This window comes from Liolophura sinensis, chromosome 9 (genome assembly GCF_032854445.1).
Source record: "Liolophura sinensis isolate JHLJ2023 chromosome 9, CUHK_Ljap_v2, whole genome shotgun sequence".
NCBI lineage: Eukaryota > Metazoa > Mollusca > Polyplacophora > Chitonida > Chitonidae > Liolophura > Liolophura sinensis.
Window position 1 is genome coordinate 10,846,672 of NC_088303.1, and position 144,179 is coordinate 10,990,850.

At 40.8% G+C, this 144,179-nt stretch overlaps 9 protein-coding genes across 10 annotated transcripts; 8 read left to right on the forward strand and 1 right to left on the reverse strand.

Annotated features, from left to right (window-relative positions):
- Positions 1 to 376: 376 nt before the first annotated feature.
- On the forward strand, positions 377 to 23,918 carry LOC135475190 (sodium- and chloride-dependent glycine transporter 1-like). 2 transcript variants are annotated; one of them, XM_064754988.1, is made up of 15 exons: positions 377 to 580; positions 4,169 to 4,343; positions 4,671 to 4,802; positions 5,457 to 5,633; positions 7,493 to 7,529; positions 8,888 to 9,020; positions 10,413 to 10,547; positions 12,489 to 12,592; positions 16,280 to 16,404; positions 16,909 to 17,021; positions 17,542 to 17,682; positions 19,117 to 19,216; positions 20,151 to 20,251; positions 22,264 to 22,428; positions 22,898 to 23,918. In XM_064754988.1, the coding sequence occupies exons 1-15, from the start codon at positions 551 to 553 to the stop codon at positions 23,135 to 23,137; spliced, it is 1,908 nt and encodes a 635-aa protein (XP_064611058.1). In that variant the 5' UTR covers positions 377 to 550; the 3' UTR covers positions 23,138 to 23,918. The 2 variants fall into 2 exon arrangements, with proteins under 2 accessions (XP_064611058.1, XP_064611059.1); XM_064754989.1 differs by lacking the exon at positions 4,671 to 4,802.
- On the forward strand, positions 15,296 to 15,988 carry LOC135474922 (mucin-2-like). Its single transcript, XM_064754612.1, has one exon. The coding sequence runs from the start codon at positions 15,296 to 15,298 to the stop codon at positions 15,986 to 15,988; it is 693 nt and encodes a 230-aa protein (XP_064610682.1).
- Positions 23,919 to 30,877: 6,959 nt separating the features above from the next.
- LOC135475577 (zinc finger protein 423-like) lies at positions 30,878 to 57,732 on the forward strand. The gene is made up of 11 exons (XM_064755501.1): positions 30,878 to 30,917; positions 36,486 to 36,593; positions 36,943 to 37,097; positions 39,417 to 39,529; positions 43,482 to 43,573; positions 49,193 to 49,455; positions 49,831 to 49,970; positions 50,241 to 52,153; positions 52,187 to 53,473; positions 54,771 to 54,898; positions 56,924 to 57,732. The coding sequence occupies exons 1-11, from the start codon at positions 30,878 to 30,880 to the stop codon at positions 57,170 to 57,172; spliced, it is 4,488 nt and encodes a 1,495-aa protein (XP_064611571.1). The 3' UTR covers positions 57,173 to 57,732.
- Positions 57,733 to 61,817: 4,085 nt separating this feature from the next.
- Positions 61,818 to 69,279, reverse strand: LOC135474953 (charged multivesicular body protein 4b-like). The gene is made up of 5 exons (XM_064754656.1): positions 68,950 to 69,279; positions 67,616 to 67,793; positions 65,743 to 65,854; positions 63,632 to 63,752; positions 61,818 to 62,292 (listed from the first exon to the last, which is right to left on the reverse strand). The coding sequence occupies exons 1-5, from the start codon at positions 69,131 to 69,133 to the stop codon at positions 62,228 to 62,230; spliced, it is 660 nt and encodes a 219-aa protein (XP_064610726.1). The 5' UTR covers positions 69,134 to 69,279; the 3' UTR covers positions 61,818 to 62,227.
- A 5,598-nt stretch (positions 69,280 to 74,877) lies between these two features.
- On the forward strand, positions 74,878 to 80,456 carry LOC135474952 (cathepsin Z-like). Its single transcript, XM_064754655.1, has 6 exons — positions 74,878 to 74,991; positions 75,593 to 75,817; positions 76,574 to 76,724; positions 79,005 to 79,080; positions 79,668 to 79,760; positions 80,100 to 80,456. The coding sequence occupies exons 1-6, from the start codon at positions 74,898 to 74,900 to the stop codon at positions 80,208 to 80,210; spliced, it is 750 nt and encodes a 249-aa protein (XP_064610725.1). The 5' UTR covers positions 74,878 to 74,897; the 3' UTR covers positions 80,211 to 80,456.
- A 960-nt stretch (positions 80,457 to 81,416) lies between these two features.
- LOC135475268 (15-hydroxyprostaglandin dehydrogenase [NAD(+)]-like) lies at positions 81,417 to 89,146 on the forward strand. The gene is made up of 7 exons (XM_064755104.1): positions 81,417 to 82,074; positions 82,992 to 83,115; positions 83,419 to 83,524; positions 84,849 to 84,946; positions 86,482 to 86,558; positions 87,149 to 87,293; positions 88,200 to 89,146. The coding sequence occupies exons 1-6, from the start codon at positions 81,982 to 81,984 to the stop codon at positions 87,287 to 87,289; spliced, it is 639 nt and encodes a 212-aa protein (XP_064611174.1). The 5' UTR covers positions 81,417 to 81,981; the 3' UTR covers positions 87,290 to 87,293; positions 88,200 to 89,146.
- Positions 89,147 to 93,103: 3,957 nt separating this feature from the next.
- LOC135475578 (carotenoid phi-ring synthase-like) lies at positions 93,104 to 104,105 on the forward strand. Its single transcript, XM_064755502.1, has 8 exons — positions 93,104 to 93,137; positions 95,622 to 95,726; positions 96,458 to 96,613; positions 97,246 to 97,398; positions 97,735 to 97,837; positions 99,057 to 99,311; positions 101,493 to 101,736; positions 103,382 to 104,105. The coding sequence occupies exons 1-8, from the start codon at positions 93,104 to 93,106 to the stop codon at positions 103,916 to 103,918; spliced, it is 1,587 nt and encodes a 528-aa protein (XP_064611572.1). The 3' UTR covers positions 103,919 to 104,105.
- Positions 104,106 to 108,573: 4,468 nt separating this feature from the next.
- Positions 108,574 to 116,136, forward strand: LOC135475518 (linear primary-alkylsulfatase-like). Its single transcript, XM_064755445.1, has 5 exons — positions 108,574 to 108,648; positions 111,624 to 111,804; positions 112,011 to 112,217; positions 113,768 to 114,023; positions 114,144 to 116,136. Exons 2-5 carry the CDS (start codon positions 111,625 to 111,627, stop codon positions 115,253 to 115,255), a joined length of 1,755 nt encoding a protein of 584 aa, XP_064611515.1. The 5' UTR covers positions 108,574 to 108,648; position 111,624; the 3' UTR covers positions 115,256 to 116,136.
- An 8,477-nt stretch (positions 116,137 to 124,613) lies between these two features.
- On the forward strand, positions 124,614 to 140,021 carry LOC135475579 (uncharacterized). The gene is made up of 3 exons (XM_064755503.1): positions 124,614 to 124,730; positions 131,717 to 132,112; positions 135,397 to 140,021. Exons 1-3 carry the CDS (start codon positions 124,614 to 124,616, stop codon positions 136,408 to 136,410), a joined length of 1,527 nt encoding a protein of 508 aa, XP_064611573.1. The 3' UTR covers positions 136,411 to 140,021.
- Positions 140,022 to 144,179: the final 4,158 nt, after the last annotated feature.

The window sequence follows — 144,179 nt, forward strand, 5'->3', positions numbered from 1 at the left end:
CGATTCACAACAGCCATTTGTGCTGTACTGTCATTTTGTTCTACATGTTATTTGGTGAAATCTCATTAACATAATAAAGTATGATACTTTTTAGAAAGCTTGACTATCGTACTTTCGATGGAAATGTGTTTTAACCAGGTGCTGTCCTGCCCTTTAATGCAGGCCGAGCTCTCTTTGGAACACCCTACGGTATGTCTAGGTAGCTTCTACAATACATCACCTGCCATAAATTCATGAAATGTGGGTCATCGACATTATTTGTTAACACAATAAAATTTATTTCAATATCATGACCCTTGTCAGACATGAGTCGTCTGAAATTGATCACAGTCATTGTTTTACGATGTCAGTGCATGGGCTCTTGATGTGTCGAATCGCCTGCTTCGTCCCTTGGCCAAGTTTCGCATTATTGGTTTAAAGCACCAGCCAGTGCTTTAATGGCCTTAAATCATTTGTCAACGATGTGCTGTGCATTGCTGGGATAAACCAAATCTGTAATCTCTCTCTCTCTCTTTCTGTGTGTTGCTGGCGGTCCCCACTTTCCTACACCATGGATCGCCTGCGGCAGAAGTTTCGGCAGGTAAGTATCATGTAATCTGAGCGATGACTTTAGCTCACGCGAGTCCTCAATCTGGTGATTTGAAAAAAATTTTGAACATTTGCTTTCTGTTGAGCGTGCAATATATACCAATGAGATTTCTTCCACTTGGAAATCGATGAACTGGGATATAAACGTGAAACAAAACAGTTAACATAAAATTAGTACCATGACTTTCCTTGCAGCATAATCAAGGCATATCTTTAAGAGTAAGAAAACCCAATATTTTAATTTATACAGAATGAAATCTTAGCCGTCACGTTAAGTGCATAGGACCAAAGGCATGAAGGCTGTTCTACCTTGCAACACTTTCCCACCGATTGTGTCACACTTATAGGGTCAATGGGAGAAAAGTAGTTAGCTCAGTCTGCTATCTGCATGGTTTTTAAAATTTTGATTTTTGAATATGTGTTATGAATATCATTATGGGATTTTGCGTATTGTGATACTGCAGAAAGAAACCTGATATCTGTCTATTGGTACGTGTTGGTTTACAATGACAAATTCTTACTTGGCATGTAAGTATGCTTATATTTCGAGGAATTGTGACCGATTGGACCACTTTTTAGCTCATATCCACCAATACGGTCAGTGGGACAGCTCATACCACGTGAATTATACAGTGATTGAACTTAGATCACATTGCAAGAATATCCAAGAATACATGCAATTTAAAAATGTTATGAATTTGAGGCTTCATATTCATTTTTTTCTGCCAATCAGTGGTTGGTTTAACGTTCGAGCTAGGATCAGTCATCCTCCGTAGGTATATCAGACCGTGACAACCCATTTGGTCACTGGCTATCCACCGTAGGTATATCAGGCCGTGGTCATTTTGGTCACTGGTCATGCGCCGTAGGTATATCACACCGTGACAGTCCATTTGATCACTGGTCATCCACCGTAAGTGTATCAGACCGTGGCAATCCATTTGGTCACTGGTCATCCGCCGTAGGCATATCAGACCGTGACAACCCATTTGGTCACTGGCTATCCACCGTAGGTATATCAGACGGTGGTCACTTTTGGTCACTGGTCATGCACCGTAGGTATATCACACCGTGACAATCCATTTGATCACTGGTCATCCACCGTAAGTGTATCAGACCGTGGCAATCCATTTGATCACTGGTCATCCGCCGTAGGCATATCAGACCGTGACAACCCATTTGGTCACTGGCTATCCACCGTAGGTATATCAGACCGTGGTCACTTTTGATCACTGGTCATGCGCCGTAAGTATATCACACCGTGACAATCCATTTGATCACTGGTCATCCACCGTAAGTGTATCAGACCGTGGCAATCCATTTGATCACTGGTCATGCGCCGTAAGTATATCAGACCGTGCATGGCAATCAGTTTAGTCACTGGTCATCTGGCGTCTGTACATCACATCCTGGCAATCCATTTGTATACAATGTATTCCGAGCAAAAGACTGATGTGTTTACAAACCCACATCATTTCGTATTTTCAACAAACTTTTGACAGATAAGTAATTGTGGTTAAGTTGATATTCTTAGCATAGCTTGTGTCCGTTACAGAGAATGAGATGGTGACCAATGAAAATAGAGATATTTATTTATTCATTTGTTATTTATTTGGGGTTTTACGTCGTACTCAAGAATATTTCACCTATATATGACGGCGGTCATTACAGTCGGAGGAAACCGGGCAAAGCCTATATGGAAACCCACGACCATTCGCAGGTTACTGGTAGACATGCCCACCTACGGCCGGAAAGGAAGCCGGCATGAGCTAAACTTGAACTCACAGCAACCAAATTGATGAGGAGCTACTGTGTTACTGCACAACGCTAGAACCCTGACCACTGGGCCATGCACGGTGGCCCACTCAACAGAGATATTTATTTACTTGTTTGATTGATGGTCTACACCGTACTGAAGAATATTTCACTTATAATACGGCAGCCAGCATTATGTTGAGAGGAAACCCACGACCTTCCGCAGGTTGGCGGCCTTCCCGAGTGTGGCCAGAGAGAAAGCTAGCATGAGCTGGACTTGATCTCATAGCGACAGCATTGGTAAGAGGCGCCGGGGTCATTGCACTGTGTTGTCACGCTATTTTACCCTATTGTTCTTATTTATTTATTTATTTATTTGATTGATGTTTTACGCCGTACTCCAGAATATTTCACTTATACGACGGCGGCCAGCATTATGGAGGGTGGAAAGCCCGGGGGAATCCCACGACCCACGTACGGCCGTATTGTTAGTTGCGGGCCGTGAGCAAATATACATATTAAATGAGCTTTCAAACAATATCGAGTGTGTCATGCAACATGCCGGTTGGTACGTTTACCTCCCCGGGTAATATGATTTCATACTGCTTATGTCTACAAATAAAATAATTTAAGTTTGTTTATTTGTTAGATTTGCTTTTGTGATATATATAAAGGTGAACTGTTGAAATTTCCTTCAGCGATTAAAGTGATCTTTCGCACAGTTTATATTTCTCGCTTCTGTGTTCACATTTTTGATAGTTTACATCCAGACGCCATGACGTGGAAAAAGAATTTTTTGTTCCATAACGTTTCAGTCTGAGCTCTATGGTATGAGATTCTTAAGTACGACGTATAACCCCAAGCACTCACTCACTCACTCATTCACTCACTCACACTACGGTATGACGTCATAATACATGTGCAGTGCAGTTTTACAATCGGTACTCGGTACGAAACAAGTTTCAGTGGTATCGGGTGACACAACAAACAAGGCTACGACTTTGTTAAACCCCTTATTCTACCCCGCTGTTAGCTGTTGGCCGTGTGCATATATGCATATTAAATTGAGATGACTTTTCAAACAACATCGAGTGTTTCACGCAACCAACCTGCCGGTACGTTTACCTCCCCGAGTATTATGATTTCATTCTGTTCATGACCACAAATAAATGAATTTGAGTTTGTTCACTTGTTAGAGTTACTTCCTGATTTATATATAGGTGGACTATCGGAATTTCTTTCAGTAATAAATGTGTTCTTTTGCACAGTTTATAGATATCGCTTTTAATTTCACATAGACCTATTTCGTATTTCACAGACGCCATGACGTTAAAAAAGAAACAAGACGTTCCAATTGGAGCTTAACGGTATGACATCATAATGTATCTACTGTGAACTTTTACATTTCTACGTCACGCAACAATAAGAAACGACATCATACATACACAATTTGACATATCTAGGTTAACTGCTGTGACCTAAACTGGCCGTTGATTGGTCTAAAATGCGTGACCTATGAGGATTGAGTAAAACAGAATGGCAGCATGAAGAATGCAGTTTTTGCTACATTTTCTTCATTTTTTGGGGAAGAATTAGACTTTGTCAAATCCCTTGAATGCTGCGCATTCTTGGGATTTGACTCGGCACGAAACAAGACTCAGTGGTATCGGGTTGCACAACAAGCACCACTACGGCGGTATTGAACCCTTAAACCACCTCCAAATTCTCCGAATGTATTGGCCTCAAATGTCAGGGTATGTTTTTCAATCAGACAGGTGTATAAAACTGAGGAGCAAACTCATATTTACATTTGTCTCATCGACAGGTTACTGGTAGACATAACGGCAAGGTCGTGCCCGAGGGCACTAGCCAGACCCAGCAGAGGTTAGAGAGGGGCAATTGGGGAAATAAACTGGAGTTTATTCTGACGTGCGTGGGTTATTCTGTGGGACTTGGCAATGTTTGGAGATTTCCATATCTTGCATTCAAGAATGGTGGCGGTAAGTAATGTAGGTATATGTGGTATATTTGAGCATATCCAAGCTATACTGGACCCTGTATTCTGCGTAGCAACATTTGCAAGTCTCTGGGGCTTTTTCAGCTACTCTGACAAGAATAATGCTGGGTATGCTCTGAGCTAATATATCTGTGGATATTTGCGCGAGAAGTTTAAAGTAGAAATAATGACAAGACAAAAATCTCATGTCCATCTAAAGTTTGCAAGGATTTCACGAATCGTTCGTGTACACCTGGTTTCAGGGACCTTCCTCATTCCCTACTGGATTAAGCTGCTGTTTTTGGGCATGCCTCTATTCTTCTTGTTTCAGGGGCCTTCCTCATTCCTTACTGGATCATGCAGCTGTTTGTGGGCATGCCTTTATTCTTTTTAGAATTGTCGTTTGGACAGTTTGCAAGTCTTGGGCCTCTTACAATCTGGAGGATAAGCCCGGTCTGCAAAGGTAGGCCGGTTCCTCTCTTTAACATGTTGCCATTGTCCAGTTTATCAATTAAATGAAATTAATGAAGTGATGGACCAAAAAGTTACACTGGGGCAAAATTTAAAATGGCTAGCCGGGATATCAAGGCTATGTTTTGGAAAAGTGATTTCAGACTGTAAAATCACACCAAGAGAGCTAATCGCCTTAAAACAATATATATGAACTTATGTTTATGTCGATATACTTGTAACTGGATGGACATTCACTTTTGAATAATGGTCTGTAAGCTTACCGGGCGAAGAACAGCTGTTTCCTCCATGTAAGCTGGTTTCCTCCATGCACCCGTGTTGAGAGTTACACAACAAACACCACTACGGCGGTGTTAAACCCTAAATAGAATAATGGTCTATAAGCTTACTTGGTGAAGAACAGCTGTTTACTACCAGCACGCTGGTTTCCTCCCTGTACGCTGGTTTCCTACATGTACACTGGTTCCTTCCATGCAGCCTTGTTGGGAGTGACAATTCTTGAGTCCGGTTTTAAACAACAATGAAATAAAATAATTTTTTCCGCCTTGATTATAAACAGTCGCTTTCATACTTCATCTGATGTGTCAGCTAAAGTCTTTGTTTACTTCTAACAATTGCATGCATTGTTGTCGTTTTGTTATTGCAGGAATCGGATTCAGTATGGTGATAACGCTGGCGCTGGTGGCCACTTATTACAACGTCATCATCGGGTACTGCTTCTTCTACTTCTTCGCGTCGATGACAGACCGGTTGCCGTGGGCCCACTGTGACAACGTCTGGAACAGTCCAAACTGTGTGGTGGGAAACGAAACTCTGGCTTCGGGTATGTTCCCACGACTACACTTACTGCACTTTAGCATTTCTAATATGGAATAGACAACGGCTGGTTGCAGCTTTAGGTCAGAAAGGTCGTCTCATTTTCCGCGAAATTATATTTATTTTATTTATTTGATTGTTGCATAACGTCAATATGTGCGGGTCGTGACCGAATGGTTCAAGTGCCTTACTTTGAATTGCTTGAGAACACAAAATATAACCTATGACAGGGAACTAAAGTTAAACTTTGGAGTAAAATTTGCACCGAGGCTAACACAATTTCACTACATCGTTCTTTTAATATTATAATTTTCTTATGCAAAACGCCATTAAATATTCTTTTGAATGCATTGGGTGTTTTTGGGACAATTCTCTATAAAATGTTAAAACCTGTATCCGAGTCATATATTGCGTGAGTCTGACATAGTCTGGCTTCGATCTACACGCAGTGGACTGAGGTGGTGATTAACTATTTTGTGAAATGGACAATCTTATTAATAGCATGTACAGTTGTTTCTGTCTTCTTGCAATGACATCCTAGTCATTGTGTCGACAGACGAAATCATCAAATCACTATTTCACGCATAACTGAGTCAATATCCTGTTCGACAATAGATAATCCTTTCTACGCAATTAATGTACACTGCCCGTGCATATAAACTGTGTTTAAGTCGGGCAAATTCCAAATTAACATGCACTGAACATGTGCTACCATATTTTGACTTTACTCAAAACACGTTTATGAGTTTAAGTCTGTGAAGTACTACTGAAGAACAACGCTGTAAACAAACCCGAGACTCTTCACGCCACTGTATTTGATTTGTCCTGATTTATGATAATAGTAGAAATTATGGTGTCATAAGTTACTTTTAGTTTGCATACAGTACAAATGTAGGCCCATACCCCTTTAATACGAAGATGTACCCAGCTCTGCCTTTAATGCTGAGTCAAGGTGAGTTTATTGGGAATGGGCACACCAGGGTTGACGACCTCTCTGACTTACCTTAGTATCGCTAGAACCGCTCTCGGTTGAGTAGGTGCAGTGCTATTTATATGCTATATACACAATTAAGTAATGATTTACAGTGGTTTGCTCTCTAGTGGTGTAAATAATGGACATTCATATTCAGTTCCCATGTACAAATACCGGTAAATACTGAAGTTCATTAAAGCTTTCCACTCGTTTAGAAGACAAAGAGGGAATGAAACGTTCATCAAGAAGGTATCCTTGTTTTTCCACGAGATTCCGTGATGAGAGCTCCATTTAAATTTATCGATAAGCAACTATTATTTCACATTATTAACATTTTTCTCTTACCAGTTCCAAAATACAGAATGAAAAAGAATGCTTCTTTTGATTTCTGTTGGCATTTAGCAGTATGTTGGCCCAACTTGTAATAATACTGCATTTGGAGCGATTTACAGACATAACTTATTGATATATTTGATTGATGCTTTACCCCGTACTCAAGAATATTTAACTTATTCGATGGTGGCTTGCATTATAATAGGAGAAAATGAGGAAACCCACGACTTTTGGTAGGTTGTCACCAGACTTACGACCATGCAATGAGGAAGCCCGCAAGACCTGGACTTGAACTCCCAACGACCACATAGGGACCTGATATAGGCATATCTCAAATGAATTTAGTTAATTTAGTGATTATGATCTGGAGTTCCCATAGGTCGACTCTGACTGCTGTCTGTTTCTTTCCATTGTACCAATAAACATGTGTACATGTCGATCGAGTTACACCGTGGCTATGTGTATACATCAGTCGTCCTTGTATTTACTGTTCGTACACTATCCTCCATGAATCCGTTAATTGTTTATTCCTTTAATTTCCTATTCCGGGTTTTCAAAAGGTGAACAGGCCATATCCTCAAGCGAAGATTTCTTCACGTGAGTAGATCCTGTTCATAGGTGTGAAATACGTGTAACAGATCACGACGCTTTCGTATCGTTATAAAGGGAACTGAGGAAGAAGTACTTCCCGTTTCATCGTCTGCTGATGACAACTATATATCAATTACTTGGACACACCCTCCATAATAAAGTTAATGATAACACCTTTCTTATATCACCCTAAACTTGTTCGAGAAATTCTACAGCCCGACTTAAGTGCAATATTTTGAGGAAGCCCCAGTGTATTCTTCATGTTAATTATTATTCCCCTTTCCCAGAATCTATACCGTTATTTATTTAATTATTTATTTATTTATTTATTTTATACTCAAGAATATGTTACTTATTAGTCCTCCAATTTGTCTGATATTGTTGACAGTGCCTAATGAGACAAATCATCTCAAAAAGCCAAGCTACGGAACTTTTCATTAAAAAGTTTTCATTCATTGCATTAAGGAAACGAGCTAAAAGAAAACTGTTCTATGTCACGTACGTGGTTTGGCGGCCATATTGGATGCACCTGTATATCGTTTTCTAGAGCTAAGAATGTTTATCTGAAATTAATATACTGCCAGAACAAGTACAGCTGGGTGCAGTGTGTACAAACAGAGTTTATATCTTGAAAATTGTGGAAATTTACTGGTTACTAAATTTGTCACGTGAGCAAAAATATTTGAATATAATAAGCACGTTATCTCGCATATTTTGCCATCTTGATCACGGGTCTGGTCGTTTTTCCTGCGAAGTATACATACATTGAAACTTGCGATCCGAGATCTGAGCAGGTGTATTTTTTCTGATATTCTCCAGTCACAGCCCTGAAAACAGGGCTGTATATTTATTGTGTAAGTGTTTGAAACATAAAACCACGGCTCCTTTAAATCTGCAATCAATGAAACTGTATTCTGCTATGTTTACTTAGCTTTAAAAATCGCTTAATTGGTTCAGTAACCATAAAGCAGACAGAGCTTTAAACTTGAGCTACATGATGGAATGCATGTCTAAAATTTTTTTTTTCATGTTTTTTTTTTTCTTTTAACTGAAGTGGTGTATAGGTAGCCTAATTTCCCAAATCACCTTGTTGGGGCGCGGGGGTGGGGGTGGGGGGGGGGAGGAGAGCTGATATCCCTCCGAAACGCACAAATTTCCCACTTTTGAAAATTAGTAAGTTATTATATTTCTGTTCGTTGTGGAGGTGCATAGGATAAGATTGTAATTTCTCCTTGTTAAAAGCAATGTAACTTTTAAGGCAACATTGGATGACAGCACTTTGCAAATGGCAGTTGTAGATGAGCAGGTTACTTTGAGCCGTTCTAAGCCACATGTTATAATCTGCCATTACCTGTACCATACAGTCGGTATGTACTGGACCAGTCTCCGACCATTGACGAGATTGGCACACCTCGATGGCAGCTTGTTCTCTGTCTGATGCTGGCCTGGACTGTCGTCTTTGTCGTCCTTGTTAGGGGAATCAAATCACTAGGGAAGGTGAGTACATTTGGGCTGTCAGATGTGGTATGCGCATGTTAACATTGAACATCCCTTGGTAAGGTGAGTACCTTGGAGCTAACACGAGTGGTATGTTCATGTTAACATTGAACATCCTCTGGTAAGGTGAGTACCCTTGAGCTGTCAGGAGTGGTATATTCATGTTAAAATTGAACATCCTTTAGGAAGGTGAGTACCTTTGGGTTGCCAGGTGTGGTACACTGATGTGAAAATTGGACACTTCTCTAATAATAGCCAGTATGACGTTTGATGCTCAAATCATTTTATGCAACAAGACAAGACGAAAGTACTTTTCATATGTGTATTTTGCGCCAAGTGCTTTGAACATAAGAGGATATCCTAATGACTGGTCCGCACTCCCAATACGGTGTATTGTGGGCATATAGCGTTCCCATGAAGCAGCACTATCGAAATTATGTAAGCCGGTTGTGGCCACGCGCGTTTTCTTACTCCCCACCTAAAAATATGGTTTACAACATTCTGCATTCTGACAACACGCAAAGACCTGGGCCTAAACAGCAGAAACCGGAAGGGGGAAATGCGAAGGTAATTTCGCTGTTTTGCGCTTTCGACCTTTTGAGTTGACTTAAAAAGGTCGAAAACCCAAAAGTGCGAGGCAAATACCCGAAAGTTGTATCAGCTTAACACTTTCGGCTTTTCTTCTTGCGTTTTCTAACTTTTGTCTCGCATTTTCGTGTTTAGACCTTCGCAGTTTCGCGTTTTGGCCCTTCGTCCTTTTGTGTTTTAGCGTTTTCGACATTCGCCGTTTTCTGTTTTCGCATTTTCGACGTTATATTTAAAGTAAGAAAACACGAGTGGTCGCACCCGACTTGCATAAAAGTATCTGCATGAATAACGACCTGTTGCACGGAAGCGTCATGACCATTTACAACCGAAAAAAAAATGTTGAAAGAGAGTTCGTTCCAAATGTTTTTTCTGTACACTCGTCGTAGGTCGATCATGCTCTCTTCCAGTAGACAGCAGTCAATCAGCATGTCATAAGCTGCATGTACAGTGCACATCGTTGATACATGAAACCCAGTCCAGTATAATGTGTGATTGACACCGATTGGTTGATCGACACCTATAGTTATACAACCAGGTGCTGTCGCATACTGGTCCAAAATCGTTGCCTACCAAGGGAACGCATGAATTATATTCATAGGCTATCAACTCTTAAGCGCTTAATGTTGACTATATAGCCCATATACCGCAGTCTGGGACAATCTCCGCCACAAATATATTGTCGCAATACGTCTTCGGTAAAAACTATTTCTGTCCAATGTAAAATCATTACTGTGTTTGATTTTGCGGGGTGAGAGCCCTTGTTGAGACAGATTAGTTAACATTTCTCACCCTCTTCACTGACAGGTGGTCTATTTCACAGCAACTTTCCCCTATCTGTTGCTGTTGGCATTGCTTATAAGGGGTGCCACTCTAGAGGGTTCAGCTGACGGTATCTACTATTATCTGACACCCAGATGGGACAGGCTGGACGATTCATCGGTGAGTGCTTTCTTTGAAACCATGTGAGCAACAGTAGTCAGACTGTGTACCAATTTGTACTTATGTAGCCGTACACTGAGCCCAGCTTACATCCAACAGCAATGCAGATGGCGCCCTTTATATGAGAAGTATGGAAGTGTGCCAAGATTTTCAGTAGTTGAAACCTGCGCTGTGAGGAGTATGGAAGTGTGTCTGGAAATAGGTTGTTTGCAATGACAGCCATCTTTGATGTAAAATTGCGTATTGCCGACTGGGTGTCTGTTGTTAGAGGTGTCATACGTTGGGCAGAGGCCGGTAAGGGCATACAGTGGGCAATATACACAAACTTACCTCAAAGATGGCTGCCATTGCAAAACATCTGTTGCTGTTGTTGAAACCTGAACCTCAAGAGAAAAACAGAAAAGTCTATATAAAGTGGATAGGTGTGGCACCGACGAGCAAATAGTTTAGATTCCCCTAAATCCACTGTTCTTGGCTGCTTTGGTGGCAATAAGAAGATTACGCCGCTCGTATAGTAATTTAAGTGGCAAAAACATTTGTGTCAAGCTTATTCCATCAAACACCTTCACTCTAAGCTTCTGAAGTTTTACAATAAGTATAATTCTCATGTAAGGAAATATGGACAGAGTGTCCAGAATCTCTGGCACTCGGCTTCATGATTGTGGCTAATTCCGCTTATCCCCGGGATGTACGGACTGTATATTCATCATGTTGAATTAGATCGCCACTTTGGATATATGAACAATTGCAAATGAGGTACATATTTTATTATCGACAACTTATATTGTAACATACTTCACGATTTGCATACTAATTTCACTCACTCACTCACTCAAGAACATACCATGCGTCTTCCCTACATCACTGAAAATAGTTGACTGCTTCTATTTGTATGATTCCGTCCTATTTTCGTACTTTATATACTTTCTTAGTTCTTTGGTAGATTGTGTTAAAAGTCGTTTGGGAATTAGCCTTGCGATTATTTACCCAGAATGTCCTTCTTGGTTGACGACTGGTATACGAATGTCTGTTTTGAGACGTACATTACATGAGGCTTGCTGGTAATGACTTGTCTTACACGAATATGAGACACTTGCACGTCACAAGTGGGAAAGTTCCTGGCGCCAGTTACCGGGTTACCTCTGGTAAAACTGATGAACTCGGCGCCGTACAAGAACAATACCGCTGTTGTTGAGTACGGTGTCCAAACCCTAATGAAAGAAATAAATAGATACGGAAAAAATATACAAGTATACCAGTGAAACGTCTCGATAGACGAAACTAAGATTACAGCAGATCTTTTACTTACATCACACAGTCTGTATATGTTGGCACTTGAGTTTTTTCTTGATATTGTTAGCCGTTTCGTATTTATACAAACACTGTAGTGAGACTCTCCTTCTCTTAATTGTTTTCCTGGTGATTTATATTGACTCCTATGTAAGTTTTGCGCATATGAAATCTATGGGTGTATCGCCTGAAGTCATGCAGTAAAAAACTAACGAGCATATGTTTATACTATATCACTGTTATAGTATAATTATATTATACTATAAATATGTTAATTATACTTTAACTATGTTTATACACTATAATTTTATTAGCCCTCAAAAATGTATCCGAAATAATTATGTACATCACAATTCTAGATATCTACATTTAATTTTGAAAGCGCTATAGCAGCCTAAGATTTCCCCGAATACCTAATTCCTAAGATTAGAGCTGATCTAAAGGTTAGGGTTCAGTGTGCACCTTTTCACAAAACTTTGTTTGCATTGCCATAGTGCACCATCCAGTCCAGTAATGCATAAAATACAGTGTAAATATGTTTTGTATTATGTTGCATTGTTTCCTCGAAAGCATTTACTGAACATAATGGCCACAAATGCTTCAGCCAAGTTTTTTTAAATCGATTTTACTCCGCATGTCTGTGTTGTTCAGGTATGGAGTGACGCCACAACCCAGGTGTTCTATTCCCTCAGTGCCTGCTCGGGGGGGCTAATTATGATGTCCAGTTTTAACAAGTTTAGTAACAACTGTCTCAGGTGAGGGTTTCCCACACTTGTTCTTGACTGCTTACAGAAGCTTTAGAATGTTGTTGCCAGTTACCCTCCTGATTCCAGGCGCGGGCTGTGTCTAGTGGTTAAGGTGTTAATTTCAGTCTCTAAGACAGGCAAGGTGCCGGATCAAACCCAACCTTGGATAGGGACTGCACAGATTCTCAGGCTTTCATTGTTCGTATAGGTTTAGTATCAATACCCGGTGTCAGGCTCACCAGAGCTTTGACTAGGCTATATGTAACTACGACCTCTGCGATTGGCCATGACCTGTTGATTGAAACCCAAAGCACTAACAGTCACACCTGAGCTGAACCTACGACTGTTGCAGTACCCCAATTTATCCACGATACTCACGTCTGTAACAAAATTATGTACATGATCAACAAAGAACGTTGCGATGCTAGTACGAGGTTCCCACCACAGCAGGACTGATTAGGACTAGTCTGAATTTATGTAAAATACAGGGCCCAGTTTCACAAAGCAGCGTACGATATTGATACCGACGTTTATGGTGACTATCAATATTACCAGTACCTCATGGGCTAGATGTGGGCAAATCAGAATTGCCGCTACTTGGTTCATTGCAAGCAGACCGGAAGGTCTTATTAGACTTGGTCGTAAATCATGATGGGAAATAACATTGTTCGAGGTCTCGAGTCGTTAAAATTGTTCTCTTAAGGGATTAAGACGTAATCCCAGGTACAACTAAACTTTATGAAAACTCAAGCACTAAATCTGTTGACGCCTGTGGGGTTCTGGAATTTCAAATCATGTACGAGCGAATATATTTATTTATTGCAATAAATACTTTTACATATCATTACCCAGAATTCCACTGTAGTCAAGCTGGAAAAGGAGTTGATGTGTCATTTTGGAGTCCAATTGCTGGGAAAGTTACGCAGTTTTATAGTTTATGGACGTTGTTTATCATTTGGGATACTCCATGTTAATATCCCCCCAAAAATATAACCACTCGTGTAATATACAACATTTTCAGTTAACACACCCATCACCAACACCTCACCCATCACACACCCGTCACCCATCACCACACCCGTCACCAACACCTCCCCCCGACACACCCGTCAACCACCATCACACCAATCACCAATTCCTCACCCATCGCCACACCCATCACCAATTCCTCACCCATCACACACCCATCACCAACACCTCACCCATCACCACACCCGTCACCAACACCTCCCCCCGACACACCCGTCAACCACCATCACACCAATCACCAATTCCTCACCCATCGCCACACCCATCACCAACACCTCACCCATCACACACCCGTCACCCATCGCCACACCCATCACCAACACCTCACCCATCACACACCCGTCACCCATCACCACACCCATCACCAACACCTCACCCCGACACACCCGCCATCCATCACCAAACTAATCAACATCCAACATCTCACCCATCACACACTTGTCACCCACCACCACACCATTTACCAACACCTCACCGATCACGCACCGGTCATCCACCACCACATCAATCACCAACTCCTCACCCATCTCACACTTGTCACTCATCACCACACCAATCACCAACATTTCATCCATCACAAACCCCTCACCCACCACCACACCCATCACCAACACCTCACCCATCGCACACTTGTCACCCGTCACCAATCCCATCACCACACCTATTAGCATCACCTCACCCGTCACCAATTCCTCACCGATCACACAACCGTCAACCACCACCACACCAATCACCAATTCCTCACCCATCACCACACCCATCACCACACCCATTACCAACACCTCACCCATCACACACTCGTCACCCATCACCATACTAATCACCAACACCTCACCCATCACCACACCCATTACCAACACCTCACCGATCACGCACCGATCACCCATCACCACATCAATCACCAACATCTCACCCATCACACACTTGTCACCCATCACCACACCAATCACCCACATTTTATCCATCACAAATCCCTCACCCACCACCACACCCATCACCAACACCTCATCCATCGCACACCTGTCACCCATCACCACACCCATCAGCATCAACACACCAATTACCAACACCTCACTCACCACACACCCATCACCAACACCTCACCCATCACACACCTGTTACCAGCACCTCACCCATCACAAATCCGTCACTCCCATCACCACCACCTCACCCATCACACACCCGGCACCAACACCTCACCCATCACCACACCCGTCATCCATCACTATACTAATCACCAACACCTCACTCATCACACACTCGTCACCCATCACCACACGAATCACCAACATCTCACCCATCACACGCTCGTCACCCAACACCACACATATCCTTAACACCACTCACATCCCCAACACTTCACCCATCACACACCCGTCACCAACACCTTACCCATCACCACACCAATCACCACATCCATGACGAACACCATACCAATCACCACACCCATCACCACATCCATGACGAACACCACACCAATCCTCACACCAATCACCACATCCATGACAAACACCACACCCATCATCACACCAATCACCACATCCATGACGAGCACCACACCCATCACCACACCAAACACCACATCCATGACGAGCACCACACCCATCACCACACCAATCACCACATCCATGACGAGCACCACACCCATCACCACACCAATCACCACACCCATCAACCACATCCATGACGAACACCACACCCATCACCACACCAATCACCACACCAATCACCACATCCATGACGAGCACCACACCCATCACCACACCAATCACCACATCCATGACGAGCACCACACCCATCACCACACCCATCACCACATCCATGACGAACACCACACCCACCACCACACCCATCACCACATCCATGACGAACACCACATCCATCACCACACCCATCACCACATCCATGACGAGCACCACACCCATCACCACACCAATCACCACACCCATCACCACACCAATCACCACATCCATGACGAGCACCACACCCATCACCACACCCATCACCACATCCATGACGAACACCACACCCATCACTACACCCATCACCACACCAATCACCACACCAATCACCACATCCATGACGAGCACCACACCCATCACCACACCAATCGCCACATCCGTGACAAACACCACACCCATCACCACATCCGTGACAAACACCACACCCATCACCACACCAATCACCACACCCATTACCACATCCATCACCACATCCATGACGAACACCACACCCATCACCACACCCATCACCACACCAATCACCACACCAATCACCACACCAATCACCACATCCATGACGAACACCACACCCATCACCACACCCATCAACACATCCATGACTAACACCCATTACCACACCCAACATCATACGTAGCAACAACGCCACACAGGGAAAATCTTGATATTTTTTCCTTGTACCAATATGAATCAGTTTATGGTTTGTTAATCCTTGAGTCCCGAGAGGAAACCGAAATGAGTTATGCGACTTGAATGAGAGAATAAAATACAAGTTATGACTTTGATAGCGATTGGGGCAGTTGTAAATCTCTTGTTTCTATGTCGCCATTGTTAATGTTATATGTCATGTGATTATCTAAATAGTTATATATCTCTGATTGCTTACTTTCACGTGGACCGTGAATACTTTATGTTCTTGTCTTCACAGAGACGCCCTAATCGTGCCACTCATTGATTGCCTTACAAGCTTTTTCTCCGGGTTTGTTATCTTCACAGTGCTCGGCTTCATGGCGCATGCCAAAGGCGCCAAAGTCGAGGACGTTGCCGCAGATGGTAAATACACTCTCTAAATACCTTATTACTCTATTTCACTGGATGGGTACGTGGTCCTCAATCCTATTTCAGTGATATTTCACTAGTGAAGTCAGTGGGTAGAGAAAAAAGTAGATCACGCCAGTGATAGAGCACGATATACCACCTCATGCGTCAAGTAACTTTAATAACTGAGAGAATACAAAAACATATACATCAAACACTACATGGTGTCAGTTATACAGAGTATCCGATGCTTCTTTTTCTTTGTGGAAACATGAATTAATACAGCTTGATTTATACTAGTTTAGACAAACGCACAAAGAGAGAAAAGAAGTGAATTCACGTACTATATATTTTTGCTATAAACTAGAATTGCTGGAAACAGAAATGGACATGAGGTAACACTGAATATTTATAGATTTTTGTCAAGTTCTGTTACATCTGTTACATTTATCTGTAACTGATTTAACAGCAGCAACTATGTCTTCCACTATTCACGTGACTCATTACGTTTACTCACAGGACCAGGGTTGGCTTTCGTTGCCTACCCAGAAGCAATTGCGAACATGCCTTATCCGGTAGTATGGGCGGTCCTGTTTTTCTTTATGATGCTCATTATAGGATTCAGTTCTCAGGTAAACATCAGCTCATAATTTGCACTATCAATTTACGTAGCCTACGCTTCTAACAAATGTTTCAGGTAAGATAAAGTAATCAGGCACGTCATGAGAAAGTGAAACAGTGTCCTCCTTTTGCATATCCAGGCAACGACATTGAAAGTAAATGTCATGCCGGCTTCCTCTCAGGTCGTAGGTAGGAAGGTCTGCGAGTAACTTCCGGCTGATCGTGGGTTTTCCCCCGGGCTCTGCCTGGTTTCCTCCCAGCATGATGCTTGCCACCCTCGTATAAGTGAAATATTCTTGATATATTATACATTAAAAATAAATAATAAATACAGTCAAAGTAAATAGCTTTTATATTTTTCAAATATATACGTGTTTAATTACCTGTTTATTGGAACAGTTTATTGTAACGGAATATTTCAAATGACAAGCTCTAAACATAATAACAGCCTAAAGGCGCGCCATTTTGCCCGCAACTACTTTGGTGATTTTGGGATGTTTATTGAGATATTTTTCTTCCCTGTGATGACAGTTTTCTATTATCGAAACGTTGGTGTCCTCCGTTTCTGACGAGTATGACTTCATACTGCGCAAGAACTGGAGGGTTTCCATGCTGTTCCGAGTCAGCATATGTTGTGCACTGTTTCTCCTGGCGCTACCGATGACCACGCAGGTATAGTACTTATGTACATGTAACCCTTAACTTGCCCAAGACATTTTTTTGTAAATGTCACCGGTAGCAATATAAATTATTTGTATATTTGCTGTAGTCTTATTTCAGCGTAATGTCGTGAAGACAGCAACAGGTAACCGAGAACCTTGCTTAGATGACATTTGGAACAGAAGGATTTTCTGTGGCTGAACAGATGACGAAATAAAAGACAAATTGTCTATTCGGCTAGAACACGTTTATTCGAACAAAGAGATTCATGCACATGTTTGTCTAACAAGATGGTGTTTTAAACTGCAACATCTCGTGAAACCATAGGGGAATTTTTGATCAAATAACGATATGCCGGTCAAATTGGAGACAAGTTCCATGTGTGGATCAAAATTCAAGCTGTCCGATGATTAAAGGAGAAGAAAATTTTAAAAAATTGCACTATAGGCTGAAAAGAGCACAATTTTGTCTATCTATCTGGTGGTGCCTGTTGCATAATTTTGCGATTTTTCCTCGCCATACACCTAAAGCCTGAAAACAGCAAAGCTGGCAAAAATCGCTGAGTTCCTAGCGTCCTTCATCTTGAACACCCTGTAATTTATGCTGGGGGGGTGTTGTCTCTCAGCCAGTGAGAGTCGTTAAAACTGCCCTCTTGTTCGTGTAAACTCGGAACCTACGTCCAAGATTCCAGTTTCCCGATCGTCGAGCGGAAATCACGGAAGCAACACGAAATACCGGCAATTGGCAGATCACGTATATTTCTACCGAAAATGTACAAACTGCACTTCGGCGGTTTCCGACAGAAATTCTCCTCCAAACACAGAAGACTTCAGGACTAGTTCTGATGCAAAATGGAGTAGCCCACAGCGGGTTTTGGCTCTGAATTTATTTATAATTTATCAACTTGAGGTACATATTAGAATTTTTATGGGATGGATATGCGAGGAAATGCATACTCTTTTCAATGGTATTTGTTTGATATTTAGATTTTCTTCTCCGTTAATGTAGGGCCTTCTAATGTACGCTGCGCAAATGTACACATTTTTACAGGCCATGCCTATCTTCGGATTCATCGCTAAATTAATTAAGGGGTTGCTACTTTGCCTGTTTACTTTTTATATCCCTCAACCATGTTCCACCATTGTTGAGGCCTTGGTGTGAGTGTGCATGGTGCACGGAGAGCGTATATGGCCGCTCATGTGGAAATCCGTTTGGAGATCTGTCACTTTCAACCATTTTAACGTCATTATGCAAAATAAACTCGTCGATGGTTTACTGTTACACCCCGGCTTCATCCACCCACAAACCCCATCACCCCACACGGGAATGAAATATTTCTGAATGCTTTCGTAAAACACCAATCAAACTGATACATTGCTGACGATAACCATAGAGGCCTACCTCTACATACATAAATACCCCGCTTTTTTTTGTTTTTTATTACAGGGTGGAATCTATTTGCTGACGCTCATTGACACGTTCGTTAGCGGGTTTCCTCTGCTTTTCGTCGGTCTCTTTGAATGCTTCGCTTTGTGTTACATCTATGGTGAGTAGAACGAATGGATTATTGCAAGCTTTTCAGAAATTACTGCATCATTCCATTTGTTAATCCCATTTTGACGACATTCAACACCCTATACCTTAGAGTGCTCTGTTGCTAATGGCATATTCAATAATGTTATATTAACCACACCATCGATTTTAACAAAACGGCGTTATATTACACCGCTCTATAAAGATAAACAAGCTCTCATTAAGTTGTAAATGGACACTGGTTATACACACACGTCATCACGGCGGTTCAGAAATAATCCGACATTTCCTTTATTGGCTCTGGACAGTACTAAAGAATATTTTACCGATGTGACGACGGATGATACGGCATGGTGCACCTGGCGTGATATTTGATAATCCTCGCGTGATACTTGATGGGCCGTCTGATGTGAGACAGCTGGGTTTAAACGCACAACTATACATTGGCCTAAGTTAGCCCGCGGTTCCTCGCGCTGGTCTCATCCGTAAGCAAGCAGGATCGAATCTAGCACTCTCTTGCTAGTCAGGAAGCTTGTCTTTCAGATGTCGAGCGGAGGTGATTCCTTCCCGGTACTCTGGTTTTAAAAATCAAATGTGTACCGTGTTGTACACGTGTGTCTGTGTACCTGGCGATGTGAACACGATGTGTAATACATGTGCACAATGTGGAACACATTAAATTTGTAGGTACATAAAAGTGATATATGCAAGGTACATGTCAGTGGACAAGGGACACCTTGCTGTCCAACGAGGTCTCTGTGAGTTGAAGTCCAGCTCATACTGGCTTTCTCTCCGACAGTAGAAGAGAAGGTCCTGCAGCAAACTGCGGATGGTCGTGGGTTTCCACCGGACTCTGCCCGGTCCCGCCACACCCGTAATGCTGGCGGTCGCCTTGAACTCCAATCAAATACAAAAATAAAAAAATAAATCTAATTCGATTCGAACAGGTTACAAAAACTTTGCTGCCGACATTAAGATGATGCTGGGAAGGGAACCTTTTATCTACTGGCGGATATGTTGGTGTTTCATCACACCAGGCCTCCTGTTTGTGAGTACATTAACACTATTGCGTTATTTTGTAATTTATACGACCTAACCAACAACTGAGCTCAGATTTAACCTCTTCTTATGCTTGATCAGTGTCATGACAATCCTCGGTATAGTTTACAGCTGAATATCTTACAATAAAATAGGTAAAAGGGCCTCCGTGGTCGAGCGATGAGCGTGTTAGCGCAGAGCATTAATCAGGAACCAAGTCTAGCTCAGATCGGTTCCTCTCCAGGCGTACGTGGGAATCTTTCCAGCAATCTGGGGATGGTTGACCGTTTCCCCTGGACTCTGTACGGTTTTCCCACCATTATGTTTTCGTGTAAGTGAAATATTCGTGGGCACGGCGTAAAACACCAATCAAATAAACACATGTTATGTAAAACATACTATTTATTTTTTAATTATTTATTTGTTGGTATGTTTTTAACGTCGCACTCAAGAATTTTCACTTATAAGACGGGTGTCAGGATTACGGGTGGATCTGTCGTTCACCAGGGGTCTCGCAAACCTTCTAACTTAACGCCGTGGACAAATCAGCCAGAGCTGGATTTGAACCTGCGACCCCTTTGATTAGAGACTTGATGATGCAACTAAATATTTTACAACATAACAAGTTTCAGTCATATAAATGTAAGTTTGCTGTGTTTCAGACCTGGTAACTCAGTTGGGCCCCATTTGGAACATGATTATCTCCCATGTATTTGTACATGGGAGATACAGCAATTGTAATGATTCTTACTAGATGTATATATCAACTTTACCTTCCAGTCACTTTAATAGCGGCGTTTTAATTCTATGCATGCGCGCCATCTTTAAGATCCACTTAAATTCTCTTACTTCCTTTGGTAAATCTTTTGGACTGGAAACTTTTTCAAAACGGAATGGTTGATACACACCTACAATATTCACTACAGCCATTTCAGTGTTTTCTAAAAACAACAAACCCCTACCCCTTGTCCACATTGTCATATTTGCAGTAGCAATTTATAAAATACAACCATATCCTAACATTTTGTAAGATTTTCCTTACATAACGCTTGCGGAGAAGTTGACAGTCAGTGTAACATGACGGGTACCAGGGTTGTTCGTAGCTCGTCTACGTACTCATGCATTTTTTGCTCATAACGCGGCGGAATGTGTCTGATTTGTCGTGAATATTAGGTATATTTAATTATTCTGGCTTTTCTGCGTTTTCCACGGTAAACCTTGGAGTTGTGAACTTTGCGAAACAGAAAAGGCTAAATTTTTTAACCCCATTAACCTTCATTAGGCTTTTATCCCTGTTGAAACCTTGGATATAACACAAATTTAGCGAACCTCAAATTAAATCCCTTACCTTGCTTTGCACACACATGCACCTGTTGTCAGTGTAGCCTTTTGTGGTTTTCCTCTTTAAACCATTGGTGAAACACGTTTTGCGACATTAAATCAGATTCAAACACTTATCCTGTTGAGCCTGAAAACCATGATGAATGTTCTTTCGGCGTACAGAAACCTATTTCACTTCTGGTGAATCGCCTCAGGTTTGGTTTGTAATCTCCACCAACCATGTATTCCGTTTCCTAAAGCCTTCCTTCCATATAGAGAGCAGCACCCATGACGACTACTGTCAGGAATGCCGTTTAAATGTATCTTTTAGAGTGAGACCGCTTTGGTTGCCAAATGGTTACAGTATCCGCCTCGAAGTCGGAAAAGCTGGGATCAAACCCGGGTCGGGTCATATAAAAGACTTAAAAAATGGAGCTTGTTCCTGCCTCGCTTGACACTCAGGATTTTTTATGCTAAAGCCATGAACTGGTTGGCCCGGTGTCAGGGTAATTTGATTGGGCGGGGTGTCATGTCTGGTGTCTTTGACATAATATTTCAGTGACGGCAGCACTTTGGCGACATTCTCTGCCCTGCGACAAGAAGATACAGTATATGAACACACACCTAATGACTCCTCGTCGTCATATATGACGTAAAATCCAAAACATACATGCAATGATGGAGTAACTCTTGTCTCCACAGGCTGTGATTGTCTTCAAGGCCATCGAGTACACACCAGCGTCATACGGTGATGATTATGTGTTCCCAAACTGGGCCCAAGCATTAGGCTGGCTCATTTGTCTCTTCCCCGTGATGGCCATGCCCGGATGGTTTCTCTTCTACTATTGCCGTAATGGCGGATGGAAGGTAAGCGTAACTGCACATTACCTTCGTCAAATACTTGGGAAAATTTAATAGTTTTCCCCAGGCTTTGCCCAGGTATATTTCATCCATAAACCCACATTTTATCAATACCTATGATTAACATGCAGTGAAATGGTCTTTAATATACGTCGTAAAATATTAGCCGAAATAAATTTAAGTGTTTTTCACTATTTTCTTCCCCATACTATCACAAAAAAGTAAATGAAAGCCACTTGGTTGGGCACTCGATTACAAACGAAAAACTAATATTTTAATTTCGTCTAAGAATCAAGCTTCCGTACATAAAATATCTTGAATAGGTGGTTGTATTTTGCATAATGCATGCTCAGTTTATCCTCTATCCTTTATTTAGGGTTTATCCTTGATCTACACATGGAAAGAATTAAGAGCCTCACTGAAATGAAACACTCTTCTGCTATCTCTGTATAAATATTCCTCTCTGTCTTCACAGGTAGCCTTCAAAGTGAGTCGCGCGCTACCGGTCTGGGGGCCCGCCTTAACTGAAAACAGGATCAAGGACCCTCGCTACACTTGTTCATCAACGGCCCCTGGTTCCAGTGACGTTCCACAGGATTCTGATGGCGGGGTAACTGGTGATGGAACAGTGGCCAACATGAAAAAGGAACCTAACATTCCTGTACAAAATGGCGTCAGCAGTATACAATGCGAAGAAAGCGCCGCAAATCAATGATATGTTGTTGCACATGTAACTGATATATAGAGTATAAGAAAAGCATAGACAGTTCTTGATTAGCCATGTTCTATGGGACTTGGGCGTTTCCAATGTGTGATACGTATGAAATATGTAGAATACAAATAGGCCGTCCCTCTGGTATATAGATGTAATACAGGGGCCGCTTGGACAAAGCGATCGTAGCCTAAGTGAATTGTAACTACAATGGCTACACATGTTAAAGGCATATGTTGCCATGGTAGTTTAAGTCAAGTTGGACTACGATCGCTTTGTGCAAGAGGACCCAGGTCTATAACTGGTTGAGAAATCAGAATAAGGTAAATAGTGGTCCACACATCGCCGTGCAGAACTCATCGGTGTCAGCGCATAAAGCTTAGTAGGACTACACTGGAGGTCTGTTTGAAGTACTGTTATCTTCCTGAAATTCATGTTTCATTGCTTCTTATGTACAGCATGCATGTGTATACCCAAGGGCAAAGGTGCGATGTATATATTTGAACTCGTAAGTTTCATCGAAGGGTACATTGGACAACACTGGCCAACTGTTTGAAAAGATCTGGTTGTGTTTATTTTATTGAGGGTGTGGACTGCAGTTTTACAAAGTAATTGTTTCGTCTGGTCTTATAACCCTAGCGATACCCTAGTAAAAATTATTGTTAAATTTATAAATATTTTAGTCCATGAAAAACACATGGACGACATATTCTTATACTTCATGTTATTGAAATCAAAGTATTCAACTTATACACATGACTGCATTTCAGTTTTCCAATCAGTTATCTAGTTAACTGATTGATATATTAAATAAATTACTTCCCTGCATTATGTAATACTTATTTATTTATGTATTTATTTATTTGATTGGTGTTTTACGCCGTCATTATGCAAAATATTACATTATTACGGTACATAGAGTGTATGTATGTACCTGCTCATGAATATAGTACATGGGCTATGACTTCTCATGACTACAGGACATGGAGTATATGTATATACCTTCTCATGACTAGAGTACATGTAGAATATGTATATACCTTTTCAAGACTGCAGTACATGGGGTACATGTATATGCTTTCTCATGACTACGGTACATTGAGCATATGTGTATGTCTTCTCATGACTACAGTACATGGAGTATATGAATATCCCTTCTCATAACTACAGTTCATGGAATATAGGTATGTGCCTTCTCATGACTACAGTACATGGAGAATACGTATATGCCTTCTCATGAATACAGTATATGGAGTATACGTATATGCCTTCTCATGACTACTGTACATGGAGTATGCTTATGCCTTATCATGACTACAGTACATACAATATATGTATATATCTTACTAATGACAAGAGTACACGGAGTATGTGTATATGCCTTCTCATGAATACAGTACATGGAGTATATGTATATGCCTCCTCATGGTTACAGGACACGGAATATCTTTATATGCCTGCTCATGACTACAGCACATGGAGTATATGTATATGACTTTTCATCACTACAGTACACGTTGTATACGTATATGCCTGCTCATGGCTAAAGGATATGGAGTATATGTATATATCTTACTAATGACTATAGTACATGGAGTATATGTATATGCCTGCTCATGGCTACAGTACATACAATATATGTATATATCTTACTCATGACTACAGTACATGGAGTATACGTATATGCCTGCTCATGGCTACAGTGCATGGAGTATTTGTATATATCTACTCATGACTACAGTACATGGAGTATATGTATATGCCTGCTTATGGTTACAGTACATGGAGTATACGTATATGCCTTCTCATGACTACAGTAAATAGAATATATGTATATATCTACCCATGACTACTGTACATGAAGTATATGTATATATCTACCCATGGCTACTGTATATGAAGTATATGTATACGCCTGCTTATGGTTACAGTACATGGAGTATATGTGCATGCCTTATGGTGACTACAGTATATAGAGTATACGTATATGCTTCTCATGACTACAGTACATGGAGTATGCGCACATGCCTTGTCATGGAGTTTATGTATATGCCTTCTAATGATTACAGTACATGGAATATGTGTATATGCCTTGTCATGGAGTATATGTATATGCCTTATCATGACTACAGTACATAGAGTTTATGTATATGCCTGCTCATGACTACAGTACATGAAGTATACGCATACAGTTCATGGTGTATATGTATATGCCTGCTCATGACTAAAGGACATGGAGTATATGAATATGCCTTCTCATGATTACAGTACATGGAATATGTGTATATGCCTTCTCATGAATACAGAACATGGCGTATATGTATATGCCTGCTTATGACTACAGTACATGGGACATACGTATATGCCTTCTCATGACTACTGGACATGGATTATATGCATATGTCTTCTCATGACTACAGTACATTAAGTATACGTATATGCCTGCTCATGATTACAGTACATGGAATATATGTATATGCCTTTTCATAAGTGCAGTACATGAAGTATATGTATATGCCTTCTTATGACTATAGTACATGGGGTTTATGGATATGCCTTCTCATGGCTACAGTACATGGAGTATACGTATATGAATTCTCATCACTACAGTACACGTTGTATACGTATATGCCTTTTCATGGCTACAGCACATGGAGTATATGTATGTGCCTTCTCACCACTACAGTGCATGGAGTATACGTATATGCCTGCTCATGGCTACAGTACATGGAGTATATGTATATGCCTGCTCATGACTACAGTACATACAATATATGTATATATCTTACTAATGACTATAGTACATGGAGTATACGTATATGCCTGCTCATGACTGCGGTACGTAGAGTAAATATATATGCCTTTTCCTGACTGCAGTACATGGAATATGTAAATATGCCTGCTCATAACTACAGTACATGGAGTATATGTATATGCCTGCCGATTATGTATATGTTAGTCCGGAATCTGTGGAACGTTTCCACTTGTTCGTCTGCTGAGAGATCATCGGTGGACGTCCCGATCTCATGGACATGAGGGTGAGTGAAGTGCTGGCCGTGAGTCTACTGGACATATCCCCTGGTGCTCTCATCAGACAACAAGTCGTTTCCGCCCTACCTGAACTACCACTGCGTGCCATGCTGTAATAATAAAAGATCCGAAGGCTCTCTGATGGCCGACATCACCGCTAAGGTGACGGAATTGTCTGTAACAAGCCCGATCAATCTAACGCCGTTATTTTATATTTAAGCCCCTATCCCAGGGATTCAATACAGTAAGCCTATGGAGTATGTATGTATGTATGTATGTATGTATGCTTTGGGTTTCAGGTCGTATGACGACAAGGAGTTATTACGTGTGTGTGCATACACTGTGTCTTCTTGCGGCAGGCGAACCCATGCCGCAAATTAAAAGTGCTGCCGCCACAAGTATCTTGCCAAAGACACCAGACATGACACCAAACCCATTCACATTATACTGACACCCTGCCAACCAGGCCTGTTTCCTATCTCTAACCTCCCAGTGCTGAGCGCAAAGCGAGACAGCAACACGTATCATCTTTAAAGTCTTTGGAATAACGCAACCCGATTTCAAGGCGGACGCTCTAATCAGTAGGTCACCGACTTGTGGTCACCGACTCACCGCCGTGACCGTTCAGATCTGTTTGCACCCCTCTTCCAAAATAACTCGGGTAAAATTATTTGTATTTTTTTTAAATGGAGGAAGTGAATGAAAAGTTTGTTCGGTTGCCTCAAAAGTCTGAGTTTTTTAACTGAGTTTAATCAGTTTAGAAATCATAGTGATTCAATAAAATAATCAGACGAGTTCTTAATGATTCAACGGACTTGGTCATATGAGTGAGTTTTCTGAGATGAATTAGCCCAAGTGTAAAACTAAGTTATTTTAGTCAGTTGACACAAACAAATATGGTGCAAAGTTACCTGCCGAATGTTGTGATCGACCACCTCCACATCATAAAAATCACTACCGTCAAATATGTCAAATATTCTTTCATCACTTTATGAAATCAAATCATGACAAAGAAGTTATTTTAAACAGCTTGTATGAATGCTTTTTAACTACATCTAACGTGGAAATAATTTATAAGCGCATCCAACAATAGAATGGAGTCACAAGTGCTAGCAAAGAGCTGACTTGTACGCCATGTAAACTATATATGGCTCATATGATGATGATCAGGTTCAATGGGCGGAAGAAAATGGACAAATACAGCGTATATAGATTGAGAGAAATAATTGCGCGTCGAAGGTACAGATCTCTGAAAAACAGACCATCAGAAAAAAGGACCTTCAGAAAAAAGTGCCTTCAGAAAAAACGGCCTTCAGAAAAAAAGGGCCATCACAAAAAGGGCCATCAGACCTACTCGCGCGCATCTATACATGCACATGCAGGCGTGCGTATTGTCTATTAAATGATTGTTCATGAGTTTTGCGTTCAATGTATAAATCGCCACGTCACGGATCAACTTTTATTGTTCAAATCAAATTCTGTTATATGACGTCACTATTGCCAGATATTTACAGTTGTAATCTATTGCCAAAGGCCTAAAGCGCAAGCTAATATTATAACTGAGGTCAATTATGTTTGTCTGACTCCATCTACTAATATATCAGAGGTCAACTACCCTTGTTCGACACCATCTACTATAATAACTGAGATCAACTGTTCTTGTCCGACACCATCTGCTATAATAACTGACATCAACTGTGCTTGTCCAACACCATCTGCTATAATAACTGAGATCAACTGGGCTTGCCCGACACCGGCCAGCTGCTGTTGTAGCAAGTGGTCAGCTATGCTTGTCCGACACCATGTGCTGTTTTAATGGTCAACTTAGATTTTCAGACGCAATCTGCCGTTACAAACGCTGTCCTCTGCCATTAGCACACACGAAACTGCTATTGTCTTCCGTCAACCATTACAGCCGCGAATCAATTACTCCAGGTCGTTCCGGAGGGAGAACCTGAACGACCATAGCACTGTAGCTTTCCTCGGGTTTTCAGACATCACATATAACAATGGTATTGCCCATGCCAGTCAAACGGGAATTGTTTTAAAGTGGGATTCACAAGAGAAATTAGCTGATATTGTCCAATGTGAATAGCTGACGCCCAACGTTAACTATTGCGTAATGTGAATTGCTGTTGACTATCGTTAACTATTGCCGAATGTGAACGGCTTTTGCACAACGTTAATTATTGCCCAAAGTGAACAACGTTGCTGTTGACAACGGTAACTTCACTGTATTGCCCAACGTGAATTGCTGTTGCCCACCGTTAACTATTGTCCAAAGTGAACTGCTGTTGCCTAACGTTAACCGCTGCCCAGTGTGAAGCACTGTTGCCCAACGTTAATTATTGCCCAATGTGGATTGCTGTTGACAACGTTAACCAATGACCAATGTGAATTGATTTTACCCAACGGCAGTACATTGTCCTGTTTGTCAGTTTGTGTAGCTTTTCCGAAATTAGCTGATCTTACCGATTGTCAGGCGATATTCCTCATTGTCATATGCAAGGTTCACTACTTTTGCCACAGGTCAACTACATTCTCCAAAGTTAAGTGACATTGCACTACGTCAGCTTCAGATAGCATGTATTATCGGCTCAACAAATTCGTGTGAATATTTATTTATCAGAATGTTATTTAACGCCGGAATCCGGAAATTTTATGTTTTATTGGCGGAGGATGTCAGAATAAACTGCCAAACCTTTCTAAGTGTGATGTTCAGTTATGGATGTTAATATATTGGTGAAAGACAATTGTTCATCAACGAACTACAAATTGTCCAAATTGTCACATGATACCACTTCGTTAAACGCTTATTGTCACCAAGTTACCATTAAGAGAAAGCGCAGGGGGAGGGTGGGGGACATGGCACAAAATAACTTCCAAGGCCGGAAATGAACCCCTACCTCATGCGCCTTAACGACTGAAAGACAAGCGTCTTTAACCACTCCGCCATGACACGTTCCCACCAATAAATATAGCTGCTGTATGTATTGTGTTGATTGCCACGAAATATCGGTTAGGGGTGTGTAAATAATTAAGTCCATACCGTATCCCTACAGGCATGCGCAGGTCTGGATTATTTTTTTACTGATTGTTGATTTTACTGATCTCACCTTGTCATCCATAAGACAAAGCAGGTTTTTGCGAAAGCGGTTCTCATCTATAAACAATCATTAAGACGATTTCAAGTTTTACATCGATCCATGTTTAAAATGAATGTAAATGGATATTGGCCTTATGGGGTCGTCAATATACAGAATGAATCCACTGAGCAATATTCCGAAATCAATATGATGAGTATAAACAAAACAACAAATAGCATAAACAACATTATAGCTGCTTTGTTGGCCAAGGGCCGGTATACAGGTATTTATAATAGTATTCGGATTTTACTCACTAGGCCCATAGTCATTAAATTTAAAGTAGCGGTTGTACTGTTATGCTCAACGGGGATACACCTATTTTGGATATGCACTTATACATACAGATGTAAGAGAAAGCAGATTAATCGGCTTATAGTCAGGCTTAACGGGCCAGCATGTTAAAACAAACACCCAGGGAGTTTATCCCCTAGGCTGTATATGTATGTGTATATATACTGCACATCAGAGGATGTACCAGTACATATTGTACGTAACCTGTAAATATATAATTGCTAAAAGTGAGAAATTAATGACACGCGAAAGCAAGCTACAATACATATTAAAAAAAACCTTTTTCATTCTTTCTTCAATACAGAAGAATTTAATTAAGATTTCAATAATCCTAAAATCATTAATGAGCTATGCGGGGTATCGCGCAGACACGGAAGCAGCCAGGTCTCGTGTGGCGGACAAATGTGATTGCGAGAGTCTGGTAAGGGCTGGACTATCATCTGGGAGGGAGAGAGAGAGGGAAAGAGGCCGTGTGTGTAGGTAGGCCTAGCTAGCTAGCTCAACACAGCCGTGCCAAGTTGAAAGACGAAATCTCCCCAGGGGATAACCTATTCAAAGATGATCAGCGCAGCACTAGCCCCCTGGGACTCGGCCCCGTCGAACGCTCGGAGCTGGATGCCATATCCAAGGGATAGCTCCGAAAATAATCTGTGGCCAGCCCTGCGGGATGGCGGCGTTACCAGGCAGAAATCACAGCCGTCATGTTGCCGGGTCCGCTCCCTGTGGCGATTACCCACGGGGCCAGTAACCGGCCATGCAATTCAATATTTATTTCGTGACGTAGCTCACTGGCCACATGCTGTGTTTTTGACTCGCTGGTCTACAGGCCTGGCACATCGGGGAAAACAGCAGTTCTAGTCGGGCGTTGAGAACGACTAGTGCAGGCCAGCAGGCGAACAGAACGTGTGTGATCAGTACGCTGACAGCCCGCCAGTATCATGTCAGCCCCATCCCGCCTGCCCACCCGGCTACCCCGCGGCCGCACCCATATGTGATCGCCCCGAGCCTGGGCAGCTGCTACCCACTGTCCCGACCCTCGACGTTCCGACGCCCAAGGCTGTAGACTTACAAGTACTGTTTGTCCCGGATACCCATCTACTGATCGAACTCGATCGGTTATTGATCGACTGTCTGGTTATGACGTCGTTAACAGTACGGATCTAAGTGCTTTATCAGTGTTAAATGATTTGTACTAATTGTTGGTGGGTGTGAGGTAGTACATCAGCACATGTGACAGTGTCCTCAGCTTTTCAACCACCCCAGGCTGCCAGCAGAAATGTCACGCCGTAAGCAGGCCCGACCACGCTCTTGTCGAGGTAAGTTCAAACAGTACCCCAGGGGACAATCACTCCAACATACACACTGTTAACACATCATTTATTACATATAACTTTATTTAGCATTTTTTTTGTTCTCTTCTGTTTAAAGACTGTAGATTGATTTTGTTGATGTAAAGTGCCAAAGTTTGTTTTGGTTTAACAGGATCATTTTATTTGTTGATTTTTCCATTAATGAATATCCCATGATCCCATGTCATGCAATTATGTTGTCGAATTGAAGTAATATCCATTATAAAGATTGGTTTTTGGCTTGATTTAGATCAGTGAATGAATACATGCATAATCAGTTAAGATAAGTTCCATGTTCGTTTGTAGGTGAGTATTATTTATTTATTTATTTGATTGGTGTTTTATGCCATACTTATTATACTTCACTTATACGACGATGGCCAGTATTATGGTGGGAGGAAACCGGTCAGAGTCCGGGGGAAACTCGCAGCCATCCACAGGTTGCTGCAGGACCTTCCCACTTAGGGCCAGAGAGGTGGGTGTTAGGATACATGTATTGATGGACATGTGCATCTGCAGCAGCATGTGGATAGATCTCAGTTTAGTATATATGATTATATGTGTATCTTTCTAAAACATATCTTTGTCACAGTGAGAAAATGCCTTGTATGTATTTTGTGTAAGTTCAGAAGCATCTCAGTGTGTATTTGCATTTCAGAAGAATTTTAGAGTGTATCACTGGTTAGAAGTGTATTTCACTGGTTAGAAGTGTATCGTATAAGGTCAGAATTATTTTGTCCATTTGTGTAAGGTCATAAGTACTTTTGAGTGTATTAGTGTATGGGGAGAAGTGTTTCAATGTGTAGATTGACAGAGGCATTACTTATGGATAACAATTCCTGGATTTATTGTGTTGGTGACGTTTCGATGTAGGTTCTTACAAACCATATGAACATACAGAGATACAAGACAACATGTATACAGTAAGAGAGTGAGTGGTGTCAAAAACAGACTTATGTTATCCATAAGTAATGCCTCTGTCAATCTATACCATCCCAATTCCTAAATGCCTCTGAAAGAAGTTTCAATGTGTATTTGTGTAAGAACAGAAGTATTTGAAGTGTATTAGTGTAAGGTCAAAAGTGTTTGTATTTGTGTAAGGCAAGAAGTATTGCAGTGTTTGTGTAAGGTTAGAAATGTTTGTGTTTGTGTAAGGCCAGAAGTATTTTGACCAATGTGTATTTGTGGAAGTTCAGAAGTATTTCAGTGGTTGTGTAAGGTCAGAAATGTTTCAGTGTGTATTTGTGGGAGTTGAGAAGAATTTCAACAAATATTGTGTAAGGTCAAGGTGTGTAAGTTATTTCAGTGTGTATATATGTACTTTGGAATGTATTTATAATAGGTCAGAAGTATTTAAGTATGTATTTGGGTACGGTCACTGTGTATTTGTGTAAGGTCAGAAATATTTCATTGTGTAATTGCTTAAGGCAACATTTAGTTTGGTCTGTATTTGTGAAGTTCACATGTGGTATACTGATAGCTGTCCATGGAAGGGCTACATGTCATCTGCTGTGTCAAGTTTTTTCTTTCTGGATTCCAGCTTATTCTGTGGCAAATCTCTAATGCATGAAGCACTTTTTTTTTTTATTTTTTCCTTCTTTTTTTTTCAGAATTACATCAGTTTGGTTTGTAATATTGATTCAAACCTTGTATCATGTTCTATGGTCTTCATGCTTCTATGTCCCCTCACTATGATTACAATGTTTTAGCCTATTTTCCGTCTCTCTTTATTTTGACTTATTTCCTTTGTTTTCAGTCAGTTACAGTACAGTTATTCATTTTCATTTGATTGAAGATCAATCAGGTCTTTTCAAGATTTCAAACAACTCTGTTAATATAATTTTATTCATTTCATTCAATTCTTCCAGCTCAAGAATATCAAATACACTGTAGTTGTCCCAAGGTCCCTCATGTTTTATTATGATCAAAGATTTCACACTGTTCTGATGAAATCAGTAATCATTTTGTTCATTTGTGCCAGATTTCTCAAAGATGTCAAGCAGTTTAACTAAAATCCCTAATGTTTCATTCAGTTCTGCGAAAGATTTTAGACAGTAAAGTGAAAACCCCTCATGATTTCTTTCAAGGCTGCCAGATTATTTATATAAGCTATATCAGGGTTTCATTCTGGGCATATCTCCGTTTACCTGTGCATCGGGCGTTTCATTTTTGTCAAGTTTCATTATGGTTTCATGCCATTCTGTCATATTAGCTAAAGGTTTTTTTTTTTTGCATAACGAATTGCTCTCTATATCTTTTTTATTGTAATGGTATAATGTGACAGTACTTGCAGTTTTGTCACAGATTCTCATGGTTTCATATAGTTCTGTGAATCAGATTAGTTTATAAATGGTTTCATCAGATCGATTACATTTTGTCATGGTTTCAGAGAGCCCCATCAGTGTTGTAATGGTTGGCACCTTACATCATGGTTACAGATTGTTTTGTCACCTTACCTCTTGGTTACACATTGTTTTGTCATCTTGCATCATGATTTCACATTGCTTTGTCATTTTACCTCATGATTTCACATTGTTTTGGCACTTTACAGCATGGTTACAGACTGTTTTGTCACCTTACAGCATAGTTACAGATTATTTTGTAACCTTACATCAGAGTTATACATTGTTTTGTTACTTTCCACTATTGTTGTGCATTGTTTTGTTACTTTCCGCTATGGTTATGCATTGTTTTGTTACCTTACATCATCACTGTACATTGTTTTATTAATTTACATTATGGTTACATATTGTTTTGTCAACTTACATCATGATTACAGATTGTTTTGTCACCTTACATCATGATTACAGTTTTTTTTTCAACTTCCATCATGGTTGAAGATTGTTTTGTTGCCTTACATTGTGGTTACACATTGTTTCAGATTGTTTTGTTGCCTTACATCATTGTTACAGATTGTTTTGTTGCCTTAGATCATTGTTACAGATTGTTTTGTCACCTTATATCATGATTGCAGATATTTTTGTCAACTTCCATCATGGTTGCAGATTGTTTTGTTACCTTACATTATGGTTACACATTGTTTCAGATTGTTTTGTTACCTAACAGCATTATTGAAGATTGTTTTGTTGCCTTATATCATAGTTGCACATTGTTTTGTTGCCTTACATCATGGTTACACATTGTTTTGTTGCCTCACTTCATGATTACACATTGTTTTGTTGCCTTACATCATGGTTACACATTGTTTTGTTGCCTTACATCATGGCTACACATTGTTTCACATGATTTTAGGCATATTCTTTTTTTTTGCAGAACTGGTTATATAACCGTTAAAGGAGAAGAAAACTTTAAATTATGACACTATAGGCTGAAAAGAGCACATTTTTTTCTATCTGATGGTGACTGCTGCATAAATTTGCTCACCATACACGTAAAGCCGGAAAACGGCAAAGCTGGCATAAATCGCTGAGTTCATCGCGTCCTCCATCTTAGCACCCTGTAATTTATGCTAGGTGTGTGTTGCCTCTCAACCAGTGAGAGTGGTTAAAACTGCCAGCTTGTTTGTGTAAGCTGTAAATGAACTATACTGTTTGATACCTTCTGGGAAGAAGAGTTCTACAGGAAATGTATGAACTGCACTTTGGTTGGTTTCCGACGGCAGTTCTCCTCCTAGCACAGAAGACTTCAGGACAAGTTCTTAGGCAAAATGGAGTCGCCCACAGCAGATTTTGGCGCTGACTTAATTTATAATTTAGCAACTTGAGGTACATATTAGAATTTTTTTGTCGCATGCACCTGCGAGAAAATGCATACTCTTTTCAATGGTATTTGTTTGATATTTAAGTTTTCTTCTCCTTTCATGTACTATCACATTTTTGTCTGGTAATGTACTTGATACATTATACATTTTTCCATGATTGTCTTTGGCTAAAACAAGTAGGTTGGGAGAAATAAAGAAATTGATGGTGAAGCAGTTATTAAGTTTAAGCCAGCATTTCAAATAACATAAGATGTTGGACACATGTAATATTATTGAGTTTTGTTTGAGTTAATTTTGATATTGACATTGTGATATTTACTATTTCCTGTGAGTGTGTTGTGTGGAGATCTCAAGCTCTACAGTGAAACTGAAGGCAACAGACGAAGTACAGGCTATAGACGGACTGTATGATGGAGGAGTTGGACGCACTTGATCACATAGCAAGGAACAAGAGGGCCTTGGGAAAACAAAGCTTTGCATAATCACCAGACGGTGTAGTTATTGGGGTTTGCTGACTGGCGTTTTTCCTGAGCCCCTTCCCTCGGGGATCTGAAATTTCACTGTTAGGATGGTAATAGGCGCCAGACCTCACAATGCACATGGTTACGCTGCGCCCACGGGACATGGGCAGAAAATGAACTTGGAGGCGATAGATTGTCTTCGGAAGGAAATGGTGGTCCCCCTGGGATGCACGGCTGTGTATGTGTGTCGCCGGGTCTATCCTGTGAGACATGGACTCTAGATTAGACCATCTCTGAAAGAGGTAGAATCTCCCTGGAGGGGTGCCTTGTTTTAGCCAGCTTTTCGCCAGGCTTTATATATCATAGAGACTGCAGTTTCTGTGACGCATCTAAATAACAATTATATTAGCACTTTATGGAAGTTTTAATCTGATTTGCTACTTTTTCTTCACGCCTTGTTGAACATACCAAAGGGGATCTGGAGACAGGAAACTTAAGGGGGAAAGATGAAAAGAAGTTGAGAGGACTGTATTTGGAGTTGGGTTAGAGATGTCATGTCTATGTGAGCAGAGACATGAACAAATTCTCCAGACACTGTCCACTTGATCTTCTTCCTTTGTAGAGAAAGTCTGTGCTTTAATCAGGCAGATAAAAATACTTATTAAAATGTATGAGAAATTTTATCTCTTGAGTTCGAGCTCCAGCACTTGTAGTGAACATAAAAAGATGATGCTTCAGATGGACGGCACTGTTTATGTTTAAAGGGTGATGTTTTAGTTGCTCAGCACTGTGTGCATTGCTTCAGTTAGACAGCAGAAGACAGTGCTAAAGTTGGGCAGTACTGTATGTACATGTAAGAGGGCAATGTTTCACTTGACAGCATTAAACATATAAAGACAGCACTTCAGTTAGACAGCATTAGACATCAGAAAACAAGTCTTCGACTGGCCAGCACTGTATGCTGGAAGTGTTTCAGTTGCTGATAGCAGCACTAACAACACTATGTATGAAGGCAATGCTTCATTTGAAAATCATTTTTATGTATGAGGACATTGGAACTTGTGATGGGAGTGGGTGCGATACTGAAACTGGCATTAAAGTATTCATTACTAAGTAAGCAAACCCCATTTCGAGGAAAGTTTCCTATCTAATTTATCTTCAGTAATGGCTGACATCATATTTGTAAAATCCTTCTACAGGTGATAAACAAGGCTGATGATATGTTAGATTTTTTTGTATTTGATACAAAATACAAAATTTTTTGTATGCGGTTGATGTTTGATGGTGTTTTATTGGCTGTTTATAAACATGAACATATTTTCATGCATTGTTGTTTTTTTTTTGTTTTTTTAGAGAGTTTGGAGGATAGGATGGAGACAGGCACGCCTGAGGCTTTCCTGGGAGATGGAAAGGAGGGTGAGGGGGTGTCACTGGATATGGACAATCTAAGTGGACAAGATGGTAGGCCCCTGTGTCACTACATATTATATGATGCCAAGTCATATCAGAAGTCTTCAAGTATCATTTGTATCATTTACAGCTTAGACTTATATGCTTTATTATAGTTACCTTGCCTGGGCATTTGGTACTTTAATTAGTTAGTTAGACTCCCAGCAAATTTTCATTTTCGTTATACCTTGATTTTATATTTTGATTTCACTTGCTCATTTGTCAGAGGCATCAATGTCATGTCAGACGACAAATGCTCCTTCAGTTAATATGTGAAATAGTCTTGATAACCAACTGAACTCCCAATCAAATAAATAAGTTTACCTGTTTTGTAAACAAGGCGTAATACCATTGATTACAGGTGTATTAGTGTCTGGTGATGGAGAGAAGACTGATGAAGGGAATCAGGGTGACACAGGGGTGGAGGACACAGGTGAATTCACCTGTGATAACTGTGACCAGGTCTTCTACAGCCTTACCAAACTTCTGTACCACAGTAACTTTGAGTGCTCTGCTGTAGGTATGTATGCCTGAATAATACTCATTAACTTGTTCCCAAAGTCTGTCACATGCTTGTTCCCTAAGTCTATCACATGCTTGTTCCCAAAGTCTGTCAAATGCTTGTTCCCTAAGTCTATCACATACTTGTTCCCTGAGTCTGTCACATGCTTGTTCCCTAAGTCTATCACATACTTGTTCACCGAGTCTATCACATGCTTGTTCGTTGAGTCTGTCACATGCTTGTTCCCTAAGTCTATCACATGCTTGTTCCCTAAGTCTGTCAAATGCTTGTTCCTGGTGAGTTGTCTAACCCCAAGTGCACTGGGCAGTTTCCAAAACTCTGTGAACAGATTGTCATAACCTGTATATTATGATGCTGGTTTAATACAGACATTGCGTTGGTACATCCAACTGGACTTAACAGACAAATTTGATATGAGCAATATAGTTTGTTATTGGAGAGAAGCTCATGTATAGGGTATGGGTGTGCTTATGACATCAGGGAATCAGAGAATAACTGTTAGTGACAATCCCATGGGCAGAGAGTATTGATGAATGTGATATCAAAGATAACGAACATTTATGGGTGGGAATCTCATGGATAGAGTGTGTGGATAAATGTTGATATCAGTGATAGAGAAGATGTGTGGGTGGCAATGTCATGGGTAGAGTGTATGGATGAATGTTATATCAGGGATAGAGAATATCTGTGGGTGGGAATCTCATGGGTAGAGTGTGTGGATGACTGTTATATCAGGGATAGAGAAGATGTGTTGGTGGGAATCTCATGGGTAGAGTGTATGGATGAAAGTTATATCAGGGATAGAGAATATCTGTGGGTGGGAATCTCATGGGTAGAGTGTATGGATGACTGTTATATCAGGGATAGAGAATATCTGTGGGTGGGAATCTCATGGGTAGAGTGTGTGGATGACTGTTATATCAGGGATAGAGAATATCTGTGGGTGGGAATCTCATGGGTAGAGTGTATGGATGACTGTTATATCAGGGATAGAGAATATCTGTGGGTGGGAATCTCATGGGTAGAGTGTATGGATGACTGTTATATCAGGGATAGAGAATATCTGTGGGTGGGAATCTCATGGGTAGAGTGTATGGATGAAAGTTATATCAGGGATAGAGAATATCTGTGGGTGGGAATCTCATGGGTAGAGTGTATGGATGACTGTTATATCAGTGATAGAGAAGATGTGTGGGTGGAAATCTCATGGGTAGAGTGTGTGGATGACTGTTATATCAGGGATAGAGAATATCTGTGGGTGGGAATCTCATGGGTAGAGTGTATGGATGACTGTTATATCAGGGATAGAGAATATCTGTGGGTGGGAATCTCATGGGTAGAGTGTGTGGATGAATGTTATATCAGGGATAGAGAATATCTGTGGGTGGGAATCTCATGGGTAGAGTGTGTGGATGACTGTTATATCAGGGATAGAGAAGATGTGTGGGTGGGAATCTCATGGGTAGAGTGTGTGGATGAATGTTATATCAGGGATAGAGAATATCTGTGGGTGGGAATCTCATGGGTAGAGCGTGTGGATGACTGTTATATCAGGGATATAGAAGATGTGTGGGTGGGAATCTCATGGGTAGACTGTATGGATGAATGTATGGTGAGAAGTTAATGGGTCATTGCGATTTTCTAGCACGTTAATCACTTGCCACGGAGATCATGTGTATAGTGTACAGTGTATCAAATCTGTGTGTAAGCTAATGAAATGATGAGGAGAGTTGTTAATTTTTTTTACTACAATGGAAGAAGACTCTTCCATGGAAGTTACTCTTTGTAACTTATCTAGTACAATGGAACTGCTCTTTGTAACTTATCTCTTACAGTGGCACTACTCTTTGTAACTCATTTAGTATGATGGCACTACTCTTTGTAATTCACTAAGTGAGTTACCAATGAAGTCTGGATATGAAGTAGTGTTTCCTTCATTGTACTTCATTGTACTTCATTGTACTACATGTTCTTTAACTTCCAAATGATTTACATATCTAAGTTGCACCTGAGTATGTAGTGTATGGCAAGGACACGTCACCTTTCTGCTTACTGATTGTGACCTGTCTGGAGGTAGGTGTGTGTGCATGTGTGTGATGTATGTGGAGTTCAGAGTGGAGGCTGACTGCCACCCCACTGTGATCTGACATCGTTCAGACTGGAGCTGTCCAGGAGACCTGCTTAGCCACTATGTAGTTGCGGTATTGACAGGGTGACCACCTGACGGCCCCATACCTCCCAAACCTTTACAGCGCCCTGCCAATTGTTGTTTGTCAGGACTAGCCCCAGCAGGCGGTACTGCTGTATTCTAGGGACCTGATGAAGACTGTGTGATAGACTTAAGCCGGGTATTCAGGGCTCAGCCCCAGGGGACTCAGCTTCCATTTCCTCCATCCTTCTCTCTGGCTGCTCGCTGTCCCAGCAGGTAGCCTGAGCACCTTTAATGCAGTCTCTCCAACCCAGCCCTGGCCTCCCACGGGGCTATCGCCTGACTGCTTCACAAAAACCCAGCTCAAGTCAATTTCCAGTGGATGTGAAGCCTGTGTAGGCCAGGCAGACTGGAGTGGCTCCTCGGGGATTCCTCCATACGCATATGAAATGACTGGAAATGACGGAATATGCCAGCCTTTTTTCCCCCCACTTCTCCTGTTGCTAGTAGGATTTAGCAAGATCACGCTATAGATTGAGCCTAGCTTATACCCCCACTGCCTCCTGATTCCCACATGTTCACTGTCCTCTACCTTAACACATTACATGTAAAATCAGGTCTTGCACAAGCTCCAGTGCCACAACGCCCCCCAACGCCCAATCACTATACCTCACCCTGAACAATTCCTGAACTCTTTGACATGGTTGAGATAGTCAGACCTCTGCATTTAGTAAGAGTGTTGTTATTCACATAAATATCTGTACTAATACATGTACATGTATATATCTAATATAATATAAATTTTCCAAATTGTCTTTGTCTTTTGGTGTAAGTCTGGAGGTATGGAGGTACATACAAACTTGTGTCTATGGAGGTACATACGGACTCTTGTCAGTGGAGGTACATACATATAAACTTGTGTCATTGCTGGTATACACATGTAGATCCATGTCAGTAGGAGTGTATGGAGATTCCTGTCAAAGGAGATACATGTACATACAGACTCTTGTCGATGGAAATACAGAGATTCCTCTCAGTGGAGGTACATAGAGACTCCTGTCTATGGAGGTACATGCAGACAATTGTCAATGAAAGTACCTACATACTCCTTTCATTGGTGGTACATACAGACTCCTGTCAGTGGAGGTACATACAGACTCCTGTCAAGGGAGGTTCATACAGACTCTTGTCAATGGAGGTACATTCAAAGTATTGTTAGTGGAGGTACACACAGACTTTTGTCAGTGGAACTACATACAGACTCCTGTCAATGAAGGTACATAGACTCCTGTCGATGGAGGCACACTCTCCTGCCAATTGAAGTACATACAGACTCTTGTCAATGGAGGTACATAGACACTCTTCTCAATGGAGGTACACAGAGAATGCTGTCAATGGAGGCACATAAAGACTCCAGTCAAGGGAGATGTATATTTCTAGAGGCTCCTAGGAGGCACAAAGACTTCTGTCTTTGGAGGTACATTGTGTGTAAGGACCTCCTGTTAAAAGAGGTATACATGTACATTAAAGCTGAAATGACAATTCAGGTACATACTTTTAGTGACTGCTGTCAACAGATATATGTAGAACATGTTTTTTGAATAGCAAATTAGCATTATATATAATTTTAAGCATGATATGGTTTATAGCAGTTCTATTGTTGCATGTCTAGTTGGTAACTAATCAGTGGAGGCTCTACCTTTGTTACAGCATACATCCTCTTGTTTATTAACTTTATGTCACATGGTTTAAACTTTATGACATTTAAGTGTTGAGTCTGGCTTGTCTTCATAAAACAAAAGTTTTTTCATTTCTGTTAACATTTAGCAGTGCTGACTAAGAATAACGTGTACTGTGTTAAAGCTTGTACCTAGCGAGCATTTTGACCATATAAAATACATGGATGGCCAGTTTAGATTTGGACTGCTTATATATTCGCCCTCCCTTTCATTACTTTGGCAACATGTGGAGGAGATTTTATATCTGATTCATAACAGATTCATATCTGTTTGATATGAATTTTATAAATAACTGTATGTTTAGGACTTTAGGATCAGTTGTGTGTGTTTAGTCATAAAATTAAAAATCTAATTCCTGATTGTGTGTGTTTGGAATCATATCACTTTAATTTTGTCTGGAAATGAACACAATCAAACAAAACAATATGTTTTGAGAAAACACAGCTTTTATTTTATTGAGATTCAGACTTTTGGCTGGATGAGTCTATAAATACAAATATAGTTTTGAATCAGAAATTTGAGGTGTACAATTTTTGTCTTTATAAAGCTAAATATACATGGTAACGCAGGACTTTATCTGTACAAGTATTTTTATGTGGGTTCTCTGCTTGTTCCATGCTAAGCCTAGCACACACATGAAGAATCTTGTCTAATTGAACGTGGCGTTGGTTCGGTGAAGTGTGTATGTATTTATTGTTTCCACCTCCCCACCCCTGAGGCTTTGTCCAAGTCAGATCCCCTACCCCCTGTCGTGGTTTTTGATTGGTGCAGCTGAGCAGAACTGCGCTGTCTATGCCCTCTCTAATCATGCCATCTCTGGGGGTGCTTATCTTCCCAGTGAGACAAACAGACCCATCCTCATTTATCACAGGTGTTTTCCTTTGATCTTAGCCTTGTATACCAGTAGTGCATGAAGGTATCTGTAGAAGGTATTTTGTCACAGTATTGTTCCTTTCACCAATCATATAATAGATTGTCTTATATTTGCAGGCTTTGAAAATACAATGTTTGGGACACCATGGGTGTTTTAAATGCACAGTCAAGCTTGTACTGTGTATAAGTTTGACTGAATTCACCAAACGTGGTGTCGTCATTTATAGAAACACCCAGTTTCTACAGTACATCTGATTAACTGTAGGCCTATAGGCAAAACAATAAAACCATGCAGACATGTTACATGTACATTATGTGTGCATTTGTTTTATTTTTATTCTTAATGAATGTTTCCAAAGTATATGTATGTGCCTTCATTGAAAGAGTGATATCAGCAATTCTTGTGCTTCACAAATGCATAAGTGTAGTTTATAGCTGGCTTGAGTTCTGATACATAGTGTACTGGTGTATATTTTATGTGGTGTACTGGTGTATACTTTATGTGGTGTACACGTCTATACTTTATGTGGTGTAATGGTGTATACTTTGTCGTGTACATGTGTATAGTTTATGTGGTGTACTGGTGTATACTTTGTTGTGTACACATGTATACATTTTGTGATGTACTGGTGTATACTTTGTTGTGTACATGTGTATACTTTATGTGGTGTACTGGTGTGTACTTTGTCGTGTACGTGTATAATTTATGTGGTGTACTGGTGTATACTTTGTTGTGTACATGTCTATACTTTATGTGGTGTAATGGTGTATACTTTGTCGTGTACATCTGTATACTTTATATGGTGAACTGGTGTATACTTTGTTATGTACACGTCTATACTTTATGTGGTGTAATGGTGCATACTCTGTCGTGTACATGTCTATACTTTATATGGTGTACTGGTGTATACTTCACATGATGTAGCACACTTTATATGGTATACTTTAGGTGTGAATGTAAGTGATGAAATGGTTATCCATCAGGCTGACAGTAAACAATACTGCTCACGTCCTAGAGGGATGTAATTTCTACAGGTGGAGGGCTTTGTGAATGTCTGATTACAGGTGAGAAGGGCTGATGTGAGTCAGGTGATGAACATGACAGGTATGGAAGTTGCAAGTCACATGACATGCATGCCTTTATACGCCATGTCTATCTCAGACAGTACTGGCCAGGCAGACTGTCCAGACTAACGCTGTATGTCACCCAAATTTCCCTTATTTCCCTCCGCCCCTGGGAGAGGGGGCTATATTGCCCACTGCCTCTCCCCAGGGACCTCCTTCAGGCTGGATTACTTTTCCATTTTGCTGCGGCTCCCCTGGGGTGGGCTCCATTAGGAGTTTAGCAGGTGGTCAGAACAGGCCCAGTAATTATCCACAGCAGAGCCTGGTCTCAGCGGTAGGCAAACCTTGGCAGGGCCCAGTTTTCCTCTGTATTGCATGGTTACCCCAGAATAGGGCAGAACCTGGGAGCCCTGCTTTATGGCCTCACGGGGAGTAATTATGTGGTTCTGACAGACAGACTATGAATATGAGCGGAAATGTAAAAGGTGTTAGCCCGTCAGCCGTGGTACTCCACTTTACCTTGTGACCTGGCCCAGACTGTGTAGGTAAAGAGGAATTGTACTGGTAGCACCCCAGGGGGTAATAACACAGCCAAGGCTGGAGGAAAGGTCACATGATGCCCCAGACATGACCATCTGCAGCTGTAAGCAAACTCTTATAGAGAACCCTTTATGTGACAAGTTTGCTGAGAAAGTATGCCATTACAAGTAAACAATGTGTCATTAGGTTTATGACATTAGTTAGTGTACAGTAGGAGATACAGCCCCCATGCTGACAAAAATCCTCTGTCCTGAGTGCCATCCTGAACTATTTTATCTGTCTGGTCTCATCTAAAATGTAAGCCTTCTGGAAAAATTTATTTGACACATTGGGTCCTCCATCAGATTTGCTAAATGTCCTATGGTTGAAAGTGTCAGAGCCTGGAAATAACTGATGTAAGTGTCACAGCTTGTAAGTTACTAATGTAAGTGTCACAGCCTGTAAGTTACTAATGTAAGTGTCATAGCCTGGAAGTAACTGATGTAAGTGTCATAGCCTGGAAGTTACTTATATAAGTGTCATAGCTTGGTAGTAACTGATGTATCATAGCCTGAAAGTAACTGATGTGTCATAGCATAGAAGTAACTGATGTAAGCGTCATAGCCTGGAAGTAAGTGATATAAGTGTCATAGCTTGGAAGTAACTTATGCAAGTGTCATGGCCTGGTAATAACTGATGTGAGTGTCTTAGCCTGGAAGTGACTGATCTAAGTGTCATAGCCTGGAAGTAACTGATGTATCATAGCCTGAAAGTAACTGATGGGTCATAGCATAGAAGTAACTGATTTGTCATAGCCTGAAAGTAACTAATATAAGTGCCTGAAAATAGCGGATGTAAGGGTCACAGCATGGAAGTAACTGATAAAGTGCCATAGTGTGGAAGTAACTGATGTAAGTGCCATAGCCTGGAAATACAGTGTATTTTTTCAATCTTCTCATTGCTGACCTGTAGTAGTACATTTAACACCCGTTGTAGTACATTGCTCACCTGTAGTGATACATTGCTCACCTTTAGTAGTACATTGTACACCTGTAGTAGTATATTGCTCACCTGTAGCAATAAATTGCTTACTTGTAGCAGTATGTTGCGCACCTGTAGAAGCATATTGAACACCTGTATTAGTACATTGCACTACTCACCTGTAGCAACAAATTGCTCACCTGTAGTTCTACAGTGCAACCTGTAGTTATACAGTTGTTGTAGTAATACATTGCACACCTGTAGTAGTACATTGCACACCTGTAGTAGTATGCTGCTCACCTGTAGTAATACATTGCACACATGTAGTAGTACATTGCTCACCTGTAGCAGTACATTGCATACCTGTAGGAGTACAGTGAAAACCTGTAATAGTACATTGGACACCTGCAGTAGTACTTTGCAGATCTGTACAAGTATGCCGCTCACCTGTAGCAGTACATTGCCCACCTGTAGTAGTACATGGCTTGTCTGTAGTAGTACTTTGCACTCCAGTAGTAGTACAATGGACACCCATAGTAGTACATTACACACCTGTAGTAGTATATTGCACACCTGTGGTAGAATGTTGAACACCTGTAGCACTACATGGCATACCAGGTTTAAAAAAGTTACTCACTTTGAAATGTAAGTGGATGAAAACCTCCAGTGTAAGGTGAGGACCATACTTACTATAGTCCTCCAAAATGTCATGTACTTAATATTGGTGACTGTCATGATAAATTATGCTGATTATCTTCCACAAAAATCCTGTTGAGTGACAGTGTTGGATATACAGATGCAGTGTGGATTAAAAGCCAGTACATCAAGATACTGGCAGTAGTTTAGAATGAGACGTTATAACTGCTCGTGGCTCAGTTGGTTAGCTCAGCGTAATGACCCAGGAGCCTCTAACAAATGCGGTCACTGTGAATTGAAGTTCAGCTCAAGCTGGCTTCCTCTCCGGCTGTATGTGTAAAGATCTGCCAGTAACCTGCAGATGGTCATGGGTTTCCCCCGGGCTGTGCCCGATTTCCTCCCACCATAATGCTATATAAGTGGAATGATCTTGAGTACCGCGTAAAAACACGAATCAAATAGATAAATAAATCATTATAAGTGCTCTGACACCTGGCCAGAGTCTGGTTACAACTCTTCTGACATGATACCAGAAATTTACTCTCAGAAAACTTTGATTCCATAGAGAGGTCATTTATGGTCATCATGCATGTAAGAATGACCATTGTTATGTAGTGAAAAGTTTTATCACACCACATTTCCTGTTCTTTGACTTACTGGTACTTGTATTTAAGATAATTTCAACAACTACAGATTGTGGTTCACACAAGGTACATCTGGTAATAGGTACTTGTAATTTGACAGCCATCCTGATTCTTCACAGTGTTTTGATGCTAGGAACTTTCAAGCCCTGAAACATATTCAGGAACAGTTCTTTTGATTCAACAGCCAATAATTTCTAAAAAAAATAACTAAGGACACAGGGCGAATAATAGCTGTAGTTTGTTGTTCGAGGAGGAATAAAACTTGACACCTGTCCTTCAGTGGCTGACTTCTCAGCCCACTGCACATAGGGGAGAAACAATGGTGAACCCACAGAGCAATTCTCAAGTACATGTAATCGACTAATACTGGTGTCTGACTCGAGTCTACAGAACATGGGCATAGTTGTCTTGTTGGCAAGGTGTCATTCTTACAGCCTGGAGAAAACAACACACATCTTAAGTAGGTATGAATAACCAAACACAAAACGTTGATCAATTCAGTCAGGGTATTGAATAACATGGGCAGACAACTGTGTCTGCAGATTTGAATGTATGAAGTGGGACAATCTGATAATATATGTGCCACATCTTTCATGTACAAAGAACTGTGATGTGTACATGTACTGTACATACTTGTAGGTCTATCACTTTGAGGTATTATAAGCCCGAATTTTTTGGCCTCAGTGGCCAAATATGCTCAGTGGTATATGTGCTAGTGCATTACATTGACTCTGGAGACTCTCTCCAAAGTGGTTGATGTGAGTTCAAGTCAAGCTCATGCTGACAGCCTCTCTGGTCTGCATCTGCATCATGTGAGAATGTCTGCATCTCATTACCATGGGGATTAGGCTGTCAGTATGAAATAGCAAAATATACAGGAGCTGAAATGATTCTGTTGTCTTTGTTATTATCATAGCTATGCCATGCATAGATGCAGGTATCAGTGTAAGCAGGGATCGTGGGCAACCAGTTGCAGAAGTTGCATAGGAAGTATATTCACATAGCTCCAGTAGTTTGTTGACACTTGTTGGTGCCATTAGTCTGTCAAAGGATTAGTTTTTTTTAGGCCATTTTCCTCAAGATGCCACAAACCCAGTCCTATTTATTTATTTCATTGGTGTTTTATGCCGTACTCAGGAATATTTCACTTATATGACAGCAGCCAGTATCATGGTGGAAGCTATCCAAGTAACCAGGCAAAGCCTGGGGAAAATCACAACCATCCACAGATCAAAATGCTTGATGTACTTTTGGATGTAATTTGTGAAGGGCCTATCCTACCCCCTGTATAGTCAACACAATATGGAAATTGATACCATAATGATCAGGTGAAACGTTGCTGTTTGCTGCTGTAATTGCATTTGGAAATTTGATTAAATACTGTGATGTTTTTCCAGCATTGATGGGATCTTTAAATATTTTGACATGGGACATTGTTTGACAATTGTCTTTAAACCGGAGTACCAGACAGCTCTGGGAGTTCAGTTGTTCCAGCTTTTGGATCTTGTGCTGTGGTAATTACAAACTGGAGACGGCTTGGAATCCAAGTTTCAAGCAGAAACCCCCTGATGTGGGCATGTTGCCTGTTGTGTCAAATGAAACGAGCCAAGTGTAGCTCGGGTTCTGTTTCCATTAGGAATATGTAAGAAGTTTTATCCATTTTGGCTCAGTTTTCTCCAGGGAGACATTTCATTTCAGCATAAAACTGAGTTTCCACTTTGGTGACTGTTTCCAAGAGGCCGTAAAACTATTGGATAGCCTACTTAAGGCTGAGTAGCTCAGGACATTTTCTGGTCTTGGAGGGCTCAGTGGAATCCATGTGCCTAGGGACGGGCTGATATTTGGCCATGGCTCTCTGGGGGCCTCTTCGCTTCAGTCATGCCACACTTAGACATGATGAGAAAGGTTTTAATTTTCCCTTCCAGACTTAGATGTTGATGTTTTTATCACGATAATCAAATGGGTTTGGAAGATTATAAATATTTAAACAGTTTGGGATTATATGTTGTCAAGAGGCCTGCTTGACAAGGCGTGTTTATGTGACAGGACAAACTCCACAGATGGTCGGGTGTTTGGGTGGGAAAGGGGGACGGGATTTCACAGGAAAGGTGATATAAGACTGATGGGGGTGAGGGAGAGACCAGGTGATGCAGGGTGAGGTGTGAACAGCATCCAGGTGTAGTGGCCTTAATATTTAATGTCCAAGTAAATAGCTACTTGGATTCAGACGCCAGTTTCTTTTAGAACAGTGTGAGAACTTGATAATTGGGAACTTTCAATTCGATTTGTATTTGTTGTTATGGTTTTGTGCGTATATTGATTCAAACTGTCAACGGGATTGTTCCCTGGCTGTTTTATCTGTGTTTTGCTTAAACACAGTTGACTCATGGGAATTCTACATGTAATTACATTGGCCGTCACAGCAGTGGATACGATTGCTGGAGAGATAAGCAGATTAAATTCACAAATTAATGTTACTTACTTCATCAAAAGATATTGTGTCTGGATTACTGTTCATTACATCCAAAATTAAATGACGTTGGTTTATTCTGCTTATGTGAGAGAAGTAAATTGTGTGAACATTGCTTGTTCTTCATACTCGTGAAAAACATACATGTAGCTTCTTGGCCTACAAATTCCCTCACCAAGGCTGCGATTGAATCCATACTGCATGTGTCCTTTTGATTAAAAAGACAAATGCCTGTAAAATCGTGTTTTGACTCTCTTCCATATGCCCTGAAATACATAAACTGTATATGGGAATAAAACTTTGTCATTCTACACAAATGACTGAGCATCTACAATGATACAAGCATCTCCTGTTTGAAGTCCAAACACTGTTAACAGATGAGGTTGCAGGTTGTCATAGGGAGAGCAGATACAAGCATCTCCTGTTTGAAGTCCAGACACTGTTAACAAATGAGGTTGCAGGTTGTCAGAGAGAGAGCAGATACAAGCATCTCGTGTTTGAAGTCCAAACACTGTTAATACATGAGGTTGCACGTTGTCAGAGGGAGAGCAGATACAAGCATATTCTGTTTGAAAAAATGAGGTTGCACGTTCTCTTGCTGGGTTGACTACAGCTTTAGATCAGGGGGTGTGTAAGGGACATCCACCAATAAACATGTTTCTTAAAATGTGTATGTAGGGAAATATTCTTCAGTAGAGTGTAAGGCAATAAATGGGTCATACATGAAATCCATTCATTGAACCACTTTAGGAATGAATTTTATGTATATCTGAATCCTCCTTTCTAAATGTTTTTGTGTTTTGTAACACTGAACAATGGAAGATTTTATTTCCTGAGATTAACTTTGTGTCATAGATTAGGTTTTTAAATGTATTTGAACAGTTTTTAAATGTGTTTGAAAAGTTTTTAAGCATGAAGGTTTTTAACCAGTGCAGTTATTGCAATTTCCTTTAATGCTGGTCTTGTGGTTCCAGCACCTTAAAATTGAAGACACATCTGTGTATATTTGCAGGTTCTCGTGATGAGATGACACCTGTGAGATGTGATGGATTGTGCCAGCCCCCAGCTCCTAGCCCCTCCCCGGCCTCTATATACTCTGGTGACACCAGCCAGAGCCCGTCCTCTATGGACTGTGAGCCCATGTCCCCCAGTGTGGCGGCTCTCACCCCAGAGGAGGTCCCTTTCAGTGTGGGTCTCAGTGAGAACCATCCTTATGGATGTCAGTTCTGTGAGAAAGCCTTCTCACGGTTAGGCTACCTGAAGAAACATGAGCAGGTAAATGAATATTTTTAATGAGAACACCTGTATTGTTTGGATTATGTTTTGTAATAGTACTAATCTGAAGTTTGTCTAATGTGACAAAATAAAAAAAAGTTGGATATTTCAAAATAATTGTGCTAAAAGTTCATACAATTTTCTTTTTATTTTGTTTCTTGCATGTATGCCTGAGAAACAAGTAAAAGTATTTAATTGCATTTTCAGTAAACAAATGTTACTTTATTGTTAATTTTATGTATTAAGTATTTTAATTTATGTGAATGTTACATCCCTCCCCCCACCTCTCATGCAAGAAAGTAAATAAGTAATAATAAGTAAAATTATGTAGTGTCAATAACAAGGTATGATTTTCATTTTATTTCTTGTTTTCAGATTCACCAGGATTTGCTCCCATATAAATGCGAGTTTTGTTTCCGTAGTTTTAAGCACAAAAGAAGCAGAGATCGTCATGTGAAGATGCATACAGGAGACAAAAAATACAGGTGCTGTCAGTGCTCAGCGGCTTTTGCCAGGTGAGATCAGTCATGGGTATAATCCTCTGCTTGAAAAATGCCTGTACCTGGAGAACAGCGTGGTGCCTCTGGTAGATGGACTTCCCATCCTGTTTGTTCCTGTTAACCCTTTTAGTAAACATGTAACATTTAGGTTATAGGAACAGCAAGAAATTATTTGAAATGAGCTTAAATTTGAGTCATGGATTGCCCTAATGACACTTAATACTGCATAATTGAAGTTGTGTAATACTAAATATAGGTGCATTTCTGAATGTGTTGTTGTTGCAGGAGTGACCACCTGAAGATTCATGAGAAGAATCATCAGATGGGCAAACCATTCCTGTGCCCTGAGTGTAACTGTAGCTTCACCTCACTGGGGACACTCACTGCCCACATGATGACCCATAAAAGCCCAGGGGAGGCTCAGTTTAGCTGTCCTCAGTGTGGGGCCAGGTGCCAAGGAGCAGAGGCATTACAGGTGCACCTAAGTCGCCATTGTGCTGGGCCTTCCTCAACATCCTCAGGGGAGAGAGGTCAGGGCAGGGTGTACGGGGTGGAGGAGGCTCGAGGACAGAGGACTGTCTGTCCTGTCTGCTCTGAAGTGTTCATGAGCATTGAGGAGCTGATGGAGCACATGCCCCAGCACAATGTTGTAACTTTCTCCATGGTGTCCCCAACCCGGCCAGTTAGCACCTCCAGCATGGCCAGTCAGAATGACCCAGACCAAATTACCTCCCCTGGCCACTTTGCTGCGGTGGCCGAGGACAAAAACGTTTGTCCTTACTGCTACAGAGAGGACTTTCCCACCCTGGAGCTGTTGGAGATTCACATGCAGAGCGTTCACTCAGTCAAACCCACAGACATTTACACCTGTAATTATTGTAATGCTCCTTACCCAAACCTCTACAGTCTGCACGAGCACATGAGGGTCATCCATAAGAATCAGCCCTGTCTGGACATCAAGTACCCCTGCAGCTTCTGCAGCATGGAGTTCAACAGTATAGAGCTGCTGGCAGAACACCGACACCAGAAACACAACCGCATGGTGAACAGCCCCCAGCAGCACAAGCAAATCTTAGAGGCCATCACATGTATACAGTGCTCAATGGTGTTTGAGAATCCAGCCACGCTACAGGAACATCTGATGATGGTTCATGCCAAGAACATGAAAGAGGAGATGAAGACACCGGCCAAGAGGCACAAGAGTTCCTCTGGGCAGAGTAGCTCCAATAACAACCATGACACCACAGTCACCAAGCATTTGCGTGCAGCTCTCTTCTCCAAGTCTCCGTCTCAGAATGGCACAGTGACACAGGAGAGCAAGCCAAACACAGGGGTGACCTGTGACCAGTGTAATGCAACCTTCACCAACATGGAGGACTTCCAGTGTCACATGAAGCTTCACCTAGGGGCTGGGGGAGGCTGTCACAGGTGCTCTTACTGTAACAAGGACTTCCCCACCAGTGACCTGCTGGAGACCCACACCTTCGTGCACTTTCTCCACCAGAGCACGGAGTACGGCTGCACATCCTGTGTGAAGATCTTTCACAAACCAGACGAGCTGCAGAAACACCTGATGGACATTCACGCTCACCACCTGTATCGGTGTTCTCTCTGCAAGGAGATCTTTGACTCCAAGGTAAACATACAGGTTCACTTTGCCATCAAACATAGCAACGAGTGTAAACTGTTCAAGTGTACAGAGTGTGGCTCCATGTTTCGCTCAGAGATGGAATGGCAGCTTCATGTCAAGGTCTCCCATTTACAGATTGCCAAGCCATTTCGCTGTTTGTTCTGCAGAGACAGTTTTGTGACAGAGATAGAGCTTCAGTGTCATCTGACCACACACAAGAAATCATTCCACTGTACGATGTGCTCTGAATCATTCCACGTGGAGTACTTATTGGACAAACACTTGGAAGAGGCTCACAACCCTGAGAGGCACCTGGTCACAGAGACAGTTCACATCAAGGTGGAGAAGGAGAACATCCACGTGAACGTGACTTCCACAACCCCCAGCTCTCTGCTGCCTACCAAATCCCCGGAGCCTTCCACCAGCCTCTGGAAGACCATGGAGACCTGTGTCTGGTACACTTGTAACATCTGCGATACCAAGTTCAACCAGCCTGCGGCACTGCAGCTTCACAAGCTTCAAGAGCACCAGCAGAAGATCTCCAGCCCCTCTAAACTTAACCCGTCTCGTGCCCTGCCCACTCTCTCCACCCCATCCCCAGCCCAGTCCCCAGTTACCAAGAGCAGCTCACAAACCACGACTCGCGTGGTGGCCAAGTCCCCGCATTCTGGCAGCCAAGAGCACACTGAAGGTGGAGAGAGGCTGACACATGGCTGCTGCTTCTGCAGCCAGACCTTCCGTAGCAAGACAGAGATGGACAAGCATATGAAGATCCATGTCAATTCTGGAGGTCAGAAGTGTAACATTTGTGATGAGGTGTTCTCTAGTGCCAATGTTCTAGCCGAGCACAAGCTGCAGCACTGCAAGGTGCCCCAGGGGAACGTCTGCGTGGGTTGTAAGAAAACTCTGAAGACAGAGGAGCAGTTTTATATCCACTCCCAAGAGCATGCTGTGCAGGGCGCCATGATGCAGTGTATCATTTGCCGTCAGTCTTTAGCTTCAATGATTGAGCTACAGATGCACGGCAAACATCATTTCCAGGTGAAGCCCAGTTTCTACACCTGCTGTGTGTGTCTGAAGACATTCGACTCTAGGGAGAATCTCATCTCAAAGTTAAACAGCAGCGGGAGAACGTACTACGTGTGTAAGCCATGTTACCATGGGGAGATGTCTGAGCATATGTGTCAGCAGTGTGGGGCCACATTCCCGTCACGAGATCTTCTGGATTCCCATGTTCTCACCCACAGAAAGACCTATCAGTGCATCAAGTGTCAGGAGTCATTCAGCTCGGAGTACGAGATACAGATTCACGTGGCCACTCACATGATCCAGGAGGGGAATATCCACGAGTGCAAGCTCTGCCTGAAGACCTTTGAATCTCCGGCCAAGCTTCAGTGTCACCTGATTGAGCACACGTACGGCAGCAGCGAGATGCGGTGCCATGTGTGCGGCAGTCTCTTCATGCGAGCTGTGGACATCCAGGCTCACGCAGTGGAGCATGGTCTCCCTGCTCGTTCTTACTGCTGCAGTCAGTGTAATCAGAAGTTCTTCTTCAGTGCCGAGCTAGAAAACCACCTGCTGAGCCACACCCAGGAGGGCACATCCTCCTCATCTTCCCCCTCGGAACTAGGATGCCCTGACTGCACCCAAACCTTCTCTGACATAGCTAAACTTCATGCACATCGTAAGCTTCACGAGAAGAGCAGTGGCGCCTACAAATGCTCACTCTGTCAAGATGTCTTTTCGAACATAGGTGAGATGCAGACACATTTCTTCTCAATTCATGCGGATGGACAGGCGGCAAAAAATGGCTTCACATGTACAGAGTGCTCATTGGATTTCACTAATCTGGCCAACTTGCAGACCCACATGAAAATTCATAGTGCAGGTAATGAAGATTGTTTTTCAACATTATATTATATAACATGCACTAATCACCTTTCTAAGCTTGTTCCATTTTCAAGGAGAGGCCAAATGAGAAATGCAAAATGAAAACTTACATTCAGTGGTGATTACTGCATCTATTCTTCTACCTAAAAGATTGGAATATAAAATATGAACAATATATTATTATGAGTGTTGACTATCTCTGCTTTTGTCAAATCTCCTAATGTACTGTAGACAGTTATGTTCAAACTTTTCTGCATATTTTGCCAAAGTGGTTATAGGATCAAGGGTCAATGCATTTGTGCTTTCACACAAATTACTCCAAGTATTGTAAGCCTATACCATACCATTTAAAGTCATTATAGAGAAACATCATTAAGCCATTATTATTAGAAAATAATGGGAGGCAAACATTTTTACAGAAGTTACATTTTGTTTGTCTATTTGCCCTGCTTGTATCTGACCTATGAATTCATGCTTCAGGAACTAAGCATACCTGTCCAGTGTGTAAGAAAGTGTTCTCTGTGTCACGGAATCTTCACCTGCATATGAGATCCCATTCCGGGGAGAAACCATACGAGTGCCCCATCTGCAAGAAAAGATTTTCACGTATGTCTAGGCTTGTTTAATTTTGTTCTCCCATGTCTTGTTCCACATTGCAGGGTTTTCTAGATAAACTATTTAAAAAAATATGGTGGTTATTGAGTAACTGTTTTGGTTTTTCTTACCTGATTTCAAACTTGTCCGAACTCTTTTGTTTCCTTTTTGATGTTCTAACCACTATATCGAAAACCTGAACCGCCTGGTGTATTCAACTTGTTTTCACCTCGATATGGCCGAAATATTGTAGATGTGGCGCTAAGCCATAATCATTCATTCATTCTACAAAACAGGTAATATTTAAGATTTTCTGTAATATGTAGTCCTGATGAAGCATTAGCCAGAAGCTTAGCATTTGTATTTTGAGCTAGCCAATCAGTATATTTTACTTTTACAACCATAAATATCCTCCTTATAACTACATGTACTGTTTATAGGAATTTCATGGGGCCACTCAAGCAAAAATTTGTGAACCATTTTTGAATAGGTTGTCAAGTAAATCAACGGGCCATATGGCCATATAATAAACTATTGTGTATGAGAATAAAAGTTATAAAGAAACTGGGACTATTCTGAAGTATTGTCGATGGGTCTCTTGAACCTCACTGTCATGTTTTTTTTTTTCTGTGATAATTTATTCATAAATGTTTGATATGTACATGTGGAAAAATTGCTTATATGTTTCTAACGGCTTTCAGGGAAGGAAAATCGTAAATCCCACATGAAATCCCACAGTAATGTGAAACCATTTGTATGCCCAATCTGTGGCAAGGGCTTTTCAAGGAAGGGCCATGTTAAGGACCACATGAGAGTCCACTTTGCACAGGTGAGTTTAGGAATGATTTACTGAGGACGTGTTTATAAAACTGCTAGATTTTATTTGATTGGTGTTTAAAGAGGCTATACTAGATATTGTGGACTTAAAATCTTTTAACAAGTAACCAGGGTTACCTTGTGACCCCAATAGCAGACTGGCTGCAGCAAGAACAACACTTCAGCTGAATGTTCCAGTAATGGTTCAGATTCTACAGACTGATTTGTAAACCATAAAAACCATCGGCTACAGTATGGCATGATCATGTCTCCGTGACAACTGAAGACAAATTTACAATGTTCAGGTGACTGTAGTTCAAACCATAAAATATGTCTTAATTTAATTGGACCCAAAATGTTGCAGTGCATCAAGTTGTTTCTAGGGATCATTGGTTGATACACGCATTTTTTTATTCATTCATTTATTTGATTGGTGTTTTACCCCACACTCAAGAATGTTTTACATATGCCGGTTTTACCACAGTCAGTATTATCATAACTCACAATGACCCCATTGGTAAGAGGTTCTTGAGTCACTGTGCTTCACTACCAAGCTTAACCCCTATATACCTTATTTCTTCTAAAATTTGGGACACCTGGTCTGCTCATTTTAATAATATGACCTACTTCAGCTCCCAATCATTCTGCTTTTGACATTAGCATAGTGCAAGTGAGTGCACGTGAGCGCACATGGTCTGACCGGTGTCCTCCCCCTGACGTCAGGTGGCACTAGTATCTACAGCCCCTTTCAAGCACACAGTTTGCTGCCATGTTTCGTTTTCGGGAGTCCAGATTGATAAATGGTTTATGGTAGCGAAATTAAAACCTTCTTTGCCAGATATGACCATTTACAAGTGACATTTGTGTACAGGTTTCAGCCGTTCAGGCCATGGAGATCCAGCTGTATTCGTCATGGAAAAAGTGACAATTCATTGATACATAAAGTAGCAGTGTGTTTTATCTCTATAAATATGTAGCCTCTCTATTGAAAGATCATTACAGTTAATAATGCATGGGGTAATTCACTATTTGTCGGTCTCTTAATTTTCTCATTACTGGTGGCTTTCGGGGTAAATTTCATGTGACTAGTACCCTGTCAATAAGTTTTGAACAGCATTTATTCATTGAAATCTTTGTTTATTTTGACAAGTAAGGAAAATATTTCAAGAGAATTTAAATAATGCACAGAGCATTCATCCGGATGCCCAATTTAGATTTTCTAGCATGCATGTGAGGTGTTGCATGATTTTTGATTTTCTCAAATGTTTTTCTTTTTCTTTTGGTTTAAATTTTCTTTAGACCATTTTTGATATGGCCTTTTAGAGACAGAGTGACAACCACATATTCCATGAACAATTAATACACGATCATTCTGTGGTGATCGACTATTGAATATTTTTTAAAGGTGATGCCAAGACCAATTGCTCATGTTTTAGTCAGTCTAGACTGATGCTCAAGGTTGCAAACTGTCTGGGCAGGTCTTCACGCTTCAGTGGACTGTTATCCTGAAATACATGTAACAATAAATGCAATGCGTGCCAATTATCAGTTTGCAGTATCAGCTAAGAGGCCAGCTTGGATTTATATATAGGCAATGATAATTACTTTAATCAATGAAGTATAGTAACGTACCAAAATATTCAATTTTATTATTTCAAATGGTTGGTCAAAACAAAAAATGACACAATTTCAGTTGAAAGAAAAACTCAATTTCACCCAAAAAGTCGTGGTTGGTATGTCGAAAAATGACATCTATGAACCCCTACCAATGTATATGTAATTCTAGCAGGAATGTTGAGTTTCTTTTTTCTCACATGGTTCGACCATCTAATGAACAATATAGCGGTACTCCCATCTTTACTTTTCCAAAAGGGTGGTAAAAAGAAGTATAATGTTCTACTTTCAACACTACTAATATCTTTCCCAAATTTTTAGAAGAATTAGGATATGTGTGCATGTTGATAGCATAAGAGGAATGTATACATGCAGACCACTGATTTTGTTAAATATCTGTAGACTTATTCTTAATTCATCACAGGATCCTACCAACCCCGACATTCTGGAGAGCATTCAAGACCCGGACAACGGCAGCACCAGTGATACGCTTAGTCCAGCCAGTGACGGAGGGCCATGGAAATCCAACAATGCCGTGGGTGATGATGAAAGTTCAGAGGTGAACCAGGCCTGGACCAATCACAGTGAAGAAGGGGCTGAAGAGGCGGAGATGGACAGTGGCGCTGACAATGATAATGAAGCTGCAATAGAAACCACGGCCATGATGGGCTAGAGGAAAATCAGGACTTTTCCCCCCACAAGAGAAGAGTTATGTCCCCTTGAGTGCTCATTAAGGCAGGAAGAGAGAAGAAGCCACACTATTATGTTGTTGTTGTATTTTTGAACAGTTCCAGTGGTATCTAAAATGTCCAGTGCCGGTAGTTGTGTTTATAGCCCAAGTAGGTACTGGGTAGAAAAACCGAGATTGTTGCCATCTCCTTGTGAGTGATATAAATTTTCCATCAAAATGTGGATTAATTTTGAAATTACTTCATGTGATTGATGCTGGTTGATTTTAGTTCATTGAAGGTACCTGTTAACCAAAGCAGCATTTACACTGTCACGATTAGACTCTTTGTCTAGACATCTCTGTAAAGATTTCTTTTTGTTCCTTTCTTGAATTGACCGGTTTTCAGGTATTGTTTCTCAGACATTATATACATACATATATATATATGTGTGTTTTATGTTAAGTTTTCATTAATGTTCAAGATTATCAAAATGTTCAAGTCTGCATAATATTGTTGTCATTAAGTTATCTCTTGGAAATGTATTTTTATTTGTACAATTTGAAAGGGCTGTGTATACTGCTTGAGAAAAGAACTAAAACATACAAACAGTGTATTTGTGTTGTTTTTGCCGCTGTACCTGCATGGCACCCAATTTCTCTGTTATAATTCATGGTTTTAGTTACATGGTTATTCATGATATGGAAATCTACGGTGTCAGTAACCCTCATATTGTCGTCAATTCAGCAATCAAGACCATTTTATAGGCAAATTCAGTGATGTGACCATTATTTTTTACAAGCAAACAAAGGGAGATAACCTAGTCAGCAGACACTCACCACAGACTTCAGGATACTGGGGCCACATTCACAAACTTTGTAAATCGCCTTTCTCATAACTTTTTTGGTAAAACATGGCTGGTTTATAGTGCCGTAAGGCGATGTCATTTACAAGAAAAGCTAGGTAAAATTGATTTACGAAGTTTTGTGAAAGTGGCACCAGGAAAATACACCTCCCCGATGCTATCCAATGAAAAGTGGAATATTTTGTAATGCAGGATAAAAGCTTACACGTAACGTGTATTTAAGATGAAAGAATCCACATTGAAGGCATACTAAAAAAAGGCTATTAAATTCTAATACTGTCGGTTGATTTTTTGGTTGAAGACAAGAATATTTCAGGGGTCACTCGTGTTTTTGTTCAGGAGGGGAAATTGTTGCATCTACACCAAACAGGCTGGCCGAGCCGACAAAAGACCTTACTTGGAATCCACTTTAGTCTTTCACCATTCACGTCTTACGTTAAATCCAGCTCCTCGTGGTTTCCCTGTGGCTTTTAATCAGGTTGTTTGTCAACTACTTGGTAAGCTTTATGGATTTGTATCATTGGGGTTTAAAGAGGTTATCCCAATGATTTTTGGCAAGAAATGAGTGAGTGCAAACCCAATAAAATTTTGGTGTTGTTTTAGAACAGTTCAAATACATGAACTCACCAATCAGAAAATGTGACCTTCATCAGTGCAAGTGTTGCCGTTCAAAATTGGCAATGAAAGTTTTTATTATTTTAAACAGTGTGTCGCATTATGATATTTGCAAATATTGGAATCATTTTAACACAATGAACAGTATGGGTACAATTCTGATATTTACTGAAAACTTGTAATTTGAGCTATTCTCCATAAATACAGAAAATTTTATTGCTTAGTGAATATTTTTGGCCAAAACTCTCTGGTATCAGAATGGTCCAGGAATGCCTCACTGGATGAAGTCCCCAGGCTGGGCTAAGGGATGATACAGGGATGCCTTGCTGGATGGTGTCCCCAGGCTGGGGTAGGAGGCTGGTCAGGGAATGCCCAGCTGGATGGTGTCCCCAGGCTGGGGTAGGAGGCTGGTCAGGGAATGCCCAGCTGGATGATGTCCCCAGGCTGGGGTAGGAGGCTGGTCAGGGAATGCCCAGCTGGATGGTGTCCCCAGGCTGGGGTAGGAGGCTGGTCAGGGAATGCCCAGCTGGATGGTGTCCCCAGGCTGGGGTAGGAGGCTGGTCAGGGAATGCCCAGCTGGATGATGTTCCCAGGCTGGGGTAGGAAGCTGGTCCAGGAATGCCTCCTTAGATGATATTCAAACGATTAGGTAACTTTAAGAGGCTGGTCTAGGAAGGCCTAACTGGATGATTTATTTATTTATTTGACAGGTATTTTATGCTGTACTCAAGAATATTTCACTTATAGAGCAGCTGTTATTTCATGGGATTTGTACCCCATGAACCAAATCAGGCCAAGTTGAATTCTGCCAGTTTGAACAAAATTTAGCGTAATGTGAGGCCCAGCTGACTGCAAAGCCACACAGAAAACTATTACACCTTCTCACAACCAGCTGAACACCGAACAGAGACACACTAGTTGCATATACAATAATGGGAAGTTTTATTATGTTGAAGTCTGACAAATTTACAGGCAGCATACCATTTTTTTAATGACATATCTATCTGTACACATAAATGGTTAACTCATCTGACAAAACCAGTGGCCTAAGTAACACAGGCTTTTTGGCCCCAAGAAGGGAGCTCCCTACATTTGGTAAAGCAGTAACAGATTGTATACTATTATTTCATATACCCTGCATTCACTGAATGCATGTGACCAGATATACAGAACAAATGAGAGAATTCCATCAGTCATTCCTCACAAACCAACCGACCATTGGTTAGTTTTACCAATATGCTTGGGTGATGAATATTTATGGGCCTACTAGACACCATCGGTTATTTTTTGCTGCTTAGCATATCAAGTAAGTTACATTTGTCCTGCTTCATCGATTACAGTTGTTTTATTGCTGGTTCCTTTCTGAGAGATCTATCACAAGAACCATATCCTTGAGCACAGTCTGACTGTTCTACTTACATAGTTCTGATATAACAATCTCACACACTTAGGATGTGATCTTAGCATCTACATTAAACAGTCCACATCACTGATGAATGCACCGACATTTTCCTTAATTGCAGGTTAGAACTGACAAGTACGAAGGGCACCTGTCTACACCTTTCAAACCTGAAGTCTGCTATGCCATCTGTAACCACAAAGGTAAGGGTACCTAGTGAACAGGTACAAAATCAGCACCTCTCAATAAGTCATTCTCATTCCATACTGATCCTATACTGACCTACCCACTGAACTTTCAAGGCATTCTGACTGTTTTCAGAAATGTGTTTTGGTTCAACACACCAGTTTGGTCCATCATGGTGATTGACTTTTGAGATCTTGCACACTATCAAGGGAGATAACTTTGCATCATGAGCACACTAAATATATGCCTATGTACCAAAAACGTTGAGTCCAGAAATATAGAAAAATAATCACTCCTCATTTCACATGAATTAGATTGCAAAATGGCCACATAAAAAGTATACCTCAGCGTTGCTTTCCTGTGGCATATATTCTAGTATTAATGGCGCATAGGACAAACCACAAAACAATTCAGACGAGAATAATAACATGTCTAACTGCAAAGTTCCAAGAAAAAGTCACAGTACTGACATCTTGCTCAAATGCCTAGGAGTAGCAGACAGGTTACTTTAAATATGTATGTATGTGTAAACAATCTTGTGGACAGAATATTAGGCCATCATCACAGATAAAGAAATACAAAAATGATATCAAAAAGGATGATACCTCCAGTTGATGTGAAATAAGCGCTAAAACTTTCACTGTTAGATAGATAGCGTGTTCACATGTGTACCCAAATCTAGGAGAGCAAAGAGATGTTTGAACATGTTCTCCTTGTGATTATTTCAAATCTTGGCAGTCTTCCTGACTTGGTTAAAACTCAACAATACCTCAATCATTACCAGAAAAAAACAAGGGAGACAATCCGTCTGTACCACAGAGCCATCAATCTCCACACTCCAGCCACTGGTTCACAGTGAAACATGGCTGCTCTTATCGCACAGTGCACTTTAACAAAGAGGACTTGATTACATCTCTACAGGATCATCCACCCTTCGACCGATCCAAAGGCCTGCTACGTTGAGATCTGAGCAAGAAATTGATCATTGCATGTGTTTCTCAACTGGACCTGAAACATTTGCAGGTGTCCACTTTGAGCTACTGGTAATGGCAGTAGATGTGGTAGGCAGTCAAAGGTCGAACAGTCACTGAGGAGCATTCAGTGAAGACTTACAGTACCACAGAAATGAACTGGAAACAGACAGTATGCTACCAAAAGCAGTCTTAATAATGGGGTAAGTAAGTTTTTCGCTGTAGGATTGCAACCCTCAGCTATTTCTGCAAGTGTTTGCTTGGTCACTTGTTACATAAAGGCTACGATGCCATTACGAAAAAGTCGCATTACCCGTTAGTAACTCAATATTATTTTCACTTTCATCAAGAGAAGAGAGGTCACCTTGAACATCCCATATAAGCACATACGACTGAAAGAATGGTCTCTTCTGGAGGGTTATGGTCTCCCCAGATTTTACAACGGCACACTTTTGTTTACATAGGAAGATCACACGTACTGCTTTCTCATTATTTATACATCAAACAGATAGCATCAGTTTATAATCAACAAATATAAGCTTAATCCTAACGGTATGAAACCAATGCTACTACTCAGCATCCCCCCTCCCTCTCACCCCCACCCACAAGCCCCCCGGAATTTTACATCTTTTAAGCAGAACTTTTAAAAGCAATCTGCTGGTTTATCATACTGAGAGTAAGAAAGAGAAATAAAATAAGCGAGACAAAAACAAAAGATTAACCCATGTTACCTACACATATGTAGCAATATAACATAAGAATCCAATGGCGTTTTAATAGTTTCACTGAGCCAGTGCGAGTAATGACAAAGTTCTGCTTTGGCAGATTTCCGGTATTTACATCATGATTGAGTCCATATATACACATGTATAAAAACAGTCACTGCCAGGCCAGTCCTTTTCAGTTATGGGATAAATACATCGTACAGGCCCACATGACCAAATTGACCAGGAGAATGCAGACAGTACTGTCACTGCCCAACATGCAGTAGTTCAGTCGAAACACTGGCAGTTCTCTCCCCTGATTAGTTTGCCCACGCTGCTAACTGTGCCATCTCATCATCCTCCTGTTGCTTAGGGGGTGCAGATCCTACAGTAGAAACACACACATTACTTGTACATTGTTTTTTACTCTGTTCTCTATTGTGCTTCAGTGAAGGATAGTAATCAGCTTTGTACAGTATGTGAAGAAACCCAAACTGATTGCAGAAGAATCCAGCAAATCCCAAAACTCAAAACTTGTTAAAGCCGTGCTTACACACTATTTAAATCGATAAATTGAACCCAGTGAACGTTATGTAAACCAGCATCAAAACATGTCCTCCCTTTATTCAGAAAAAGTAAAATGTTCTGAGTCAATCACATGAAAGTTGTTTGACTAAAGCTTTTTTCGTGACATGCTGCACTGATTATATATGAAAACGCCAAAGTGTCGACCACTAATGAGGTGTACACTTCTGTTTTCTACTAGCTTTCTCCTAAAATTGCTGCAGGGGTTTGTGTTGTCTATCAACGAAAGCTTTGCAAACTTGTAACAAACACGACGATCCACCTCTGGAGTTTATGATAAACCTACTTCCCAAATTTGAATGTAGGCGTTATAAAGTGCCTTGTCAAAATTGACGCAGACAGTCAGATAGCGTTTGAAAATCACAAATCCCCATTTTTTAAAATCACGACTCCATTGCTAGAGTACACTAGGCAGGTCTTCCCAATATTAATAATGTCTTCTTTTTTAAAACAGTTGCTTACAGTTCCTTTCCAGTCATCACAAAAACAAAAAATAATGTTAAGATTGAAGGAAACATGTTCTTGTAGCGTACATCTTTGACATGTTAACAGCACACGCGAAAAGACAGAAAAACAGTTTAGTGAATGGAAGAAAAGAAATTTGCATTTATGAAAGTTATAAAGCTGGGAAGAATGAAACAGACCTTAAATTTACAGCGAGACTTAAATGTAAGCTTTCAAAGCGAAATGTTTGTCTTGCTTACGACAAGAAGGTTAGTATCGGTTTTTGCCTCTTTGAGAAAGTGAAGACAGGATGCTCTAGATTTAGTTTCATTCATTTACATTTTAATCCAAAATGGCTACTCAATCTGTTGGTCATTACCACAACAGTTTTTATGTGGATCATATTCAAGGCACTTTTAACAGTTAAACTGTGACATATATATTATTATGTCTGCGTGACGTGATATGACTTTAGAATTACTTTAAGGAAACCTGTTTTCAGTGTGCACAGCCTTAACACTCTGAAGACATTGCTGGCAGAACTGAATTGCAGGTTAGTGCGTATGATGTTTCAGTGAAGTTAACATGGCAGCTGCACTAAGAAAATTGCCCATTGTTCTCAGAGCTAGCCTTGTTGGCACCTTTAACATACCATGGCATATTTTGTTACTTCAGTTTTCTTGGTTTGAACTTACTTGCTGCAACTGGTTCGGTGTCTGGTACACTTGGCAACTGGTCTCCTACAGGGTTCACTTCCAACAACACTTTGTCTAACTCTTCTTGCTCTAACTCTTCTAACTCTGCCAGCAACTCATCCTACAATCACACAAGAAAACACCTGTCACCAAATTTATTCACATGTCTTGTAGCTGACCCCTGGCTTGCACAAAGCAGAGGGCCTATCACCCCACCCTCTCATTAGGCACCCTGCGACTGGATATCCGCCCTGTCCCTTTGGAGAAGGGTTGATGAGTTCTATTACCAAGTGGCCCCTAACTGGACAGACTGTACTAATCCTATCTGCTTGTGGTCAACTATAAACTGTAAGGAAAATCTGTGGTCATAACATCTGTTTGTAATCAAGCAGGAGTTCAGTTTACTGACTGTACATGTGTTCTAAGCTCATCCAGGGGTGTAACTGACTAATACCTACTTTAAACCATTATGGCTAATTTTCTGTCTTCTGGCCGCAATAAATTTATTACCGTATCAAATCAATTCACGCCTGGCAGTTGGGTGTCGAAAGTGTCCACCATAGTTGTTTGATAAATATAATTAGAACAGGACACTCACTGGGAAATTGTCTCAATTGTACCAATGGATAAACCTGTTAGAAATGCATCGATCACTGCCTTGTTTTCACCATTTTATTTTTCCACATGGTCAGTCAAGTCCGTCAAATTGGTCCTGTCAGATAATAATTAAATGCTCACAGGTTCACTGTTTGTTTAAAATTAAAACTAGAACAGACTGCATATTACCACAAAGGATTAAGATTAGGCAAGTTAGAGTATTTTTGATTTGTTGAGTTGTTTAAGCTCAGCTGTTTTACAGATGAAAGATCGACCGCCCCCCATCTGATTTCGGTTTTCACGTCAGGTGTGCAATCCATCACAGATTTGAATGTGCGAAAAACGGGCCATACTCGACATTGTACTAACTTTACATGGTGGTCTTATTAAATAGTAATAAATCTAGAAATATGAGTTTTCATGTATCTTAGTAAATATTTTCCTCTGTTGTACAGTGTCTGCATACAAAATCTAAAAACCAAAGTGCCCTTCTTGAATAATGACAGAGTTGCCCTTATTTTTATAACAAAGTCTCAAGCTTGTATGAGTATGCATACACAAAGACAAATAGCAAAAAGGCGTCATATTTTATTGACAATTTCAAGCTACAGTTATCTTATTTAGTTTCATACTGCAACTCGCATCTGTAACTAATATCTGTAATTTAAAATCAGAAGTCAAGCTCTTTTTATTAGTTATATCTTCAAGGCTCTAACTAAAGCCCCTGTAATGATCAGTAGTTTCATAAATTATTTGTTTGCCAATTAGGATAATCCCCTAAACCAGGAAACACTTGCTGCGAACGCAATTCTATTTCTCTTCTCCTGTCTGCTCTTTTTAACCAGTGTACACTGTAAATGTGAAACAGGAATAAATATTTTCCCCCACATGGTTAGTATATCCAGTGAACAAAGTCTTTACTTCTCTGAAAAACTGAGAATTGCAATTATCTGCTTTAATCACTTCCAAGTAAAATGTCCTGAAAATTAGCAGGATTACAGCATACAAATGCTTAGATGAGTGCTGATTTGGCTATTTTTATTGCTAAACACCTCAGAAAGGAAGAGAATCTTTTCCATCAAAATCACATGGAATTTCTTCTTCTACTAGCTGACCCCCATTAGTAAACAATTAGTTTGGTCATTTTGGGCAAAGATATCGATATTGATATCGCATAAAACCAGCTGAAATCGTATTTAACTTCATGCACAAGTTTATTCTGCTGACTTCACAGCCATAGGGTTTATGAGCAAAGGAAATAAGTCAATCCAGGAGGTAACAATCACACTTTGCCAGCCGTCAGGTAACTGACAAATCGTTTAACCCAAAGGCCAGTGGGAACAGGGACTGAACACACACTAATAAATCTTTACCCAAGAGCTGGGTCTAAACTGAGGCAACACGGACAGCTCAGTCAATGGGACACTCATGCAAATAAAGAAAGAATGACTGCAGTGGAACATATTACACATGCACAAATGAGAATACCAATAAATAGAAAGAAAATGTCTTACATCATCAACATCTTGGAAGCCAACAGGGTTTGATATGGCTTCTGATATTTCCTGAGCTATTTCCTGCTGCTCCTGTACATCATCCATCAAGTCATGAACTTTGTCCACATCCCTGAAAAAAGCGAATCAGAATGGCATGTTAGTTACTGTTCCTGCATCTGACTCTTAAAAGTAGAAATTCTACTAAGAAATGCCGTCAACAGATACACAGCCATTGGAAATGATGTAACATTAACACTTGACGTAAATTAATAATGACTTTTTCTTTACCACAGACTTCAGTTGTAAATCTGAGTGTAAAACTAAATTTTGTGGTTCAAAACTGAATACTGGATGTAAAATATTCACTTCATATGACAGAAATAATCATGCTCAACTTGGATGCCTAAAACTGAATCCACAAAGAGCATGGCACACCATTTTCCCGCTTTACTTTCTGGGCAGGATCAAAACTGAATATTTCAGTATTCATAAACAGCAGCCTATGAATTCTGTCACTGTTCACATTCCTGCTGTATTGAAAACCAGAAGTTCCACCTCTTGCTGACGTAGCTTTCTTATTCAGTAGGTTAAGATTAAATTAACCAAGTTGTTTGTTGAAACATTACAAAAATTCACAGACATACATGTAGTTCAGTCCCTATACATGTCCAATGCTGTTTTCTTTCTTGCCGTCCCAGTTTCTTGGACAAGTGTTAGCGATTTTTGGCAAAAATGTAATTCAGCAATGGAATATCCTGCTCGTGTTATTGTGCTCTACATGTGTGGAAACCCTGAGTTCAGTAGAGGCTGTACTTTTTTAGATACCAGCCATATCATTTTGTTTTAACATTAATTTTATACACAATACACTAAGTCATGAATTCAGTAATTTACGGTTTTTAATATGTACACAACGAATCAGCGATGTAATTTCCTCCTGTTATTGTGCTTCACATGTGTTCACAGCCTGATGTCAATAACTGCAGTACTTTTTAAGACACCACCCTTAACATTTTGTTAACACTGCCTTGTTAATGGAAGCTGACATTCAGGGTACAGCAAAGGCTGATGACAAGGTTCAGAATGCAACTTTCGAAATAAACAAATTTCGCTGAATAAGGCTCCAAACTAGGCAAGCCAGTGATATAGATTTTTCATGGGGATCAATGAGATGTGTTGATCAAATGATCTCCAAGTTTTGGGCATTTTTTAGTCACCTCAAATTTGGGTCCCTTTAAACATTATGAAATGAGGCTGGCATATGGACCTTTTGATCTTATTGAAAGTTAACAGAATACATATCTAAATAAAGAAATATAGAAAGGTTTTTAAATAATTCCGAGTATTTCTTTCACTGAAAGCCACCTGCAAATCTATTTATTTATCTAATACGTGTTTTACGCCGTACTCAAGAATATTTCATTTATATGATGGAGGCCAGCATTATGGTGGGAGGAAACCGGAGAGCCCGGGAAAAACCCATGACCATCTGCAGGTTGCTGGCAGACCTTCCCATGTACGCCCTGAGAGGAAGGCAGCATAAGCTGGACTTGAACTCACAGCGACCACATCGGTGAGAGGCTCCTGGGTCATTATGCTGCGCTAGCGCACTAACCAACTGAGCCACGGAGGCCCAGCGTCTGCAAATCAAATATGTGTATTTATAACATGTTGTTAGCATTTGTTTTTTCATACTCAATTCTACTTTCAATTTTTTTTACATTCTTGCCCAGCCTGTAAATTTTTATTGACAAAGCAAAGATGTCTTTCTTGTTCTTCTCAATGCAATGACAGCCATGCCTTTAGCAAATGAGCCTCAACAGATCAACCATTTCCTACATGACCAATTCTCATTAGCAAAGTAGATAGAATTCCATAACATGATACGTACATGTTATTGTGTGCACCTCTCAATGCCCTGGCAGCTGTGCCCATCACATTCAGAACTTCTGCATTTGTGCTGGCATTCTCTAAAGCCTCCCTCTGGAACTCTATGGTTGATAATGTGCCATCTATCTGCTGCAACTGCTTCTCATACCTCTTCTTTCTTTTCAAAGCCTGCAGAGCCGCTGAAACAAATGACATATCCCACATCCTATAAATGACAACATGCATGTACAAGTAATGTCATTTATATTAGGCCCACTTGTTGTAATCGCAGTTTGATCATACTGACTCCAAGTCCTAAGTTCTGGCATCCTGAATATGCATGTTGTGTCTGGGTGTATTGAGGTGTTGGGAGAGGGGGAAGCACAAGAAATAACAAATCGGGAGCAGTGCCACAAATACATCTCATACAATTACATGTACAGCATACAATGAAGTCTTAAAATAGCCTGAAATCTGTACACAAGCAGAACAGATTTTTTTTTTGTACATGGCATGGGCATAATAGCAGTGTGTACTGCAACATCATGTCAATATCACAGCACAAATTATATTTCACAGGATGCACTTTTTTGGGGACTACTATCAACTTCGGTCACGCTCAAATTGATCATTTCTAGGCCACAAACCTGGCAAAATTTGAACTGCCAGCCACGTTTTCTTTTTAGCAGATTGGCATGGATGTGCGCAGTATGAAGAGGACTGTTCTCCACAATGGGGACTTTCTGTCTCTTCTGCACAACACACTATTTTTATGTGTCAAGAACAGCCATCAGCATGGAGAATAGTATGCATTGTGAAGTACATCCTCAAAAAAGCCTTGATAAGGCAAACATGGCTGCCAGTTCAGTGAGGACTCACTGTCTGTCCTGAACAGCAGACAATCTGTCAAGAGGAAGGATCATCATCAAGGCAAAAAGTCCCCATTGTGGAGAATACTCCGTATAGTTTTCATATGGCAAATGATGGCGGTTCAGATGTTTGCTGGATTTGCTGTCTACAAATGGTACATCTGACAACAACATAAGCCAACTGTGGTCCAACAAAAACTACGCAGACTGGGAATATCCACTTAAGAAATGTCAGGTAGGAAATGTTATAAAGGTTTTAAGTGTGATTAGGAAAATACCCATGGTTTTGAGAACTGGTACTCTATGATTTCTGATCTGTTTGATGTTAGTTTACACATTATGATTCGTTATTTATGAAACAGGAAACTAATATATGACTAATACATGTAATGATCATGTATGTGATATCTAGTTACCACCTGCAAGTCTCTGGCGGCTGTACTTACTTGTTCCCAACGCTGTTTACACATCTTCCCCTACCACTCACCTCTTTTATTTTTTACTCCATTTTTCTTTGCAATGGCGATTTCAGCTTCGATTTTCTTTTCACAGAAGGCAGACTTTTTCATCAGCATTTCCTCGACATCTCGGAGTCGCTGGATGGCTTCTTGAGGAGAAGGTGCCTTGTTTTTGTCCTTCCCTGTCCCGAATATCTTACCTAACAAACTCATATTTGATTTCAACCTAGGAAACAGAGATTATGACGAACAAAATATATCCTAAGTTAACTAATAAAGGGATTTCGAAATGAAAAATTAGAAATAACTTCGGTGTAAAAGTTGTTCTCTAATCACTGCCTTCTCTGTCACCTAGCGGAATAAATATGACGATGACTGCGCTTGGATATCGTCGATGTTTCCGCAATTTCATTGGCTAAAATTTAGTAGCAGGAAGTAAGGGAGATCACTCTTATAACACTGTTACTCACTTGATCCAAAATAAATCCAACACGAATTTCGCAACACGTGATCTTGAGCTGTCAGTGTCGTCAAAATCACTGTTTTGATAATAAAAGATTATTTCACTTAGGCTTATACGTCGGCAGTCAATATTATAGAGGGAGGATAGAGGGTAGAGTTCGGGGGGAAAACCACGATCATCTGCAAATTGCGTTCAGACCGTCACGAGAACGACCGTCAGCATGTCCTAGACTTAAACTCATAGCGACTGCACTGGTGACAGGCTCCTGAGTCATTGTGCCGCCATGGCACGCTAACCACTCCGGTCGGAGGCCCACGCTGCTTTACGGACGGAATACATCGTTTTTCAATGTCGAATGATGACATGATAATCAATTTAAACTATTATAATTTTTCCTTCTGAAGACATATTTACACGATCGGAAAGCCGGAATCAAACTAACAGGAAAAACATTAAGCTGGGATGACAAAATAAAATAAGGTTGGATCTGCGAGGCCGAGCGGATTAGCACATCAGCACGGCGCAATTACCCAGGATCGAGCCTCTCACGGAGCTCTGTCCGGTTTCCTACCACCATGATACTCGCTGCAGTTGTAGAAGTGAAATATACTTGAGTATATTTCAAACAAAATAAAATTGGTGTAGTCTGATTATAAATGCTAGTATGACAAATAAACTGTCCCACTTGTATGACATGTAAACTGTCCAAACAGTACAATAGATAAACTGTCCAACATTGTATGACAGATAAACTGTCCAACATTGTATGAAAGATAAACTGTCCAACATTGTATGACAGATAGACTTTCCAACATGTCATTTCGTTTTATGTTATTTAGGTGGCCAACTTGGTCCAGTGCGCGGCAGTGCATGGCTGTTACATGTTTTACATGTACCGGCAGCCTAAATGTGGTTGCTTTCGGCACAGCATAGCTCGTGGAGATCGAAAATTGTGTTTTACAGGCATGCTAAGTTATGCGGAAATGTTAAGTAATATAATCGCTACGAATCCGTATCGTGTTAGTAGCGGTTTTGTAATTGCAATTCCATGCCTGCCGACGTAAATAATCAAGCAATCGACCTATATGACACTCGTGTTTACAGGAGTGTGACTGTTATATGAAATTCTCTGAAAATGTTTCATAGTCCTAGTCGCACTATATGCGGCACATTTTAGGTGTTGCTTTTTGGCCATTGAGTACGGTGTCAATGGTGCATGTCTTTCGTCCTTCTGACCTTCTGAGTCTTCTCAACTTTCTACATCTTTGTTCTCCGACTGCAGTTTCGAACTTCTGGTTCTTATTAAGAACGAAATAAGGTAAGAACAAGACCTTCGAAACTGCAGTCGGAGTACAAAGATGTAGAAAGTTGAGAAGACTCATTTTTTTTTCTATTCTATCATTTCTTCACATCAGAAAAATCTTACTTTATCAGTGAATTTGGAGGAGAATGTTAAAACTCGGTGGAGCAAACTAACATGGCGGCAATCAAAAAAAAAAAAAAAAAAAAAAACGGTAAGGGTTATACGGCATGTATATTCGACAGTTATTTTCAGCAGTTTTGTTCAGCTGTTTCTGAAAGCTTTCAAGAGGCCACACTGAAAAACTTGTGGGAGAATGAAAAAAATAATGCAAGCAGTAATAACAAGCCTTCCTGCTTTCAGCTTGGAAGAATAAAAATATGTTCAGAACCATATCCCAGCATTTCTACTCTATCCTCAAACAGCCAATGACATACGAAAAAACTTGATTAAAATAACCGTGTTATCCTGTCAAGATCAACTCTATCTGTGCAATCTGTACAATAAAACTGGAAACTACTCGACAAAAATTATCTTCGCAAAACACGAACCAACATATGGGCGTACATGTAATCTATGCAAATGTCCGAGCCCACTCAACCAACTCAATCCACACAGAAAACACTGAATGCACTCATTCAACGTAATGAATGTAAAACACTGAACCCACTTATCCACTCAACCCACGCAACCAACACATCCAACCAGGATAACCAAGCCTTTCTTGTTTTAATTAAGCTGTGAACATATAAAAATACGTAATTATCAAAGAATACCCCGACTAGCGTATAAAACGTTTTATTGAAAAACATAAAAAATAATATAGTATTATTTTGCAACAGCTATATGTGCATATGTGTGTGTATACATCAATGCCAATGTCTTTTCAATTTTTGAAGTCATTAACACCTTGAAGTCAATTCAGAAATTTTAAAAGACTACAGGATCTCTGCTCTTCATTTCGATCCGTTTGTGAAAAGTACAGAAATCACACTAAATTTCGACGCAACTGAGATGCTTAAACGAAATCAATTTCTTTCAGTTCGCAAGTGCTACCTACACGGATTCACCTTTGTCTGAGTACCGGTACTGTAGAATTTTAGCTACGCTTACATGCCGTTGAGGTGAATCAAACCTCGTATACATGTCTGTTAGATACAATACAAACTGATTTTTGTGTATACATGTACAAGTCATTATAACTTGAGTATAGAGTTGGCCACAGATCTCACGATAACAGAGTTCAGCAAATGTGTCATTTCGATCTGTACGGCTTGTACAGCATCGATCGCAGATATTACACAGTAGACCATACTATATTTTATTGTCGTTTTACGCCAGTTTGCGCGAGTACCGTACCAACACCAGTAGAGATCAAAGATCGTAAAAGGACCAGGGTGAGAGGTTGGCGAACATGGCTACATCAGGCTATGCCAGCAAACTTGTCATCGTCATGGGGCTGTGTATATGGGGGATGTGTGGGGGATGGGGGAACTCACCGCCCGGCTACATGTGTTATAGGGAGCAGTTCGATCGGGGTATTGCTGGTGTACGGTAGGTTAAGCTGTCGTTTTACTCCTGTAGCAATTATTTGCTATTCTTAGGTGACGCCCCAGTCCATTTCACTAACTTTCATATATGCAGAAGCACGTGATTCGGTCATGCCAATCCCTGTTATGAGATTTTGTGCGAATCAAGCTTTTGCTGGTGAGTTCAAGTCCTGCTCTGGCTTTCTTTCCCGTGGTACATGGGAAGGTCTCCCAGCAACATCCAGATGCTGGTCGCTGTTGTATAAGTGAAATACTCTTGAGTATTACGTAAACACCTATCGAGATGTTTGTAAGGTGTGCTGTGCAAAGTATCAACGTCTACTATTTCATGTGTGGCTTGTCAGGTTAATTGGGCAGTTTAACTTCTAACATTTTCTCACCAACAGGTCACGAGAAACGATATCCGTATATTTTTCGTATATTTTTGTATAGCCCACTTGACCAGAGCACAGGTTCCACAAAGCTATAGTACACTATCAATGAATAAACAAGCTGATATCATGGTAACCCATACGTGGTTGTACAGCTACCTTCGTGGAAAAAGTCTCTGTATTACGTCATGGAGGTAACCAGTTTTACCCCGTACCCAGGCAAAATACCTGTGAATTCCTGCACCCGATGTGAAATAGTATAACAACATGTTTGTTGCGAAACGAAACAGTTGTATTCTGATTGGTCAGGGGGTTGATCAGATTCAGGGAATATTGTCTGCCAGATAGTGGGATTATTGTATGCCAGATCGAGGGATCATTGTATGCCAGATTGGGGCATCATTGTATGTTAGACTGTGGAATCATTGTATGTTAGACTGTGGAATCATTGTATGTTAGACTGTGGAATCATTGTATGTTAGACTGTGGAATCATTTTATGCCACATTGATGGGTCGTTGTATACCAGGTTGTGGGATGATTGTATTCCAGATTGAGGGGTCATAGTATGCCCGATTAAGTGATCATTGTATGCCAGATTGAGTGATCATTGTATGCCAGATTGAGGGATCATTGTACGGCAGATTGAGTGATCATTGTATGGCAGATTGAGGGGTCATTGTATGCCCGATTAAGTGATCATTGTATGCCAGATTGAGGGATCATTGTATGTCAGATTGAGGGATCATTGTATGTCAGATTGAGGGATCATTGTATGACAGATTGAGTGATCATTGTATGTCAGATTGAGGGATAATTGTATGTCAGATTGAGTGATTATTTATGCCATATTGAGAGATCATTGTATGCCAGATTGAAAGATCATTGTATGCCAGAATGAGGGATCATTATATGTCAGATTGAGTGATCATTGCATGCCAGATTAAGTGATCATTGTATGCCAGATTGAGGGGTTATTGTATGCCCGATTAAGTGATCATTGTATGTCAGATTGAGGGATCTTTGTATGCCATAATGAGGGATAATTGTATGTCAGATTGAGGGATCATTGTATGCCAGATTGAGGGGTCATTGTATGCTCGATTAAGTGATCATTGTATGCTCGATTAAGTGATCATTGTATGCCAGATTGAGAGTTTATTGTATGCCAGATTCAGGGGATACTTTGTGTTAGACTGAAAGTCTGCCAATTGAGGGAATATTGTCTGCCAGATAGAGAGAATGTTGTCTGCCGGACAGAGGAAACACCGTCCTGAAAAAATACCATCTGCCAGACTGAGGGAATATTGCCTTCCAGATATAGGGATTATCTTCTGTCAGGCTAAGGGAATACTGTCTGCCAGACTGAGGAAATAATGTCTGCCAGATATAGGGAATATTGTCTAGCAGATCGAGGGAATATTGTCTGCCAGATTAAGGAATTAATGTCCGTCAGACTGAGGAATTACCGTCTGCCAGACTATGGAAATATTGCCTGTCAGACTGAAGGAATATTTTCTGCCAGACTGAAGGTATATTGTTTGCCAGACATGGAGATTATAGCCTGCCAGGCTGGGAAAATGTCGTCTGTCAGACTAAGGGAATACTTTTGCCAGACTGAGGGAACATTGTCTGCCAGACCGATTGAATTCTGTCTGCCAGATTGAGGGAATACTACCTAGCAGATTGAGGGAATATTGTCTGCCAGATTGAGGGATATATTGTCTGCCAGATTGAGGGAATATTGTCCGCAGACTGAGGGAATACCGTCTGCCAGGCTGAGAAAATACCGTCTGCCAGACTGAGGAAATATTGTCTGGCAGAATATGGGAATATTGTCTGGCAGATTGAGAGATACTGTCTGCTAGACTGAGGAAATATTGTCTGGCAGAATATGGGAATATTGTCTGGCAGATTGAGAGATACTGTCTGCCAGATTGAGGGAATGTCTTCTGTCTTCTGTCGATCATCGCTTACTAAGTTGCCTGATGGATTCTCAATGAAGACAACTATCGCTTCAGTCCAATTCCTTGTTTAGTTGTTGTTGACGCAGCAGAGCTCTTACGTCAGGAATTTCATCAGGTACCCAGAGGTATGCGGTGGTTTCCTATGGGATCTACCGACTTTCCTCTCCTCATAAGCCGAACAGCCGCTAAAGCGATGAAATATTCTTGAGAATGGTGTCAGATAAGTCTCAGATAAATAAATAACATATTTCTTTACGGGAGATCTGACAAGAATTGATGACTTGAGGCTGTACTTGTTTCAGAACAAAACCACGACCGCACGAGACCATGAATTTGTCCAGCTTACCCAAGAACTGGGACTGGAGAAATGTTAACGGGACAAACTATGCCAGTTCCACGCGGAACCAACACATACCTCAATGTAAGGACAATACGACATGCTGCGTGGCTTCACATAGACACAAACATTACTGCTATTTGTGGAAATCACATATTCACGAAGCATTCGTAGGTACATGTACATGTACAGACAGATATGTTGGTAAAATAAAGGCAAAGAAAAAAAAGAACCTAAAACTCAGTTGAAGTGTACAATACAGTTCTAGACTTGTGTACTGCCATGGAAAACATTTTACGAGATCAGTATCCAACAGGTGACTTCTATATGTAACAAAACACATTACTGCAGGCGGGGGACATTTATCAAGTGATCGCAGTCTTTCATCTGTTGAACACCACTGGTTTTCCGCCAACATGATGTGCATGTTTCAGAAAGGTCGTCAGTGACTTGCCAAAGGTGGGTGGTTTACTCTGGGCACTCCGGTTTCTTCTAAACTGACCACCTCAAATTCTTGGGGTACGGTTTGAAACAACAGTCAGATAAATATGTAAATAGAGGGACAACGTCTATTGGATTTCATAGGAAGATTCAACACTTGGGTTGCTATAGGCTTGCAGCTGATATATAAATGATACCATGTACATCACACTCAGAAGGGGATTTTCCTACGTGTGTATTTCAGTTTGTGGATCATGCTGGGCACACGCAGCGACCAGTTCCATGGCAGACCGCATGAACATAGCCAGGAAAGGGTCGTGGCCATCGTATTACCTGTCAGTGCAACACGTGATGGACTGCGCTGAGGCGGGGTCTTGTGAGGGTGGCGGGGATTTGGCGGTGTGGAAATATGCACATGAACATGGGATACCTGATGAGACTTGTAACAATTACCAAGCTAAAGATCAAAGTAAATTCAGTTAGCTCAATCATTCGAGTGAGAAACTTGTCAATGCAGTAATGCACATTACTGAAATTTTCGTTACATGACAAAAGCATGAAAGAGATTTACGCCGTACTCAAGAAAATTTCACTTGTACGACTGCTGCCAACACTATGATTGCAGAGCCAGTGGGAAATCCTCCGCGACCATCCGTAGGTTGCTGGCAGGCCTTCCCAAGCACGACTGGAGTGGAAGCCAGCTTGAGCTGGACTTGATCTTACAGCAATCGTTTTGGTGAGAGGGTCCCGAGTCATTGTGGTGTGTTAGCTTGCTAACCACTCGGCCACGGAGGCTTCCGACTTAAATTATATGGTTATATGTCCACTGACGTACACCCTTAAAGTATCATCGGGTTTAAGAGCGTATACCATTAACGCTACCACCTGACAACTCACAAGGCGCTTGGGTGGGTTTTGTGGCCATTGTATGTACATTTCGGGAAAGTTAGGTAAATTTATTTCGAACATTTACATGGAAACGGTTGATGAGATATGCCCTGAGGGCATAACCTTATAGCACCATATTTCAACATTCAATAGAGTCAGGAATTCATCCGCAAAAAGACAGGCTACATTTCCTAAAGATTCTGTTTAATTTACGTTTATATTGTTGCTGAATTCCTCTTTGAATTCGGAAACGGCTTGTTGATGTCTGTTGATGTCTTGGCAAGCAGAATAAAATGATTACGTGTACTGTTTATACATGTAAATACGTTTTCTGCAGGTTGTGGTGAGTTTACACAGTGTGGTACGTGTACGGCCACGGGTCAGTGCTCACAGCTGACGAACTACACCCTGTGGCGTGTTGGAGACTATGGACGTGTGAGCGGACGTACTAACATGATGGCCGAGGTGTTCCAGAATGGACCAATCAGGTAAACCGTTACAATACCATTCGGCAGGTCTTCTACCATGAGGACTTTTTTCGAGACAGCAACCCTAACATGTTACATGTTCATCTTGTATCCCAGTATAATAAATCCAGGTAAATATCCACCTCACATGCTCCATAATTTCAAATTTCAAAGGTATGATCCTGCAGCCAGGAAGTATAAAGACAACTTACCCAATGGAGTTTCTCAGAGTCTTGGAAACTGTTTTGAAATGGCAACCATGACAGCCATTACATCTTCTACAATTACATTATTTAACCATAGGCTATATTTATCGTGGCAGCATGAATATAGAGGGTTGCATGACCTACTTTTGGCAGCTATACTGGGATTCTGTGGCTTTACCAGCCCATGTTAGGATGTCTCCAATATGGCTGCGTATTGTTCTGGACACAGACCCCCATTACAACTTCCCTGTTTTCGGTAGGGACGATTGTAGTTCTGTGAATTTTAGGGTATAAAGTCTTTTTTTGCTCCCAGGCGTCCATTTTGGTGCACCGGTGCATGCTTGGTATTAAAATGCTGGAAACTGTCTAAACTTTGAGGAGGTATGAGCTTTATTGATGAAAGTTTGAAATTCTGGGTGAGAGGACACAAGGTGTGAGGTAGTGATGAGGCTGCGAGTGACGTCCCCTTGGCGTTGCTAGGCACGCCTCCCAGCTGCCGGCATGGAAAGGTCCAAATTTTGACGGTCAACCTATGTCAAGATTTTTATGGCTTCTTTCTCCCAGGCTGGGCCAGGTATGCACCAAAGCTTATTGGCCACGGAATGTTTGGGACTGAGCTACAGCGCTAGACGTTAACATTGTCGCTTGTGGAAAATTAATGGGGGTCTGAGGCCTTCTGATATGCTGATGATGTCACGTGCCACCCATCTATTGCTAAGCGTCAAATAGCCGAGTCATACATCAAGAAACGTTAAACATCAACACATTTTCGAAGGACGACGTAAACCATGTTGTGAAGGATCATTCTGAAACTTCATGTTATTAATGGCTCAGATAGCATGATAACTGGTTCACGCTAGTAAATCGATCCCTGAAAGTAGACCAGATAAAGATAGGCTAGCCTATCGCTATAGAGCATCTGTATTTCGCTGAGAATAGACCAAGTATGTATGAGCTACGATACATACGATATCTGATGTTAACCTGGGAATCGGACAGATATGCGTAAGATGGGCTACAGAGCATTTGTGTTTCCCTAAGAATCGACCAAATTGGTATCGGGTAAATTTCAGAACATCTGTGTTTTCCTGAGAAAATAGACCAGATATGTATGAGGTAGGCTAAAGAGCATCTTTCTTTCCCTGAGAATCGACCTGATAAGTATAGGCTAGGCTATCGGTAAAGGGTAAGCTATAGAACATCTGTGTTTCCTGAGAATCGACCACACATGTAAAGGGTACGTTACAGAGGATCTGTGTTTCCCTGAGAATCAACCAGATATACATAGGCTACGCTACAGAACGTCTGACTTTCCCTGCGATTCGATCAGATATGTATTTACTAGGCCACAGAGCATCTCTGTTTTGACCATATATATAGACTGCGGCATAAACAGTTATGTCTCACTGAGAATCGACCAGATATGTATCGGCTAGGCTACAGAGCATCCATGTTTCCCCGATCAGATATGCATAGGCTATAATCTATATTTTCATGAGAATTGACCAGATATGTCTAGGGTAAACTGTAGAGCATGTGTGTTTTCCTGAAAATCGACTGGATATGTACAGGCTATGCTATAGAACATGTATGTTTCCCTGAGAATCGACCAGTTATGTATAGGCTAGGCTATAGAACATCTTTGTTTCCCTGAGAATCGACCGGGTATGTATAAGATAGCCTATGGAGCATCTATGTTTCCATATGAGTCGCCCAGAAATACATAGGCTATGCAATAAATGTATCCCTGAGAATCGACCAGATATACATGTAAGCTACCCAGCTATAGAACATAAATTTCCTTGCGAATCGACCAGATATGTATAGTTTGGGCTATAGAGCACGAATCTCTGCATGTGAATCGATTAGATATGTAATGGCAACGCTGCAGAACATTAAACTGATCTGTGTTTTGATGAAAATAATTCTACCCACTGTGGGACATCATTACGGAATGAATGAAAAAAATGGTAGCTTTTATTGAGTCAGTATATAGCAACTCTAACATTTTCTCTTTTATTCTGATAAAGGAATCAAACTTTTTTTTTAGTGGTATATTTTTTACGATAGTTAACAAGGTGAAATGTTTTTTCAGCTGCAGCATAATGGCGACATCAGGTTTAGACAAGTATACAGGAGGGATTATAGCAGAACACCATTTCATAGCCATGGTAAGTTACCATTTAAAGCTTCCGAGCCTTCACTGGTGTTGTGTTTAACGGCTTTCTCAAGCATTTTCCCTTGTGTTTGGAGAAAAACCACTGCGGTTCGCCAGCTAAGTATCAGTGCATGGTAAACCACTTGCGGACCAGAAAGAGCTGAATTGTGACATCACGGAAGGGTTGATGTTCATGAATAAAGCATTGGCAATGGCTATAGGCTAGTGAATTATCTGAGAAACTTGGCCTTACATGGTACCATCATGTACATGTACATATACGGTGTTTTTTTGGTTTTTTATTGTGGTTTGTTGGCTGTAATGGGATCCAAGTCGGTCCAAGTGGCATCATGTAATGCCTCACTGCTTCAGAAATACGTCGCTGTTTCTGACTTACATATATTTCGGTGGAAACTGTTCAGTGTTAACCACGACATTTTATATCTAGACACCAGAAATCTACTGCAAACTGCGATGTACAGAAGTGATGGATTGTACGTAAACTGGAAATATATTTCGAAAACATTAAGTTGAGGAAACTGGAAATATATGTAAAGAATCGTTGTGGGCTGTTTCTGACTGTATTTCTACCATTTTCAGGGCAATCACATCGTGTCTGTGGCAGGCTGGGGTGTTGACAATGCGTCAGGAATAGAGTACTGGATCGTCCGCAACTCCTGGGGGCAGCCCTGGGTAAGCTCAAAGCTGGCCCTTTTGGAACATTACTTTATATTAGGGTGTCGTGTTCGCAGAAATTAATGGACTTAATGCAGTCGCTTAAACATTTACTGATTAAAAAATTGATAGAGATTGACCAGACAATCATGTCAATGTCTATTCTCCTCCGATAGTATAGCACAAATAGCATAGAGAAGATATAGGTAGGTAGAAACTTTAGATGTGATTCGTAGTCTAGCTTTCTTTAATACCACGTTAATTTTCTCAATCAAATGATTTTTGTAAAGAACTGTGCATGAAATGTGTGTGAATAACCACTGACCTGCACATATGTCTATCCTATGACTTATTCAGGGTGACAATGGTTGGTTCAAAATTGTCACAAGCGCATACGAAGGAGGAAAGGGGGACGAATATAACCTGGGAATTGAACAGAGGTGTGGCTTTGGTGACGTCATCCTGTGACAGAGACGAGAGCCGCTGTCAGTGTAATACAAGCACAAGGACAGTGGCATGCAGCTGATCTTTTCGATTATAGTAACTTGAATTACAAATTATTCATTTACCACGAGAATCGTTCTGTAACTGGGATTTCTAGAGACCAATAATAAGTAAATTAAGGGACGTTTAATTGTTTATTACTGTAAAGTGTACTAAAACTTTGATTTATTGTTCTGTTTGTTTATAATTCTCAGCAACATGCTATAACATGGCTTCAGTGTCCAGATGTATGCCAAATCATGCGATGAACGGCGTGGCAACAGAAAGAAGCTAAATTCTGTCGATATTTTGAAAGCCATGTTGGATAGACCAGCTGTAATAGGCACAAGTGGACAAACTGTTCTACCATTGGCCTACCGTACTTGACAGAAAATCGGATTTCGAATCATATACATACACTGAAAACTATTTACATTTTATTCATTTACTGTACAGTTTGATACTACTTCACAGTCACAGTGAATGAATGTTGTCGGCTGACAATTAATTCCGTGAAACAGAAAAGCGACTGAGAGATGATTGGATGGGACATATTTGGAAGTTCATCCACATACATATACTTGATTTTTTACTGATAATTTTTCTGACTGATTATGATTGGAACAAAGAGTAAGCGTGCCATATGAGAGTTCTTGGCAATAAATCACCGTTAAGGCGAATGAATGTACAATATACACACAACTGTCCGTGTCTTACACATCCCTCTAGATAATCGTCGCTCCTACTGATGGTTAGGGCCCTATAGCCACCGATCATGCAGCAAGCCGACTGTACATTAAGATCGCAGGCACGAACCAGCTCCCACAGCAGGGTTCACTAAGGATTAATTTCTCCGTACTGTTGAAGTTGAAGTACGGAGACATGAAGTTTAGAACGTACCGAATCGTTTAAATTTAAACGATGAAAAGTGGTGTGGGGTGGGGCGAGGGTGCATCCAGTGTAAAAAAGTCTATCCGAGCACATAACCGGTGAGGGTCTAGCGCCGCCTGTAGACTTCGAAAGATCCGCGACCCTGTAGATTGCCGAATACATATACGAGTTTTCAGCTAGTCAAAAACGTGGGTTCTTGAAGAGTAGGGAGCTGAAAACTGACAAAAATGTGGGAACGTCCAGCTAAGTTTCAGGCTACCCCGGTTCCGACGCCAGTGACACTCTCTAATTGGCTTATAGGCTTGCAAATGCACCTGGGTTAAATCCTCGACCGGATCTTGTCGAACACTTGGGAATAGGCATGGGACAAAGGTAAGCCTAATGAGTCGGGTGCCTTTGGTATGTTCGGAGTCGGCACTGTACACACAGACCAAAATACTACAAAATTCTGCCATAAACTGAAGGTACTGTTTTCACAGGAGTTAATTGTATATAGGCCACATTACATGTATGCATTTCACAAAATGTTTCCTTCTAAATAAAGAGTAAGTCATCGTGGGGTTTTGCTACATGTATTACATTTTACATTGATTCTATCAGTTCATATTCACAACATAATAAACACGGAAAAGTGGGCTGATAGTATTACAATGTTGTAACTATTATTAGGGGATTTAACTTTCATTACTTTTTGGCATGCAGAAAAATTATCTCCCTTGTTCCGTGAAATAGACAACCGATTGAACTGTGTCATGCGCGTTGACCTATATGTAGTGTTGTGGGTTTAGTGTTGGCGGACAGCCCGAAGAAGCCTGTATTATAGTTACGGTGAACTGAGCGGAGATACTGTTCAACTGTGGTAAATATGAGTCTCGCTGGAAAAGTGTCTCTCATCACCGGGGGAGCTCAAGGGCTGGGGAAAAAGTTCGGGGAGAGCCTTCTGCAGAAAGGGGCAAAGGTTAGGACCACATGACTATAAAATTCCACTAGCTGGAGAGCTCGGTCTAAGAGTGACTTATATATATACTGATACGCGGCGACCTCTAGCCACCCGTAGCCCGAGAGTTGTCTGCGCCCGATTTGGGTATGTTGCTTACGAAGAACTACACCCTCGTTCAATTCCGATGCATGCACTTTAGATTCGTCCTGAATACACATAAAGCACGGCAATTCTGAAAGCTAAAATATTTACGCACATCTTGCCACAATCGCTATTCGCATTTACATCCATTCTCCTGTAAGTCTTAGCCGAAGTCGAAAATACGGTTATATTCAGCAGGTCGCCACGCGCTGGCATGTTTTTAAGATCTGGGTCAGCGAGGCGCACATGCGCAGCAGCGGGTGACCTTTCGGTGATGTCATATCTTGAAATTTACAGTCATCTATGCCTTCAATCAAACATGTGATACATCATGGATAAATATTTAATGTTAGCTGTTTATTCGAGGGTTTATTAGAAGTATGACGTATAAGATGTTTTGAAAAGGACCACAGAGGGATGCAATCACGGCGATACTTTCCAATACAAGTGTATTTTGCCTTCTCCCAACTGGATTTGGGAAAAGTTACTGTTTCATATCCTCCCATCACTTATTTTGGACGAGGTAGGTATGATTTTATCCATTATAATTTATACACACCTGAATAGTGGATATCCCCATCTTACTAAGCGGTAATAAAAAATAATATTCAATGTTTGTTTCCTTGTTTTTTTTTTTTTTTTTGGTTTTTTTTTTTATAACATGCCATATCGACTTTTCTTCTTTTCCGCATGTGAGTGTAAGTCACAGCTGTTGGATTATTTTGGATGTACTGGCCCTTGTCTGTGGGTTGATCCACTAATGTATATGTACCTCTATTTATATGATCTTTCAGGTTTGTGTGGCCGATATCAACCAAACAAAAGGGGAGACAACTGTGAAAGACTTTACGGAGCGATTTGGCCACGGAAGAGCATTGTTTGTTAAATGTGATGTTACGTCGGAAAAAGATTTTGAACGTAAATTGGTGACACTAGTATTGATATTGTTCAGGTTTTCTCTCTTCTTCTCAGCAATACCAGCCTTTCGATTTTTTATGAAATCCATTTTGCTTGTTGGGTAGGCCTTAACGTTCTGTAACTGTTCATCGTGTAGAAAGAGGTGATAGTTAAGAGATCACAAACGATAGTAAATAGGACCATAAACCTAAATCCTTCTGTTGCCTGCTGTAAATAAACTTTTCCAGAAATCGAGCTGAATATTGTGATACGTGTAACGAATAATATATTAGTCACGACTTCTATCTTGGTTATCATTCCCAGATGCCTTCAAACGAGCAAAGTCCGAATATGGGAGGATTGATATCGTGTGCAACAATGCTGGTATTGGTGACGAGACGAGATGGCGACAGACTATCGATGTAAACTTGTATGAGATCTATAACTACACTTCACACATGATGATAAACATTCCACTATCAAATCTCAAAACCATTTATAGCAGAGAACATACGTGACCTTAATGCTAATTTACATTCTAGAGTGCACTCGATTTACATCACTGCCAGGAGTAGAAAGGCCTTACATTTGGAGCCAGTGCAACACACATAAGCTTTTTTTACGGCTTTGGCTCACCGACTGACTTATAATCAGGACTCGTAAATTAAATTGTTTCATGTGTCCATTAGAATGATGTAAAGTCTAAAGAGAATGCAGTATGTCAAGCTTTATAGTTCTATTTCTTTTATCCAGTCGCCCATATTCAGCTGAAGGTAAATTCGATCATACTCACTACCAAAATTGTCTTTAGTCAGTGTCACTTAACAACACAAGCTCTACAAACTGACATGTTGAACGTCCATATTATCACAAAGAAATTGCAGCTACGGTTCTTTTCCTAATTCATAATGTTAAACTCCATAAGCTTACTTTCGAGACCAAAAATTCATTGCTCAAAAGTAAACTGCATACTAAACATTGGGCGTGGAGATTAATTATTTTTTTACAATGGCTGCACCAACAAGCGGTTACAAGCTCCTCGCAGCTCCTCGCAGTAAACACAGCCTACACTACCGCCTCTGCGAATAGACTACATCGCTTTAATTTCCTGGCATACATCAAGTAGGAATCTTCAACATTACGAATTAGAAAAAGTGTTCTAACTTTATTTTCCTTGCAAAAATTTGAACTTACAACATGTCCACGTTTAGCGGTTTTACGTGTCAGTGAATAAAGGCAATTTTTGGCAGTGAATATGGCTGATTTTAGACAGCAGAATACAGGCGACTCGCTGAAAGAAATAGACGATAGTAGGAAGAAAGACTGAGATAAAGTCTTATGTTTTCTGACGTCTCATCCTGCATGGTTGTCGTGACCCCAGTGATCTTTGCGTTGCTCAAGATTTCTATACAAAAGTTGCTAGTGGTGCATTGCAGAGAGTAATGCTAAGGTAGAGTGTAGCAGGTGCGCTTAAAGGATTATGGTTAATTTCATTATTTGTTTGGCGTTTTACCTCCGTGGGGAGTAATTTTTCACTTGTAGGAGTGTGATCAGGTTTATGTTGGTGGAATCGAGAACATCATTGGTCAGGGGCTGTTCGGTTGTTACCAAAAGCAGCGCTTTATTAGTAATCCAACGAGAGCTCTGGTGGAGGGGTCAAATAGCAAATATCTGTATAGAGATGTAATTTAACGAATCAAATATCACGTATATAAAAAGCAAGTTTACGAGCTGTGTATTTTTCTCGCGTTTCAGGTTGGTGTCATGCAAGGTACCATATTAGGTATAAAGTATATGCGCAAGGACAATGGTGGAGAGGGGGGTCTTATCGTCAACATTGCTTCCACCGCAGGTAAGTTTGGGTAGCAAACTGAATTCTAACACTGACTTATCTCTGTTATAATGTTGCAATAAATTTATTATCCTTGTGATGCAATGTCTCATCTGTGAGTACTGACTGGTCATATACATTGTCACCTTGGTTTCATGAATGGCAGATGAAGAGTGTCCAGAGAAACTATCGGGTTTGGCCAAGTTACTGCCGAACTTCCCGCGTTTGCTGTGCAGACTTGCAGGCTAGAGGCTAAATGCTATAGTGCACTAAAGCGACCATGGAGCGTCTTACCTAGGCGGTGTAAGGGTAACATTGTCGGAGAGTAAAGATGAGAACAACTGATAACAACAGCGCCCAAATTCTGATGGAATATTCCGACTTCCACAGTCCGTCCACGTAAATATAGAATCGGCAGCTAAGAGGAATTCCCCAGTCGAAGGATGATAGTCCGATAACTGATAAGCTGTAGTCGGCACGGCACGGCACGGCACGACGATGGTTGGTCCCCCAACTATCTGTGAAGGTGTAACTTTTCAGGTCGGACGGGTTGACAGTAGCGTCCGTGATGTCGAGCTGGCGATGCATGCTTCACTCGCACAAAGAGACAATGATCGATACAACCTCCAATATAACGTCTCCAAAAAGTAACAGGTGGCAAAACACAAGCTCACAAAGTGTTACGTACTGAAAATGGAGTACAAATGACGAATGTCGAATGGCGTGAAAGCCGATATCTACAAACACGGTAAAATCCTTCACAGTTGAAGACAGTAAATATAACTGCTCTCAAGTGAACTTGAGTAAATGATTGATAGGTTCACAACTCCGTTGCTCTTGTTTATAGATTAATGGAAAAAAATTCTGGATGGTTTGATGGTAAACATGTTTACCATCAAAATGTATACCCTATTTACTATGACACGAAACTCATAAACACCGCAGCCTCGAGAACGTTCGACTGAATTACAGCGCAGACAAGAACGTACGCTAAATAAGAAAGTGTAAGTCAGACACTTATCAGATAAAATATAAAAAATATAATACATTATTTAAAGACGGGGCTCATTACAGTGGTTACAGTAGAATTCAAGTCCAGCTTATGCTGCCTTCCTTTCCAGTCATACATGGTGTGGTCTGCAGTAACCTGCGGGGGTTTTGGGTTTCGTCCTGTCATTCATTTATTTATTAATTGGTGGTTTACGCCGTACTCAAGAATATTTCACTTACATGACGGCGGCCAGCATTATAGTGTGAGGAAACCACGCAGACTCTGGAGGAAACCCACGACCATCTGCATATTGCTGACAGCCCTTCTCACGTACGGCAGGAGAGGAAGCCAGCATGAGCTGGACTTGAACTCACAGCGACCGCCTTGGTGAGATACTCCTGGGTCATTGTGCAGCGCTGGCGCTTTAACTACCTCGACTACCTTAGCCCCCAGTCATAATGCAGGTCACTGTCGCATAAGGGAAGTATTCTCGAGTATGGTGTAAAAGACGAAACAAATAAATTTTCCTGAGTGATTCACTTATAATAATAATCTCTCCGAACAGGTTTGATTCCGGTTGACTTCATGCCAGCTTATGTTGCCAGTAAGACGGGCGTGGTTGCTTACACACGCAGCTGGGCAGTAAGTCTTATCATAACCCAGGGCTATGTTCCAAAATTCTTACTAACATTGCTGTTGAACAATTAACCTATCAAGGCATGCCTCCCAACTAACTTGCGATCTCTTCTCTCCAACATCCCAACAAGGCTTATTAGGGAAAAAAAATCGTCCGTTGGTCCTTATCTCGTACAATGGATTTGACTGAAGTGGTCTTCGAGATCGCAAATGAGATGAGAGAGGGGTCTTAAATTTATCGTTCTCTGCCTGTACACACAGCATGTGTTTACTAATTTTGTTTTATAGGCAACTGTATGCTTTAAGTTGGTGGTAAATACCATAGGAATTCCTGTGAAAGACATATATATATAATATACGAATTAAACTTTTATTGACATGATTGTATTGCATATCCCGCTCTGTGAGAAACCAATTATTATTATAAGCCAATGTCTTACTTGTAAAAATGCCAATTATTTTGATATTAAATGAATAAGGCATTGTAATAATTTGATTGACAACTCCTTCCCATTTGTTGTCACTTGTACACGAAATGACACGTCACAAAGTGGCATTTGCAGAAAATTTACCCCTGAAACTTTCTGTTTCCGCAGGAAAACTCTCTGAATCGTAAAACAGGAATCCGGTTTTGTGCTCTGTGTCCGTCTTTTGCCGACACGATATCATCAAATTGTCCAATACCGAAGGTGTCGACACTTCTCGATTTGAGATGGCCCTTAAAGTGGTTGGTATAATGAGGTGAGGTTTTTACTGTTACGCCATGTTACGTCACTGTTACGCTATACCTTGTTGTTACCTTATTTCCACGGATGTTACACACATTGTTTGTCGCGAGTCATTCATCTTACGTATCCACCAATTTAGCTGCAGAATTTATATGACCACATGTATTCAACTGACGTATAAATGGGGTGTTCAAGTGGTGTGTATTGAGTGGTCAGGTGTTTTATACTGGGTCTTCAAGTGATTTGTATCGGGGCGTTCTAAGTGACTAAGTAACTTGACAGATTCCATTTGAGCCCTTGACTCTCCTGGCTTAGTATTTAAACATCAGTACACTGCTCCCGTTACACCACTCCCCTCCTCCAAGTATTTGTGGCGGTTGTGGACGTTTTCGAAGTTTTTGACATTACAAATACAAGATCAAAACACTTTGTTGTGAGTGTTTCAGGGGCGAAAAAGAATTGTTCGGTTGTGAATGTGTCACTGGCGAGAAAGAATTGTTTGGTTGTGAGTGTGTTTTGGTTGTGAATGTGTCACTGGCGAGAAAGAATTGTGTGGTTGTGAGTGTGTTACTGGCGAGAAAGAATTGCTTGGTTGTGAGTGTGTTTTGGTTGTGAATGTGTCACTGGCGAGAAAGAATTGTGTGGTTGTGAGTGTGTTTTGGTTGTGAATGTGTCACTGGCGAGAAAGAATTGCTTGGTTGTGAGTGGTGGCTCTGGCGAGAAAGAATTGTTTTGTCGTGAGTGTGTCACGCTTTGATACACTTCAAAACATCTAGTGTCAAGCAAATAAGAAACAAGTACCACTTTATTAACCCCTATGTAGCAGTCCACCTGCACACAAGTGACCAGAAATATTCCTCAAAGTGTATACTTACACTGATCTCGCCCAAATAACTAAATAACCTTGAATTATTTTCAGACCGGAAGTGGTAGCTGAAGCGTTTATGGAATTGGTGGAGGACGAACATAACAATGGCTCAGTGTTATGTGTAACGAAGCATCACGGGAAGCAATACATCCCTCCTCCCCCGAAGTTATAGCTAAGCATTAAGTAGAAGCCGTTACAGATATACATTAATTTTATACCAATGCTTACGTTGGTCGTTTATTCCCTGACCTGGCTCATTTTGTTTAAGGAAAATATTTATGCACCTAAGCCGTTATGCCTCATACTTGTATGTAGTGGCTTTTGTGATTGAAATTCTAAGGTGTGTATTATTTTTTCTCAAAAGGAGGGCCATAAATGATCAATTCTGTTATACGTATTTTACATACTTGATATATTCAGACGATTTTATATTACTCAGGAATGAATATGAATTGAGGATACTTTCGGATATGAGCACAATGGCTGATGCATGGTTGAACCCAAGATGTCATCATCAAGGTTTACAGCCATGACACTATAACAGCTGAACGACTCATACCTGGCTAAACCCAATATATGAGGATATTAAGGTTTACATCTATGATGTAATTAGTAAATAGCAAAAATAAATAACAAGAATTATGTTTTATCAAATAAGTCGTTAGGAAGAGATCTCCGGTAAGTCGTGCGATCGACATAGCAATTATCTGGCGTTCTCGAAATCTTTATTATGTCGTGCGATCGACTGAACAAAGATCTCACGCTGTATCTTGTGTGCACGACCTAATTGTGCATTTCCATTGGTCAGTTGTCTCGTGAAAACGACAGTTGAACATAACTGAAACTTAAAGTTGTGTGGGGGCCTCCGTGGCTCACTTGGTTAGCGCGTGTTTATGGAATATGTATTGTACAGAAACAGTATGATACAGATATTCTTTAAACACATTCATTTTGTAGTTTGTGGACTCACCAAAAAATAAATCAACAATCAATCTATATACAGTGTGTCAGAATGAATTGTTTTCATAATACTATTGTTAAGAGTTAAATTTTGCCCCGAGATACATGGCGTCTTTTCATTATTGTTGGTTACTATGGCTAGTAACCAACATGGCTACGTCAGATTTGCAAAACCTTGAAGTGGCTCTGACAGGTGTGGGGTGAGGGTGGTGCTTGTGCACCATGTGGGGCCAGAGTGCTATTGGTCAACTAATCGACCGCTGACCAATCAAGTCAAAGGTTCGAATACAGCTTTGGTTCGGCTATAGCATTAATTCCGGAGATATGTTAGATACCTCAAGAGGGAGAGTGGTTTATACGTTGAAACTGTCGGTGGCAATACCTCACCATTCTCGCTAGACTGAGATGGATAATGCCGCTGACAGTATGAGCGTAAGTGATTTACGGCAGACAGTCTGGTTTCTTCTTCCCACAAGGCTATACTGTTACATTTTATCTCGACAGCTTTCTTTTTCTCTTGAATTTGTTTTTACCAAATGATTAAGGAATGAAGGTGTGTGGTGCTATATTTTAACCATCGTTAAAGCTTTAGTCGAAACAAAGCGCGAAAGAAGGACATATGGGAAGTTGGAAGGTCACAGGGCATGTAACCAGGCATGCATTATCGTCCTTTGATATGCCGACTATTGTAAATGTAACTAATGGTTATGTACACCCAAACCAGTCAGTTGGCTGAGGTCGGGAAAACATAGCTTTCATGATTATGAAAGGCTATTTTCATGATAGCCTTCTTATTTCCGCAATGTGGAAAACGTTGGATCCACGCCACTTCAGGTCCATAGCTCAAATCCATAGCTCAAATCCATCCCTGGATGGTTCGGCTGCTGTAACTCAGTTAACTATGGAGGGGCTGTGGTTTATTCCAGGCACTCAAAAAGCCCTAGTATCGGCCCCAGAGAGGTGCGATAACAAAGTGCAAATTTCAAAATCCCAGCAGAATTCTGTAAATTTTCAAATCAGAGGCATTAAGATTAGTCGAAGCACCCATAAAACTTATGTGGCCACAAAAGATGATTGCTAAGTAATAACCCGCCAAAAATGTACCCCCGATCAAAAACGCAAATTTTTCGTTCAAACAAGGCTCTGTGCTCTTAATTTAGGCCTACAGTATGAAGATCAACGTTTACCAGAATCTTTACTGAAACTTTCTTGTGTGTATTTTTTATGTGCTGTCAAAGTTTTTCTTTCGCTTTGGTTTACGTTTGTCTTCATATACAAATCATAAACTTCATAATGTGATGAGTTTTGTCATATTTTGACAAGTTTAATATCTGTATTTCTGTCATAACCTCTCGCGTATCCGCCACGGCACATAGTCACTGTGGAGAACAAATTTTCACCTCAAGGAAGTGTTCAAATCTTTGTGGTTCTTTTTTTCTTTCTTTGGGAACATACTTTTGTGTGAGTAAAGAAATAGGCCGTCTTCTATTAAAGACATGAATTAGAACGGATAAGCTATATGACATAACCTAACGTGTGGCAACTATAGCTAAGTCATACGTGAATCCTGATTGAGAGCACTTAGCAATTATTAACATTAACATGTTATGCGTGTCAAAACCACTCACCAGACAAGATTTTGAGGAAAACAATGTGTGATAAGCACGCATGAATTTAGAGAAAACATCGACCGTTTTAATGTGCTTAATTTTAAATTGCGAACAATTTCATACAGAACACTATTAACTTGAGCACTGTCGGCCGCGTTTCTCTCCATATCGGTCCTGTTTTAGTAAAAATGCCTGAGGTTTCGAAACACTTAGTAGACGTGTCATTCGTTTTAAAAAAAACGTCATTTTTCAGGAAGTGTTTTGCCTAAAATGCGTCAGTTTTAGCAGATCCTTGAAATCATGTTTGGTGTCAAAGGATAAACATGTCTCAGTTTTTAAAAAGCATGCCGTGTTTCGAACAGCGTTTCACAAAAATGTTACAAAGGAAAACGTACAAGCAGTCAGACTGGACTGGACTGGTCAGTTGTAAAACTTTGTAACAACTGTATTATACCACGAACAACATCCATGCAAACAACTGTTGCTTCTTCTCTAGTGCTGAAATATGTCTTTATGACAAGGATAGATGTTGGAAGATCTTTTCTGATGGTATATCGTGCCACATGCAGGAATAACTTTTTGGTGTTAACATTTCAGTTTTACGGCTAGCGCAACGCGGAAAGAGAGTATAACAGCAGTATTACGAAAGAAACTAAAGCTGCAAATAATAGAGATGGATATGAAGTACTGAAAACCTGTGCAATCAGTAATTAAAATTTAATTTTCACATTTTTACATGATCTTGTTCTTTGTGTACTGGTTTTAATTAGAAAGCTTCTAAAGCACCCATTTTTGGTATCGTCTCACACAATAATTGTTGTCACACAGTCGAACTGCTCATCTTTTTTCTCTTTTTGCCTCTAGCTTTGTCAGAGGCTGTCATCACCTTTTCCAAGTATTGCATGATATCAAGGTCAAATGCATCCTGCTTTTAAACATAAGAGCAAATAACATCTGTCAAATTGTTGATTAATGATTAGGACTTATCTTGGCGAAAGGTGTTACACCTTATCAGAAAACATTTAGTACAGAAGGGGCCATGTAAATATACCTATTTATGAGTTCCTTTATGCACGAAAAATACAGAGGATTTCTGATCCATAATTCTCATGCACTGGTGTTATACAGATAGATGTCATCAAAGTAAATCATCGGTCAGTCTGTGACGATTTTACCTTAGGTGAAGTTATGAATTCATGAATTTAGTATGTCATTAGCCCTTTGGCCTATCCATGGCCTATTCACAGTCCTCTGGGCTACGTCTGTCTCCATAAGTTCCTTGGTTATTTCTCCGTGTATGTGTTATAATCACACATGATTAAGCACCTTTCTTCCTAAGGTGAGTATTAAATGTCATAAATAAAAAATGGCAGCTTTATGCCATTGTGATATATTTGCTTAATTTATATACACACACCACTATATTAACACCCACACTATTTCAAAATAAAGTTCTACTGATTTTTTCACAACGTTAGTATTGTTTCGTAATTGGCGGTGGTTTCTTTCAAAACGTTTGCGTTAACATTTGAAAATAACGCGTCGCGCTTTTTTCTATGTAAGGTGAATGTAAAGCGAAAAGCTACTTTTGTTATATATTTATTTAATTGATTGGTGCATAACTGCGTGCTCAAGGATTTTTCCAAAAATTACATTTGTGGTGCAGTAATTTTCTTCACTCTACAACGTCTAATGCAAAGAAAAACGATATTTCTTTGTGACTGAAACAGGCTTTTGCGACTGTATAACCTATAAATCACTTCAGTGCGTGTTTAGAGCCTTGTAAGTCGCATGCTTTCTATATAACAATAAAAGAATAGTAAAACGGAACTGAAAAATGAAGTAGCCTTACGATGTGTCAGTTGTTGTCACTCAGAGCTATAGTTAGTTTCGCTTCTTGAGGTGCACAGTTTCTTACGCCGGGGCCGATTCCCCGCCTTACCATACCAGGTCCTTTCTAAACCCATAAACATAACTACTGTCATCATATAATCGAACATTCTTTAGTAAGTTGCTGTAAGCTAATTTTCTCAGTTTCCTCCCACCATAATGTTGGTCGCCGTCGTATAAGTGAAATATTCTTGCGTATGGAGTAAAACACCAATCAAATAAATAAAGAAATAAAGAAATAGTCTAAGTTTTAGTGCTTACATAAAGGAGCCATCTTGTTTTTAGAATACTTATACTTTAAAATTTGCGTGTCAACTCAATAGCTGGAGCACGGCCGAGAACTCATGTGGACAACGCATACCGCAGATTGGTTCTTCATCGTATCTTTTATCAGCCAGGGCCATCTGTCCGATTTCATGAGTTCCCAAAGACATACTAAAGGTATTAATGTAGCTAAGGTTAAATATATTTTTCACTTTCGCCGTGACATGCATGATGACAGCAGGGATTGTATTTCTCTTTGTTCTGGGTGAGGATGTCAATTTTTATTGTATTTACCCCATCTGCATTGGTGTCTTGTTGCTGAAACGCGCAATGCTCTGTTCTGCAGTGTTATTTTTTCGTAACTATCTGATTATCATATAAGTCGATGTATTATACCACGCCCTTTAAATTTTACAAGATTTGTTTAAAGCCAATCCACTTGAGATAACTACTGCGTACCACCAGTTAGCTAAACTCCAGGCGTACAGCAATATACCATCAGGGGCAAGCAATTTGATTCCAAGACTGATAAAGCTGATAGTCTATGATAAATATATGTAATACTAATGATTAAAAGAAAAGTATTATTTATTATTCAGTGCGAGCCTGCGTATGACGTTTGGCCATGTCTTTAATTGCCTAGCTTGTAAATCCCAAAAACGTCGGCATACATTGTAATAAAAGCGTGGGTCATTTACACTTTACCTGGTAAGGTATACATGTGCGGTCATACACTGACTGGGGGGAAACCATATGAGAACTATACTGCAAATATGTCTATTATGTTTCCTGTCAACGTCGTCTTTACGTCAACACGCATAGTTTTAATTTTGATACTCTCAACCTTTCTCTGTTTTGATAGCAACAGGCCTAAGCCTGTGTCCTGCATATGGCGTAAACATATCTCCCTTTGTATCATTTGGACCGCGTCGGTGCCACAAAGGTTGTACCGTTCTTCTCGAAGTCGGGAGACCTGGGATCAAACCCCGATCAGGTCATACCAAAAATGATACTATTCGCTGATTCGCTTGGCGCTCATCACTGAGTGGCCATAGTGCCAGAAAACAGGTCTGGTTTGCCCGGTGTTAGTATAATGTGACTGACTGGATGGTATGGGTGTCTGGAGTGTTCGGCATGATACTTCAGTGGGGGCAGCACTTTGGCGACACAGAGACAGAGTATATGTACATGTACACACACCGAAGTCTGACTACATTGTAGCGTCTGTTATATCCTAAAGTGTCTTCATTGCAATCAAAGTCACAAGTTACTAGACCACACACAATACTATGTCAAGTGTGTTCTATCAAATCCATTCACTCAAAGTTTCCCAAATTGTGCAATTTATTGATTATAAATCTCTTGTAAGAAAATATGGTCCGGGTGTCCAGAATCTCTGGTGACCAGTCCGCCTTCACCCGTGAAGAGTTGTAATCAAAACAATCAAGCCAGACACCACGTATATCGCTACGCTTTTATATCGCTCCGTTTTCGGCCTTGATCTGATGGCTAGGCGAAAGTTAAGCCCGGAACTTAAGCCTGCTCCGGTTGGCAAAATTTCAGACGTGTCAATGAAATGTACTGAAATCTCGGCATACACGGTGAGCAAGATGCGACTCAAATGAACTACACTGATCGTACAGAGTTGATATCAGTCGCAGGTCACCATATACAACTTTATGGTTGAACTAATAGCACGAACAGATGTCATATCTGGCCTGCATAGTGCTATTTTATTGATATCGCTCGCTCGTCTGTAGAGTGCTATTGTACTTATAGCGCTTGCTTGTGTGACAATCCTTTAGCCCAGGTCACTTATCTGTAATGAAACCGATACAAATAAACATGTGAGCTATCAACAGCCGGAGTTTTAATCACTAAAGACTGTGTGTGCCTAGTTCTGGACCTTGGCTTTTGTGTATTCTGTTTTAATCGTGACTCTAGGGTTCCTGTTTCTACCCTGGACTCTGCATGTCTCATTCTTTGCATTGGTTCAAGTGTGTTCTGTTTGAAGCGTGACGCTAGATTTCACTCTCGTCAAAATTAAGGAGACTGAATGACTCTAGAGTTCTCGCTGTTTGAGGCTCACGCTGTCATATCTTTTATTTCGGACGTGACCCTAGGTTCCTGTCTCGGGAACTCTAAGGTCACGTGCGAAACAGAACATATGAACCAATTTCTTTTCACTATATTCCGTCTTCACGGGGAATGTGACCCTAGGGTTCCAGTCTCCATTATGGACGGTGAATGTCTCGTTCTTTCATTGGTTCTGTCTTCTGTTTCAGGGGTGACCCTAGGATTCCAGTCTCCACTAGGGACGGTCTCTTTCTTTTCAGTGGTTCGTGTGCTCTGTTTTGGGTGTGACCTGACGGTTGCCGTTTTCGCTAGGGATGATTATTGTCTCGTTCTGTTCAGTTGGTCCTATATTCTGTTCCAGACGTAACCCTAGCGTTCCCATCTCCAGTGGTGACGGTGAATGTCTTGTACTTTTCAGTGGTTCCAATGTGTTCTGTATTAGATGTGCCCCTACGGTTCCCATCTCCCCTAGGAACGATGAATGCCTTCTTCTTTTAATTGCTTCATATGTTCTGTTTCAGACTTGACCATAGGGTTCCTGTCTCCACTAGGAACAGTCTCTTTCTTTTCAGTAGTTCCTGTGTTCTGTTTCTCCGTGACCCTAAAAATTCCCATCTCCACAAAGGACGCTGAATGTCTCGTTCTTTCCATTCGTTCCCGTCTTCTGTTTCAGGCGTGACCCTAGGATTTCCGTCTCCACCCAGGAATATTAACCCACTCAACCCGAATGACGCAGACCGGCTTAAAAGTGGCGTATCCAAATCCGCACTCGTCATCGGTAAGGACATAGAAATATTCTCCCTTTACGTCGTCATTTTTCACACATTTTTAATTTCAACAAATTATGCAGGTTTTGCGCCAACTGCCACCAAGCTTTGTAAATGAGAAATCAAATTTACAGAGTGGGTGCTGGCTCTCTAATTTGGTGTAAACATTTTTTCATCGTCATGTTTTGTCGAGAGATATAGTCCGATGATATACCAATACACATAAGCATAATAACCTCATACATAATGTATGTAAATATTTATCAATGACATAAGTGTAACTGGGGCAGTTTGGTGGGAAATTATGATGATTGTCTTCCAGTGACTGGTTTAACCCCAGCCTCCGGCAGTGACAGTTCGGGATTCTCCCGCCTCTATTGTTCTTTGGGGTTTAGCGATGATAAACAGCACACATTGTTGTTAGCAATTTGTTGGTGTCTTGACATTCACCAATATACCTCACACAAGAAGTTCGTCCTGCAGGGGCAATATTGTGACAGTTGGGAAAGATTGACTGTTATTAATTCATCTGGGGTTCCTCCACTCATACAACTGACCACTGTCGCTCAGGTGAAATGCTCTTGAGTACGATAATAAACACTAAACAAGTATGTAACCAAATACAATAATCCGATAGGCAGCTTAAATAAGCCTTAATGTGATATAATGCACCCTGCTTTCACTCTTATATCGTTATGCGACATGCGCATACATGTTTGTGTTTTCTTGTCACATCTGACAGGCGGGGGTCTTGCTGGGATGTCAGCAGCTCTCGAGTTGTCAGATCGAGGCTATGACGTCACCATTAGAGAAGCCAATCCTGAGCTGGGAGGAAAGTTGAAAACTGAACCGGCGAACATCGCCAACAAAACATTTCAAGTGGAGCATGGTTTTCACGGTAAAACTTATAAGTTGGAAAAATGAAAAGCTCGCAGGTATGGCATAATACTGTCCGTGGTTATATTAAAAATATGGTATTAGTTTTTCAGACGCCGTCATTTTACCGCCAAAACAGAATGGTTATTTCTATTCTACTACTGCCGAGTTTCACCAAAATGTTATTAATTCATTGTACTGTAATTAATTGCTTTCCAAACGGCACAGTTTTCACCCCTACACACAACATGTAAGCATGTCCTGAGTAGTCCACAGTGTGGAAGCGAGGGATCCCAAGGTAAAAAAAAAGAGCGGAGACTCTAGAGTATTGAGAATGCTTGATTTAATTATCCACAATTATCCATGTGCTTTTCCGTTTAACTTGTCATTTTTCCAAATTATTACAGGATCTATGTTGATAATTGCTTGTGAGTTGTTTGTATTTTGAGTGAAACAAATCATTAGTTATCAAATTAACCTTTGTTTTAAGTAATCCAACCTGGCAAGGCCATCACAGGTGTATGTCGGGATGTCAACAGACGTATAATGACACATTTGATGGTGTCTGTTTGTCCTAAGTTCTCTGTAGGCTAAAAAAGTGTGTTAGTATTTACGGTGCAATATTAACCCGAGTACTGGCATCTCTTCTCACAGCCTGGTTTCACAACTACTACCAGTTTAAGGACATCCGTCAGCGTCTTGGAATCGATGGTAACTTCAAACCATGGCAAAAGGTCCACTTCGTCTTCAAGAAGTACAAACCGGAAGTGATCTATAGCAGTGGGCCGTACCCCTTCAACCTTATGGGTATGTGACGCTTGCCCTAGGAGAAAAGTGACTTGCCATGGTGACGATGTATTAAGATGGACTTCATGTCACATGTTCCACTGAAGTGTCCAATTTTCTCGACAAGCGTCTGTTTATGTCTAATTTTTAATGCTTCTCGAATTTGAGCCATATTAGAGCTGAACCGTCTGGAGCAATTTCATGGTTAAAACTACCACAAATGCTGTAAACACTGCAAATATATTTCACACAAAACCTCGAGAAACTCTCACTTCTACTGAATTACTGAGAATATGTAACATATATGTAAACGCAACATATGAAATCCAAAATAATCTGTAATTTGCACCATCATAGGAATCATTAACCGGAGCCCCAACCTGAATCTGTTGAGCGCCATGGGGTTACTCGGTGCTGTCCCGGATCTCACGTCATATGACTTCAGGAATGTCTACCAAAAGTATGTCTGTAGATTCAGATTTGGAATCAGGTTTATTTCAGGTCCGTTAAGCCTCTCTCACACAAATGCATTTCATTTCGCGATATCTAGTTGTAATATAGTTTTGGGCGATCGCGTAGCAATTTAGTTGATTATCGCAGTATTATCGCATATACTGAGATAATATGCGATAATGATCGCAATGTATGCGATAATTCTGCGATAATACAGCAATAGTAAGTTTCATCAATAACAACATTTAAACATGTCACAAAATATGGATATATTAGTTGCACATTTTAACTTTGCTAGTCTATTAATTAGACATAAATTCTTATTTTGAAAAAAACTTGGGATGTCTATAATTGAGTTGTACAAAATAATTAGAGATCAGCTTTTGTCGGAGATTAACAATGTATCACATTTCTACACTCCGACGCCGGCTTTACACAGATTGCGCAGACTTTTTTCAGAATTATATATATATATATTTCCATTTTGGGTTTTTAAAATATAAATATACACCGATGTCGTAACCTGTGTTGATTTTTTTCGGTGACATTGGCTCGATTTTAGAAACAGAGATATAAAGAGAACTCCATGCATGTTATTTTTACCACAATTATTCATAGATTATACTAAAAAAAACTGTAAGGCTGGAAACAAAATACCTGGCAATATTTCCGTGAAAAAACTCCAAAATGAAATTTACCCTTCTCTTGATATAGTTTAAAATGGTTTATCAGACCATGAGGTGAAGTTTATATTGGCTTAACTTATATCAAATAACAGGAGTATAGCCTAGCACAGCAAACACGCAATGCAACAAAATATATCACATTTACATATGCTCTTCCTGTGTATATTTTAATTTTAAAGGGCTAAGCAATCAAAAGCCTAGGTTTGTATTACGTTCGATCAGTACATGATCAAAAGTTTGGTGGAATTTAGCTATGTCGATCTTGCGCTTATTAAACTCTACTGCAATGTTGACACTCTTTTGGATGTTTCAAAAATTTGTCAAAATCACTTCTGTATAAATGTTGTCTTAAAATCATGGGACAGGGGGCTTCCTCTTTTGTGATGATGTCTCACATGATATATGTATATTTTACTGAACCGTAGGCCTAGATAGAACAGGTGATAAAGGCGGAATGTTCGGAGAACTGATAAAGCTTCCTGGTTAACATACTCAGCTAGACCTACTGCGAATGATAAGCCTCTGGACTTCTTCTTCCAGGTACGATCACATGACGGCTTTGCAGTGGAAGGAAGCGAAGGGTGTACCTACCGCTTTTTACGACATCATCCTGGAGCCGGCTGTGTCCGTGACACTGAACAACAGGAGCTCGTTCAGTGCAGCCGAACTTCTTACCTTCATCCAGCTCTACTTCCTCAGCGACTCGGAAGCTGATCACCGGGAAGTGGTCTCGAAGGACTTTGGCACGTCAGTGATCAATCCCTGGGCGGACAGACTGCGTCAACACGGCGCTAGGTACGGCACAGACACGGGGTTTACCAGGTCGATACACTAAATGCGCAGCATATATATATATATATATATATATATATATATACATATATATATATATATATATATATATATATATATATATATATATATATATATATATATTCAGTGCGTGTTTGTTAGTTTAGGGGTGTATCCTACGCCTTTTTCAGCAGTAGGTCAGGTTTACCACTGTATCACTGTATCTTAAACCAAAGTATTTATATATCTGATCACAAGAGAGACATGCGGAAGACAAAGTATAGACCACTACTGAAGGACAATAATTTTGGCTTAAGGGCTGTAAGATGCTTGCATTTTAATCACTACGTATGTACCACACACAATGTGTTGGTTGGACACACGAAGTGTTAGATGCAAGGACAAACGTATGGTCGGCAGCTAGGACACACAATGTGTTGATTGGATACATGCAGTATTAGTTGCAAGGAAACATAAAGTGTTGGTTGGACACACGAAGTGGTGCCAGCTAGGACATACAATGTGTTGATTGGACACAAGAAGTGTTAGTTGCATGGACAAACGAAGTTGTGCCAGCTAAGACTCACAGCGTATTGGTTGGACACATGAAGTGTTGGTTGTAAGGACACACGAAGTAGCAGTAGCTAGAACACACAAAGTGCTGGTTGATAAAACATAGCGTACGAAGTGTTGGTTGCTAGGACACATGAAATGCCATTTACTAGTACACACGAAGTGTTGGTTTTGAGACCACACAGAGTATAGGTTGTTATAACACACGGAATTTTAGTAGCTTTACGGAAGTGTTGGCAGCTAGGACACACAGAGATGTTGGCTGCCAGGACACACGGAGTGTTGGTTGCAAGCACAGCACGGAGTGTTAATTGCAAGGATACATGAAGTGTTGGCAGCTAAGGCACACAAAGTGCTGGATGCTAGGACATAGCCTACCAAGTGGTAGTTGTTAGAAAATGTTGGTATTCAACATAATCCTGACCACCTTCCTGTAAATGAAATGTTCTCCAGTTCGGTGTGTTTAAACTCCGATCAAATAAATAAATAAATAAACCAAAATTTCATCTGGACCTGTGGGATGAACAGTCTCTGTATCTGAAAAGTCCAGTCCGTCACATACTAGTATGTGAGTATTCTGAGCGTGCCCTTTGAACTGAAGGCAGTGCGATCCACCAGTCTCTGTATATAAATATTCGGCAATATTTGCGCTAGTTAGCCCTGCACATGGATGACTGTTTAACTGTAAATGTTATTTGAATGTTCATATCTATTGATTGATGAATGGATGGAATAAGTCGCGTAATCAAGCAACGATCCAGTTAATCGCTCAACAAAGCGATCAGCCGTTTGCTAGTCAATCTTATCAACAATCGCCCATTGGGCATGATCAATGAGAGATGCTCAACTGATGTACCTTTGTACATGCAGTGAGTGATCAGGAGTAAAAAAACTGTCCCTTTATGCGGTCACTGTGAGTTCAAGTCCAGCTCATGCGGTCTTCCTCTCCGGCCGTACGTGGGAAGGTCTCGCAGAAACCTGCGGATAGTTGTGGGTTTCCACCGGGCTTACCCGGTTTTCTCCCATCACAATGCTGGCCGCAGTCGTCTAAGTGAAATATTCTTGAGTACGGCTTATAACACCAATCAAATAAACAATCCCTTTATGCTTTATACCACCTTCGGATTTGTGGTTTCATTTACTTCAGACTGTGTCCTGTGCCTTAAACCTGACCACCGTCATTTAGGTGAAATATTCATGAGTAAGCCGTAATAAATGAGACAATCAAATATGCATTTTATTACACCTCGTCAACATAGATATTCTCCCCTCAGATACGACAGGGTGGGCAGTCTCTCACTAGATATTACATTCAAAAACACTAAACAACCATCGTTCCCCCCCCCCCCCCCCCCCGCTTCTTCCCCGTTTCTTCCCACCATAATGGTAACTGTCGTCATTTTAGTGAAATATTCTTGAGGACGACGTAAAACACCAATGAAAAAAAAGAAAAAAATTAACCACTAGGAACTGCGCATTAGGCATGTGTAAACGGTAGTGCCTGTTTGAATTATTTTATGTATTAAATTTTGTCCAGGTGGGACAATCGTGTGGTTGTTGATATCGAGTGCGTATAAATCCGATATATGTGTGTGGTTTCATTACTTGAAGAATTCATTTGGGAAGCAAAGTAAACAGTTTGGTCGTGAACATGACCACAGGAGCAGTTACCGGAAGTGACGTCGATCCCGCGGGTACCAAATATGATTACGTCATCTTATCCCCGAGTCTGAGAGCTACGCAGCTCATCCTGACCGCCACTGCCCAAAAGTATGCCTCGAGCCCGAAGGTCACCTCTGCCATAGACACCATCATGTCAAAGGTTGGAAAACTGCAGATTGCCCCACCTTACAAGGTATGCTCCACCTACAAGATATGGTCCACCTTAAAAATATGCAACACCTTACAAAGTAAACTCCACCTAACAAGGTATGCGACACCTTACAAGACATACTCCACCTTACAAGGTGCGCTCCACCTTACAAGGTATTGTGCAACGACACCGTTGCCATATCTCAGACTGACCTCCTGGACAAGTAATTCAATTTAATTCTTTGATTTTTACGCCGTACTGAAGAATATTTCACTTATACGGTCGGGATTATGGTGCGACGAAACCGGCAGATCTCGGGAGAATCCCACGACCATCCCCAGGTTGTTGGCATGTCTTCCCAGGTACAACCGAAGTGAAAACGAGCATGAGTTGAACTTCAGCAAGTAATTCAAATACTCATTTTGATGTGGTTTTGTAGCTGGGTGTGTGTACTGTTCTCTGTAGTCAAGTTGGTCGTGCCATGTCATAACTCCCCTTGAAAGACGACTAGAACATGTCTAAGAAGTTTTCATGTTCTAATTCAGCTCCGACTGGGGCTTTACCTCAGTAGATTTATCATGTACATGTAGCGGTGCGGGGGTTTCCTCCACCTGGATACATAAAACTCCTTGTGTGAACACTGAGATACCCCATGCAAAGATCCACTGTAATAAGTAACGTTTAATAATTTTGCAAAAATAACTTCCTTTTGAAAATTACCGGTAGTACAATGGTCACTCCAATGTAGAACAGTTTCGACCTATACACATCTCTGCTCATCTATGAAGTAGGTCGGTAGTTTTGGTTTCTTCATGAGTTTATATACATGTCACGGTCGTCATGTTACTGATTTCTTTCCTTCTTTCTCTAAACTGAAATATTTTAAAATTATAGTCCGAAGGGAGAAGGCCAACAACTGAAGGTATCAAAGAACATTTTAAACCGTTAAATTTAAAGGATGCGCATCAAAATATGCTTTTTACTGGTGTATAATGGATCTTTGGGCGGGGGAGGGGGTTATTGAAGGTTACAGAGGGTATGGTGGTTGAATTGGATAGCTCTGACAAAATGTGGTAAAGCTGTGAACGAACCTTTGCAGTCTATGTTATATTTTTAAGTTATCTTTCACTCTAACGGGCATTTTACTCCCGCATGCCATAAAAACATTCAAACATGTACCTCAAGTTGATAAATTATAAATAAAGTCAGCGCCAACATAGGCTGTGGGCGACTCTATTTTGCCCAAGAACTTGTCCTGAAGTCCTCTGTGTTAGGAGGAGAATTGCTGTCGGAAACCGCCGAAGTGCAGTTCGTACATTTCCCGTAGAACTCTTCTTCCCAGAAGGTAGTGAACAGTACAGTTCGTTTTCCGCTTGACGATCGGGAAACCGGAATGTTAGACGTAGGTTCCGTTTACACGAACAAGCCGACAGTTTTAACGACTCTCACTGGCTGAGAGGCAACACACACCCAGCATAAATTAAAGGGTATTAAGATGGAGGACGCGAAGGATTCAGCGATTTAAGCCTGCTTTGCCGTTTTCAGGCTTTACGTGTATGGCGAGGGAAAATCGCCAAATTATGCAGCAGGTACCACCAGATAGAAAAAAATGTGCTCTTTTCAACCTATAGTGTCATGTTTTTAAGTTTTCTTCTCCTTTAACTGTTTGTGCGTGTTTTTGTTTCAGGTATTACGGGCATGGTTTGATAAGCAGCTGGACAACAGTCGCCCGGATGTTCTGGAAACCCCAGCGTTTGCCCCGATCAACTTGATCGCTCAGTTCCACATGCTTGAGGATGAGTACAAGATATGGGCCAGTCAGACCGGAGGCTCTGTCATAGAGTTCCATCTGTACACCTGGCCGTACGGCGACATGGCAGACGCTGAGGTGTGGGCCAAGATATCCCCTACCGTCAAACTCATTTACCCAGAAATTTTTGAGCAGAATTTCAAAGTGTTAGGCCTACATGTGAATTCTCTGCACGATTTCCCGTCCTCCAAAGCGGGCATGGCTCACCTCCGCCCTACCGTCAACCAACCCATCCTCTCCGGCATACCTAACATGTACCTGGCAGGCGATTGGGTGAACACCTCATATCCCTCCGCACTCATGGAAAAGGCTGTTTCCACTGGACGAGAGGCAGCGAATTATATTCTGTTAAACGATCACGTGAAACAGGCTACAATGACAGTTCCGCCATTCAGAGGGCCCGGTATTTTGTGATGCCGCACATTAAGCGAGGAAATCAAAGATAAAAGTCGGCCTAATTAGATATTCTTCTTTTGTAGTTTTATTATTGTAAGGTTATCCGAGACGTACATGTACAATAAGCTGACATGTCAAATCTGTTGTAGTACGCAGCCCTTTAATCATCCAACTCGCTGTCGTTGTCCAGCTGATTCTGGTACTGCTCACCTACAACATGGAAATCACTGATCTGACTGTTGGTTAGTGCCATACTCAAGAAATTTTCACTTATACAATGAGGTTAGTTTTATGGGTGGGGCAAACCGGAAAACCCGTGGTTAATCTGCATATTTCCTCCAGTCCAATAGCTGAATAAATTCTGAGCATTTATTCATTAGGTTGATTGATAGTTTACGAGAGTCGTACAGAGACATTCCATCTACATATATTGGCGATCAGTAAACCTCCTGACGTAAGGTCACAGTCAACTCAGCGGCGAATGTATTATAAAAGCAAAGAAAACACTAACATGAAGGATTTGTGAGATGAAAGGCTAAAACGGTGAGAAAGAAATGTAAGTCAAAGAAATATCAAGACTTAGAAGTACTCTTTTCTTACCGTCAGATTTCAGTTTTTGCACACGTTCATATTCTTGGAGACAACTATTCCTCATTTGTATGCAAAATGCATGGAGATCTGGTGGCTGTGCAACAGTACAAACAATGCATCCGGTCTCGTCTGTTTCTGACAAAACGGGGTCGTTTCCGCTAATCAACAGACTACACCAAGCGATCAGCGACAACACCAGCAGCGCTCTACATGCCATCTTTTCTCTGCTTGGAAAATCGAATAAGTTGCATAAGCCGTATAATCTATCTGTCATTCTTGCATTTTCGGATAACGTTTTGTTGGCAAAGTGGTAGCATAAGTAGTTCTCATTCATTGCAAGATCACAAATGGACATTTCAGCTTCAACGCCTGTGCCGGAGGAAACGTGACCGGGGCGTTATTCCGAAAATATGCAGTTCTCATAAAAACTGCTATTTCCATCAACCTTGATATACAAAACATAAACAGAATCAAAAGCGAAAAAAAAAGAAAAAGAAAGAAAACAAACAAACAAACAAAAAAAAAACAAAGCAAAAAAAAAAAAAAACGGGGAAACAAACCAAAAATTTGGAAAGATTTGCAGAGAATACACATCAAACCTTAAATGCAATAAAATATTCACATAAAGCTACCTTACCTTCACGGAAATGCGCAAAAAGTGGACGTGGGTACGGACGTTAGGTAGTATTTATAGAGAAGAATTGAAACTGACAGCTGTTGCACTTCTATTCGATAAACTTAATTGGTAGCGTTGAGTTTTCATTTGTTTAGTAAGGAGTGAGATTGACGATCTGTTTCCGTCAGTGTTTGTTTAACGAGGCCTGAGAGTAAAACCTGCCTTAACTGTCAAGGAATGTCATCAGCATTAACTTAAAAGTAAACATGGTGACATTACTTGTGTTTTGTTCGGCCGTGTCGCCTCCATTGATCTGTTCCGTCTCCAGCCTGTTCCACATGTTATGACCAGAATTGTTTATCCCTGTTCATTATACACTGCTGATACCGATTCACGACAGGTTCTTCAGCGTGGCTGTTTTGTGCCATCTGTCATTTATCCTCCCTCTGCAAGATTCAGGGAATATAATGGGTAAGCGCATGCGTATACTTAAACAAATTGGCTGAACGCTAAATTATCCAAAATATAAAAAATAATAATTTAATTGTCTTGTTTCACAATATACCGTGTCAATAAGCAACAACGCTTCCCAGCCTTTTTCCCACTCATCGCCACTTCCGACAAAAGTCACATTTTATGTTTCCAAAGCAACTACGTCTCAACGTCAGGCTAACAAACATTTACAATATCCACATCTACGACCCCTTTCTACGGTACCAACGTTTTCAATATTGTCATCAGTCAGGTGAATTTGCCATTTACCATACCTACATTCCTATCTACTCACCACATCCTCTTTCTCCGTTACCATGCATGTATCCCCGTGCATTTCCATCCACTCACCACTTCCTCTTTCTCCGTTACCATGCATGTATCCCGGTGCATTCCCATCTACTCACCACATTCTCTTTCTCAGCTACCATGCATGTATCCAGGTGTATCCCTATGTACTCACCACATCTTTCTCCGTTACTAAGCATGTTTCCCCGTGCATTCCCATCTACTCACCACATCCTCTTTCTCCGTTACAATGCATGTATCCCCGTGTATTTCCATCTGCTCAACACACCTTCTTTCTTAGTCACCATGCATGTATCCCCGTGCATTCACATCTACTCGCCACATCCTTTCCTGTTACCATGCATGTATCCCGGTGCATCCCTATCTACTCACCACATCTTCTTTCTCCGTTACCATGCATGTATATCCGTGCAATCCCATCTACTCACCACATCTTCTTTCTTCGTTATCATGCGTGCATTCCCATGTAATCGCCACATCCTGTTTCTCCGTTACCATGCATGTATCCCCGTGCATTCCCATGTACTCACCCCATCCTATTTTTCAGCTACCATACGTGTATCCCCGTACGTTCCCGTCTACTCACCACATCCTCTTTTTCAGCTACCATACATGTATCCCCGTTCATTCCCATCTACTCACCACATCCTCTTTCTCCGTTACCATGCATGTATCCCCGTGTATTTCCATCTGCTCAACACACCTTCTTTCTTAGTCACCATGCATGTATCCCCGTGCATTCACATCTACTCGCCACATCCTTTCCTGTTACCATGCATGTATCCCGGTGCATCCCTATCTACTCACCACATCTTCTTTCTCCGTTACCATGCATGTATATCCGTGCAATCCCATCTACTCACCACATCTTCTTTCTTCGTTATCATGCGTGCATTCCCATGTAATCGCCACATCCTGTTTCTCCGTTACCATGCATGTATCCCCGTGCATTCCCATGTACTCACCCCATCCTATTTTTCAGCTACCATACGTGTATCCCCGTACGTTCCCGTCTACTCACCACATCCTCTTTTTCAGCTACCATACATGTATCCCCGTTCATTCCCATCTACTCACCACATCCTCTTTCTCCGTTACCATGCATGTATCCCCGTGCATTCCCATCTACCCACCACATCGCCATTCTCATTAACCATGCATGTATCCCCGTGCATTCTCATGTACTCACCACCTCCTCTTCCCATATACAGTGTCTACATTTTCCTCTATTCACCATGTTTCAATGGTCATATATGCCACGCAATATGAAAAACGAGGTAGAACCCAAATAAACCAACAAACGTTTATTTATTATTAACGGAGTCTAAACAGAGGTTTTTATAAAGAATGGAAAATCCCAGAAGGCAATGTAGGCTGAGTTCACTGACACGATGTATGGCCTATGAAAAGACAGGTTTAGAAATTACCTTTGTTAAAATAGGACACTGCGCAAGCTGACTTGTTATTGACCTTATTAGTTGACCCGTGACGCATCACAAAAAGTATAAATGGTGTTAAGGTTAACACGTGTTGAGGTCATGCGTAGTTACAAGTATGAAAAGGCACCTCAGCTGAGGTCTTTTCTAAGCGTAGATCTCATGAAAATCACAACTGTGAGACCCTTTTCGAACAGCCTGGTTTCCCTCTACAATAACAACTTTGTAGAACATTTAATTCTCGTATTATACATGTACTTAAATGTGTTTGTGTCATACTCGTTACCAAAATTGTCGTTAGCCAGTGACACGTAATAACCCAAGCTCTACACGTTGACATGTTGAACGTCCATATTATTACAAAGAAAATGCAGTTAGAATACTTTTTCTTATCCATAATGTTAAACTTTATAAGCTTAGTTTCGACACCAAGAACTTATTGCTCCGGGTGACGTCATAATTATTCGAAAGCAAGTTGCATGCTGGACAATGGGCGTGGAGAGTGATTTGTTGTATAATGGCTGCACCAATAATCGATTAGAACAAACTCCACGCAGTAACACAGCCTACATTACTGTCTCTGCGAATAGGCTACATGGCTTTAATTTTCTAACAACCACCGCTAAATCCACACCACTCTGGGATCATATACTTCAAGAGATATAATAACAATAATTTATTAAGGTTATATAATATTAAAACGTGTGAGCAATTTCAAACACAGCTGTGTCAGTAACAGGGTTTACGGTTAAGTCGACAACAGTTTAGGTGACTGGTGTCACCCTTCGTCAAACCACGTTAAACTCCGTCCAGTATCGAGCACACCACTGTTTTTTTTAATAATTATGACGTCACCCGAGGCAAAGGGTTCTTGCAATAATGTAGACTTCCAACATACCCATGTGTTGAGCTTGTGTTGTTTCGTACCAGTGACTAAAGGCAATTTGGGTAGAAAGTATGACTGATTTTATGGAGAGCTGAATACTCTCTAAATGAAATAGACTATGGTATCCTTTGTTGTAATATTTGCAGAGTCATGCGGTGTAATATCCGTATCTGTAAAACTGTATTGCCCTGATAACTGATAAAGAATATGTTGCAACAGATCAGTGAACAAAGGCCTGTAATATTCCCTAAAACATCTGACCTATATTTTAATCTTACTTATATGTCAAAAAGAAGATATATGTACTGTACAAGCGTATGTACTTTACCTTGCTCACTGTAGGTATGTAATACCGCAAGCATTTTAAGCCTATATATATTCGCCCTCCGGACGTCTCTAAGCTAGGATTTGCCATTGCGTGAGTAAAATTATGAAACATGCTATCATTGGCCGTCTTATATTTCATACTTCTTAGATCCATACTAGTAGGCCTTTACAAGCTACATCTGTGTTGTAATGTATAGCACCTACGAGATCAACAGGTGAGACAGCTGAACAATTATACATGCATTTACATGTACGAGTACGTGAACGCATACAACTAAAATTTTAAATCCTGACGAAAACGGCTGAACTGAATCGAGCAATGAGTCTTCACGCTAGCGCCAGTCATGCAAGTGAGTGGATCCCATTCACAAGATCTTATCTGCAGAGGAGACCGACCAGCGGATTGTCAGCCATATTACAATGACGCTATCAAGCATAGTATACGCCTACCTCCAATATGGCTAAACAATAAGTAGGTCAATAAAACAGTGAACAGATTGCCATTTGTCAGTTTATTGTTGAAGATGATTTTATGATGCACGTGGTATTGCCATCACTTCGTACTACAGCGGAACAGTGGTTCCATGTTGGCCTTATCTGGCTTTCATAGTTTATAGTTATTTTCTGCTTCAGTGTTAATACAGGTTTTTCGGTTGCATTGTGTCATTTGCAACACTATGGCCTCAATCGCCATACAACAAACTTTTTACTTAACACTGTAGTAGGTGGAAACAGAGGGGAAGACCCCTCGAAAACCTGTCATACTTTTCTCTTTGTCACTTTGCAGTTGAATGGATAAAGAATACTGAATATACCAACAGACAAGGTAAAAGAAACATGACCTTTGCTAGCATGAACTACCAAAGCTGAATAAGAATAGTCCGCGCAAAAATCCCGGTTGTGGTTTTAGGCAGATGTTTTAGATGTATATGAAGCTTGACACGTATCCGAGTTTCTATGAAGTACGGCTGTACTGTGATACATATACCGCTACATTTATTTCTACATGTTGCTTAATCACAGCTTTATCTCGTGTATCACGCGCATCTAACACTCGTGCGCTCTTTTTGTGGATAGGTAATATATGATGACGAAATCAACTAAATTTCCTCTTGCTTTATGTGCACATCAATGTGTAATAAGTTTATCTCAGATAAACTGGTGGCTGCGGTCAGGTTTTTGGACAAACAGGAAATTAATCATGCTGTCCTTTTTGTCAAGATTAAGCCCTGTATTCCACAGTATAGTAGAAAGGGAAACCCTCTGTTATGTTGCCAACTTGAACAAAGATATAAATCCATAAACCTTTAAAAGATCCAATCACTTCTTCCAAAACATATTAAAACATTTAGTCCACACATATTATGTACATAAGCAAGGCTCGCTTTCAATGAAAGATCTTATGCGAGATCCACGACTCCCTCTTGTAATGAATCGATATAAACTACACGATACTTGGAGATCAGTCATTTTGGATGGTGGTGAAAATCTGTGTATTATGTGTGCAGAGCCCATATTGGTCTTATTTCTTTCTCAAGCTATGTACTTTCTGGCCTGTCACCAATACCATAGTGAAAACGGTATAAGTCACCCATACCATTGTGAAAACATCTGGACAACCCATTTGCAAGATTTGTATCATTTATCTCGTGTACAACGGCCTTTAGGTTAGGTTTTAGGTCCGCTTCCTTTTCGGATATCGTCGCCCGTCAAATCACCGCATTTTGTTAAATCATTTACACTGGTAATTGCTTTCTTTTTTGTTTCTTTTACAATTGTCAATTTGTATATGTGCTATAGTGTTATGATTGCGTTTTTTATTTAGTGATATATATTTGGATTATTGGAATACATTCTAGAACTTAATTATTGTATGACATTTATGAATAACAAATGAGATGAAAAACAATTTAAAGAAGTGTGTACAGAAACAGAAGCAGAAGTGTTGCTTCCTCCTCATGTGGCGTGGTGGTCGAGTGCTTTTGTCACTTATTACCGAAACCTGTGCCTGTAACAAGTACGACAAGTATAACAGAGAGGAAAGGATGGCAGGCTTCATCCATTTGAATGAAGCAAGGGGAAGTCCTATGACTGTAGAGTCTCTTGTTGAAGCTGCCTGGGAGATCATTAGTCACAAGAGTGCTTGGATATAATGATATTGGTTTCTTCATTGCCTTTTTTCATGGTTTCCTTTGGTGCCGAAGACAGTCCGTTTCACATATATAGATATATGTTAAAATGCGGGATGTAGTATTTTGAGCGATGAGACATTTTCTTTTTTATTTTCAATTTATTATTTTATGTATGCGGGATAACTAAACACACATAAACGCACAGCCCACTTCCGATACAAGCACCTGCATTCTTACACTGACTCACGCGTATTCAAGCACACATATTTGCGTAAATATAAAATTAGACTAATAGGCAGAACAATAGGTAAATAAAATAAATAGACAACAAAAGAAATGAATAACAGAATAGTCAGAGCTGATAATAAAGATTGATCGTTTGTATCCGCGGGTTTCAACTTTCGGGAATCGCATTTTTTGCGTATGAAATCGGTCCTCAAAATCAAGGTATGGCCGATGAAGTCTAATCAGCGCTTTTAATGCATCTAATCAATTTATAGCGTTGGTTTTGTTTTCTTTGTGAGTGCATGATCGGTCCTCAAAGTCAAGGTATCGCCGATTTAGCTTATATGCATGTTTTTTGTGGATGTGTGTGTTTTCTTCCTCGAATTTTAGATAGTAGGGATTTAATATCTGAGTAACACGTGGCCTTCAAAATCAAGGTGTCGCCGTCGTTGATATATAATTTCGGTTATTTCGCAAAGCGCATTTGGAATATCTGTAGATCTGACATTCGTACCCCGTTGATTTTATGAATTCATTTAGTAACGTGAATATTTGAGTTCTGAGATACGGTTTGGGGTTAAGTATGTCTGAAGTTCAAGTTTACAGGTGTGTGTTTTTAGGCTTTAAGCAAATGTTTTTCGTTCTTTGCTATGTTTGATGCATCGTTTATGGACAGCTTATATATCGGTATGTCACTGGATAATTTCAGAATGAGGGATAACCGTTCGTTTTTATTGGCTGGTTTGGTCACTTCGATCCTGATTGGTGCATGGATTATATATCCACGAGATGATACACCAGAAAGATTGGAAATTGTTCTCGATGATGTACCTATCCCAGAATTCCTCAAAAACCATTCTGAAGAGTTCAGCCAACCAGAGGTCATCCAGGTATTCTGCAGCTGGGAAAATGATAAGATAAAAACAATTGCTATTACACATTTGGAACGTTCCATAATTTGCCATTTTTTAAAATCATAATAAGTTTTCAAATAACAGTTTACCACCCTTCCTCGGTGTGTCCTCAGCCCTTGGGATAACTTCGTTTGGCACAGCTACAAATACTTTCTGTACTAATTTGTGTATTCCACATATAGGTCACAGATGGTGTTTACGTAGCCATAGGTTTTGCCTTAGCAAATGTTGTAATGGTAGAAGCTCCAAAAGGCATAATTATCGTTGATGTTACGGAAAGCGTCGAAGCTGCTGAAGAAGTCCGACGGGCATTCCGGAACATCACGACGAAGCCAGTGAAGGCAATCATTTATACTCACAGCCATGCAGATCACGTGCTCGGTGCCAAGGTAAGGATCATTCCCTAGTACTAATAAGAATGAATGAATGAATGAAAGTTTGGGGCTTAACGTCGTAGTTAGCAATTTTTCAGTCATATGACGACGATTAGTCATTAGGTGCGGGTACATTTACTGTCGCCAAAGTGCTGCCGTCATTGAAGTATCATGCCGAAGACACCAGGCATGATTCGACTCAGGTTTCATTTAGGCCATCGAGGCCGTCATAATGCTAATAAGCGCACAGTATCAACGTAAAGGAACATAAAAAAATAAAACACCCTTTCCTACACCAAATCAACAATTATAAGTTCATAAATTTACAAGTTATCCAATATTGAGAGTTTCTGAAGCACCAAGAAACAAAGGCAGTTATGGTGTGGTATCCACTTGAAACGCAAAGAACACAGAGTTACCTGCGTATAGTCGTGGGTTTCCCTCGGGCTTTGACCGATTTCTTCCCATCATAATGCTGGCCGCTGTCGTAAAAGTGAAATGTTCTTGAGTGCGGTGTAAAACACCAACCAGATAAGTAAATAAATAAATAAAATAATGCGTTTCAGGTTCATAGCCCTATAGGTATATGTCGCTTCCACTCAGATGAGACCCGAGCTTCGAAAACCGCTGTTTCGTGACTCGTTGACTGAGGTGCTATAGGCTGATGTTCGCAAATTTAAGATCTTCTTTTTTCACAATAGTTTCTGATAGTTTCTTCTGTTAATTATTAAAACAAGAATTAAAGTAGAGAATCCCGAATAAGTTGTCAGTAACCCTTATAACGATCTATACTTTACGGTCTTGGTTTTAATTCAAACATTCCGCGAATTTATGTTTATGATGCCGATTGTGAGTGTGGCAGATTCGGATCCAAAGGGCGATTAATAAAGTTTCGCTTTCTGTCGACACGCCAAATATATTTGTGTTAATTATGACATTAGGGTCTTTATTACCCACGACTAACTAGGTGATACTGAGTCAGAGTTACCGTAGGATTAAAGGAAACGGGTTTTTGTATCTTATATTTTTGACATGTTGAAGACAGAACACTCGAGAAGATCGAGTTCCAGATTAATGATTGGAAGATTCTCTTTTTCTGAAAGATAAGCCAAGTAAAAGATGAAACACACCTCAGATCTATGTTTTTTTAAGCAATGTTTCGCGCTTAAAGTTATTCCAAATGGTGCAGTTCAATATTATTCATTTCCACCTTTACGATGACGATTTGTGGTCAAAGTGCTAAGGTATTAATCAGCCATTGTAAGAAAACATGGGCCAATTTATCTCGGGCCAAAACCGGCGAATCACTTTAATAAAGGTACTTTAATAAATGACTGAATGACTTTACGTTGCTCATGAATCACTGTTTCGGTGTGATATAAAATATGAAAGCATGGAGTAACTAAGAGAGCGTAATAGATGGCAAACGGCCAGACGTAAAATCCGTCATCTTGTCAATCTACCTCATGCAATTATATTGTTTTATTCAAACTGTTTAGGTAAATGCCTAGATTGTAGCAAATCAAAGGCTCCCTAGCACTACGACACTTTATTTGCTTGTATAGGTTTTCCTGGCGGAAAACGCCGATGTCCCGGAGATTTGGGCTCATCACTCCATTATGGATCATTACGATAGAAGTATGCGGATCGCTGCTGAGATCACACTGAAGCGAGCCTCTCGTCAGTTTGGCATGTACCTGGGTACAAACCTGGTGAATGCAGGGATAGGACCAAGGCTTAGGACAGGCAACGACTTTACCACCCGGTTTGTTCTGCCAAATAAATTCTTGTACAAAGAACGGGAAAAGATTACCATTGCAGGTGCGTGACTACCCAAACAAAGTATTTTGTGAAAGATCACATGAATTATGTGTGGTTTGGATCAAACTTTTCAATATGTCGATTCTAGGCAAATCAACATTATATCTTTTGTGGTTTCAGGTTTGGAAGTAGAACTGATGCATATACCCGGAGAAACAAGCGATCAGATCGGAGTGTGGATCCCGAGTAAGAGGGTCTTGCTTTGCGCGGATGATCTGTACAAAGCTTTTCCTAACCTCTACGCTATTAGAGGAACCCCGACCCGTGATCTTCTCAAGTGGAAGGATTCTCTGGACAAAATGCGCCGTCTGGACCCAGAGGTCGTCGTTCCCAGTCACACACGTCCACTTGTCGGCAGGAAATACATATATGACTTGTTTACGATCTACAGAGATGCCATTCAATTTGTCCATGACCAGACCGTCCGCTTTATGAACAAAGGTCTCACCCCCGACGAGATTGTGGAGAGGGTCACCTTGCCTGATTGTTTCGGGAAGCACCCTCACCTTCAGCAGTTTTACGGCACCCTCGCCTGGTCGATCAGGGGTACATTTCACGGATACCTTGGGTGGTTTTCCGGCGACGCCACTGACCTCTCACCTCTGACCCGACGAGGCAAAGCCCAGCGTCTTGTATCATTGGGTGGTGGAGTGGAGAATGTTTTAGTCCAAGCTAGGAAGGCCCTTGACGACAGTGACTGGCAATGGGCCTTAGAACTGGCATCGTCGGTCATTGCATTGGCACCCTCCAACAGAAGAGCCAGAGAACTCAAGCTGGAAGCCCTCAAAAAAGCAGCGGCTGAACAAATTAGCGCATGTGCTAGAAACTACTATTTGACGTCAGCTTTAGAAGAAGCCCGTCAAGTTCACGTCAAACCTAACATGAAAAAGATAAACGAAGTGATACGTCAGTCATCCCTTGAGCAACTGTTCCTGGCAATGAGCCGAAGACTGAAAGCCGAGGACTGCTCCGATCAAAACACACAAGCCTCGTTTACTTTCACAGATACCAATGTATCTTTTTGTGTCCATCTGAGACACGGCATTGCGGATGTCACCGGGACCGTCTGCCCGAATCCTAAACTAAAGCTAGAAACAACAAAGTCAGTGTGGATCCAGATTTTGACCAGAGAGGTCAGCCAACTGGGTGCATATACCAGCGGACAAATCAGCATTGACGGCGGGGCAAGGGCATTTAAACAATTCATTTCATGCTTTGAACAAATTGAGTAATATATGCACACTCGGCAAATCATACAAACTACATGTATATCCGGTGTTACCGTGCACATTTATAAAGGATAAAGTGTCGACGTCCAGTTATGTGGGGACAACAATGGAGTTCACACTGATCATATGCTACATCATAGTAGTTTTTTTTATTTAATATTTCAATTCACTCTTACTGATCCTTGCAGTCCTTCAACTATAGCTACTGGATATAATACCTTGAACTGAGAACCAACGGGAACCCTGGGAGAACCCACGGCCATCCGCAGGTTGCTGGAAGACCTCCCCACTTACGGCCGGGGAGGAAGCCAGCTTGAGCTGGAACAAGAAATATATGATTGGTTCATTCGCATCATTGTAGTTAGTGACGTACCTTCATGCCATGACGTTGCGTACGTTGGAGAGGATGTGTCATCATTGTGGCTCGTGCACACAATGTCATGACCACACCAAGGAGAGAAGATGCGTTATCACTGTAGGTATAGTCATGTACACTTCATACCATGACCAACCACAGAGAACAGATGCCCCATCATTAAAACTAGTCACGTACACTCAATACCATGTATCAGAGAATGCGTCGTGATTGTAGCGTCGTGATCACGCACACTTCTTGCCTTGACCTCCCGCACGAGAGAAGATGTGTCGTGATTGTAGCGAATCACGCACACTTCATGCCTTGACATCCAGCACGAGAGAAAATGTGTCGTGATTGTAGCTAGTAACGAGCACTCAGTGCCATGACCTTCCGCACAAGAGCAGATGCGTCATCTTTGAAGCTAATCACATACATACGCTAGTCGCATACATTTCATGCAATAAACTCACGCACAGGAGCGGATGTGTCATCATTAAGGCTAGTCGTGCAATGACCTTCCCCACAGGAGAAGATACACTTCATGTCATGACCTCCCGCGTAAGAGACAATTCGTCATCATTGCAGTTAGTCACGTTATGTATAGGCCCTACAGTCGGACAAATAATCTGTTTCTGGTAGCAATAAACAGTTTGCAATATAGCAATAACAAAAATGCTCCAATGCAATGACTCCATTGTGTCATTTTGGTGTACAAGTAATACCACGTGACCCGTACTCAGATGTCTCAACAAACCAGAGACAAAATAAACAAGTCACCAAGACTACTCTGACGTCCATCGCCATGAGATGATCTTGGTTGTTGTATTGAAACTTTTCATTGATTCAGATTAGAAGCATCTACATGAGATTATTACAAGAATCTCTTCTTGTATGGCACCCTGGCAGTGCCATGTTTTGCGACTCTAGCTAGATTAGACATGGATCTATCTATTTAACAAGTTAGCAATAATGTGAATGCCTTTCTTCTGGCAGAAGGTTTGGCTTTTGCAATGCATGGGACGATCGACATTAAGCTTGTGGTAGAAGGTTATATGAATCCACTGATCTAACATTCGAATGGTAACTGACATACCCTAGTGATTACCAAATCGCTTGGGCTATTTATTTGTATAAAACTTGTACACTTGTATGCAAGTATACAAGTGGCTTCATTTGTACTTGTATTTGTATTCTACTTGTATTGAACACAATACGCGCTGTGTGCTATTTTGCCGTGAGATGCATACATGTAGGCGTATATATCGCTGCTCACAGTACTGCTGGCAGGCCCGGATCGTATCCGAATCGTAGTATAAATTAAGTGTAAATTAAGACACTTATCTTTATTCATTATAAACATAATTAAGTTTTAAGTCGATATATCAGATCTACCGATGGACGGCCCCAGGATCTCTGAGATTCCAGACGTTCACAATTCTAAACTTTTTTGGGCCAATAAAAGTGTACCGTAAATATATACAGATGTGAAGGAACCTAATCGTAGAAAATATTGAAAATTATGTGACCTAAAATGGAATTCAAACCGTTTGCCGTAGTGCGCGGTTGTGGTGTGGTGGAAATAGCCTCCCTCCTCTTCCCCACTACAGGTCCGCTTCAAGTTATACAGGGGTAAATTGCACAGATACGAAATCTATATAGTATACTAGTACTTTTGAAATATATTAAAAATATGAACCCATATCAGGCTATAAATTGCACATAATTTCGAGACTTTAAGCCAATTTAAAACAAGCTGTTTGAAAGTGACACAAAGTCTTGAATGCTAAACATTCTTCCTGTGTTAAATTATATGAGACATGGATTTTTTGGACCAATTTTGGTGTAAATGAGGGCACAAAGGCTTTCTTATTTTTTATTGTTTTATTATCTTAAATCCGTATTTATTGTGAGAATTATATATGCATGACTAATTCATTTTTGTGCATGAGTGCACAGCATTGGTAAACGTCACAAGGATTTCGTTCAGTTTTAAGATTTAAGTAATTTAAAGTAGGCCTACAAAAACTCAGTTTTCACTGTTACACAAATGTTAAAATTTCTGTGATATCCATAAACCTCATCATGGAATGAAAGCATTCAAAAGCATTTATTCGGTGAAATAAAAAAAATAAATAAATACAGATATGTAGGTCTGGATATCTATTCAACGGTCCTTTCTGTTAGCGCTTTCGGGTAGGCAATGGGACTAACTTCTTGTGTACGATACGTATTCTTTCACTTCTCACTTAAATTTTTCTTTGAGGGCTAATGCCACATTCAACCTGTTCCGTCCAGAGTCATTTGTCATACTGCGAGCTGGTATTTTGTATCTAAATGTATTTCAGGTAGGGTCTGTAGTGGTAAGAGACGCTTGTCTCTCACTAACTAGGATCCACGGGATGCAGGTTCAATCCCGGCCTTGGACAGGGAATTTGTACTTTTCCTCCGCGCTCAAAGCGCTGATTGTGGGACCTGGTTACAATATGTTGTCCACAAAGCTCTTTTGGTGTAATGTACACTGAAGACCACTATATAGTTTTCTGCAAATATGGAGCCTAAGCCAGCAGCACGGGAAACTTGTGTATGACATCTAACAATGAAGTCCGCTAGAGCTAGGGCGGGGCACCTTACTTGCCTTCGGTCAGGCGTCTCAGTGAAGCAGCACTAGATAAAAGAGCCGTGGGAGATCCGTCCTGCAACAAGGAGGGACATCACATACTCTCTAAAGATTCCTTTGTCGTCATGTGACTGAAAAATTGTTAAGAGCGACGTTAGACCCCAAGCACTCTCTCACTCACTCAAACAATAAACGATTTTTGTGCGATTTTTGCACTCGTATGGTAGCCTACAAAAAATTCTACAAATGCAGCCAAAAAAAAAAAGTCTATGCCGGTAGTGTGCTCGGTACATTTTTAAACTCATACTGAACTCATTTTCCAGCGTCGAGTAGGTCTTATTATAAAATATAAAACGGATCCTAAACGCTGGTTTAATTACCGTATATTAGGCCTACATGTGGGTTACATGTAATTAGAAACGAAATACCTGGGAAGAGCTTGTCAATGCTCTTCCCAGAATAGATAAACACTAAGCGGATGATGATTCATTCTAGTTTAGACTTTCGGACTAAAGAAAAGAGGCAAATTACAAACAATCCAGGCATTTCCGTTATGTTTTTCGCTAGATACTTATATTTATTTACTTTTATATCCGTGGAAATGTTACTGGAAATAATCGAAAAACCTCCGAGTCATTCGTTTATTGATTGACTTGATTTACATCAAGATATAGAGTAGGCATGAAAGGTATGCATGACGTTGAAGGGGATTCCCCATGTAAACCAAAACGAGGCTTCCTGTAGGGCGTTGAGGTCTCTGTGTCAAAGGAACTGCGTTGTAAGTACATTTGTCCTAATCATGTTAGATTTTACATGACCAAAATGATTTTCTACTTCTCCTAAGGTAAAGTCGTTCCTAACCTGACATTATAAAGGCGACCAGTGACCAGTACTGTCTTAAATGTGAAAAGAAAGGACGAGAATGTAGCGTTACCGGGTACCCCATTCAATGTCAACTGTTATTGGCTGAGATTTCGTGACGTTGTTGTTGATATGCAAGACGATTGTCAGTGTGGACCTTACTACCGCACAGTAGGCTGTTTTTTTTTTGTACCCCATGGTTGCTTTATTACGTGTTGGTAACATTCACCACCAGGTGTTTGTGGGGATATCGCCTTCAACTTGCAGTGTAATCTGTGTAGAAGCTCAACATTTCGCAGTCCAATGACGACAGTTACGTTTAGTTTTGAGCTTTTCTTGTCTGGTTCAAATCCTAGCTGACTGACATTCTTCCATCATTTTGCGCGTCGACGTAAGTTTCATTTGAAGATTGCAGCGATGTGCCTCGTTGTTGTTGTTGTTTTTTTTTTTAGGTGTGACGGTCTTTGGGGATTTAGGACACGTCACCATCTTGGTATCTGATCGTTATGGTTCATATAATAGACTTTGTGAAAATTTTTTTACATATGTTTATACCGTTGATGACGTTTCAGAATGATATTTTTACCTAATTCGGTTAGTAGAGTGGATGAGTGTGTTAAATTCACTCTACCAAAGGCATTCCTGTTAAAGTATGCTCATGTTGTCAATATTGTACAACAAAAACTCATAGACTCATAGTACTGTAACAGTTTTTGTGAAATATGAGGGTCCTATACAGTGTATTTTATATTGGCTGTCACAGTAAATTTATCCTTTCCTACTTCTTCGTGTATATAATGAAATAATATTGTAGAATATTGTGTGGAAGCATCTATTGACATGGATTCCATATATATATATATGGATTTTCTGAAGAGTTAAGCACCTTTGCCAGATGGGACATCAAACTTTCATAACCACACATCTAATTATGCCAGGTTCAGTTAAATGCAGACTACTGTTTCATAACAAACTGACAGATTCTGACATGCTGTTACCACATATATGTTGTTGTTAATCTCTAACATATGCATGTGTTCTTGAAGGTGGGGCATCACTAACTATAAACTATACAGCAATTTGTTACATCCACTGTGACCTTTTGAATCAGAGCATTGTATGCAGCTCAATAACATCTCCTATTAGTGGCCTTTTTTAATCTGAATAGTGTTTTTGGCCGTATTGACATACACATGTATGCCACCTTGTTTTTGGTTAGAGATGTGTACGTAACACAGCTGCCACAGATTACCTAAACACTACAGAGTACACATTGTTGTCTGTTTATTGATCAATGTCCATCATCTGATGACAATAGAGCTGAATTAGCTGTTTCAGGAGAAAATTGTGGTAATTTTCGTAGACTTTACCAAAGGTGGATATACATGATAGTGCGCTGGTCAACTTGAAATCTTTAAAGAGCAACTCAAAACCCCTATGGGGGTGCACCAGCACCAGCAAATTTAAGGGTTGTCATGATGTGAAAAGTCACATGTTTTCTGCATCTTTATAGTTTTATTACAAGCAGTTTGGTGTTGAAGGATTTTGAAAAACATGTTGTGATTGCATTCATTTCAGTGAAGTTCTTTGACTGTTTTTTGTTCTTTTTTTGGATACAGTGTAAATTCAATAATTCCGAGGGTAACCTGGAAAAATTCTATATTGTAAAGAAGTGAATTCAGCAGTTCTTCTGTAGTTTTGTTTCAGCTGACCACTGTTCAGTTGTGTAATACCATGTCCATGTATGGAAAATGTTGAAGTGTAGATAAATTGAGGATTAAATATATGTGGGTCTCTATGCATAAGGCTTGTACATGTGTAGATATTTATGCATGTATTATATCATGGGCCACACAAAATGTTTGTGATATCTGCTTGCAGTTTTTCCATTGCCATGAGGGGATAGATTTTAATCAGGTGAGGGTAACAGCCTTTTGGGAAACATAACATCAGTGGTATGAAAATGTGACGTAAATCAGACAAGTATTGCTTTATCTGTTTACACATAGGATGAATACATATAGAAACATATCCTGGTTGGTCACATGCACATGTATATCAGCTGAGTCAAATGGGATTCTCTGCCAAGTACCACTCCCAAAAGCCATTCCTATGAGTCTGCAGCTCTGTAGTAAGCTTGGAGCATTGATTAGAGCTGCCCTCCGTCGTTGAAAACAGTTCATACATTACTTATACATGTATGTATTAACGCAATGAAAAAGTCATAGTATGTATGTGTGTATATATATATATATATATATATATAGCTTTTTTTTTTTAGATTGAGACTTGATAGACCGCAAAAGCTTGTGCTTGATATTTTGCTGTGAAAAACGGTTTACGTAATAATATGAGTCTACAGCACAAAGATTAATTTATGCATGAGGGGGCCTGTGTGGCTTAGTTGGTTAGCCCGCTAGCACAACATAGTGACCCAGGAGTCTCTCACCAATGCAGTCGCTGTGAGTTCAAGTCCATCTCATGCTGGCTTCCTCTCCTGTCATACGTGGGAAGGTCTTGCAGTAACCTGCGGATGGTCGTTGGTTTCCCACACCATAATGCTGACGTTGTATAAGTGAAATATTCTTGAGTACGGCGTAAAACACCAATCAAATAAATAAATATTTTATGCATGATATTTTTTACTTTTTGTATGGTTTTACATTGTACATAATTGTACATGTAGTTGTCCAGGAAACATAAGAATTGTTTATTTGCCATTTTTTTTGTGGTGCTTTCATGTTTCTTCATGTTTTTATCAGTGCACTCAAATTTTCGGTTTCTGGCATCAAAGTTGTCCTATTTTTTGTATTTTTCTTCCCATTGAAATAGGATTCTTTAGTTCATAAAGTTCATAACATGTACATGTAGTTAATACTTCTTGGTCAGCTTTGACTGTTTACTCCCAGTAATCCGTCAGCCAAAAAGCTTGACAATCTAGTCATGCATCATAATAAATTTTTGTGAACTGATATATTTATCCCCGACTGGCTAGCAAAATAGGCCCACAATATTTTACCTACAATTGACCTATTTTGTGTGATGATGAACCCATTTTTCACTTCAGTCATGAAATTTCAAACATGGATTTAATGTTGGGCATCCAGAACATGTTAGATTTGAAAAACTACATGTACTGGGGCCTAATCAGGCCTCAGGAGGGCAGGGTCTGGAACCACCGGTGAAAGGCACCTCATTGTTGAATATTTCGATTCTCATACATTCTTAAGGGCCTCGGTTCCTACTGTTGACCTCCACACCACATGCACACCACAACACGTACCTAGCCTGAAAATTCAGTCTCAGGATGGCTAGTATTTACTGATATGTGGAGAACTCTGCCGTCCCGTGTGACATGTGTTCATGTGATCATCACATTGTACAATAACTACCCCATACCATCATTAAAAAGTTGTTTGTTGAGTAAATTTAAAATAATTCCTGGTGCTGATGCGAATGTTTGGAAATTTCATGCATCTGTGAAATCACTGTTAGTCCATATCCCCCCCCCCCCCCCACTAACCTCTTATCAACAGACTCTAATGAATGTGAGGAAACCCTCGACCATCAGTAGGTTGCTGTCAGAATTAATTAACACGTACTGGCAGAAATGAACCCAGATTGCTAATTACCATGATAACTACAGATTGGAGGCCTCAGTGGCTGAGGTGGTTAGCACACCAGCGCAAAGCAGTGACTCCGAAGCCTCTCACCAATGTGGTCGCTGTGAGTTCAAGACCAGTTCATGCTGGCTTCCTCTCCGTCCGTACGTGGGAAGGTCTGCCAGCAAGCTGCGGATGGTCGTGGGTTTTCCCCGGGCTGTGCCCGGTTTCCACCCACCATAATGGTGGCCGCCGTCGTATAAGTGAAATATTCTTGAGTACGGCATAAAACACCAATCAAAAAAAAAAAAATCTGTGGCTCATAGACAGAGAATAGTCTTGCACACAACTTTATCATGCACTTTTTCGTCCCAAACAGAAACTTACTTTTTTGCTTTATTGTAAGTGCACAAGTATATATCATTCTGTACATTCTTATCTAAGTATTAACTGGTTACAAACTTTAGTTTGTGCTGTGGTTGAAACACACCATGGCATTGGAGGTGTGAGGTTAACAACCTATGCACCCAGGAAGTAAAAATGTATGCTTGTGAGTGCAGTGTATGTATGAGTATTATTGCTATGGATATGTTTCATAATGTGCCTTGATTGTCATGTAGTGTTGTTAGGGTTTTATCTGATAAGCCAAGTTTCAATAGATGTAATCCGACAGGTCACGTCTGTATTTAAAATGACCATAAGGATAGATGTAGGTGAATACTTTAACTTGTGGTACAATTTGCACATCATGTGACCATTGTCTTATCACTACAGTATGTAATGCTATAGTGACAAATTAAGGTTTTTGTTTTCGAACGTATCAGAATGTTACACCTTTAAATAAGTTTTCTATACTTTTTACCCATTCTGAGATGCAGTGTGGATAAGGGTCCTGGGACAGGAAGACGTAATGTGGATCAGGGTGCGGGAACAAGAAGACATGTAATGTGAATCAGGGTGGAGGGGACAAGAGGACATGTAATGGGGATTAGGGCACAGGGGACAAGAGGACATGTAATGTGAATCAGGGTGGAGGGGACAAGAGGACATGTAATGGGGATTAGGGCACAGGGGACAAGAGGACATGTAATGGGGATTAGGGCACAGGGGACAAGAGGACATGTAATGTGAATCAGGGTGCAGGGGACAAGAGGACATGTAATGTGGATCAGGCTGCATGGACAAGAGGACATGTAATGTGGATCAGGGTGCAGGGACAAGAGGACATGTAATGTGGATCAGAGTGCATGGACAAGAGGACATGTAATGTGGATCAGGGTGCATGGACAAGAGGACATGTAATGTGAATCAGGGTGCAGGGGACAAGAGGACATGTAGTGTGGATCAGGGTGCAGGGGACAAGAGGACATGTAATGGGGATTAGGGCACAGGGGACGAGGACATGTAATGTGAATCAGGGTGCAGGGGACAAGAGGACATATAATGTGGATCAGGCTGCATGGACAAGAGGACATGTAATGTGGATCAGGGTGCATGGACAAGAGGACATGTAATGTGGATCAGGGTGCATGGACAAGAGGACATGTAATGTGGATCAGGGTGCATGGACAAGAGGACATGTAATGTGAATCAGGGTGCAGGGGACAAGAGGACATGTAATGTGGATCAGGGTGCAGGGGACAAGAGGACATGTAATGGGGATTAGGGCACAGGGGACACAAGAGGACATGTAATGTGAATCAGGGTGCAGGGAACAAGAGGACATGTAATGGGGATTAGGGCACAGGGGACAAGAGGACGTGTAATAGGGATTAGGGCACAGGGGACAAGAGGACATGTAATGGGGATTAGGGCACAGGGGACAAGAGGACATGTAATGTGGATCAGGGTGCATGGACAAGAGGACATGTAATGTGGATCAGGGTGCATGGACAAGAGGACATGTAACTTGGATCAGGGTGCATGGACAAGAGGACATGTAATGTGGATCAGGGTGCAGGGACAAGAGGACGTAATGTGAATCAGGGTGCTGACAAGAGGACATGTAATGTGGATCAGGGTACAGGGACAAGAGGACATGTAATGTGGATCAGGGTGCAGGGGACAAGAGGACATGTAACGTGGATCAGGGTGCAGGGACAAGAGTGCATGTAATGTGAATCAGGGTGCAAGGAAAAGAAGACATTTAATTTGGTTAAAGGCTGCCTGGAAAAGAGGACATGTAATGTGGATCAGTGTGCATAGACAAGAGGACATGTAATGGGGATCAGGCTGCATGGACAAGAGGACATGTAATGTGGATCAGGCTGCATGGACAAGAGGACATGTAATGTGAATCAGGGTGCAGGGGACAAGAGGACATGTAATGTGGATCAGGGTGCATGGACAAGAGGACATGTGATGTGGATCAGGCTGCATGGACAAGAGGACATGTAATGTAGATCAAGGTGCATGGACAAGAGGACATGTAATGTGGATCAGGGTGCATTTACAAGAGGACGTGTAAGGTGGATCAGGGTGCATGGACAAGCGGATATATTATGTGGATCAGAGTGCATGGACAAGAGGGCATATTATGTAGATCAGGCTGCATGGACAAGGGGACATGTAATGTGGATCAGGGTGCAGGGACAAGAGGACATGTAATGTGGATCAGGGGGCAGGGAGCAAAAGGACATGTAATGTGGATCAGGGTGCATGGACAAGAGGACATATAATGTGGATCAGGGTGCAGGGACAAGAGGACGTGATATGGATCAGGGTGCATGGACAAGAGGACATGTAACTTGGATCAGGGTGCATGGACAAGAGGACATGTAATGTGGATCAGGGTGCAGGGACAAGAGGACATGTAATGTGAATCAGGGTGCTGACAAGAGGACATGTAATGTGGATCAGGGTGCATGGACAAGAGGACATATAATGTGGATCATCATCAGGGTGAAGGTACAAGAGGATTTGCAGTGTGGTTGATCTTGGACACGAGAAGATATGTACAAGACAGTTAAGGTAGTAGAGTAAAGAGAAGACGATTGAAGAGTAATGCGAAAACTGGTGTGAAGACACGGCGGTTGTAGATTAAACACGGGCGGTTGTAGTGTAAAGATAAGAGGGTTGTAGAATAAACAGAAGATAGTTTCAAAACTCATAGTCGTAGAGTAAAGAGATGAAGGTTTCGTTGATTCAAGTTTAGGGGGAGAAATTTTGTGGGGGAGGTTTTGGTACGGCATGTCTCGTAAAATGAACCTGGGCAGACGTTTTACGCCAAGGCGGAAAAGTCTTGTACCTGTAAAGGAAGAAAGGTAGTTGCCCTGCTAACATCACTCGACCATTGTATGTGGAACAGCTGTTTGACATATTTCCGATTTCCTTTACATTCATCGTTATCTTTAAACTCAGTCTTCAGCATGAAGAACTGTGCTAGATGAACCTGTTGCCTTTGGGTATGATGACGTTGGATAGCATAGTTATTTTTTTTCTGTCTGTTGATTAAACATACTTTGTTGTGGGCATCTCCTTGGTCGATCCTTCTGGAGGCTTATTTTATACCAGCACCATTGACTATGCTTGTTTCGGCACGGATTCGTGACGTCAACGATGTTTGGAATCGTGTCGTGAAAAGCCATCCATCCGATCGCGTACACATGTAGAGAAAATTCAGCTTTTTCTGCGCCGTTGCGTAGTGACTTCATATAATTTAATATCTCATTCCATTTTAAAAGTTAAAATTCTTTTCATGTTAAAGTTAAATTCTTTTCATGTACAGGATCGCCCGAGGGATGCATGGGCAGTGTAAGACATATTATACTTAATCAGTACCACCTCATTATCTGTTCAGTTTTACTTTAAAAAGTTACCTTCCCCGGGATATCAGTGGGTTCCGGTACTGTACTTGTAGGCTACATGTACATACAGTTATCTAACGGCCCAAAATAGGGAAGTAGGATCCGGGTGGATACTCCTTGCAAGCAACAGATGCGGCATACCATACACAATTCGCTTGCACACATACAGGTAAAAAGACAGTTTATAGTATAAATATGATTCGTGTCGAACATTTCGGACAATAGATTTCTCCCGCCATGCGCATGACATTTCTGGGTTTTTGTATTGTGAAACAGATTTGTATACAGTGTGCATGAGAACAACTACAGCTGTTATCTGCGATCCATTCCTTTCTATCGTCGTCCTAATTCCAGCGTCTTTCTTATTTCCCTGTTGGACGCTTAACAGGTACATGCTGTTGTCGGCTTGGATTTCATATACCGGCGTAGACGACTTTAAAGCTTAACCTCGATGCACATTGACGCCAGAACTGAGAGCTCCATCATGTCCTAATCTCACTCTTCATAGCCCACAAAAGACCAGTTGTATGTGTTGTTTAGCGACAGAAAAAATGTTAATTTTGTTTAAGTCTTAATGCATTTAGATTAAGTATATCAGACAGTTGTTCGCTTTAGATGACGACAAGGAGTCTCTCACCAATGCGGTCGCTGTGAGGTCCCAGCTCATGCTGGCTTCCTCTCCGGCCGAAATGGGAAGATCCCCCAGCAACCTGCGGATGGTTGTGGGTTTCCCCCGGGCTCTGCCCGGTTTCCTCCCACCATAATGCTGGCCGCCGTCGTATAAGTGAAATATTCTTGAGTACGGCGTAAAACACCAATCAAATAGATAAATAAATAGATAAATAGATGACGACATATAGTCACTGGTCACTTGTTACAGTCTTGGAACGCGTATAATTGTAAGTATGGAATTTTTTTTTAGGGTGGGTCATAAGAAAAAATCCCACCAAGCTCAAACTTCTTGAACTCCATGAGCGAGAGGGATATTATCCAGTTTGTCAAGGTTAGCTCACAACTAGAGGGTTTTGTCACAAGGAAATAAAATTGCCCATAAAAGTAAAAAAACATACCGCAAGGAGTTGTCAAGGTTTGCGATTAAGGTCGCAACCCCAAAAAAATCAGCTCAAATCAAACTGTTATGATATCCCGCGACAAATCTCGACGGATCACCCCAGATGTCCTCGCAACTATTTAATTAGCGTTCATAATCATGCTAGAATCATGTTGTGCATGCTTACTTTAGACATAAAGAGAATGCCTTTTATCAAGTATTTTTGGAAACAAAGGTAGAGACATGTTCAAGGTTTCGGTACAACATTTGCTAGTTGCTATTTAATCAACATTCATCAATAAAATTGTTTCAGGTGTTTGTTAGATTCATGTTATACACACTTTTGATGAAGACTTTTCATGTGTGTAAAGTGTTACAGACAAAGGCTGAAACGGATTGTTGGTGCCTCATCAGCGTGACCCCTGTGACCTCGACGTTGTTTAAGATTTCTGCAAAATTCGTATTGGTGGCATTGATGTAAAGGGAAAGGTTAAGAGCGACTCATGCCTTGTAAGGAGTGTGTCGCTTTACATCACTGCTACCAATAGACAAGCTTAACATTTGGAGCCTGGGAGACGCGCATAGGCTTGTTTAGCCTGAGCTCCATCACTTGTCTCCTCCCGGGGAACAACTTAATCAGCATTCATCCGTAAAATTGTTGCAGGTCCTGGTTAGAATCATGCTGTACGTAGTCTAGATAAAGCGAATGCATGTGTATATGAAGTATTATTAGAAACAAAGGTGGAGACGGATTGTTTGTGTTTTGAGACATAGCTTCCTGGCTCATCACCCTGACCCCAGTGACCTGGCGTTCTTCAACATTTCTGTACCAAATTTGCTGTTGGTGGCAGTGATGTAAAGCGAAAGGTAGAGAGCGACACATGCGCTGTAAGGAGTAAATTGGAAGGGAAGCCTGGGAAGGGGGTGAAGTACCGGCATCCCCTTGACTGTCAAGTGCTGCACCAATATCGTCAAAAATGTGCCTACATCTTCTTTTTAACTTGTGCGTGCATTGGTATCAATATTTACGATTATCATCGTCGATGTGAAGCCACAAAGTCATTCAGATTTGTTCATGATTTTATCCACTCGAGTCCTCCGAACGTTATACACTAATCTCCATGAAAGTTTATATACATCATCCTATAACCTAAAGTTGCACTTTCTTGATTATCCCATACACACTTTAGTCTGACTCGTGCATACATCTTATTGTATGTATGTATTGAGCTATGTGATTCCAAATATTTCTCCGTTGTTGTGCAGATACACCGTAACTGCTAAAATATCGTTCGCTTATAATACATTTTTGTGCCCAGTTTAATGTTGTGTAACCGCAGATCAGATTTGAATTTGCTTGGACAGCGGAGACGAGGGGCATTCGGGATGTCCGTTTACTATTTTTTTTAGGGCTTTTATTCTCTTCAAAGGACAATTTAAACAATTAAACAGATTGTAGTGAGCGCTTTTTCCCCCCCAGAATTTGAAAGCTCGCTGGAATGCTGGGGAATTCCCCTGTGAAACCAGCTTGACGAAATTATCGCGGGTCGAGAGGATGTATTTGATAAGAGGGGCCAGGGTGGGACTGTCAGATATATTCATCTTCCGTAATAGGCGATGTTGTAAAGTTTACCGGAGAGATTGTAAATGTCCTGATTAATGGTGCCACGAGCTCTTGGTAAAGGTTGTCACATAGTGCATTTCTTGAAATCCCCTCCCCCAACCCTCAGTACCCTCGCGGTACACGAAAGCACCATGTGGGTCAAACTGGTGAAGGCTGCCCGTTTGAAAATGCAGGAGGTGGAACTTGGACCGTGTATGTTTCCGTTCTTTCTCGAGTATGTACATGCACATGTTTGCATTTTGTGTGTCAGAATAGTTGGTCAAGCAGTGTTCGATGACTGTCATTTTACGTGCTGTACTCTGTTTTGCGTGACGCTCGGTGAGTTATATTTGTATCCTAATCATTCTGCTGGCAGAATGCCAAATCCTGAACCTGCTGCGTACTGTCGGCCATTTACCTTTGTAAAGTAGTAATATCAGCTTGAATCTCTTACATGCATACAGACGTTATTAGGGAATACATGTATATGGTGAGAGCTATATGATAAAGTCATACAGATGTCCAGCATCTGTTATTAACAGTCTACTTGTACATCTAGTTCGACAACGCCACCGATCTCCCATTTCGAAAAGTGAAACGGAAAATTGATCACCATAATATAAGCTTTATATGTGTGCAAGGTTTTCATGTGAACTATGAGAAATGAAGACTTGAAAAAATTGGGCTGCCGGATTGAATGTAATGGTTATTAAATCCTTACACTTGAGAGGTTCATGAATTATCAACAGATTAGACGATTGGAGACAAAAGAGTAAAACGTTTTATTCCATCGCCAAATGTGGGTTTGGGAAAACAACTGCTCTCTGTATTGTGTATATACTAGTTCGTGACGACCCTTAGACAAGTGCAAGCGCCCCACCAAAACTAGGTTAAAACTTTCAAAATGAAATTTAACCAGGGCTTCAGTTCTGTACCATCCATGTTATACAAGTAGAGATTAGTGACAAGCTTGAGCACAAGGGGTAATGCCCGACAAACTTCCTGCAGCATTACTTTTAGATGTACTTTCATTTTCAAAATCTCTGCAGCTGCCCTGGTAGGAATGATGGCGTACTCTGCATTCGTCTGTTCCAACTTCACCTGCCCAGTACTGAGCACAGCTGTATAAATGTAAAATATGTATACATATAACGTGTCGCGTTTACACCCCCAACGTTTTAACAGAGAATTAAAATTTTTGTATATACAAGAAGACAATTTCACGACACTCACCTTGATTTCAAACTGAGGAACTTGTCAACATCACTCTACAGTCGCAGGGTTTTAGACAATAGAGACTTTTAGTTAGAAGTTACAAATTGCAACTTCCGACTTCTAACTTCAGATTACAGTTAGTTTACATATTCTAGTTCTAAACCACGAGTGTAACTTGTAACTTCTCACTAAAGGTCTCTAATGCTATTTTTACGCTACGGTACTCTTAATTCTCAGAAGTAGTTTGACCTCCATTCCATGAAGATGTGAGGTTAAATACATAAAGGGTGTTTATCCTAAAAGAAACTGAAAGTCGATACACATGCTGTAGCCTTGCGTCAGGCATGATATTGGATTAAGTTTGTACGGTTTAAATTTAGATCTGATCCACTTCCTCCTATTTTGACATTATCGTGGGTCTTTCCAGCACTTAACTACAATGTCTCCTCTATGTAAGTATAGCAGTCTCATACATAAATATTTCAGTCCATGTTGTTGGTTGATAGAATTATTTTGCCTCTTCCAGATTTTATGAATGTATCCAGTAGACAAGTGATGCTGCATTGAATTCTAACCAGGTAAGTACCAAGTACTCAGGGTGCATCTGAAGCCGTATCACGGCGGTCAGGTTTGCAGCTGGAGTTTACCATGTAGAGATCTGAGTAAATCCGAGCACCTGGCCAGGTACCTATAAGACAAGGGTTGACCTGGAATATGCATACGCTTTACTTTAAAACAGATATAGTACATGCAATGTTAAATCCAATAGTTTTGCAGTGGTGAAGGAAAGAAAGATTTTATAGTGTTACATTAACACTGACCTTCTAAAGTGTTTTAATCTAACATCTTATATTAAATTAACACTTTCAGCAATTGTTCGGCATTGGAAAACGCTAAAAATTCTGTCAATCTAACATTGTGTTCTAAGTTGTTAACACTCTCTAAAGTGTCTGGAATTTGACACGTTACCAGCTCGTCAAACCATGTTGTTATCTAACACTATCTTATGTCAGATTAACGGTTTTAGCTGTTGTGGTCGAAATTGTAAATATTGAAAACCTTCTTATCTTAACATTTTGCTCCAACTTTCAAACAATCTTTACGTGGGTAACATTTTAATATTTTTGCACTCGGATTTTAAAGCATTTGTGTGAATGGTTTTAACAATTGAACATTTGCTGTTAAAGAGAGTACCTGCTTCCATTACAAATCTTCCATGGAAAGTTTAAATACCAGTGGAATCCTGTTATTCCAGTCACTAAATCCCATGAGTTGCTTGGTGAGGAGTTATCAATATCGCCAGTTATATAATAGCGGTATACTAGTGGTAATCAGACAACTTTTGTTGCAGTTTGTTCTTTATAATGGATTCCCCCCCGGATGGGGACTTGTGGAAAACTCTAGTAACAGCAGAGCCGGGCTCTATGCGCAGTGTAAGAGCATTCGCCCCGATGCCTATTTGAAGTATCACGAAATACACAGCTCTGTGTCCTCGTCACAAGGTGACCGCTGGGAAGATGCACAGCAGAGGAGGCGGGCCCTGCACCAGGTCATCCTTTGTTTGCTCCTGACTGCCCCTTACGAAGACAGATTCTGCATCAATAAGATCCCTCGAATTTTGGAAAACAGTGCCGAAGACGACATCGACTTCGACGTGGAGAAAGTTGAAGAAGCTTTCAAGGAGCTTGAACAATATATCTTACTGATCGCTCAGTCGCCATGGAAACCAGAATTACATCAAATAAAGGTGAGGTAGAGTGACATGAATTGTTCACCTTGGTGAGGACACTTGTTGGACCAGGGAGAAAAAGTTTGCAATTCCTCCCAGTTTACCTCTTTTTTTTTTCCTATGTAAGATAAGCGCTCTTGAGGCAAGATCTTTTTTGGTCCGAAACAAATATAACCCGAGTGCACAACAGAATATATTGTTTTTGATACATTTAGAACACTACTGGACACACTGCCAGAACGTAACTGGCATAATAAAACAGTATTTTCATAACACTGAAGGGGTTAGGGGGTTAGAGGCCAAGAATTAATTAGCGATGGTAACATCGGATGCAGGTATTACATGCCCTCCTCACAAGGAACTTGGTCACCACCAAATGTACAGTAGTCACATGCACCAGTCATTACCAATGCTATGTTATTCTGAACACTGGTGAGTTGAGCGCTCCAGACTCGACAGACATGGCCTATCGGTCTCCACAGTGCTCCCACAACATACTCGTACTAATTTGTCTCTAGCCCATGCACACACTTTCATTACTGAAATGCATGTAATTTGATGTTGTTTACACACTTAGCAGCACTTTAAAATGCTACTTGTTGCTGCCTCGCTTGGCGTTCAGCACTGAGAGGCTAGAGCAAGGAAAGAGGACTGGTTGAGATGGTGTCAGTATAATGTAGTTGGATGGGGTGTCATGTCTGTGTCTTCGACATGGTACTTGAGTGGCGGCAGCACATTGACGACATGGACTCGCTCTGCCGCAAGGAGACACAGTATATGTAAACACACCTAATGACTCTTCCTCGTCATATGACTGAAAAATGGCTATGTATGACGTTAAACCACAAGCAATTCATTCACACTTCGCAGAGTGACTTTATGCGTCATTCCACTGACAGGCTTTCCTCTTATGATTTACTCTCACCTGCGTGTTAGCTCCATTTAAGCAAGGCAAAGAAGTCACCAATTTCAGGACCACCCGTCGCCTGCGACAGAATGTCCCATAACATATTTACCCGCACACCAGCAAAACAGGATCATCAGATTCTGTCCATAATTGATGTGCACTATGTAAACGATTACTTTCAGCAGGATCTGCCATTCTGACTCCATTCGGATGACTTTTTGTGGTCACTGATTGGTTTACACTCAATATCTAATCATCTTGTCACTAGGCTGGCGTGAAGCTACAGTCCTGATTTTGAGATACTAGAAATTAATCATTCTCTGGGGTCCATTCAACGACAACAAAAATTCTGTTGCTCAGCACTACCCTGATAGGGAACATTTTAATAGTGGCCGACGACTTTAGTTTCCTGTGCGCGCTGAGCATTATGGTATATTCCTAACTATATTCCTAACTATATTCCTAACATTCGACCAAAATCACACCCTGTGCATAGCCAATGTATTCATGAAACTGACCAGAAGTTTCTGGATATTTTGTGATTTCTCAAGTCCGTTGCATAACCATTTGTCGTGTAATTCTATCTACAAAACGTAGAACATTCTTTTAAACACTCGTCCCTTGAGAATATGCGGCTCAAGTCGTTAATGTATCGATTGTGCCTTGTCAGGAAGTCATAGATTTACCAGGGCTTTCATAGGGAACTGTCAGGTTAAACCATATCGAGCATTCAGGGAAGGGGGCAATACAGGGTTGAGTAAACGACTCTTGACCAGGGCCCGCTTGAACAAGGAAATTGTTACTACAGTCGATTGTAGACCTTCCAGTTGAGTTTGCAGTTAATTGTAAATACAATTTACGCCAATTGCACAATGGAATTGTAAGGCGATTGTAATTTTTTTGAAGGTAGAATCGCGCTCGTAGGCCAGATTTGGCTTGTACATAATGGTGGCCTTTGTAAATGGACAATATGTACCGGTCAATAACTTTTCTTGCCTTCATTTTCAAAGAATTCTACAAGATAAATATTCAGAAGCTAGCAATAACAACATGTGAAAAATGTTCGTAACATCTTTTTTGAAGACAATTAAATTGCACATCTTTGCAAACCGAATCGAAAAGCACTAACTGTCTGTCTAAGGTATTCATTTGTATTTAACGTTAATTTTTGGGGCGATTGTAAATATTTACAACAGGGTGGATCCGATTGTAATTTCTGATTGTAAGTTACAACTGTTGTAGTTATTGACTGTTGTAACTTAGGCCTAAGATTCCTTTGTGCAAGCGGCTCCTGGCTCAAGGCGTTTGCCGACATTAGCAAAAGTCTGCATACAAATGGCCGGAAAAGGGCGTCTGGAATACGCCGTACTGTTAGGCACACATTTGCACTATTTGACTCTTCGCTCAATCCGTTGCTTTTCAAACATGCTCATCAGAAGTATATAACTTCACATGTTCGTCTCTGTTGTCGTAAGTCGGGGAAAACGGGGTAGATAAATTTTTCGAGGCATGACTTCAGGCCACCAGAAGAGTGATACGGTGCTATAACATTCGAGTTATAAACAATTTGGCTAGGGACGCCATGTACAGGGCTGCAGCAAAATGGCAACAGACCTTCAGACATTATCGGTTTTATCATGCTCGATGCATGACCGTGTCCTGTCAACCTCAGTACTGTTTCTAAGTGGTTAATTTGTTCTTTTTTGTTCAACTTTTATTTTGTTTTATATTCACCTGAAAAATTGTTGTTTTCTTTGTGAATGAGCTTATAAATTGACGATCGATAAATTGACAGTTCCACAGACAATCTAATTAATAACCGAGTTTCCAGTAACGTGTAAGATAGCCAGTAATGCATCATTTCGCCTTATATCAGTGTCAAGTTCTCTTCACAGTTGTTGTGAATCACTGATACAGATATATCTCCTTTCTGATGTTTGAAAGCTGAGCTACTGGCACTACATGAACTAGAGGTGCAGTCTGAGTCAGGTGGTGACAGCATTGGGTTTGCCCGATAGGCTGACAGGGTTCTCTCACTAAACTAAATGGCTGCCACCCATTTTTTTTTTCTGATATGAGGAATCATGTGAGTATGGTTCAGGTTTTCTATACTTCAGAACAAAGGCTTCTATCACAATGTCAGAAGCCTATATCTCTGCAAATCTAGAACTCTCTTGTCTTTGGCTTCCATTATATGACCCTGTCACGAGCTAGCTAGCCTCTGTAACCTCGGTTTATTGCCACATCCTCTTCCGAGACTACACCGAGGTTTCCCAGATTGTGCTCGAATGCCATTTATAACTACTTGCAATTGGTTTTGTTCAGGAGAAGTATTATTTTTATCCTGTGACGTCACATTTCTTATAAAACATGATTTTTCCTGTCTGTTTTTCAGCTCTACAACGGGTTTTATAAAGTGAAAGTGGAATCAAGATTATCTCGAGCAGTAGACATATTAGAAATTATAGGATTTGAGAAAACGTCTCCAGACTGGCTTCAGTTAAGGACTCCAGTGAACGTGGATTGGTGCTACAAACTCGCCTTCGACATGTTCGTAGCTTCTGCCGAATGCAAGCTTCTCAGTTCTGCTTTTCGCCGATTGGTCCCAATCGGATTTTTACCCGTCGATATTGTGAAGGGTCGTCGATATGTCCAGGGAGATCTTGATATGTTAGAGACTTGGCTCGTTGAGAATTGTAAACCCAAGTCCAAATCTCATCTCGCTAAAGGTTGGGATTCTGACCGTCGTGCTGATACAGATATTGTTGAACTGCCGATTAGGCAGCATAAACTCACGCAAAGTGGAATAGTAAGAGTTGACAGTCCCCAGAGAGGACCCATTGGCTTAGAATCCCGTGGGTCTCGGGGCAGAAGGACGGTTTCTGGTTACGTAACGGAACCTTGGTCATTACTTCGATCTAGAGCTGTTAAGGCAGCCCCGTTCAGGTTAACACCAGAGAACTATGACACTCCAGTTTCTCAGCACACCTCATGCTTTGAAGAAGGGACAATAGACGATCACCTAGCTGCGGCGAGTCTGATGACAATGCCCCAAGAGCCAGCCAAAAAAGGACTGAAAGCGTCCGTTTCAATGAGCGACGAGTGGAATTATGTTAGAGACGGGCTAATACAGAAATACGGCAAGAGTTATTTTCAGGGAGAGAGAGGAGACATCTTGGCTGACACGAGACGAGTGTCTAGTTTTGATGAAAAACAAGAAAGAGGGGTTGACCTCGAAGCTCTTGATACAGAAAGGAACGAAGCTCCAACATTACCACCCAGAATAGGTAAAAATTTGACAAAAACAAGTTATCCCTACAGTAAGCCCAACGGAGCTGCGCCACTGGACTCAAGGCTGCATGTGCATCGCCCCCCCTCCGCTTGTAGCCCGAGGCTCCAAACCCGGTAGTGGACTTCAACAAGAATTAGCTGATGTCTGTGATGGCGTTCCTGTGGAGGACGGTAGCCGGGCAAACAGCGAAGATCTTCTAGTAAGCCAGAGAGTCCGAATGAAATCCTCCTCGGATGTGCTCCCGTCAGGAGGTGCTAAAGCCGCCGCCTTAAAAAGCGCTTTCTTTAAAGATAAGCTACAAGATTATGAGAGGCTGGATCAGAAGTTGAGCTTTCCTGGAGATTTGCCGGACTTCGAACATAATCCATCTATGCAAACTGACAGAACGTGGTCGTGTGATTCGTGTACGTTTCGTAATCAAATCTCGGATAGCGTTTGTAGTATGTGTGGGAAAACTGGGCAGGCCAAAGCAGAGCCCAGTAACAGACCACAGGTTAGAGTCTGTCAGCAATGTACTTTTGAAAATCTGCCGACAGCAAAGTTTTGCGAAGTATGTGAAAAGTGTTTGGACACTTTTGAAACTGAAGTTTGACTTGCTGTCTTAGTGGCGTTTGGTTTTGTTGAGAGTGCTGTAAGTTTACGCTGGGATGTGGTGTGACCGTCTTATGCTGACAAAGTTCGTGGTATTTGGGCAAGACTTGTATCGCCTTCTTCATACATAAGCCTATACTGTGATAGTAGTGTATTTAGATATCATATCATTCATCTCAACTCAATATTGAACTGTTTAGATCTCTGTCTTGGTAACCCATCTTGCTGCGACACTTCTGCTGGTCCACACCCTCAAGTAAATTACATTTCATGGAAATCATAGGATTCAATCTCGAGAATAGTCATACCGAAGAATTTGAAATCAATTTTATTGTTCTCGCGCAGGGCGAAGGGATAGATCGTGCTGACCCGTCTGGTGTCTATATTGTGACTCATGGCGGGCGTCAGTATACTGTGACTGTCATGTCGGGTGTCAGTATATACTGTGACTCTCGTGTCTGGTGTCAGTATACTGTCTGACTGTGACTGTCATGTCGGGAGTCAGTATACTGTGACTGCCATGTCTGGTGTCAGTCTGTTGTGACTGGTTGGGGCGTTAGGTATTGGTGTCTGTATACAGTTACATGTACTGGATGAAGGTATGGAGTTGGTTGGCCGTGTTCACAGCTTTTAGCTTCCACATTAACAGCTCTGAATCGTTAAATTCATTAACCTGGAACTCGGTTCTGTTGCCTGCCCTGTCCTCGAATTGTCAAAGCTGAACGGGCTGAAACAGCTTTCAAGTGATCTTAAAGTAATTCTGAATTCATATCTCCTCATTATGCGGAATAATAAAAAACATGAGGTCGCTATTAACACAAATGTAAAAGGTGCATCAATTCCATCTTCCTGGTGCTGTAGGCTTCGTAATCACTCTTGCGTTATTTTATATATTAAAGTCTTCATAAACCTTCTCTTTCGACAGCCAATGGCATTGCGACCCGCGTACTTCCGCCAAGGCATTTTCAGCCAACCATTAATCGTCCCTTGTTTCGAAGCCAGTGCATGTACGTTCGGATCCCATTTACTCTTAGACGCAACATTACACAACAGCAATAACCAGTGTTGTTGAACGATGATGGATGTGCTTTTATTGAAACGAACAGGCAGCGGAAAATCGCTGTGCTATTATAGGCAATACAGGTGATAAGGAAAGAGACCGAACAGCCGATCGATATAGCATATGTTGTTGTTTCGCCACTAATTGCCATCAAGCCTATTTTCCCTCAAAATGACGCCATCCCCCGACCTTCAACGATAGCCCTTAAAACATCGATGTGCAGTCACACCCCAATTTGTTTTAAACTTCTGTCCGTATCAGTAAATAAGGTACAGTCTGAGTGGACTATGAATCAGGTGTATTTATGAAGGAAAGTTCAGGGCTTTGAAGAGCTCAGTAAATCAAGGCAGATAGTGTCGAAAATGGCTACCTTAATTAAATGAAGATGCTCCACTTCGCAACTTCGCAAGCCACCATTTTCGAATCACGTGATTCCATTTGCTTGGGTGGACTCGCCAGCTCTTCAGAAAATTAAGATCATCTTTTTCCGCCACGGTTGCTTTCTGTTCATTATTAAAACACAAATTAAAGTTAAGACTCCCAAGTAAGTTGCCCATCGCCCTATTAATGGTGTACATCTTCTTGGTTTCCACGAGTTTTCCTTTTTCCGGGCGATGCCGAGTGCGGCCGACTCGAAGCGAAAATGGCGGTTAGCGAAGTTTGGCTTGCGGTCAGTGTGGCAGGTACGAAGTTATTGCCTTTATTATTCACGAAGTAGGTGATGTGTAGTTAGAACTACTGTAGTATTAAAGGTAATATGTTTTGTAGCGTACACCTTTGCATATTGAGGACAGCATACTCGAAAAGACAGAGTTCCAGGTCAGTGAAGTGGAGAGTACAGATTTGTATTTATCCGTGTTCTGTGTCCGTATGTTTTACTGGGTAGGACGTCATGTCTGGCGTTCGTATACGCTGATTAGATGGGACGTCAATAAATCTGTTGAAGGCTGTCAAATAGTACCTCCAAACACTGAAGAGGCCAATTTAACAGAGCGGCCCCTAATTATTTGTGTCCATACCGTGATATCGTTACTTCCTAAATCATGAAAAAAATCACCATCCTTTAAAACCTTAAACCTTAAAAAATCAGATTTGAGAACCAACATGGTTTGAGAGTCTCCTTTTCTGTTGATATGGTTAACTTTCACATGAATGCAGATATACTGTCAAAGAAAGCAACAAGAGTGCCTTCATTTTCGTTGTAGTGTGCTGGGAATTAACTGTGTGGTTAGAACATACATTGATGGTTTGATATGACGCAGTCCTGAGTGAGAATCCTAACTGCGCCTGTCACTACGGCACTGCGTCTAGCACAGTGTCACATTATTGACACCAATTTGTAGCTATAAACTCAGTGTTGTACCACACAGGTATTTTTCGTAAAATATTGATAGACAGCCCTAACACCAGAAGAAATCACATAGGTCTTTAGTAAATGACATCATTGTCAAAACCCATATACTAACGAGCGTCTTCTTTGACGATATTTGTGAAAAACGTGTCAGTTTTGAAAAAAATGTCAGATTGACCTGACTGTTTATGGACCGAACTTTTTAAAATCTACGTAGACCATTGTCCAGCGTGACTAAATTTGTCTTGATATCCAATACATGTCATGTATTGTGATCTGTGTGTGCATACTAGTTAACAGAGGTCAAGGATTTTCGGTAATTATGGCTCTTTTCACACAAAACGTGTACTGTAAGTGAAATATATCTGGATAGGCCTGTTTGTAAGCTTAATCTTAATGCAAATGGAATAACGTCTGAATGGTAAAGCAGCTAAACTAGGCCTAATCCATCTGTTTTTAGATGTTGTTGAAAATCTGTCGATTATAAATGTGTCCTGCAGCTTGAAAAGACCCCCGTTTCAATATAATCTCTGAAAAGGCCACTAAAGCTCCATATTTAAAAAGTGTCGTAAAATTTTATTATGAGAAATGAGAGTTGGAAATTCTGCGTCATTCTCTAAGAAAAATAACACTCTACCAGCATACAATGTAGATGTTGTCAAAGGTGTTGTGACTTCTGAGTGTAAAAATAAAGAAGCGATTCTTACTAACAGGAGTTGTTTTTACTTGGAGAGTATATTTACAATAGTTATGTATGTGTATTTACAACAGTTATGTATGTGTGTTTACAATAGTTATGTATGTGTGTTTACAACGTGGAGCAGGGATCCCTATTTGTAACCGTAGATCGCCAAGGCCATTCAACGTGAGCGGAGATCTCATGAGATCTCATCTCGCGACTTCGGTAACATCTTTTATTTATGTACAGCTGAAACTTCACGATTTCCTTTACAGGTATAACTGACATATCGCAATGACTTTACATATATATGTCTTCAGAATCTCTGGCGATCTGCATTGTGATCAACCACATAGACGGCGCTGTTATCGATGTACATATTTATCACGTACATGGTATTTAACAACATAGATGGCGCTGGTTGCCCAGTGTAACCGTCTATCTTGTATGTCATGTGTAACATTATAGATGGCGCCTCTTGTAGCATGAGATCTTTACATATTAACGGGAAAGACGTAATCGTCCGTTACTTTTGAATCATAATCTGATCGGTTAGGATCTGTAACGCTCGTCATTTTCAAACTGTATCTAATACCGCTTAACCTGGGGCTAGGGGCCGTAAAGGTAGCCATGCTAATTACATCAGCATGATGCCTTTATGAACAGTTGCAATGAAAGCGCGACTGAGATACTTGTTTAGCTGTTATTTGACATGGAACTCATTCACGGACTACGAATTTGAACTTTGATATGGAATTCATGCCTGGAATATTCATTGTCTGCCCGGCATCATTGAAAACTGATGACCGCTTCTCTCTTGTGCGTTACCGGCTTTATTTCTTATTTGTATAATTTCTTACATACCTTTGTCTTCGGGAGTTAGTGTTAAACGTTGTTGTGGAAATGGATCTTGCGATTATCGACTTGGAACGCCCTTTACGGACTACGAATGGTATAGGAATGTCGAACTTGACGCTTATATTCATACAAGAGTGACTTTAAGATTTGTTATACAGCTCGAGACAATATAAATAAGCGCGTTACAAGATTTCCCCGCATCGAACTGCTAAATTTAACTGTTACAAGTTTTAAAAGGGGACGAACTGTAGATCAGAGTCCGGTTTCACGAAGCACTCTTAACGTTATCTTCACTTAACTACCACGGCAACCAGTACTATAAGCATTACTTCGTCATGGTAGTTACGAGGTCGTAACATTAAGAGAGCTTCGTGAAACTGGGCCCTGGACATCTCGCTGAAGAAAACAGTTTTCCTTGATTCAGGTAAACAAATTGGTGTTACATTTTTTTTTTCGTTTTACAGATGGCTTATCACCAAGTGAAGTATGGAAGTAATAAGAATGCTACAGGAAGGGAGAGATTTTGCCACCCGACTTTCAGTCCGTCACACTTGTTTTCTAGACATCATATTGTAATTAAACTTTGGTACCGGTATATTACTTCACCGTAACAATTTATGATGAAGTTTGGGTTTCGGATCCAAACTACGTCTAAAGTGGTCAATTTTTTTTTCCGTTTTAGACGTCAGCAATTTTTTTATTGTGTTGAATTGAAACTTCACCATAGCAATGCAGATAAAGCTTGACTTCCGGGCTGTTTTGACCATTTTCAACAAAATTTTCGGGACTTTGACATAGCTATTATTTTCATGACAAACTGGCGAGGGATAGGTATTGTTAACTATTATTTTTATAACAAACTGATAGGTATTGCTCTCGCGATATTTCTAGAATCCGTGTTATTTAGAGGAAGTAGTGATATTCAAATTGTCTTAGATTACTGGTGTTCTTTAGCTGGCTGAAAGCTCACTCGTATCTATTCGGCTACAACATTACAGTCAGTGCTGCCTTATCTGTAATTGTGTTTTTCCTTGAGTGCATCCAGTAAGCCGCATGCGCGATACATCTAGTAGGATTATATGCCCAGGTGTACATATATCTGAATTTTTCCTTCTCCCTCAAAATTTATCCATAATTTTATGATGTTTGGTTCCAATTTTAATGATGCACTTTGATGCGTACAAAATGACTGCCAAAATATTATCTAGCGATGACATTTTATTGACTTCTATAGTTACATTATAATTAATATCTTACGTTGTTAATTTAGGAGATTACCCTTTGTGGCTCTTGTTGTCCTCTGAAGGTCCGTGGGTTCTCCTCATGTAACAAAGAAAGCATTACTTTTAATTATAAATTTACTGATAAGACAGAGCAGCAATGAATTCTATAGTATAGTCAAGGCATTTAGAGAAACTGCTATCGACCACAATATATATTTTTCGTTGTTTATTTACAGCTAGCTTTTCGTCTGGCTTTATGTATGCAAATTTCCGCTGAACTAAAAGAAAAAAAGAGATTTACTTATTAATTTACTCTTGCAGATTAATTTCGACCACTTTTTCTTGTGCCCAAAACCTATTATTGTAATGCAAGCAGTATACATGTAGGTAAAATGTCCTGATAGGTTATTAAATGAACAATCAATAATTAGGAAATTGACGTTGTGGTGATATAAATACACTGACAAGATATATATGACAAGATATATCATCGACGCATCTTATTTTAAAGTGGAATTGATTTTTTTTTTTTGATTGGTGTTACGCCGTACTCAAGAATATTTCACTTATACGACGGCGGCCAGCATTATGGTGGGGCCAGCATTATGGAAACCGGGCACAGCCCGGGGGAAACCCACGACCATCCGCAGCTTGCTGGCAGACCTTCCCACTTACGGCCGGAGAGGAAGCCAGCATGAGCTGGACTTGAACTCACAGCGACCGCCTTGGTGAGAGACTCCTGGGCCATTACGCTGCGCTAGCGCGCTAACCCACTGAGCCGCGGAGGCCCCAAAGTGGAATTGAGGGAGGGGTTGTGTGTATTGCTTTATCTCATGTGCTTGTTTATATTTCAAACAGTCAGTAAGAGGGGGAAAAGGCTTGAAACATCGAATTATTCATCAATATTTCCTATCATGGATGACTTGCCCAATGAGAAACCACCAATCCTCCGTATTGTGATTTACAACGTGGTTAACGTACAATCACAGATATGAGCGCCGGCGTCACCGTCCTTATGTATTGTAGTTGACAACGTGGTTAACGTGCATGCCTCCTCGTGAATATTAGTGCCGGCGAAACTCTGCTTTCGTATTGTGGTTCACAACTGGGATAACATGCATTCCTCTTCATGAATATTAGTGCCGGCGAAACTCTGCTTCCGTACTGTGGTTCACAACTGGGATAACGTGCATTCCTCTTCATGGATATCAGTGCCGGTGTAACCATACTTTCGAATTGTGGTTTATAACGTGATTAACGCGCATTCCATCTCATGAATATTAGTGCCAGCAAAACTGTGCTTCCGTACTGTGGTTCACAACTGGGATAACGTGCATTCCTCTTCATGGATATCAGTGCCGGTGTAACCGTACTTTCGTATTGTGGTTTATAACGTGCTTAACGCGCATTCCATCTCATGAATATTAGTGCCAGCAAAACTGTGCTTCCGTACTGTGGTTCACAACTGGGATAACGTGCATTCCTCTTCATGGATATCAGTGCCGGTGTAACCGTACTTTCGTATTGTGGTTTATAACGTGCTTAACGCGCATTCCATCTCATGAATATTAGTGCCAGCAAAACTGTGCTTCCGTATTGTGGTTCACAACTTGTCTAACGTGCATGCCTCGTCAAGGATATTAGGGCCAGCGTCACTGTGCTTCCGTATTATAGTTCACAACTTAGCGAACGAAGGCGAGTAAGCAGCCCTGCCCGAGCCATTATACTGATGCGGGTCAACCAATCCTTGCACTATCCCCTTAATACTGAATAGATGTGTTATCTATTGTATTTCCTTAATCTTTACACAAAACTTAGATTCACTTTTTAACAGAAGTGAGGTTGGCTAAGGTAATATGCTATACAGCGATGTGACAGAGGTGAAAAGTTAAACAGGAAATTGAATTAGGAAGTTTTGTGAAAGTGAGTCCTTACATGCATCCGAATACTGACATGAATCTTGTTGAGTTTTCGCGTTTGAAAATGTAAACCTGCATGCTTTTGGTTTAGGCGAACTTGAAAAAAATCTTCCAGTAATAACATTTGAAGTGATTAAAACTCTCGAATAAAATACACTATCTTAAAGAATCCTGTTCAGAGTGTGTCCATACTATTTTCATAGTT

Coding starts and splice junctions, on each gene's coding strand:
- LOC135475579 (XM_064755503.1), top strand. CDS start 124,614: ATGGACAAGAGGACATGTAATGTGGATCAGGGTGCAGGGACAAGAGGA. Junction 124,731..131,716: donor GTACAGGGACAAGAGGACAT/GTAATGTGGATC, acceptor CTTTTGTTGCAG/TTTGTTCTTTATAATGGATT. Junction 132,113..135,396: donor CAGAATTACATCAAATAAAG/GTGAGGTAGAGT, acceptor TCTGTTTTTCAG/CTCTACAACGGGTTTTATAA.
- LOC135475577 (XM_064755501.1), top strand. CDS start 30,878: ATGTCACGCCGTAAGCAGGCCCGACCACGCTCTTGTCGAG. Junction 49,456..49,830: donor ACCTGAAGAAACATGAGCAG/GTAAATGAATAT, acceptor TCTTGTTTTCAG/ATTCACCAGGATTTGCTCCC. Junction 53,474..54,770: donor CATGAAAATTCATAGTGCAG/GTAATGAAGATT, acceptor AACGGCTTTCAG/GGAAGGAAAATCGTAAATCC.
- LOC135474922 (XM_064754612.1), top strand. CDS start 15,296: ATGACGAACACCACACCCATCACCACACCAATCACCACACCAATCACC.
- LOC135475518 (XM_064755445.1), top strand. CDS start 111,625: ATGAGGGATAACCGTTCGTTTTTATTGGCTGGTTTGGTCACTTCGATC. Junction 111,805..112,010: donor GCCAACCAGAGGTCATCCAG/GTATTCTGCAGC, acceptor TTCCACATATAG/GTCACAGATGGTGTTTACGT. Junction 112,218..113,767: donor ATCACGTGCTCGGTGCCAAG/GTAAGGATCATT, acceptor TTGCTTGTATAG/GTTTTCCTGGCGGAAAACGC.
- LOC135475578 (XM_064755502.1), top strand. CDS start 93,104: ATGACAGCAGGGATTGTATTTCTCTTTGTTCTGG. Junction 96,614..97,245: donor AGTGGAGCATGGTTTTCACG/GTAAAACTTATA, acceptor CTCTTCTCACAG/CCTGGTTTCACAACTACTAC. Junction 97,838..99,056: donor TTCAGGAATGTCTACCAAAA/GTATGTCTGTAG, acceptor TTCTTCTTCCAG/GTACGATCACATGACGGCTT.
- LOC135474953 (XM_064754656.1), bottom strand. CDS start 69,133: ATGAGTTTGTTAGGTAAGATATTCGGGACAGGGAAGGACAAAAACAAG. Junction 67,794..68,949: donor TGGAGTAAAAAATAAAAGAG/GTGAGTGGTAGG, acceptor CATTTGTTTCAG/CGGCTCTGCAGGCTTTGAAA. Junction 63,753..65,742: donor GCTTCCAAGATGTTGATGAT/GTAAGACATTTT, acceptor GTGTGATTGTAG/GATGAGTTGCTGGCAGAGTT.
- LOC135474952 (XM_064754655.1), top strand. CDS start 74,898: ATGAATTTGTCCAGCTTACCCAAGAACTGGGACTGGAGAAATGTTAAC. Junction 75,818..76,573: donor TTACCAAGCTAAAGATCAAA/GTAAATTCAGTT, acceptor CGTTTTCTGCAG/GTTGTGGTGAGTTTACACAG. Junction 79,761..80,099: donor ACTCCTGGGGGCAGCCCTGG/GTAAGCTCAAAG, acceptor TGACTTATTCAG/GGTGACAATGGTTGGTTCAA.
- LOC135475190 (XM_064754988.1), top strand. CDS start 551: ATGGATCGCCTGCGGCAGAAGTTTCGGCAG. Junction 4,344..4,670: donor TGCATTCAAGAATGGTGGCG/GTAAGTAATGTA, acceptor TTCTTGTTTCAG/GGGCCTTCCTCATTCCTTAC. Junction 4,803..5,456: donor GATAAGCCCGGTCTGCAAAG/GTAGGCCGGTTC, acceptor TTGTTATTGCAG/GAATCGGATTCAGTATGGTG.
- LOC135475268 (XM_064755104.1), top strand. CDS start 81,982: ATGAGTCTCGCTGGAAAAGTGTCTCTCATCACCGGGGGAGCTCAAGGG. Junction 82,075..82,991: donor TTCTGCAGAAAGGGGCAAAG/GTTAGGACCACA, acceptor ATGATCTTTCAG/GTTTGTGTGGCCGATATCAA. Junction 83,116..83,418: donor GTCGGAAAAAGATTTTGAAC/GTAAATTGGTGA, acceptor TATCATTCCCAG/ATGCCTTCAAACGAGCAAAG.